At 60.4% G+C, this 136,561-nt stretch overlaps 6 protein-coding genes across 16 annotated transcripts; 2 read left to right on the top strand and 4 right to left on the bottom strand.

The window, feature by feature from the left end:
• Positions 1-26,832: 26,832 nt before the first annotated feature.
• LGALS12 (galectin 12) lies at positions 26,833-41,857 on the bottom strand. Of its 3 annotated transcripts, none has more exons than XM_053279020.1 (9): positions 38,521-41,857; positions 35,230-35,318; positions 33,497-33,707; positions 32,538-32,657; positions 30,789-30,842; positions 30,663-30,689; positions 30,479-30,567; positions 29,000-29,162; positions 26,833-27,352 (listed from the first exon to the last, which is right to left on the bottom strand). In XM_053279020.1, the coding sequence occupies exons 1-9, from the start codon at positions 38,578-38,580 to the stop codon at positions 27,200-27,202; spliced, it is 966 nt and encodes a 321-aa protein (XP_053134995.1). In that variant the 5' UTR covers positions 38,581-41,857; the 3' UTR covers positions 26,833-27,199. The 3 variants fall into 3 exon arrangements, with proteins under 3 accessions (XP_053134995.1, XP_053134996.1, XP_053134997.1); XM_053279021.1 differs by having other exon boundaries at positions 30,804-30,842; positions 38,521-41,844; XM_053279022.1 differs by lacking the exon at positions 38,521-41,857 and adding an exon at positions 37,694-37,761.
• Positions 41,858-43,968: 2,111 nt separating this feature from the next.
• On the bottom strand, positions 43,969-112,283 carry PC (pyruvate carboxylase). Of its 3 annotated transcripts, XM_053277601.1 has the most exons (22): positions 112,126-112,283; positions 105,448-105,581; positions 93,501-93,636; positions 92,576-92,760; positions 91,897-92,062; positions 91,350-91,495; positions 90,810-90,927; positions 89,794-89,945; positions 87,342-87,460; positions 85,486-85,648; positions 70,802-70,984; positions 55,971-56,115; positions 55,601-55,690; positions 52,166-52,387; positions 51,717-51,873; positions 50,342-50,582; positions 49,685-49,934; positions 48,772-49,016; positions 48,285-48,464; positions 47,139-47,390; positions 46,380-46,520; positions 43,969-45,262 (listed from the first exon to the last, which is right to left on the bottom strand). In XM_053277601.1, exons 3-22 carry the CDS (start codon positions 93,634-93,636, stop codon positions 45,014-45,016), a joined length of 3,540 nt encoding a protein of 1,179 aa, XP_053133576.1. In that variant the 5' UTR covers positions 105,448-105,581; positions 112,126-112,283; the 3' UTR covers positions 43,969-45,013. The 3 variants fall into 3 exon arrangements, with proteins under 3 accessions (XP_053133576.1, XP_053133577.1, XP_053133578.1); XM_053277602.1 differs by lacking the exon at positions 105,448-105,581 and having other exon boundaries at positions 112,126-112,257; XM_053277603.1 differs by lacking the exons at positions 105,448-105,581; positions 112,126-112,283 and adding an exon at positions 96,207-96,226.
• Positions 57,955-61,501, top strand: LOC128337057 (leucine-rich repeat and fibronectin type-III domain-containing protein 4-like). Its single transcript, XM_053277604.1, has 2 exons — positions 57,955-58,085; positions 60,072-61,501. The coding sequence occupies exon 2, from the start codon at positions 60,092-60,094 to the stop codon at positions 61,499-61,501; it is 1,410 nt and encodes a 469-aa protein (XP_053133579.1). The 5' UTR covers positions 57,955-58,085; positions 60,072-60,091.
• A 265-nt stretch (positions 112,284-112,548) lies between the features above and the next one.
• Positions 112,549-119,973, top strand: LOC128337058 (translation initiation factor IF-2-like). Of its 4 annotated transcripts, none has more exons than XM_053277608.1 (2): positions 112,549-114,880; positions 116,820-119,973. In XM_053277608.1, exons 1-2 carry the CDS (start codon positions 114,524-114,526, stop codon positions 116,931-116,933), a joined length of 471 nt encoding a protein of 156 aa, XP_053133583.1. In that variant the 5' UTR covers positions 112,549-114,523; the 3' UTR covers positions 116,934-119,973. The 4 variants fall into 4 exon arrangements, with proteins under 4 accessions (XP_053133583.1, XP_053133582.1, XP_053133581.1 ...); XM_053277607.1 differs by having other exon boundaries at positions 113,295-114,880; positions 116,817-119,973; XM_053277606.1 differs by having other exon boundaries at positions 113,296-114,704.
• On the bottom strand, positions 119,919-124,705 carry LOC128337061 (phospholipase A and acyltransferase 2-like). 3 transcript variants are annotated; one of them, XM_053277612.1, is made up of 5 exons: positions 124,566-124,705; positions 124,366-124,453; positions 122,917-123,016; positions 120,969-121,240; positions 119,919-120,269 (listed from the first exon to the last, which is right to left on the bottom strand). In XM_053277612.1, the coding sequence occupies exons 2-5, from the start codon at positions 124,381-124,383 to the stop codon at positions 120,150-120,152; spliced, it is 510 nt and encodes a 169-aa protein (XP_053133587.1). In that variant the 5' UTR covers positions 124,384-124,453; positions 124,566-124,705; the 3' UTR covers positions 119,919-120,149. The 3 variants fall into 3 exon arrangements, with proteins under 3 accessions (XP_053133587.1, XP_053133586.1, XP_053133589.1); XM_053277611.1 differs by lacking the exon at positions 124,566-124,705 and having other exon boundaries at positions 124,366-124,518; XM_053277614.1 differs by lacking the exon at positions 124,566-124,705 and having other exon boundaries at positions 120,969-121,237; positions 124,366-124,518.
• Positions 124,706-124,997: 292 nt separating this feature from the next.
• LOC128337060 (phospholipase A and acyltransferase 3-like) lies at positions 124,998-135,852 on the bottom strand. Of its 2 annotated transcripts, XM_053277610.1 has the most exons (7): positions 135,821-135,852; positions 131,081-131,135; positions 130,585-130,716; positions 128,731-128,858; positions 127,550-127,661; positions 126,339-126,598; positions 125,700-125,957 (listed from the first exon to the last, which is right to left on the bottom strand). In XM_053277610.1, the coding sequence occupies exons 4-7, from the start codon at positions 128,746-128,748 to the stop codon at positions 125,829-125,831; spliced, it is 519 nt and encodes a 172-aa protein (XP_053133585.1). In that variant the 5' UTR covers positions 128,749-128,858; positions 130,585-130,716; positions 131,081-131,135; positions 135,821-135,852; the 3' UTR covers positions 125,700-125,828. The 2 variants fall into 2 exon arrangements, with proteins under 2 accessions (XP_053133584.1, XP_053133585.1); XM_053277609.1 differs by lacking the exons at positions 126,339-126,598; positions 131,081-131,135; positions 135,821-135,852 and having other exon boundaries at positions 124,998-125,957; positions 130,585-130,728.
• Positions 135,853-136,561: the final 709 nt, after the last annotated feature.

The following is a 136,561-nucleotide window of genomic DNA, read 5'->3' as shown; positions in this document are numbered from 1 at the left end:
ACTGACACACTGTAACTTTGTAGCATTGTAACAATGACCCACTGACCCACTGACCCACTGACCCTCTGACCCACTGACCCACTGACACACCGTAACTTTGTAACTTTGTAACTTTGTAACTTTGTAACAATGACCCACTGACCCACTGTAACTTTGTAACTTTGTAACTTTGTAACTTTGTAACTTTGTAACATTGTAACAATGACCCACTGACCCACTGACCCACTGTAACTTTGTAGCATTGTAACAATGACCCACAGACCCACTGACCCACAGACCCACTGTAACTTTGTAACTATGTAACTTTGTAACTTTGTAACTTTGTAACTTTGTAACAATGACCCACTGACCCACTGTAACTTTGTAACTTTGTAACTTTGTAACAATGACCCACTGACCCACTGTAACTTTGTAACTTTGTAACTTTGTAACTTTGTAACTTTGTAACTTTGTAACTTTGTAACTTTGTAACTTTGTAACATTGTAACAATGACCCACTGACCCACTGACCCACTGTAACTTTGTAACTTTGTAACTTTGTAACTTTGTAACTTTGTAACTTTGTAACAATGACCCACTGACCCACTGTAACTTTGTAACTTTGTAACTTTGTAACTTTGTAACGTTGTAACTTTGTAACTTTGTAACAATGACCCACTGACCCACTGTAACTTTGTAACTATGTAACTTTGTAACTTTGTAACTTTGTAACTTTGTAACTTTGTAGCAATGACCCACTGTAACTTTGTAACTTTGTAACAATGACACACTGTAACTTTGTAACTTTGTAACAATGACCCACTGACCCACTGTAACTTTGTAACTTTGTAACTTTGTAACTTTGTAACAATGACCCACTGACCCACTGACAAACTGTAACTTTGTAGCATTGTAACAATGACCCACTGACCCACTGTAACTTTGTAACTTTGTAACTTTGTAACTTTGTAACTTTGTAAATTTTTAACAATGACCCACTGACCCACTGTAACTTTGTAACTTTGTAACTTTGTAACTTTGTAACGTTGTAACGTTGTAACAATGACCCACTGACCCACTCTAACTTCGTAGCATTGTAACAATGACCCACTGACCCACTGACCCACTGACCCACTGTAACTTTGTAACTTTGTAACTTTGTAATTTGTAACTTTGTAACTTTGTAACAATGACCCATTGACCCACTGTAACTTTGTAACATTGTATCTTTGTAACGTTGTAACTTTGTAACAATATCCCACTGTCCCACTGTCCCACTGTCCCACTGTAACTTTGTAACTTTGTAACTTTGTAACAATATCGCACTGTAACTTTGTAACTTTGTAACTTTGTAACTTTGTGACAATGACCCACTGACCCACTGAAACTTTGTAACTTTGTAACTTTGTAACCTTGTAACTTTGTAACTTTGTAACTTTGTAACTTTGTAACTTTGTAACTTTGTAACAATGACCCACTGACCCACTGACCCACTGACCCACTGTAACTTTGTAGCATTGTAACAATGACCCACTGACCCACTGTAACTTTGTAACTTTGTAACTTTGTAACTTTGTAACTTTGTAAATTTTTAACAATGACCCACTGACCCACTGTAACTTTGTAACTTTGTAACTTTGTAACTTTGTAACTTTGTAACTTTGTAACAATGACCCACTGACCCACTGTAACTTTGTAAGTTTGTAAGTTTGTAACTTTGTAACTTTGTAACTTTGTAACATTGTAACATTGTAACAATGACCCACTGACCCACTGTAACTTTGTAGCATTGTAACAATGACCCACTGACCCACTGACCCACTGTAACTTTGTAAATTTGTAACTTTGTAACTTTGTAACTTTGTAACAATGACCCACTGACCCACTGACCCACTGAACCACTGTAACTTTGTAGCATTGTAACAATGACTGACTGACCCACTGACCCACTGTAACTTTGTAACTTTGTAACTTTGTAACTTTGTAACTTTGTAACTTTGTAACTTTGTAACTTTTTAACTTTGTGACAATGACCCACTGACCCACTGAAACTTTGTAACTTTGTAACTTTGTAACCTTGTAACTTTGTAACTTTGTAACTTTGTAACTTTGTAACTTTGTAACTTTGTAACTTTGTAACAATGACCCACTGACCCACTGACCCACTGACCCACTGTAACTTTGTAACTTTGTAACTTTGTAACTTTGTAACTTTGTAACTTTGTAACAATGACCCACTGACCCACTGTAACTTTGTAAGTTTGTAAGTTTGTAAGTTTGTAACTTTGTAACTTTGTAACTTTGTAACTTTGTAACAATGACCCACTGACCCACTGACCCACTGTAACTTTGTAGCATTGTAACAATGACCCACTGACCCACTGACCCACTGTAACTTTGTAGCATTGTAACAATGACCCACTGACCCACTGACCCACTGTAACTTTGTAAATTTGTAACTTTGTAACTTTGTAACAATGACCAACTGTAACTTTGTAACTTTGTAACTTTGTAACTTTGTAACTTTGTAACTTTGTAACAATGACCCACTGACCCACTGTAACTTTGTAAGTTTGTAAGTTTGTAACTTTGTAACTTTGTAACTTTGTAACATTGTAACATTGTAACAATGACCCACTGACCCACTGTAACTTTGTAGCATTGTAACAATGACCCACTGACCCACTGACCCACTGTAACTTTGTAAATTTGTAACTTTGTAACTTTGTAACTTTGTAACAATGACCCACTGACCCACTGACCCACTGACCCACTGTAACTTTGTAGCATTGTAACAATGACCGACTGACCCACTGACCCACTGTAACTTTGTAACTTTGTAACTTTGTAACTTTGTAACTTTGTAACTTTGTAACTTTGTAACTTTGTAACAATATCCCACTGTCCCACTATAACTTTGTAACTTTGTAACGTTGTATCTTTGTAACGTTGTAACTTTGTAACTTTGTAACAATATCCCACTGTCCCACTATAACTTTGTAACTTTGTAACTTTATAACTTTGTAACAATGACCCACTGACCCACTGTAACTTTGTAGCATTGTAACAATGACCCACTGACCTACTGACCCACTGACCCACTGACCCACTGTAACTTTGTAACTTTGTAACTTTGTAACCTTGTAACTTTGTAACTTTGTAACTTTGTAACAATGACCCACTGTAACTTTGTAACTTTGTAACTTTGTAACTTTGTAACTTTGTAACTTTGTAACAATGACCCACTGACCCACTGTAACTTTGTAACTTTGTAACTTTGTAACTTTGTAACTTTGTAACTTTGTAACTTTGTAACAATGACCCACTGACCCACTGTAACTTTGTAGCATTGTAACAATGACCCACTGACCCACTGACCCACTGTAACTTTGTAACTTTGTAACTTTGTAACTTTGTAACTTTGTAACTTTGTAACTTTGTAACTTTGTAACAAGGACCCACTGACCCACTGACCCACTGACCCACTGTAACTTTGTAACTTTGTAACTTTGTAACTTTGTAACAATGACCCACTTACCCACTGACCCACTGTAACTTTGTAGCATTGTAACAATGACCCACTGACCCACTGACCCACTGTAACTTTGTAGCATTGTAACAATGACCCACTGACCCACTGACCCACTGACCCACTGTAACTTTGTAACTTTGTAACTTTGTTACTTTGTAACTTTGTAACAATGACCAACTGTAACTTTGTAACTTTGTAACTTTGTAACTTTGTAACTTTGTAACAATGACCCACTGACCCACTGTAACTTTGTAACTTTGTAACTTTGTAACTTTGTAACATTGTAACATTGTAACAATGACCCACTGACCCACTGACCCACTGTAACATTGTAGCATTGTAACAATGACCCACTGACCCACTGACCCACTGACCCACTGTAACTTTGTAACTTTGTAACTTTGTAACAATGACCCACTGACCCACTGTAACTTTGTAACTTTGTAACTTTGTAACTTTGTAACTTTGTAACTTTGTAACATTGTAACAATGACCCACTGACCCACTGTAAATTTGTAGCATTGTAACAATGACCCACTGACCCACTGACCCACAGACCCACTGTAACTTTGTAACTTTGTAACTTTGTAACTTTGTAACGTTGTAACAATGACCCACTGACCCACTGACCCACTTTAACTTTGTAACTTTGTAACTTTGTAACTTTGTAACAATGACCCACTGACCCACTGTAACTTTGTAACTTTGTAACTTTGCAACGTTGTAACGTTGTAACGTTGTAAAAATGACCCACTGACCCACTGACCAACTGTAACTTTGTAGCATTGTAACAATGACCCACTGACCCACTGACCCACTGTTACTTTGTAACTTTGTAACCTTGTAACTTTGTAACTTTGTAACAATGACCCACTGACCCACTGTAACTTTGTAACTTTGTAACTTTGTAACTTTGTAACTTTGTAACTTTGTAACTTTGTAACTTTGTAACATTGTAAAAATGACCCACTGACCCACTGACACACTGTAACTTTGTAGCATTGTAACAATGACCCACTGACCCAATGACCCACTGACCCTCTGACCCACTGACCCACTGACCCACCGTAACTTTGTAACTTTGTAACTTTGTAACTTTGTAACAATGACCCACTGACCCACTGTAACTTTGTAACTTTGTAACTTTGTAACTTTGTAACTTTGTAACTTTGTAACATTGTAACATTGTAACATTGTAACAATGACCCACTGACCCACTGACCCACTGTAACTTTGTAACATTGTAACAATGACCCACAGACCCACTGACCCACAGACCCACTGTAACTTTGTAACTTTGTAACTTTGTAACGTTGTAACAATGACCCACTGACCCACTGACCCACTGTAACTTTGTAACTTTGTAACTTTGTAACAATGACCCACTGACCCACTGTAACTTTGTAACTTTGTAACTTTGTAACTTTGTAACTTTGTAACGTTGTTACAATGACCCACTGACCCACTGACCCACTGTAACTTTGTAGCATTGTAACAATGACCCACTGCCCCACTGACCCACTGACCCACTGTAACTTTGTAACTTTGTAACTTTGTAACCTTGTAACTTTGTAACAATGACCCACTGACCCACTGTAACTTTGTAACTTTGCAACTTTGTAACTTTGTAACTTTGTAACTTTGTAACTTTGTAACTTTGTAACTTTGTAACAATGACCCACTGTAACTTTGTAACTTTGTAACTAACGTTGTAACTTTGTAACTTTGTAACAATATCCCACTGTCCCACTGTAACTTTGTAACTTTGTAACTTTGTAACTTTGTAACTTTGTAACTTTGTAACAATGACACACTGACCCATTGACCCACTGTAACTTTGTAGCATTGTAACAATGACCCACTGACCCACTGACCCACTGACCCACTGTAACTTTGTAACTTTGTAACTTTGTAACTTTGTAACTTTGTAACTTTGTAACTTTGTAACAATGACCCACTGACCCACTGTAACTTTGTAACTTTGTAACTATGTAACTTTGTAACTTTGTAACTTTGTAACAATGACCCACTGACCCACTGACCCACTGTAACTTTGTAGCATTGTATCAATGACCCACTGACCCACTGACCCACTGTAACTTTGTAGCATTGTAACAATGACCCACTGACCCACTGACCCACTGACCCACTGACCGACTGTAACTTTGTAACTTTGTAACTTTGTAACAATGACCAACTGTAACTTTGTAACTTTGTAACTTTGTAACTTTGTAACTTTGTAACTTTGTAAATTTGTAACAATGACCCACTGACCCACTGTAACTTTGTAACTTTGTAACTTTGTTACTTTGTAACATTGTAACATTGTAACAATGACCCACTGACCCACTGTAACTTTGTAGCATTGTAACAATGACCCACTGACCCACTGACCCACTGACCCACTGTAACTTTGTAACTTTGTAACTTTGTAACTTTGTAACAATGACCCACTGACCCACTGTAACTTTGTAACTTTGTAACTTTGTAAATTTGTAAATTTGTAACTTTGTAACTTTGTAACATTGTAACAATGACCCACTGACCCACTGTAACTTTGTAACTTTGTAACTTTGTAACTTTGTAACTTTGTAACTTTGTAACAATGACCCACTGACCCACTGTAACTTTGTAACTTTGTAACTTTGTAATTTTGTAACGTTGTAACATTGTAACTTTGTAACTTTGTAACAATGACCCACTGACCCACTGTAACTTTGTAACTTTGTAACGTTGTAACGTTGTAACGTTGTAACAATGACCCACTGACCCACTGACCCACTGTAACTTTGTAGCACTGTAACAATAACCCACTGACCCACTGACCCACTGTAACTTTGTAACTTTGTAACTTTGTAACAATGACCCGCTGACCCACTGTAACTTTGTAACGTTGTAACTTTTTAACTTTGTAACAATATCCCACTGTCCCACTGCAACTTTGTAACTTTGTAACTTTGTAACAATGACCCACTGACCCACTGTAACATTGTAGCATTGTAACAATGACCCATTGACCCACCGACCCACTGACCCACTGTAACTTTGTAACTTTGTAACTTTGTAAATTTGTAACTTTGTAACTTTGTAATTTTGTAACAATGACCCACTGTAACTTTGTAACTTTGTAACAATGACCCACTGTAACTTTGTAACTTTGTAACAATGACCCACTGACCCACTGTAACTTTGTAACTTTGTAACGTTGTAACTTTGTAACTTTCTAACTTTCTAACTTTCTAACAATGACCCACTGTAACTTTGTAACTTTGTAAATTTGTATCTTTGTAACTTTGTAACAATGACCCACTGACCCACTGTAACTTTGTAACTTTGTAACTTTTTAACTTTGTAACTTTGTAACTTTGTAACTTTGTAACTTTGTAACATTGTAACAATGACCCACTGACCCACTGACCCACTCTAACTTCGTAGCATTGTAACAATGACCCACTGACCCACTGACCCACTGTAACTTTGTAACTTTGTAACTTTGTAATTTGTAACTTTGTAACTTTGTAACAATGACCCATTGACCCACTGTAACTTTGTAACATTGTATCTTTGTAACGTTGTAACTTTGTAACTTTGTAACAATATCCCACTGTCCCACTGTCCCACTGTAACTTTGTAACTTTGTAACTTTGTAACAATATCGCACTGTAACTTTGTAACTTTGTAACTTTGTAACTTTGTAACAATGACCCACTGACCCACTGAAACTTTGTAACTTTGTAACTTTGTAACCTTGTAACTTTGTAACTTTGTAACTTTGTAACTTTGTAACTTTGTAACAATGACCCACTGACCCACTGACCCACTGACCCACTGTAAATTTGTAACTTTGTAACTTTGTAACTTTGTAACTTTGTAACTTTGTAACAATGACCCACTGACCCACTGTAACTTTGTAACTTTGTAACTTTGTAACTTTGTAACTTTGTAACAATGACCCACTGACCAACTGACCAAATGTAACTTTGTAGCATTGTAACAATGACCCACTGACCAACTGACCCACTGTAACTTTGTAGTATTGTAACAATGACCCACTGACCCACTGACCCACTGACCCACTGTAACTTTGTAACTTTGTAACTTTGTAACAATGACCCACTGACCCACTGTAACTTTGTAACTTTGTAACTTTGTAACTTTGTAACGTTGTAACAATGACCCACTGACCCACTGACCCACTGTAACTTTGTAGCATTGTAACAATGACCCAATGACCCACTGACCCACTGACCCACTGACCCACTGTAACTTTGTAACTTTGTAACTTTGTAACTTTGTAACTTTGTAACTTTGTAACTTTGTAACAATGACCCACTGACCCACTGTAACTTTGCAACTTTGTAACTTTGTAACTTTCTAACTTTGTAACAATGACCCACTGTCCCACTGTAACTTTGTAACTTTGTAACTTTGTAACTTTGTAACTTTGTAACTTTGTAACGTTGTAACGTTGTAACAATGACCCACTGTCCCAATGACCCACTGTAACTTTGTAGCATTGTAACAATGACCCACTGACCCACTGACCTCCTGACCCACTGTAACTTTGTAACTTTGTAACTTTGGAACTTTGTAACTTTGTAACTTTGTAACAATGACCCACTGACCAACTGTAACTTTGTAACTTTGTAACGTTGTATCTTTGTAACGTTGTAACTTTGTAACTTTGTAACAATATCCCACTGTCCCACTGTAACTTTGTAACTTTGTAACTTTGTAACTTTGTAACTTTGTAACAATGACCCACTGACCCACTGTAACTTTGTAGCATTGTAACAATGACCCACTGACCCACTGACCCACTGTAACCTTGTAACTTTGTAACTTTGTAACTTTGTAACGTTGTAACGTTGTAACGTTGTAACAATGACCCACTGTCCCAATGACCCACTGTAACTTTGTAGCATTGTAAAAATGACCCACTGACCCACTGACCTCCTGACCCACTGTAACTTTGTAACTTTGTAACTTTGTAACTTTGTAACAATGACCCACTGACCCACTGTAACTTTGTAACTTTGTAATGTTGTATCTTTGTAACGTTGTAACTTTGTAACTTTGTAACAATATCCCACTGTCCCACTGTAACTTTGTAACTTTGTAACTTTGTAACTTTGTAACTTTGTAACAATGACCCACTGACCCACTGTAACTTTGTAGCATTGTAACAATGACCCACTGACCCACTGACCCACTGACCCACTGACCCACTGTAACTTTGTAACTTTGTAACTTTGTAACTTTGTAACTTTGTAACAATGACCCACTGACCCACTGTAACTTTGTAACTTTGTAACTTTGTAATTTTGTAATTTTGTAACTTTGTAACTTTGTAACAATATCCCACTGTCCCACTGTCCCACTGTCCCACTGTAACTTTGTAACTTTGTAACTTTGTAACTTTGTAACTTTGTAACTTTGTAACTTTGTAACAATGACCCACTGACCCACTGACCCACTGTAACTTTGTAACATTGTAACAATGACCCACAGACCCACTGACCCACAGACCCACTGTAACTTTGTAACTTTGTAACTTTGTAACGTTGTAACAATGACCCACTGACCCACTGACCCACTGTAACTTTGTAACTTTGTAACTTTGTAACAATGACCCACTGACCCACTGTAACGTTGTAACTTTGTAACTTTGTAACTTTGTAACTTTGTAACGTTGTTACAATGACCCACTGACCCACTGACCCACTGTAACTTTGTAGCATTGTAACAATGACCCACTGCCCCACTGACCCACTGACCCACTGTAACTTTGTAACTTTGTAACTTTGTAACCTTGTAACTTTGTAACAATGACCCACTGACCCACTGTAACTTTGTAACTTTGCAACTTTGTAACTTTGTAACTTTGTAACTTTGTAACTTTGTAACTTTGTAACTTTGTAACTTTGTAACAATGACCCACTGTAACTTTGTAACTTTGTAACTAACGTTGTAACTTTGTAACTTTGTAACAATATCCCACTGTCCCACTGTAACTTTGTAACTTTGTAACTTTGTAACTTTGTAACTTTGTAACTTTGTAACAATGACCCACTGACCCATTGACCCACTGTAACTTTGTAGCATTGTAACAATGACCCACTGACCCACTGACCCACTGACCCACTGTAACTTTGTAACTTTGTAACTTTGTAACTTTGTAACTTTGTAACTTTGTAACAATGACCCACTGACCCACTGTAACTTTGTAACTTTGTAACTATGTAACTTTGTAACTTTGTAACTTTGTAACAATGACCCACTGACCCACTGACCCACTGTAACTTTGTAGCATTGTATCAATGACCCACTGACCCACTGACCCACTGTAACTTTGTAGCATTGTAACAATGACCCACTGACCCACTGACCCACTGACCCACTGACCGACTGTAACTTTGTAACTTTGTAACTTTGTAACAATGACCAACTGTAACTTTGTAACTTTGTAACTTTGTAACTTTGTAACTTTGTAACTTTGTAAATTTGTAACAATGACCCACTGACCCACTGTAACTTTGTAACTTTGTAACTTTGTTACTTTGTAACATTGTAACATTGTAACAATGACCCACTGACCCACTGTAACTTTGTAGCGTTGTAACAATGACCCACTGACCCACTGACCCACTGACCCACTGTAACTTTGTAACTTTGTAACTTTGTAACTTTGTAACAATGACCCACTGACCCACTGTAACTTTGTAACTTTGTAACTTTGTAAATTTGTAAATTTGTAACTTTGTAACTTTGTAACATTGTAACAATGACCCACTGACCCACTGTAACTTTGTAACTTTGTAACTTTGTAACTTTGTAACTTTGTAACTTTGTAACTTTGTAACAATGACCCACTGACCCACTGTAACTTTGTAACTTTGTAACTTTGTAACTTTGTAACGTTGTAACATTGTAACTTTGTAACTTTGTAACAATGACCCACTGACCCACTGTAACTTTGTAACTTTGTAACTTTGTAACGTTGTAACGTTGTAACAATGACCCACTGACCCACTGACCCACTGTAACTTTGTAGCATTGTAACAATAACCCACTGACCCACTGACCCACTGTAACTTTGTAACTTTGTAACTTTGTAACAATGACCCGCTGACCCACTGTAACTTTGTAACGTTGTAACTTTTTAACTTTGTAACAATATCCCACTGTCCCACTGCAACTTTGTAACTTTGTAACTTTGTAACAATGACCCACTGACCCACTGTAACATTGTAGCATTGTAACAATGACCCACTGACCCACCGACCCACTGACCCACTGTAACTTTGTAACTTTGTAACTTTGTAAATTTGTAACTTTGTAACTTTGTAATTTTGTAACAATGACCCACTGTAACTTTGTAACTTTGTAACAATGACCCACTGTAACTTTGTAACTTTGTAACAATGACCCACTGACCCACTGTAACTTTGTAACTTTGTAACGTTGTAACTTTGTAACTTTCTAACTTTCTAACTTTCTAACAATGACCCACTGTAACTTTGTAACTTTGTAAATTTGTATCTTTGTAACTTTGTAACAATGACCCACTGACCCACTGTAACTTTGTAACTTTGTAACTTTTTAACTTTGTAACTTTGTAACTTTGTAACTTTGTAACTTTGTAACGTTGTAACAATGACCCACTGACCCACTGACCCACTCTAACTTCGTAGCATTGTAACAATGACCCACTGACCCACTGACCCACTGTAACTTTGTAACTTTGTAACTTTGTAATTTGTAACTTTGTAACTTTGTAACAATGACCCATTGACCCACTGTAACTTTGTAACATTGTATCTTTGTAACGTTGTAACTTTGTAACTTTGTAACAATATCCCACTGTCCCACTGTCCCACTGTAACTTTGTAACTTTGTAACTTTGTAACTTTGTAACAATATCGCACTGTAACTTTGTAACTTTGTAACTTTGTAACTTTGTAACAATGACCCACTGACCCACTGAAACTTTGTAACTTTGTAACTTTGTAACCTTGTAACTTTGTAACTTTGTAACTTTGTAACTTTGTAACTTTGTAACAATGACCCACTGACCCACTGACCCACTGACCCACTGTAAATTTGTAACTTTGTAACTTTGTAACTTTGTAACTTTGTAACTTTGTAACTTTGTAACAATGACCCACTGACCCACTGTAACTTTGTAACTTTGTAACTTTGTAACTTTGTAACTTTGTAACAATGACCCACTGACCAACTGACCAAATGTAACTTTGTAGCATTGTAACAATGACCCACTGACCAACTGACCCACTGTAACTTTGTAGTATTGTAACAATGACCCACTGACCCACTGACCCACTGACCCACTGTAACTTTGTAACTTTGTAACTTTGTAACAATGACCCACTGACCCACTGTAACTTTGTAACTTTGTAACTTTGTAACTTTGTAACGTTGTAACAATGACCCACTGACCCACTGACCCACTGTAACTTTGTAGCATTGTAACAATGACCCAATGACCCACTGACCCACTGACCCACTGACCCACTGTAACTTTGTAACTTTGTAACTTTGTAACTTTGTAACTTTGTAACTTTGTAACTTTGTAACAATGACCCACTGACCCACTGTAACTTTGCAACTTTGTAACTTTGTAACTTTCTAACTTTGTAACAATGACCCACTGTCCCACTGTAACTTTGTAACTTTGTAACTTTGTAACTTTGTAACTTTGTAACTTTGTAACGTTGTAACGTTGTAACAATGACCCACTGTCCCAATGACCCACTGTAACTTTGTAGCATTGTAACAATGACCCACTGACCCACTGACCTCCTGACCCACTGTAACTTTGTAACTTTGTAACTTTGGAACTTTGTAACTTTGTAACTTTGTAACAATGACCCACTGACCAACTGTAACTTTGTAACTTTGTAACGTTGTATCTTTGTAACGTTGTAACTTTGTAACTTTGTAACAATATCCCACTGTCCCACTGTAACTTTGTAACTTTGTAACTTTGTAACTTTGTAACTTTGTAACAATGACCCACTGACCCACTGTAACTTTGTAGCATTGTAACAATGACCCACTGACCCACTGACCCACTGTAACCTTGTAACTTTGTAACTTTGTAACTTTGTAACGTTGTAACGTTGTAACGTTGTAACAATGACCCACTGTCCCAATGACCCACTGTAACTTTGTAGCATTGTAAAAATGACCCACTGACCCACTGACCTCCTGACCCACTGTAACTTTGTAACTTTGTAACTTTGTAACTTTGTAACAATGACCCACTGACCCACTGTAACTTTGTAACTTTGTAATGTTGTATATTTGTAACGTTGTAACTTTGTAACTTTGTAACAATATCCCACTGTCCCACTGTAACTTTGTAACTTTGTAACTTTGTAACTTTGTAACTTTGTAACAATGACCCACTGACCCACTGTAACTTTGTAGCATTGTAACAATGACCCACTGACCCACTGACCCACTGACCCACTGACCCACTGTAACTTTGTAACTTTGTAACTTTGTAACTTTGTAACTTTGTAACAATGACCCACTGACCCACTGTAACTTTGTAACTTTGTAACTTTGTAATTTTGTAATTTTGTAACTTTGTAACTTTGTAACAATATCCCACTGTCCCACTGTCCCACTGTAACTTTGTAACTTTGTAACTTTGTAACTTTGTAACTTTGTAACTTTGTAACTTTGTAACAATGACCCACTGACCCACTGACCCACTGTAACTTTGTAGCATTGTAACAATGACCGACTGACCCACTGACCCACTGACCCACTGTAACTTTGTAACTTTGTAACTTTGTAACTTTGTAAGTTTGTAACTTTGTAACAATGACCCACTGACCCACTGTAACTTTGTAACTTTGTAACGTTGTATCTTTGTAACGTTGTAACTTTGTAACTTTGTAACAATATCCCACTGTCCCACTGTAACTTTGTAACTTTGTAACTTTGTAACTTTGTAACAATGACCCACTGACCCACTGTAACTTTGTAGCATTGTAACAATGACCCACTGACCTACTGACCCACTGACCCACTGACCCACTGTAACTTTGTAACTTTGTAACTTTGTAACCTTGTAACTTTGTAACTTTGTAACTTTGTAACAATGACCCACTGACCCACTGTAACTTTGTAACTTTGTAACTTTGTAACTTTGTAACTTTGTAACGTTGTAACGTTGTAACGTTGTAACGTTGTAAGATTGTAACAATGACCCACTGACCCACTGATCCACTGTAACTTTGTAGCATTGTAACAATGACCCACTGACCCACTGACCCACTGTAACTTTGTAACTTTGTAACTTTGTAACTTTGTAACTTTGTAACAATGACCCACTGACCCACTGTAACTTTGTAACTTTGTAACTTTGTAACGTTGTAACGTTGTAACTTTGTAACTTTGTAACTTTGTAACTTTGTGACAATATCCCACTGTCCCACTGTAACTTTGTAACTTTGTAACGTTGTAACGTGGTAACTTTGTAACTTTGTAACAATATCCCACTGTCCCACTGTCCCACTGTAACTTTGTAACTTTGTAACTTTGTAACTTTGTAACAATGACCCACTGACCCACTGTAACTTTGTAGCATTGTAACAATGACCCACTGACCCACTGACCCACTGACCCACTGTAACTTTGTAACTTTGTAACTTTGCAACTTTGTAACTTTGTAACTTTGTAACAATGACCCACTGACCCACTGTAACTTTGTAACTTTGTAACTTTGTAACGTTGTAACGTTGTAACAATGACCCAATGACCCACTGACCCACTGTAACTTTGTAGCATTGTAACAATGACCCACTGACCCCCTGACCCACTGTAACTTTGTAACTTTGTAAGTTGTAACTTTGTAACTTTGTAACTTTGTAACTTTGTAACTTTGTAACTTTGTAACTTTGTAACTTTGTAACAATGACCCACTGACCCACTGTAACTTTGTAACTTTGTAACATTCAAACTTTGTAACAATATCCCACTGTCCCACTGTAACTTTGTAACTTTGTAACTTTGTAACTTTGTAATGTTGTAACAATGACCCAATGACCCACTGACCCACTGTAACTTTTTAACTTTGTAACTTTGTAACTTTGTAACTAACTTTGTAACTTTGTAACTTTGTAACTTTGTAACTTTGTAACTTTGTAACAATGACCCACTGACCCACTGTAACTTTGTAACTTTGTAACGTTGTAACTTTGTAACTTTGTAACTTTGAAACAATGACCCACTGAACCACTGACCCACTGTAACTTTGTAGCATTGTAACAATGACCCACTGACCCACTGACCCACTGTAACTTTGTAACTTTGTAACTTTGTAACAATGATCCACTGACCCACTGTAACTTTGTAACTTTGTAACTTTGTAACTTTGTAACAATGTTCCACTGACCCACTGTAACTTTGTAACTTAGTAACTTTGTAACAATGACCCACTGACCCACTGTAACTTTGTAACTTTGTAACTTTGTAACTTTCTAACTTTGTAACAATGACCCACTGACCCACTGTAACTTTGTAACTTTGTAACTTTGTAACTTTGTAACGTTGTAACTTTGTAACGTTGTAACAATGACCCACTGTCCCACTGTACCACTGTAACTTTGTAACTTTGTATCTTTGTTACACTGTAACTTTGTAACTTTGTAACTTTGTAACTTTGTTACAATGACCCACTGACCCACTGTAACTTTGTAACTTTCTAACTTTGTAAAAATGACCCACTGACCCACTGACCCACTGACCCGCTGTAACTTTGTAACTTTGTAACAATGACCCACTGACCCACTGTAGCTTTGTAACAATGACCCACTGACCCACGGACCCACTGTAGCTTTGTAGCTTTGTAACAATGACCCACTGACCCACTCAAGCTTTGTAGCTTTGTAGCTTTGTGACAATGACCCACTGACCCACTGTAGCTTTGTAGCTCTGTAGCTTTGTAACAATGACCCACTGACCCACTGTAGCTTTGTAGCTTTGTAGCTTTGTAACAATGACCCACTGACCCACTGTAGCTTTGTAGCTTTGTAGCTTTGTAGCTTTGTAACAATGACCCACTGACCCACTGTAGCTTTGTAGCTTTGTAACAATGACCCACTGACCCACTGTAGCTTTGTAGCTTTGTAGCTTTGTAACAATGACCCACTGACCCACTGTAGCTTTGTAGCTTTGTAGCTTTGTAGCTTTGTAACAATGACCCACTGACCCACTGTAGCTTTGTAGCTTTGTAACAATGACCCACTGACCCAATGTAGCTTTGTAGCTTTGTAACAATGACCCACTGACCCACTGTAGCTTTCTAACAATGACCCACTGACCCACTGTAGCTTTGTAACAATGACCCACTGACCCACTGTAGCTTTGTAGCTTTGTAACAATGACCCACTGACCCACTGTAGTTTTGTAACAATGACCCACTGACCCACTGTAGCTTTGTAGCTTTGTAACAATGACCAACTGACCAACTGTAGCTTTGTAACAATGACCCACTGACCCACTGTAACTTTGTAACTTTGTAACAATGACCCACTGACCCACTGACCCACTGTAACTTTGTAACTTTGTAACTTTGTAACTTTGTAACAATGACCCACTGACCCACTGTAACTTTGTAACTTTGTAACTTTGTAACTTTCTAACTTTGTAATAATGACCCACTGTCCCACTGTAACTTTGTAACTTTGTAACTTTTTAACTTTGTAACTTTGTAACGTTGTAACATTGTAACAATGACCCACTGTCCCAATGACCCACTGTAACTTTGTAGCATTGTAACAATGACCCACTGACCCACTGTAACTTTGTAACTTTGTAACTTTGTAACTTTGTAACTTTGTAACAATGACCCTCTGACCCACTGTAACTTTGTAACTTTGTAACGTTGTATCTTTGTAACGTTGTAACTTTGTTACTTTGTAACAATATCCCACTGTCCCACTGTAACTTTGTATCTTTGTAACTTTGTAACTTTGTAACAATGACCCACTGACCCACTGTAACTTTGTAGCATTGTAACAATGACCCACTGACCCACTGACCCACTGTAACTTTGTAACTTTGTAACAATGACCCACTGACCCACTGTAACTTTGTAGCATTGTAACAATGACCCACTGACCCACTGACCCACTGACCCACTGTAACTTTGTAACTTTGTAACTTTGCAACTTTGCAACTTTGCAACTTTGCAACTTTGTAACTTTGTAACTTTGTAACTTTGTAACTTTGTAACTTTGTAACTTTGTAACAATGACCCTCTGACCCACTGTAACTTTGTAACTTTGTAACGTTGTATCTTTGTAACGTTGTAAGTTTGTTTCTTTGTAACAATATCCCACTGTCCCACTGTAACTTTGTAACTTTGTAACTTTGTAACAATGACCCACTTACCCACTGTAACTTTGTAGCATTGTAACAATGACCCACTGACCCACTGACCCACTGACCCACTGTAACTTTGTAACTTTGTAACTTTGTAAGTTTGAAACAATGACCCACTGACCCACTGTAACTTTGTAGCATTGTAACAATGACCCACTGACCCACTGACCCACTGACCCACTGACCCACTGTAACTTTGTAACTTTGTAACTTTGTAACAATATCCCACTGTCCCACTGTAACTTTGTAACTTTGTAACTTTGTAACAATGACCCACTGACCCACTGTAACTGTAGCTTTGTAACTTTGTAACTTTGTAACTTTGTAACTTTGTAACTTTGTAACTTTGTAACTTTGTAACTTTGTAACTTTGTAACTTTGTAACTTTGTAACTTTGTAACTTTGTAACAATGACCCACTGTAACTTTGTAGCATTGTAACAATGACCCACTGACCCACTGACCCACTGTAACTTTGTAACTTTTTAACTTTGTAACTTTGTAACTTTGTAACAAGGACCCACTGACCCACTGTAACTTTGTAACTTTGTAACGTTGTATCTTTGTAATGTTGTAACTTTGTAACTTTGTAACAATATCCCACTGTCCCACTGTAACTTTGTAGCATTGTAACAATGACCCACTGACCTACTGACCCACTGACCCACTGTAACTTTGTAACTTTGTAACTTTGTAACTTTGTAACAATGACCCACTGACCCACTGTAACTTTGTAGCATTGTAACAATGACCCACTGACCTACTGACCCACTGACCCACTGACCCACTGTAACTTTGTAACTTTGTAACTTTGTAACTTTGTAACAATGACCCACTGACCCTTTGTAACTTTGTAACTTTGTAACGTTGTAACAATGACCCAGTGACCCACTGACCCACTGTAACTTTGTAGCATTGTAACAATGACCCACTGACCCACTGTAACTTTGTAACTTTGTAACTTTGTAACTTTGTAACAATGACCCACTGACCCACTGTAACTTTGTAACTTTATAACTTGTAACTTTGTAACTTTCTAACTTTGTAACAATATCCCACTGTCCCACTGTAACTTTGTAACTTTGCAACTTTGTAATGTTGTAACAATGACCCAATGACCCACTGACCCACTGTAACTTTGTAACTTTGTAACTTTGTAACTAACTTTGTAACTTTGTAACTTTGTAACTTTGTAACAATGACCCACTGACCCACTGTAACTTTGTAACTTTGTAACTTTGTAACAATATCCCACTGTCCCACTGTAACTTTGTAACTTTGTAACATTGTAACTTTGTAACTTTGTAACAATGACCCACTGACCCACTGTAACTTTGTAACTTTGTAACTTTGTAACTTTGTAACAATGACCCACTGACCCACTGACCCACTGTAACTTTGTAGCATTGTAACAATGACCCACTGACCCACTGACCCACTGTAACTTTGTAACTTTGTAACTTTGTAACAATGATCCACTGACCCACTGTAACTTTGTAACTTAGTAACTTTGTAACTTTGTAACTTTGTAACAATGACCCACTGACCCACTGTAACTTTGTAACTTTGTAACTTTGTAACTTTGTAACAATGACCCACTGACCCACTGTAACTTTGTAACTTTGTAACGTTGTAACGTTGTAACTTTGTAAAGTTGTAACAATGACCCACTGTCCCACTGTCCCACTGTAACTTTGTAACTTTGTATCTTTGTTACACTGTAACTTTGTAACTTTGTAACTTTGTAACTTTCTTACAATGACCCACTGACCCACTGTAACTTTGTAACTTTCTAACTTTGTAAAAATGACCCACTGACCCACTGACCCGCTGTAACTTTGTAACTTTGTAACAATGACCCACTGACCCACTGACCCACTGTAGCTTTGTAACAATGACCCACTGACCCACGGACCCACTGTAGCTCTGTAGCTTTGTAACAATGACCCACTGACCCACTCAAGCTTTGTAGCTTTGTAGCTTTGTAACAATGACCCACTGACCCACTGTAGCTTTGTAGCTCTGTAGCTTTGTAACAATGACCCACTGACCCACTGAAGCTTTGTAGCTTTGTAACAATGACCCACTGACCCACTGTAGCTTTGTAGCTTTGTAACAATGACCCACTGACCCACTGTAGCTTTGTAGCTTCGTAACAATGACCCACTGACCCACTGTAGCTTTGTAGCTTTGTAGCTTTGTAACAATGACCCACTGACCCACTGTAGCTTTGTAGCTTTGTAACAATGACCCACTGACCCCTGTAGCTTTGTAGCTTTGTAACAATGACCCACTGACCCAATGTAGCTTTGTAGCTTTGTAACAATGACCCACTGACGCACTGTAGCTTTCTAACAATGACCCACTGACCCACTGTAGCTTTGTAACAATGACCCACTGACCCACTGTAGCTTTGTAGCTTTGTAACAATGACCCACTGACCCACTGTAGTTTTGTAACAATGACCCACTGACCCACTGTAGCTTTGTAGCTTTGTAACAATGACCCACTGACCCACTGTAGCTTTGTAACAATGACCCACTGACCCAATGTAGCTTTGTAGCTTTGTAACAATGACCCACTGACCCACTGTAGCTTTATAACAATGACCCACTGTAGCTTTGTTACAATGACCCACTGTAGCTTTGTAACAATGACCCACTGTAGCTTTGTAACAATGACCCAATGACCCACTGTAGCTTTGTAGCTTTGTAACAATGACCCACTGTAGCTTTGTAGCTTTGTAACAATGACCCACTGTAGCTTTGTAGCTTTGTAACAATGACCCACTGTAGCTTTGTAGCTTTGTAACAATGACCCACTGTAGCTTTGTGGCTACAGTGGAAAAGGGGGTTAAAACCATGTATCAGCGGGTGGCCAGAAATAACCTCTGAGGTCTTTTCTGGCAGCCACATTGTCAAATGGAGCCATTTTGAGTTTCAAAACCCCTTTTTTTCAGTGCAAAATCATGCAATGGCAACATTTGGTCTTCTGGGGGGCATTGCTCGACTGCTGGAGACCTGCAGAGCTCAGTAGGGCACTTTAAGAGTGTTTTGCCCTTTGGGGGAAGATTTCCTGGTCTCCAGGAATTAATCTCCCGTGATCCCATAGCACTTAATACAGGCATCCCCAAACTGCGGCCCTCCAGATGTTGCTGAACTACAACTTCCAGCTTACCCAGCCACAAATATATTGTGTCTAGGGATGCTGGGAGTTGTAGTTCGGCAACATCTGGAGGGCCGCAGTTTGGGGATGCCTGACTTAATACCTCGGGGTCTGCCATTTTAGCATCTGCGGTATTATCGCCGAATGGAACCCCTGCGGATACTGAGGTCCACCTGTATTATACTTTTGGTGTGTAGCACTGTGTCTCGGCATAACTACATAGCTTTCAGTCATTCTGGTCCATGGTTATTAAATAATAAGAAGGGAAGCCTGTGCTCCTGAAAGTAATCTTTCTGTGAGGAACTCAAGCTACCCCTGTTTTGCTTATTTAAATCAATTTTAGTCAATTATTGTTATAAAATTTAGATTTAAAAAGAGAAAATTATTACAACAAACAGGTAAACGTGTCCAAGAGTCTTATTTTGTACATTAAGGTCTAATCAGAACCACAATAACAGATCTGAGTGTGCTGCCCTTCATTCGTGATGAGATGTTGTCAAACTGCCTCTTTATACATAGTAGTTTTTTTTCTAAAATCTTAAAATCTAGATTTTAATTATCACTTATTTAGCTGCCCTGAGAAAGAGTTCTGTTAGCAAATTGCTGAGAATAAAGGAAGAATCTTGAATTTGGCCCAAAGCAGGATGCTGCACTTTGGCCAAGAATGCTGCACTTTGGCACTTACTCTGTATAAAGCTTAAGCTCTTATGGTTTGCAATTCCCACACACACACACACACACACACACACACACACAACCAGTCTGTGTTTAGCTAAAAGTTGCAAGCAAAATGACTGCTAGGAACCAAAGTTCTCAAAGCGGATTACACATAGAAATAATTAACAGTAAATAAAACCATTTATTGTCTAAAAAGAAATGTTAGCTAGACATTGGCAACAGCCACTGGAGGGAGTAAGCAGAGCAGATAGCTCTGGAAAACCCAGTCTTTGGTTCCATTCTCTCTCTGCTGTGGTTGTGGCCACACCCAAGGGAGAACAAATCAACCTTTGAAAAAATAAATTATTTTATTAAGTATTTTCAACAATACAGTATAACCTATATATTGAAAACTATTTCCACCAATAAACTGCTCATTTACACAGTAAATACTCTTTAGAGTTTAGAAAAAAGTTGTGTTTCAAGTTAAGATACAGACTCATTACACGGACAGTGGTAACAGGTCATGTTGTAACTGATAAAATTTAAAGAAGCTTTAATTAAAGGTATTTTGTTAGGTTTGGTGTAAGACCAGAAAGGAACCCATCTACTAAAATATAAAACACTCTGATAATATTATTTATTAGTTTTCAACAGTGAGGATTCTCCCCTAATAATAATAGACCAGATTTTTTCAAACCAACACCTAATATAAATGACCTTTCTTTTTCCAAGCCTGCTCAATAGTAAACTTAGCAGCCATAGTTTGTAGAATAAATAATTCATTTTGAGAGGAAGACAAATAATTGTGTAAAGGTAAACCTAATAGTGCGTGAAGTGGTTCGAAAGTGATGTTTGCTTGAAAAACGTGATATGATTATTCACCTGGAGCCAGAACTTTGTCACTAACAGGCAGGAACACCATTGATGAAATAATGTGCCTTTGATTTTCCATCCTCTCCAACACATTTGAATAAGGGTCTGGATTTACAGTTTTGAGTACTGCAGAAGAGAAATGCCAATGTGTATTTTAAATTCTTCTTCTTTGCTGAGGATAACCAGATGTTTTTCCAACTAATTACATCAATTGCTTGATCTATATCAGATTGCCAGTGATCTTTACAGCTTATTTTATTAATTTGATTTTCAGCTAATAGAATGTTATAAAGCTCAGATAGGAGAGCCTTGTTAATAAATTGTGGTTGTTGTTATAAGCTTTTCCAGAAATGTATTAGTGAAATTCAAGTGAGGAAGAAAGAAAATAATTAGACGTTTAACTTAGTATTCAAACCAAGGAAAGCAGGGGTTCATTGTTTGGCTGACTATCTCAAATTCTGAAATGGGTTCGAATTTATCTAAAAGTATATAACATTTGGAGAGGCCTGCTTTCCTTCAGGAAAGGAAGGAATTAACCTCATCCCCAGTGGGAAAAATTCTTGCCCAAGAAATGTGGACAAGGAGAATGTCCAGAGTGAACAGGAGAATGTGTTGGGGCCAACCACCTTTCCTTAGCCAAAAAAAAATCCTTCTTCAACCCTAACTGGCTCTATTTGCCCAAGGATGAGTGCAAAATGAAAGCCATAATTTAGGCAGAAAAGATAATGCAGCCTCATCATAAAGTTGAATATTAGTATATTTTAAACCGCCTTGTGCTGTTATAAAACCATGTTCTGGACTCTTGGTTTTTAATAATTCCATTATAAAAAATGTAATGTTTGTTGCCACTGTTGGTTGGAAATCATCACAGGGATTGGTAGAAAGAGTTTGGGGCAATATAATCATTTTAATGAGTTGAACCCTCTGTAACCCAGAGATTAAGTGTTTTCCAACTAATAAAGTATTCTTGCTTTTGAAATAATGGTATGTAGTTTATATTAAAGACTGGTGTGACATCTGTTGGAATCCATACACCTAATGATTTGCATTTAGATTCTGCTTGTTGAAACTGGATCGCCTCCCCATTGCTGTGAGGGTGAGGAGGACAGGGGCCCTTTCCACTAAGACCTCCTCTGCCCCACACCTAAGGCGACACAGGCACTTTCCATCACCACACAAGTGCTGCTCCAGGGGAGGGGAAGGGCCAGCGATTTCCCCATACGCCTGCCCCTGAAAACTGCCAGCAGACCTCCCTTCAGGCACCAGCTGTGACCACCCCCCCACCAAAAGAGCAAGTGGCTATTCAGATAAACTGCCTCTGCACAGGGAGTATCAGCTGTAAGCCCTCCTGATAAGTCACCTTGTGGGGTCAGGCCAAGGCAGTTCCCTCTCACTCAGCAGCAAAAAGAGTTCCTCAAGCAAGCATAGACTATGTCTGCACATGGAGGCTCTATGAAGGAGCTGCCACCCAAGCAGGAGGAAGAGTGTCCCTGCACTGTGGCCATAGGGCTAGGAGATGCTTATTTGATGGGGAAAGTTAGACCGAACTACAATGGGCAGCCTTTGCCAGTCTTCGGGAGGGAGGAGGAAGAGCCAGAAATGCCAGGATGCCCACGGTAAAACAAAGTCCTCCTCCATCTCAGCCAACTCTAAGGGAGACCACTGCCTGTCAGCAAAGAGTTCCACCCTCCTGCCACAACAGGTGCCCAAGGTAGACTGCCTCCACACATGGAGGCTCCACTGCAGCCCCAGAAGGGGCTCCCCTGCCTGACACAGAGCTAAGAGACGCTTCCTCTCTCCCACCCGTGCATGGTCCTTAAGCACCGCCAGCCCTTCCCTTCACCAAGACCGTGATGGGAATCACAGAGACCCTCCACTCCCCACCCCTCCACCTACCCACAGAACTTCACAAGACCCCCTCCACTTCCTCTAGGGACCCAGCAGGGCCAGGGGAGCAGCTCTCTCCTGCTGCTGGACTTCAGCTCCCATCAGCCCCCGTCACAGTGGCCAAGAGCCGGGGAGTCTGGGGCTTGTAGGCATCGCTTGCCCCGGCATCCTCCCGGAAGCCAGCAGCCAACACACACACACACACACACACTCTCTCTCTCTCCCCCCACCCCAGAACGTTTCCCAAGCAAAGGCAAAGTGGGGGCAAAAGGGCTCCCCCCAAATTACCCCCCACCCAAACTTCCAGTCCCAAAGCAGATCTTGCAGCCCAACAACCCCTTCATCAGGAAAACAGGTGCAAGGGAAAGGGACCACTTCCAGGTCAAAGGGGAAGCAGCCACAGAAAAAGCCCTAGGTGAGGATAGCCACAGAGATGGAAAGCCTAGAGCGACGCTCCACACGGCCAACACAGAGCCTGCAGGGAGGGATAACGCCATAGACCAACCCAGGGCAGCTAGGGAGGGCTATCCTGCCACAGACAAACACGGAGGCTGCCTAGACGGAGCAAGAAAGCCATAGACCACAGGCTGCCTAGAGGGACAGACAACCCCACCAGCAGCAGCTCGCGCCCGGAGGAGGAGGAGGACCGGCGGGGGGAGGCGGCGGCCCTCCTGGCCCAGCAACCTCCGCTCCGGGGGGGGTGGGGGGTGGGGGGGTCGCAGAGGCCGAGGTCTTCGCCCGCCCCGCCCCGCCCCGCCCCCCCGCGGTGGGCCTGGCCTGGGCGGCCCCCTCGCGACGAAGAAAGGAAAGGAGGAAGGCGGCTGAGCGGCCTCAGCGAGGGGCAGAGCGCGGCCTAGGCCCGGCTGCTTTCGGTCGTCATGGTTACCCGAGGCACAAGGGACGAGCACCGACCCGGAAACAAAAGCGCTTCAACCGCCAGAACGGACGCCCAACTTCTGGCTACTGGCGGAACCTCGTGACGCAAAGGAAGCGGAATCGTAGAACGGTTCGCCCCGCAGCTGCTGGTCCCTGGCGGAAGTGACGTGAAGAACCCTGTCTGTACGTCATTTCCGCCAGGGACCAGAAGCGGAACTATAGAGCGGCTTGAATTGCTGCGTCTGGTCCCTGGAGGAAGTGACGTAAAGGAAGAGGAACTACGGAGCGCCTTTCTCTCGCCCGGGAGAGCCCGCGTCCTGCGAGGGGCCCCCGCCTGGCTGGGGGGCTCCAGAAGCAGCGAGCAGCCGCTTCTCCCTTCCCGAGCGGCGCCCCGGCAGCTGCCTGCCTGGGGGCCGAGGCTCCGGAGGCGGCCTCTTTATTCCGGAAGGAGCCCCTCCCCCGATGAATGTGGGGGGCGGGGGGCACCAGGGGCTGCCTCTCCTCCCCCTCCTCTCCCCGGGTCTCTCCCCACCCCACCCCCCACTCTCGGGGCGGCCTTTTGGCTCTGAAGACTCCTGGAAGGGGCTGAACCCAGCTTCGGGGTGGGGTGGGGGTGCCTGGCAAGGGTCTCCTTCGGTGCTGGTGCTGGTGAGGGGCCCAGCGCTGCTTGCGGGGGCGGGAATGGGACTGGAGCCAGTCGGGTGTGCGGAGGGGGGCAGGAATCGTGGGCTTGAGGGGATAAGTGGGGGGAGGAGGGGGGGCGTGAAAGCGCTGGGGGGGGTAAGACCGGGGAGAAATTCCCTCTCTTCCCCCCCCCCCCGCTGCGGGGCCATCTTGCTCGGGGGCTTGAGCTTTTCCTGGCCATGCGTGCCTGAACCACAGGAGAGTCCCTCCTCCGTGGGGCAGCTGCTCCCTGCTCAGCGAGTGGGGTGGCGGCCGAGGATGCCTGTGAAGCTGCGGGGAGATGCGTTGCGGTCGAAAGAGCCAGAAACCGCCTGCACGTATTCGAAGCAGGGCTGAGGCTAGCAGGCCTGGGGAGAGGGAAGGGGCCTCCCCTCTCACCACCAGCAGGGCTTCTCACCTGGGGGGAGGAGGGTGGCAGAGCCCTCAGTCCACTGGAGGCAGAAAGCAGGGCCTCCGAGGCCAGCTTCTGCCGGCTGAGGTTGGGGAGCAGCAGCCTCGTGCCAAGTTAGGCCTTAACTCATCCGGTGGGTCCGATTGTCTGCACTGGTGGGGAGCAGTTCTCCGTGCCGTTTCCTGCCCCTGCCACCAAAGGCCCTCTGCAACTGGGGACTCAGCCTGGGGCCTCCATCCAGCATGCAGAGCACGGCCTCTGCAGGCAGATGGGCTGCTGGAGTCAGAGAGCCTCTCCTCCTAGGAAGTCCGGAGCCTGCTGGTGGTCCTCCTCCCATACCCTTTGCCAGTTGTTTTGACCCTTGGGTCAAAGGGGATGTAGCCACCGTGTTCTTGGTTGGCAGGGATGTTCAGCCACAGAGATGGAAAGTCTAGAGCGACACGTCACACCTCTAAGAGAGAGCCAAGAGGGAGAGATCATGCCCTACACCAAACGAGAGCACACATGGAGGGCTATATTGCCACAGACACGCCTGAACACCGTAGACAGAACCATAGAGCACACTGCCTAGAATGACAGACATAACCATCAATAGGCAGTTGCTTAGAGTGCCTGACTTCAGCATAGCAATCAGACTGCCACGAGGAACAGAAAGCACCAGAGACTGCAGCCTAGAAGAGCAATCGGCAGCATAAGATTTGTCTGTCTGTCTGGTTGATGACTGTAATAAAGATTCCATTCCAGTAATGCACAAACAAAAAAACCCCATTAAAACAATTTTTTTAAATGTTAGAATTGTTGCAACCCCATGCTGACTGTGTGTGCCTGTGCCTCCCCGAGTGTGACGGAGGGGTGGTTCTGGACATGAGAGAGCAAGAAAGGCCTTGAAAGTCGGCCAGCAAGAAGCAGGGCCTGGTGGTCCAGTGTTGTCCTGCTTGTCCTCCCAATAAGACATATTTGCTTCCCTCCTCACAACGACCCTGTAAGGCGAGGTTGCAACTAGCCCAAGCCCCCTCCCCCCACCCATACCCAGTGGTGGATTAACGGAGAGCAAAACTTGAGGAGCAGCAAATTCTGTCCCTCCTCAAATTTTGCCACCCCTCTCTCTGGGCAGCAAGGGTGGAGTGGGCGAGGAGAAAGTCCCCCTCTTTGGCCTTATTTTTTTAAAAGGCAAACCTTGTTAAAGGGCAGCAAAAGCCTCTTTGCCTATGGGCGGCAAAAAGCTCAACCCGCCCCCGCCCCCCCCCCCCGGCCAGTTAAGTGAGGGGCACAGTTGCCTAAGAACACCAGAGAGGGGCTAGGCCTCAGGGGAAGCATTAAGATCCGTGTGGGGGGGGTCCATTTCTGGGCAAGGGGAGACTGAGCAAAGGAGGCGATGAGCTTTATTAGTGCTGAGCAAGAAGAGCACCGATGAGAAACAGCCGCAACATCCGGGCGTCTCCCCCAGCAGAAGATGGCCAAGTGGCCACAGCGGAAGCCGCCCCCTGAAGAGCAGAGCCCCTTATGTGGGGAGCAGGGGTGGTGTTGCCTGCGGAATGCCAGCAGCCCCAGAGGGAGGAGGACTCCAGCCCAGGCAGATCCCGGACCAACTAGCTTGCTAGGTGCAGGGAATCTCTTCCATGTGGACCTGGTCAAACATGAGCCACCCACCTGTCCCAGGAGAGCCAGCAGGCGGCTGTTTTTCTGAATGCAAGCTCAGCTCTTCACTTTGGACCAAGCGGCAAGGAGGGTTCAGCACAGGAGGACGTCATACAGCGTGAGGTCGCCATCTATGGCTAGCTCTGTGACTGGGCTGGTGGCCAGTGGAGGGAGGTGCTGCTTGCCAAGGGGCGTGCCATTCAGTGCCAACTTCAGGTGGTCCTCTGTGCAGACGCGCAGCAGTAGCTGGAAGAGAGGAGGATGGAGAGGGCTGTGGGGGGAGGCAAGGAGGCGGCACGCTCAGATACCAGCCAGGTGCATTGCCCAGGTTCCTCCCCCTCTCCAGACACACCCAGAGATCTGATCTGGGGAGTGCTGCTGAACCCTGAAGCTCCTGTGTGCATGTTTCCACACCCATGAACTTCGAAAAGCTGCACACACACACGCTCCCTGCACCCAATCTCTCCAAATGCCCAAACTGAGGCAGTGCTTTACCAGAGACAGAAAACGGGGCGCACAGGCAGGACAAGGGGCTGGACTTTGCCACCTCAGGTCGCAGCAGGGTGTGTGTGTGTGTGTGTGTGTATCAGCAAGGGGCCCATTTTAAAATTTTGTCTCTGGGCCCACTCCAGCCTTGTTACGCCCCTGGTTCAGCCCAAGAGATTATCCAGAGACAGGAGGCTGAGTTCAAAAACAAAGAAAGATTTATTAAGAAACTCAACACTGCAGACTCGGAGAGAGCGAGCCACCAAACGGCCAACCCAAGCAGGAGCTACTAGCCTTCAACAACAACTGCATGTTTCTAACTAACTGGCCAAGAGAAACCTATGAACGTAATATAAGTATGATATAATTTATTCATTTATTATAGTCATATCATTTTAAATGTTTTGTAAACCGCCTCGAGATTGTTTTAATGAAAGGTGGTATTAAAAAAATGGACAAACAAACAAACGCCTCCTGCCTCTCGTGGCCAGAAGTGGCTACTGTGGGGCTACAAGCAAGGCGCAAGAATGCTCACTTCTTGGAGAGACCCCAACAAGTGTGGTGCGCAAAGCAGTCCTTGGCTGCCGCCTTGTGGTAGCAAGTGGTTTTGCACACTGCAAGCCAACATTCGGAGGGCATTTCAGCCAAAGGGTTCCTTCAGAAGCCTGTAAGCCTCAGTCAGCTTCAGAGGGGTCCTCAGCCAGCCCAGCCACGGCCAGGCTCCACCAAGTGGTGGCTGTTCCACACATCCCCCTTTGCTAGGCTCTCCCTGGCCAGCCTGGGGCACACAGGGTTGCAGCAGGGAGGGTGGAAGGAAAGAGCCCGGCCTTAAGGGGACGGTGCACAAAGAGCCTGCAGGTGACGCACCCCTGATCTGGCCATGCCTCCCAACTGGAAGGAGGCCACCCCAAAACTCAGGCAGAGGCGCAAGAGGCAGCCTCCCAGGAGGATGGGCAACACTGTCCCTGTGTCAAGAGGGCCCAGCCAGACCGAGTGCACAGCAGCACAGAATTAGTTGCCCAGAGGTAACTTCTTGGCTAGGAGGAGGCCAGACTAGAGCATGAATCACGCAGACAGCACACAGTGGTTTGGGTGGCTGGGTGCTCTGGGTCCCTCTGGTTTTTTCCATCTCTGTGCGGAATGAGTTTTGTCCTGGGCGGCAGAATCAAGGCACTGTGTGCACATCCCGTGCATTCACAGTGGGGTCTTCCCGATTCAACCTGAGTGGGGTCCAAAATGAACTGAGCAGACATCAGAAAACTTGTGAGCGCACACCTTAGAGGGAACAGTGCTCTGGACCTTTTGCTATTTTATTTTCTCGTTACCGCAGTTTGCACCTGACAGTCACATGTTCTGGGGGGAACCATGCTTAAGGCAGTTGGCATCTCCTCCACGCAGGGCTCTTACCTCAAAGTATCGCTGAGGATAGAAGGGGAAGCCAGTCCCCAGCATCTTGCCAAGCTCTGGGCTTTGCAGCGAGGAGGAGCTCCACCCCACGGTCTTGTCTGTGAAGCAAACGCGGAAGCTCAGAGTGGTGTGCGAGGGGTCCTTCTTCAAGCTGATGTGGAACCTGGAATCAAGTCGTTGCTGAATTACTAAGGGGTGGAGGAGGAGGAGGAGGAGGAGGGGGGGGCACCCTGAGGGAGAGGCAGTGGCGCTCATCTAGGGAGGCGCACTTGGCACGTCGCATGTTCCCCCCTGGGCTGTGGGGTTCTGCACCACTGGCCTTGTTTCCAAAGTGGGACCAACACACTGGTCCGGGGTCCCGTGTTTGGAACGTCTGGCTGCTGCACACTATGCTTGTGGTGCTGCTGCCCCATTTCCTTCCATCCGTTCCCCACCCCACATACAACCGATACACATCGAAGCATCGAACATACACTGCAAAGAAGCAACCAGTGCAGCTGTCCACGTGGCAAGATGCCTCTTGCTTTTGTTGCAATGTGGCATGTTCAAGGAGTGGAACCCAGGAGCAAAAGGCCACCTCTGCCCTGAAATCTCAGGTCTCCTCTTGTGGGGAAGGGGCAAAACGGGGCATGGCTGGGCAGCAGGAAGGGGACACGCTCCCTCTCAGACTCCTCCCTACACACTTTCAGTAGTATTGGCTGTGCCCACCTCTTGACTGACCAGAGAAGACCTCCTTGTGGAATCTGGGCTCCAGCTCTGCATAGCCGCAATGCCGACGGCTCCTTTGGGGGCGGGTTTTGGTGCGCACACACACACGCTCACAAACTCACATTTCTGGGAATGCCTCGTGGTTCCTCCCAACAGCTAAGCCTTGCTGCACACAACCTCAGCCCGGTTTTAACTGTGCATATGCACACACTCACACTCTCCCACCCCACAGACAGAATGCGCCTGGAGAACGGAGCGGGCCAGTTTGTTCCAGGCGACTCCCTCAGCATCTTCCCCAAGAGCCCGAGACAGGCCAGAGAAATGCTTCTTCTCCACAGCTCCGTGAGGTGCCAACCAAGGAAACAAGCAGATCCACATGCAGGAAGTGGGGCTCCAAAATGAAAAGCTACTCAGCAGCCATCGAGCTGGAAAGCGCTGCTTGACCACTCCACTTGTGCGGCCAGTGGGCTTCCCACAAGCCCAGAGATTAAAGATGGGCTACTTTCGCATAGATGAAGCTGCTTCCTACCGAGTCCAACCCTTGGCCCACCTAGCTGAGAACTGTCAACTCTGACTGGCAGCAGCTCTCCAATGTTTCAGGCAGAAGCCTCTCCCAACCCGACCAGGAGATGCTGCTGCCAGGGCCGGAATCTGGGGCTTGCTGCATGCCAAGCAGGTGCTAGATGGCTGGGCAATGGTCCTTCCCCTTCTAGGGGGCAAAAGAACAGACAAAGCACAGATATGGAGCGCCAGGAAGAGCCCTCTGCTTACTCCTTGGGGTCCTCATGCACCAGGCCTCGCACTGTAAGGGTGTCTCCTGGCTGGAGGCTTCTGGGTAGCTGCCGGGAAAGAGGGACCGCCTGCCAGGGGAGAGGAGAGCAGGAGTCAATTGGCAGCTGCAGCCGCCGCCTCAGACATGCAGGCAGAGAGGCGGCAGGAACGTATTCAGACTCACCAGGCTGGTGCTGCTCGTAAACAGGCGCTACGGGAGAGAAAGACAAAAGCATGAGGCTGGACGGGGACCAGGACTTCCCGCCCCACAGCTCACCCCATAGCCACTGGGCCACGCCACCCTTCTCACCAGGCTTGTACTCACTGGAGCCATGGGGTATCCGGTTCGGCTGGCGTCAAAAGGCTGCAGCACAAGGAGGAAAGGAGAGGCCGTTCTGGTCAAGCGGGCGAGAAGTCCGACTGCCCCCAGCGGAGAATGCAGCCCACTCCCCTCTCTGGCCCCAGCCCCCTCTCAGCAGGCATCCTCCTGGTTAGCAGCGATGGGCTTGCGGGTGAAGGCAAGACGTGGCCAAGGGGCTGGGGGGTGCAAAGTCCCCCGTGGAACTCATGGCCACAGGCCAAGGCTGCCCTGTTGGGAGGTGCAACGTGCTGTGCCTACCCTTTGCATGCTGGAGACGCTGGGCTCCGTCTCCAGTGGCCTGGGAAAGGCCCTTCACTGCCAGAAACCCGGGAGGGGGGACGCTGCCCAGAGGGACCAGAAGGGTCTGGCTCAATGGTTGTGTCAGGACTGTCGCTGCTGGGGTGGAGGCTCTCGGCCCAAACCTCCCGGGACTCAAGGGCCACGGAAACAGGCTCCCAAGCAGAGACTGGGCGCCAGCCAGGAGAGAGACCGATCTCTCCGAGAAGGAGAAGGAGAAGGCGGCTTCTTTGCGAAGGAGCTCAGCGCCCCAAACCACAGGGCAATCCACCAGGAGGGAAAGAGGCCGCAGAGCAGAGACCCTAGCTGGCTCCACAGAGCCTGCCTCCTAGGAAGGAGCAGGGCGCGTGTGGCAGGGACGACAGCCCTCCTTGCCAAGAGGCGCGGGTGCCACTGAATGGTGGGCAATTCGGGGGTTTTCTGGGCACAGCGGCAGCTTTAACACAGGCATGATCAACGGCTTGTTCTCCCACGGCCAATTCTGCAGAATACTACACCGGGGCCCCCGTTTGCTGGAGCCCAGGGCCTTAGCTAGAACCGGAAAGGGCAGCAGGGTGGGGGGGAGAGGGCGCCCCCCCGCCCCGCCACTGGCTAGGAAAGAGACTCCTCGTCCCTCCTTGCTCTCCCCACATCCCACCTCTCTGACTGTTGGCTCCTGACTGGAAGACTCATCTCCGCTTCAAAAAAGATGACCCCTCTTCAGGAGGGATAGGCAGGCATTTGTGGTAGTGGTTTGCCAAAAAAAAAACTGAGCTAGTTGAATGCACAGATGCAAGTGTGCGTGTGATCTTGGGGTTGTGGTGGACGGCTCATTGCAAGTGTTGGCTCAGGTGTGGCAGCTGTGAAAAAGGCCAATTCCATGCCCGCAAACATTAGGAAGGGGGTTGGAAATAAAACTAGTGAGATTATAACACCCTTATAGAATTAGACATGAGCGTGAACCAATATCTGAGGTCAATGATATCTCCCAAGGGTTGCTGCCCGCTTGACGAGGTCATCGGAGGGGGCTCTGCTCCGGGTGCCGACAATGAGGGAGGCTCAGTTGTCGTGCATGTGGGACGGGGCCTTCTCTGTGGCTGCCCCCAGACTCTGGAAGGCTCTCCAGCGAATGCCACTCGGTCTCCATCACAGTTTGTAGAAAGAGTGTAAAATCTTGGCTTTTTGCCCAGGCATTTATTTGAGTCTCTGCTGCTGCTCTTTGTACTCTGTATTGCTTTTATGCTTTTGTTTTAAATTTCTTAATCAGATTTGTTTAATATTTTTCACTTAATATTTTAATTGTGTGTTTTTTACCATCTTGTTTTTAAATTTTTCTGTAAACTGCCTTGGGATTGTTTGAATGAAAGGCGGTATATAAATTTGACAATAAAATACATAAATAAATAAGAGGAAATACCATACGTTGTTGGCAAGAAAGGCGATGGATTTCACGACGACATCGCCAGACACACCCAGCGTGTTCATCTGCACCAGCGGGAGGCCGAAAGGATACTGGAGGCAGTGCTGCCCGTTTATGCTCACCTAGTGAGGAAGAGACACAAGAAAGTCAGTGGGATTCTTCCAGCCTGGGTATGGGACGGGAACGCCTTGGCTGCTGCGCCCTGATGGGGGACCTGCCCTGGGAGACAGACTGACGACTCTGTTGGTCTCCTGGACCGGTCAGCAGCTGTCCCCACCACTGGCTCTGGCCTCCTCCTGGGTCACCTCTCTGGGCTGGGACTTGGAGGCCCGGCTCGAGGGTGGCTCTGGTCCTGCTTGGGGGGGGGGCGTCCTGAGAAGGTGGTGCTGGGGGCGGTGGGGCCCTCTGGGCACTGGAAGGCCCTCCTGGACAAGCTCTGTCCAGCTCCCATCCCTGGGGGTTTCCTTTTCAGAGAAGTCCCTTCGGCTTTAGTTTCCCGTGGGTTTTCAATGTGTAGCTCTGGTATTGATTGCTTTAAACGACTGTATATACTGTTTTAGCGTCTCCTGGGGTCTGGCTTCATTAAGAGGGGAGTGGGGTTCACCTGTTCCCCAAAGAGAAAATGTCCCTCCCCCTGGACATGAGAAAAGCCCAAGAACAGATTCCCTCCCTCTGGAGCAGCAGTGATTCACTGGGGGGGGGGGGTCTTAAGCTCCCCCCACCCGCCGGTTGTTGCTGGACTGCAATTCCCATCATCATCGGCAGCCCCAAGGGCGAGGACCCCCCACTGAATTAAGACATTTGGAAACATATAAAATGATTTCTAATATATGCGGCTTTTTAAAAAGGCCTCACAGCATCCAAATGTCTTAACAGGCCATCGGCCCGGCAAGACAGAGACCCCGAGACCCCGCAAACCGTCCCGCCGCGGTGGCCTGGAGCTGGGGGTCCCCTGCCTCACCTGGACATGGTCTTGTTCAAAGAGGAAGAGGAGCTGGAAGGAGTCTCCGCCTTTCAGGGGCAGGTTCGGGAACCTGGTCTCCTCCATCCACCGGCTGTCACTCAGCGCGTTGCAAACCACGTGAGGCCGGGCGTGGAACCGGGGGTTGAAGTGGACGCCAATATCTGCCCGTGGCTGCAGGCTGCAGCCCCTCTGGAAGTCCACCTGGAACCTGGAGGAGGGACCACGAGCAAAGGGATGGGCGGGGGGGGCACGGCACTTTGAGAAGACGTGGCACTGCTCTGATAAAACTGCAACCCCCAGGCCAGGCGGGGGGCAGTCCAACAGCCATTCGAAAAGAGCGAGTAAGGGGGGCTGGCTGATCTCCCCGGGCAGCCAGTTCCACAGGGGTGGCGATGGTGGTGCCACTGGGCAGGCCCCGTCTCTGGTCCGCTGCTCCGAGGGCATGCCAGTCCGAGGGGGGCCGGAGAGCAGGGCCTACAAGGGCAGGCGATCCTTAAGGCAACCGGACCCCAGGTGGCTCCAAGCACTGGCGCTTTGGCCTGAGCCCAGAAACAGAGCACTTGGCCACACCGAGGGGCACCCAGGGCCCTTCCTCTGCCCCACCCCACTCCAGGGGGCCTCCTGGCCACGGTCTTCTGCACTAAGGGCGGCTTCCAAACTGGCAGCCGCTGCAGCAGTCACTGGAGGCAGGCGGGGCAGCACATCTGGCCACAGCTGCCACCGGTGGGTCCAGAAGCCCCCCAACCCGGATCTCCCAGGGTGGGTGAAACTGCCCCATTCCAGTCAAGACCAACCCCTGACCTGGGGGGGCAGAGGGCTTGGTGTCGTGGTGAGAGTGCTGGACTAGGACCGGGGAGACCCGAGTTCAAATCCCCCTTCGGCCATGAGACTTGCTGGATGTGACTCTGGGCCAGTCACTTCTCTCTCAGCCTAGCCTGCTTCACAGGATGGTTGTTGTGAAGAGAAACCTAAGGATGTCGTACACCGCTCTGGGCTCCTTGGAGGAAGAGCGGGATATAAATGGAAATAATAAATAAATAATAAATTGGAAGGGGCTATCAGCTGTGGGCTAAATGGAGCCTCCATGTTCAGAGGCAGTCTGCTTTGGCGTGCCAGTTCCTGGGTGCAAATGGCAGCGGAGCACCATCCCGCTCCCATGCCATGCCTGAGAGTTCCCTGGTGCCATCCGGCCGGCCACCCCCGGAAGCCAAAGCATAACCCCCTGGGAGGGGGGCGGGGGGGGGAGTTTGGTCCCAGCCTGCCCGCCCGCCCGCCCTCTTAGGTTCTCGGCAGAAGTGGGGCGGGTCAGGGCTGGGAGAACAGAGGCAGCTGCCATCTACTGAGTCAGACCCTTGGTCTAGCTAGCTCAGTATTGTCTGCACAGACTGGCAGCAGCAGCTTCTCCCAGGTTGCAGGCAGGAGTCTCTCTCTCAGCCCTGACTTGGAGATGCTGCTGCCAGGGAGGGGACTTGGGACCTGGATGCTCTTCCCAGCGTGGTGGCTCCATCATCCCCCGAGGGGAAGGTCATCTTACGGGGCTCACGCGTCTGGTCTCCCATTCCTCTGCAACCAGGGCGGACCCTGCTCAGCTCAGGGGACTAGTCCTGCTTGCTGCCCCCAGACCGGCTCTCCTCTGAGAAGGAGGGAGGGTGGGAGAAGCCTGCCCACGCTTCTCCTGGAGAGACCCGCCTCCCTCTCTGGCCAGGGTGAGGAGGAGGAGGAGGGTTTACCTTTCCGCTTCCACCGGGATCGTGCCCTGCACCAACACCATTTTCCCGGGAGTCAGTCCACTGAAGATGGTGGTGAAATAGGGAAGGATCTGAAACAGACATCACCCCAGAACTCTGATCACGCCGGTTCCCACGTCAGCCTCTGCAGAGAAGAGGGGCTTTGAGGGCGCCCAGCGTCCCTCCCAGCGGCTGCTCCTGTGCCTCTAACTGCCGCTTGGTCGACAGGTGAGCATAGCCCTGACCTCCTGGCTGGTTTCTGCAGATCAAATCGCTGTTAGGAGACACCAGAGCCACACAGGCTTGGGTCAGTTGGCAACCCTCCCGTCCCTGGCCCGCTTGGCATCCGTTCACTCAGAGCCCCCTCCCTATAATCCCTTCTGCAAAACTGGAGGCTGGGTGAGCAGCTTTCTGTGCAGGTGTTCCCGAACTCAGGTCCCACAATGCGATGGGAACACAACTGCCATCAGCCTTCATGGCAGGGGGAGATGGGAGCTGTAGTCCAACAGCATCTGGCTTGAGAACTCTGCCTAGTTTGTGCTTGTGGCCGCCAGGCAGGCTGCTTAGAGGGCTTGTGCCACTCTTGGGCTGGCCCAACCCGTGGCAGCATCTGCAGGCCGAAGAAATCCTGCCTGGAGAGCTGCTGCCAGTCAGAGCAGGGAACACTGGGCTGGATGGGCCAGTGGTCGGCCCCAGCAGCCAGCAGCTTCTTGTGCTCTGTGGCCGCTCTGGAGATGCCCCCCAAAATATGGGGCGGGAGGTGAAGAAGAACTCCCAGCACCAGCTCCAGAGCACGGGACTCAAGCCACCAGGAAGGGCAGAGCAGTGGGGCTGGGGGGAGGAAAAGGAGACGTGCCCTCCTCTGAAGAAGAGCTGTGCCTGGACCTTCTTCTTCTTCTTCTTCGCCATAGAGAGAGCCACCCTGTATTTGTTTAGGGGTTACATTTTTAGCCTGGGCACTTTTTCTCCTTCCAAGATGCTCAGAACGGCCTACCTGGTTTCCGACCCCACGGTGGCCTCACAATACCCCTGTAAGGTAGGCAAGGCTGAGAGAGAGCGAGGGGTCCAAGGAGGTCCCCGGTTGCGAATTCCACGAGGGCTGAGCGGGGGCCTCCCGAGTGCTAGCCCGGCCCTCCACTCCCTCCGTAACCTCTAGACATATTCTTGCCACCCCATCTCGCTCCCAGGGCCTGGGCTGTTTTGGGCTGCGTCTGTCCCGACTCCGCACAAGTCCCGGGGGAGGCGCAGAACCAGAGAGGGTGGCGCGTGCCAAGCCCATCCTCCCCAGAGGAGGCAGGGACGTCCTGGAATTGCATGCAGGGACGTGTGATATTGCTGGACTACAACGCCCATCAGGGGCTGAAGGCAGGGCTGGAGTCCAACATCCTCTCTGCAACGGCCCTCTTGACCGGCTAGCCCTCGAGCGGCCCCGCTTGCAAACAGCCACCTGCCCTGAGCCGCTAGGCCGTGGGGAATGTCCAATCAGGCCAGCCAGACACAGACCCGCAGTCGCTACACAAACCGCTGTCTGCAGAGTCTCCCACTCGCCCCGGGCTGCTCCTGCTTTGAGCCAGACCCCCGAGAGACCCAGCCGCAGCAGGGGGCCCTCCTGGGCCCGGCCAGTCCCTGCTCAGCTCGGCAGGGCCGCCTGGCTAAAGCAGGCAGGGAGCCGCAACACCCAGGAGGCGTGAGTGCAAAGAACCTAGGAAGCGGCCACACACTGAGTCAGTCCCTTGCTCCATCTAGCTCAGCAATACTGTCTGCACAGGCTGGCAGCAGCTTCTCCCAGGTGGCAGGCAGGAGCCTCTCTCGGGCCTATCTTGGAGACGCTGCCGGGGAGGGGACTGGGCACCTTCTGCTCTTCCCAGAGCGGCTCCATCAGGCCCTGGGGGGAATCTCTTCCAGGTCTCCCTTTCAAATAATGCAACCAGGACAGACCCTGCTTAGCGAAGGGCCGAGCCTTGCTTGCTGCCACCAGACCGGCTCTCCTCCCTATTAGATCTCTGTTGCAATCGGGTGGCCCAGGTCTGAGAACTCCTCCTCCAGTTTTAAAGACAAGTGCCTAGTCCTCATGGCTGTGAGGGATCTGGCCAAACCCATGGGGAGCTCTCCGGGGCTCAGGAGATTTGCCAAGGACAGCAGGAGGCCCCACAGCTCAGGGGTCAGATGCACACGCTGCACGCAGGTGGCTGCTGCCCCGTCTCAGGCGTCTCTGCCCCAGGGCAACCGGGCGGTCTCTCTCCCACTCACCCCCCACACCCCAAGCAGACGCACCTCGCTGTGGCCGCCTCCTTGCTGCAGCCAGGCCAGCAAAGGCCGCGGGAAGGGAAGGGAAGGGAAGGGAAGGGAAGGGAAGGGAAGGGAGGCTCTCCTCCGAGAGAAGGCCCTCGGGGCCTGTTGCAGCTGACACCCCCCCCCCCGCAAAAAAAAACCAGAGAGGGAAGTTGAAAGGAGGTTGTGAGCCCACCTTCCTGCAGAGCCATCAACTAGCTTACAAACCCGACTGAAGCACAGTCAGAGCGGCATTTCTGGCTTCCACACATGCATGCCAGCAGCAGGAGAGGCACTCAGAAGCACGTGGCACAGAGAAGGGATGACATCTGCTTTATTTTTGGCACAAAGTGCCGCTCAGATCTGCCAGTTTGGACAGCTGAAGGCTTCTCCCCTCCTCCCAGTTAACCCTTGAGGCATCTTGTAGGGTGGCGGGGCGGTGGGGGGCGGGGGGGTGAGACATTCACCTCTGCACTGTGTTTCTCAAGGGCAATGACTGAAATCTCAGCAGGGGATGCGCCCCCACCCCGCCCACCTGGGCTGGTGCCTTTAGAAGCAGCAGCAGCAGCAGCTGTGCCAGGCAAGCAGATGTGTCAGGTCTCCCTCCAGCCCAGGGGTGGAGGGGTGGGGAGAGCTTTGTGTCTCTGCAAGCTAGGCCGCTCTTAGAGGACCAGGGAAGGGGCTCCTGAAGAGGGGGGGGCTTGCTCCCCTGCCTCCAAGTCGCCCACCCCCGCCCAGCCCTGCTGCTGTCCCTTTAAGCAGGGAGCCTGAGCTCACTTTTCCGGAGCCCACAGGCTGAACAGTCCCTCGGGGTGGCCAGCCAACATTTCGGTCTCTGCTCAAAGGCACTTTTCCGCCACATCTTCCAGGGTGTTAACCACAGCCAGCCAGCCAGCCCTGTGTGTCTTTCTCCTGCCCGGCCCCCGCAACAGGGCTCTGGGACTTGCAGCTGTTTGGGTGCCTTTGACTGGCCACCCGGCAGGTCAGGCAGAAGAAAGAAAACCGCTCGCAGGAAACACTCACCGGGTGGAAAACAGGAGGCTGCAGAATATAGTCTCCCGGTGAATCTGGGGGGAGCTCCATGCTCTTGGGTCTCTCTTTCTCACGCAGCCAGCCAAGTGGAATTATTGCTTCGCCAGCCCTGCTTGGAGGCAAGTTGAAAACTTGCAGAGATCACATGACGTGAGTCACACACAGCTGGGAGGCAGAAAGTTGAGAGGCAGGGAGGCAGGGAATCCAGCCCATTCCCCAAAGCACACGGCGACCTTTGTCCAGCCCAGAAAGCTCCCCTGCTCCTGCGTTCTTAACAACAGGCTCCCCAACACTTTGGGCTGCTGCTGCTGTCGAGGGAGAAGCTTCACTAGCAAAAGAAGCTCTTCCTGGCCTCAAAGGTTGGGGGCTGGGGGGGGAGGGAGCTTTTTTGGTCTTGGCCCAAAGAAAGACCCCGGCCCAGCTTGCCTCCGCCAGCTGCTGCGGGGTCTGGCTCTCCAGCCTCCTCCAGCCCCGAAGAGATGCCTACTGAGAGGGTGACTGACGAGGTGTCGTGTCACATGTCGTCCCAACGTCTTGCACAGTTTCTGAGCTCCATCCGCTGATGACCCCGGGGGGGGGGCGCAGTGGGGGGGGACGTGTCCTTTTAAAGTTCGGAGGAAAGGCAGGGCTGCAAAGACACGGCTTCCCCGCGGAGCGTCAGCAAAGGGCCAGCAGACCCGTTGCTCCGGAAAGGCCCTGCTGACACCCACGTGTGTTGGAGCTGGAATAAGTGCCCCTCTTCTGGACCATGCCTGCTCGACTTAGCCCCCAGCACCGGCCGTTTTTGAACTACGACTCCCATACGCCCCAGCCACCGTCGTGGCCAACGGGCAGGGATGATGAGAACTGTAGCCCCACCTCGGCAGGAGGGCCCAAGCTGAGCAGCCCTTTCTAGGCAGACCCACCACCGAGTGACCTGGGAAAAGCAGCTACGATGGCCCTGAGGGTGTGTGTGTGTGTGTGTGTGTTGGGGCTGGATCCGTGCATTGGTTGCACTTTGACTTCGGCCGATTTCCAAGGAATGTGCCGCTCCGTCACCTGCAGGTCTACTCAGAGACAAGCCCAACTAGGGCAGAGGCTTAGTCCCAGGCAACTCACGGCAGCCTCCACCACGTAGGTCACCGGAGGGTGAGCACTGTGTCCCTGGGCCAGGCCGAGTCTCCCCACAGTGGCCAGCCAGCAGGCCACAAGCAGGGGGCGAGAGCAATCACCCTCCCCCGCTGCGCACTCAACGGTAGACTGCCTCGGACTACAGAAGCTTCCTTTTGCTACCGGTTGACAGACCTCCCGCATGGACATGCTTTAGCTGGATCGGGGTAGACCTGCCCACTAGCCAGAAAAGAACTGGGCGGCCCTCTTGTGCCTTCATCAGGAACGAGAGGCTAATGGTCAAGCGGCTGCTTTTTCGGCACAGGAGCAGGGTCTGGCGGGGAGGCGCCGGCAATCCTTGACAGGCAGCCACACTGTCTCTGTCTGAAACGCTCTTCTGCAAAATGTCGCCCCCCCCCCTTCTCTGCCCCGTGGGGATCAGCGCATCGACCACACAGCAAGTAGTCGCCGTGGCTGCTGCCCCGCTGCCATCAGGTGAGTTGGGGAGCCCTGCCGGCTGGCTGGGGGGGGGGGCTTTCAGACGCGTGATGGCACTGAGGTTCGCCGCGTCCTGACTAATGTCCTCCTCCACACACGGACTTGGGGGGTGTGCAGAGGGAACCTCCCGAGACTTGCTTTCTGGCTGAGGGTGCTCCTCCTCTGCACAGGCCAGTGCGGTGTGTTGTTGCCGCTCTATCCACGTCACCATCGTACAGCCGCACGGGAGCCCTTGTGGCTGCCTTGGGAAGCCCAACAGCTGCAGCACGAGAAGCCACTCAGGAGCTGCAGGGCGGGGGAGAGACGGGCACCGGGGGGGGGCTGCTGCTGGGGGCCAGAGACAGGCAGCTGAGCCTTCTTTGCCCCCCCCACCCGCTCCTTAGGACCAGCCACTGCTGGAAAGGGGGGGCGCCCCCCCCCAGGTGTGCTTCCAAAACCCACTCCCACAGGCTTCCCACTCCCCCCCACCCCCCGCCACAAGGTGGCCGCATTTCCCCCTCAGAGGCAAGAGCTCCACAGGCCCTGCCGTTGAATGCACACCTTCGGGGGCAGCCTGCTTGCAGCAGCGGGTGGGGTGGGTGGTCCATGCAGCGGGGGCTCCCAGAGAGCTGGCTTGCCTCAGCTACATCTGGATCGGGGCCCCAAGACGCAGCCAGAGGGTCCATTTCACCAGCCCCAGTCCTTGCTAAGGAGGGGGCCTGGCAACAACCTCTCAAGGGTGTGAGTGCGGGGTTGCGAGTCAGGCGTCAGAGGCAGGTGTGATCTCACGGACACCGGGCTGCGTGGCAGACGGCAGCAGAGCGCTCTCCGCTCCGCTCATGCCCTGACCTGCCATGTGATGGGACGGCACCCGCCACCCCACACACGGGGGGGGCAGCTTTGAGCCAAGATTGTGGCGGGAGCACGTGTGGTTTTGCGGGCACCTCGTGTGCCTCCTCAGGCAGCCGGGAAAAGGAGAGCCGGAAAGCACAGCAGACAACTTGGGCTCCTTCCCAAGACCTCTGCTGTAGGACTGCAGCCTCAGGGAGGGACGGCCTGGGACTGGCAGCCACGGGGCAAGAGCCCTTTGGGCTTTTCAAGGACCCCCTGCGTGGATCAGTGCCCGCCCTTTTGTGCAGCCCAAGAAAAAACCCACACGGCTCTGGGGCTCGGGCGTGGGGAGTGCGCTCCCCCTGCCGCTCAAAACAGTCCCCGTGCGTTCAGGAAACGGACACGCACCTTGTCAGCCGAGGACCCCCCAGAACAGCCTCCGGGACAGTGCAGGGCTCCACGCCACCAGCAGCATGAAGCGGCCGTGCCCGGACTGTGCCCCAGACCTTCAGGCGACCGGGGCGGGGGGCGGGGAGGGGGGCGCAACGGCCTCCCGACAGGCTAGACCTCTGAGGGCAGAGCCCCCCTCGGCCCACCAGGGCTCCTCCCCACACACCCCGTCGCAGCAGCTGCCGCCTGGAGCAAGACGGTCCCGAGAAATGTCTAGAGAGTCTGAATAAACAGACCCCTCACTTGGAGGGTGGTGGTGGTGGTGTTGCAGCGCATGGGGGGGGCGGCAAGGGGCGGGCTTCTGCAGCAATGGAGGTACGGCAGGCGGCCGCTGCTGCCATGACCCTGGCCCAGCCTGGGGCCCCATAGCACAAAGCCTGAATTGTTAATGCCATCGATCAGCTCTCTGGGTCCTGCTGCCGCCCAGTGGAGGAGGGACACCAGGACCACGGAGGGGCTAGTCTGCGCCCGGCCGGGGCCTAGAGGGGATGCCCAAGGACAGAGGGACGCCAGGAAATCTCTGGCCCACGGGGGGGGGGGGGAGGGTGTCAGGGGCCACCCCCAGCCTCGCTCCGTCCCTCTGCAATATGGGGCTACAAGGACTGGCCGCTGCGAGGCTCCCCAAGAGAGGAGAACGAGGAGGAGCCACAGCAATGCTTGGCCCGGCTTAGGGGCGGCTTGAGTTCTAGCCCCATTCAGACACGCGTGTGTGTGAGGGAGTGTGGGACTGCGCATGTGTCCATTGTAAAGGTGGGCCAGGAAGCGTGCATGGGCCAGGCGGACACCTCTGCGTGCAACCCGGATTGTACATGCCGCATTGCGCTTCAGGTGTGAACGGGGGTGGCGGGTGGGGTGGGCTTCTGCTCCTGCCATTCCCACATGAGAAGCCACTAGCTGAGATGGCCATCAACCAAGGTGAAGCAAATCCAGGGAGGAGAAGTTTGTGACTAGGGGTTAGGAAGAGCCTCCATGTTGAGGGGCAGTCTACCCCTGCCTACCCGAGGCAGGGGTGGGGGGCAGCAGAGGAGGGCTGCTGACTTCAGGTCCACCTGGGGGAACCGCGCTGGTCTCTGGCCCCGATGAAGCGCCCTGGGTCTGCTGGGGCCGGGCTCCTCCTCCTCTGGAGTCAGGGCCGCTGAATGGAGCCTGCGCCTCCCGTGGCAGTATACCCGGGAACGCCCAGGGCTGCTGCTGCAGCTGCGGTTGGGCAGGGCGGTGGGCTCCTTCTCAGTCAGCGGCCCAGAAGAGGCAAGCGGCAGCGGCGGGGGGGGGGCTCATCCCCCTCCTCCTCCTCAGGGGGGGCTCTTCTTGCGCCTGAGGGGGGCTTGTGCTCCCCCCTCCCCCTCTGGCCTCCTGCTGCTGCCACCCTGGGGGAGGACCCTCCCCGCTTTGGCCAGGCTCTTCCTGGGGGGGGGTCTCCGCTGCGCTTCTAGTCTCTGCCAAGCGCCTCGAGAGCGTCTGCCGCGGCCTGAGGTGCCCGGGGAGCCCCCCCTCCTCCTCGGGGTCCCTGGAGGGGCGTCTGTGCCGCGTGGCCCCCCCAGCCCCCTCGCTCGCCGCCCTCCCCCCCCCTTGGGAAGCGCAGCAGCTGTGGAGGCTGGAGAGGCGGCTGAGGGGCGCCCCCCCCGCTCCCTCCCTCCCACCCCCCCGAGGGGCGCGCCAGGCAAATTGCCGTGGCGGGGGGGGGGCTCAGGGCCCCTCCTCCGTCCATGGGGGCGGCAGGCGCCCATGCCCAGGGCGGGGGAGCGCGAGCCTCGACAGGAAGGCCGCCCCCTTTAATTGGCTCCTGGGCTAAACGGGCGGTGCGCACCAGGAGGCGCAGCAGCAGCTGCCCAGCACAACAGTTGGCAGCCCCCCCCCCCCCCGCAGGGGCAGGCAAAGTGCAGGCGGGGCCGGGGAGGCGGCTCCTGCTGCTCCTGAACTACAACTCACATCTCGTGAGGGATGCTGGGTGTTGTAGTCCCCAAACAGCTGGAGCACCCCTGGGCACAGAGGCGCCTTTTTAACGGGGTGGTTCTCTTCTATTTAGCGGGGGGGGTGACTGGCCCCCTCCAGCCCCAGCAGAGCGCCACCCCTCCAGTGACTGTTGCTGGGGGGGGGGTCACTCTTCTGTTTCTTTTCAGAGTGTGAGCCCTTTGGGGACAGGGAGCCCCCTTGGTTTGTCTTCCGGTTTTGTGGGGAAGTGGTATAGAAACAGTGGCTGGGGTGGTCTGTTTGCCCCCCCCGCCCCCCCACTTCCCAGGGGAGGTCCTCAGAACCAGAGGTGTCTACCTGGGCAGTCCCGAGCCTGGACCTAAAGGCCTTTGCAGGCAGAAGCCAACCGCCCCCCCCCCCCGCAAGTGAAGCATCATTCTTGGACATGTGGGTTCCTGAGGGCACGAGCCACACCACCCAGGCCAGACGGAAGAGGAGCTGGGGGGGGGGCGCTGGACTCTGGCCCCTGCTCGAAAGACCGACTGGCCGGGCAGTGGGAGGGGGAGAAACGAGGGCTACTTGGGGGTGGAGGCCCCGACTCTGCAAGATGGGGCAAGCAGGCGGAGAGCCCCCGGGCGAGGAGGAGGACGGACAGACAGACAGACAGACACGAGAGAGAGGGGGGGGGCAGACGTCGGAGCGCAGCGCTCCTCCTTTATGAGACCCTCGGAGACATTGGACTGGGGCCTCCCCGCGCCCAGCGGCATTCCCAGGGGTCCCACATCAGACGCCCGGCCGCCTCGTCGGCTCATCCCGGTCCCGCAGGTGCAGGGGTCCCATCTGGCTCGGGCCGGTCCTTTGGAGAGTCTCGACACAACGACGCTTTGCAGGCCCTGCGCTGGCTTTGCTCCCTCACCCGCGGGCTGAAGGGGGGGGACACCATAGCCCCCCACCTACCCCCCCCCCGCTCTGGGTGAACAACCGTGTAAACTGCACCCCATCCAAGCCGCCCCCTGCCGCCCAGGCTGGCTGCCCCCACCACTGAGAGAGGCGGGGTGTGTGTGTGTGTTTCAAATTGTCAGCCCTGCCCCTGGAAGAGGGGGGTCCGAGCTGTGGATGGGATGGGGGCAACGGGGCGGGGGGGGGAGAAGACTCAGCAGACAGGCCCCACTTACATGCCCCGTCTGGCTTGGGAGAAAGGATTTGGCAACTGAGACCCAAGAGCCACAAGGCTGTAAGGTCAGGCAGGAAGTCTGGAAAGAGGGAGGGAGGAAGGGAAGACACCATCTCCCCCCACCACCAGCCCCGGCCCCCCCAGCAAGGCAGTGCTGGAGCTGAGAGCCCGTTGCATGAAGCAAGAGGGGGCAGCAATGGGGACCGGGGAGGAAGGGAGAGAGAGAGAGAGAGGAGGGGGCCGCCCCCCATTGGTCCATGGGGCAGCAGGGGCGGGGGGGGGCTCACGTGCCAGGCAGAATCCACCCCCTCCCCACCCAGGCCCCTTTCCTCGGCTCCCTCCGTCTCCCTTGTGCAGGCACAACGGCCCCTGAACCCCCCAGAAGCCGCCCGGGGCCGGGTCCCTCCCCGACTCCTGCTGCCCTCCAGAGCGGCCCCTCCCTGGGGCAAAGGGCCTTGTGCCCAGAGGTCTGGAGGGCCGGCAGGGCTGCAGACCAGGGCGGGGGGCAGGGGCAGCGGCAGGGGGGGCAGCTTATGCAGGGTGGGGGGGGCCCTATTCAATCTCCAGGATGAGGTCGTCTCCTTCCAAACTCATGTCCGGCTTGACGTAGATCTTCTTAATGGTGCCCGCCAGGGGGGAGTTGACCACCGTCTCCATCTTCATGGCACTCAGGACGCAGAGGGGCTGCCCCTTCTCAATGGGGGCCCCTTCCTGCACTTTGATGTCAATCACCTTCCCGGGCATGGGGGCCCCGATCTGGCCCTTGAGGTCCTTCAGGGCTTTGGGGTGGAAGTGCATTTCCTGGAGCGGAGAGGGATGAGGGTGAGGAGGAGGAGGAGGAGGAGGAGAGGCGGGGTCTTGGGGTGGGGTCTTGGGGTGGGGGGCAGCACCCGTTAGCACCCAAGGCTAGAGGCCGTCCTGTCCTCCTCCTCCTCGTGCGCATGGAGGAGGCACCCCGGGCCACCAGCCCACCCGCCAGCTGAAGTGGTACAGTCCTGCCTGCCTGGAGGACTAGACCACGTCATTCTTCGGAGCACAAAGGTCAGCGCAGAGACCGGCGGGACCAGAGGGATCCACGGAGCAGCTGGCAGCAGCCTCCTGAGGAACATCAAATGCCGGACTCTGCCAACCGGTGAGGGTGTTGCCCGCTGCTGTGGTCTTCCCACAGGGGGGCCTTCGGTCGGATCCAGCCCCTGATCTCCCCCCACCCCCGGAGACCCCTGCCTCCCCACCCCCGCGCCAAGGACGGCCACAAGGGCCGGGGTTCTGCAAGGGGGCAGAGGGCAGAGGCTCGGGATGAAAGCCCGAAACGGAAGCATGGGGCTCTGTGCCGGTCTGCATTGCAATCGGGGCGCCTTTCCCTGCCGCCGCTGCCGCACAGGGGCCGCCTCCTCGCTTGCTGGCTGCAGCCTTGTCCGTGGGGGGGTCTTGCTTTGCTGAGCTCATCTGGGCTACCTTCGTTCATAATGCCAGTCCGGAGAAGTCTGCTGAGCGGTATGATTATTGCTCTGAGAGGCTCACTCAGCTCTGCTCTGCGGCTCACAGGAGGAGTCTGGCTACTGCCTGGCTTGTATCGGTGGCTGGCTTTGGTGGTGGTTTACGATCGTTTCTTGACTTGATGCATGTATCCGTGTGGTTGAAATGATACGGCTCCTCTGGTGGTTCTTCCCAGGGCTGCTGCTGTGGGCCCGGGTGGCCCGGAAGCAGCTCTGGGCGTGGCGGTGGGCGTCTGGCCCGCCCGCCCCCCTCACCCGCCTGCCGTGATCTCGGGGCCAGCAGGAGCTCCCAAGAGGATCTCTCCTCCCAGGGCCTCCAACCAGGGGGCAGACACGGGAGGTGTGTGTCCCTTCACCGCCTCGGCCCCTGCTCCCGGGAGTGCTCTGCCCCCAGCCCCTGCCCCCCCCCACCCTTCCGCTACCTTCATGGCCTTGGTGTCCTTGACCAGGATGGAGCGCAGCTGCCCGTTGAGTTCGAAGAAGACTTCCCTCTGGCCGGCCCGGTTCAGGTCTCCCAGGGCCAAGGCCTTGATGTGGAGCGTCTTGCCCCTCTCCAGCTCCACCTGCGGGGGGGGGGGAGGCAGGCAGGCAGGCAGGCACTCAGGGGCAGGCTCTCCGCCGCCCCCCGCAGGATGAAGCCCCACTGCCGTTTGCAAAGCAGGGGCTCTGCCACTGGGCCACCCCCCACCCGCAGCCCTGGCAAGCCATGGGGGGCCGCCAGCATGACCCAGCAGCCCCCTCCCCACTTCCTCCTCCTCTGCTGCCTATTTATGGGCGGAATGAGAGCGTCAGCTTCACTGGGGGGTGGTCTTTCTCTTTCTTTGAGACTCCTCTGAGCACAGGACCTAGAGACAAGCACAAGGCCTGGCCTGGGGGCAGGGGCCGATGGGGCCCACAGCCTGGGAGGCCTCCAGGACTGGCCCGAGGGGAGTCGAGGGGAGGGGAGGAGGCCGGCTGGCTGGCGGGGTCTGCAGCAGCCCGCCTGGTGCCAGGAACCTGGCTAAGCAAGAGAGGCAGCCGGGGAGGAAAGGCAGCTGGCACAGCCAGCACAGGCTTCCTGGCTCCAGGGGGGCTGCCCTCCTCCCCAAAGGCTCCCCAGTCAACTGGCCCAGCTGGGGAGGGGGGGGGTCCCTCCCTCCCTCCCTCCCTGCTGCCCCCAGCCAAGTCCTCGGCTTGGTCACCTCAAAGACTTCTGCAATCTTGGGTCCCTCCAGGAAGAGGCGGGTGTTGAGGCATTCGACAGGCCCAAAGGTGGCTGTGAACTCCTTGAACTCGTCAAAGACCTTGGGGTACATGGCGGCAGAAAGCACGTCCTCCGGGGTGATCTCCTCCTCCTCGTGCTTCTGGCAGAGCTCCTTCTCCAGCTGCACAAAGTCCTGGGGGGGCAGGGAGGCCCCGGGGCGGCCCTCAATGCGGGGCAGGTCCTTCAGCACCTGGGGACGTGCGGAGGAGCAGGAGGAGAAGCCGTCATGGGCGGTGGAGGGAAGCCCTGGGGAGCTGGAAACCCGCCACTGACCCATGGGGACCCAGGGAGGAGGGCAGTGCCTCTCCTTCAGTGCGTGTGCTTGTGGGGTCACATCGGCGCCTCTCCGCTTGCTTGCTTGCTTGCTTGCTTGCTAGGAAGGAGCCGCCAGGCCCCCCATCTCTCCGGGAGCCTGACTTCCCCACCTCGTCGGGCTCCTCTTCGTCGTCTTGGTCATCTTGGTGGAAAGGCCAGGCAGCAATGGCAGCACCAAGCCCCCCAGCTCTGCCCCCCGGGAGACTCCAGGGCCCCGTGGCTGCGCCCGCTCTCTTGTGGCCACGGGACGCTTCCCTCCGGGGTGGCTGGTGGAGGCCCCCAGACTGAGCTGCCAAGGAACCACCTCCTCCCCCCGCCCGCCCCCTGCCCCCCCCCGGGGCGCCAGCTTTGCTCAGATGGTGCTCTAGGGTGGAGCACGCTCAGACCGACCGTCCGCCCCAGACGGGAAGGCAGCGGTGAGCCTCCTCCGCGCACAGAGACTTCCCTCGGAGCCTCAGGCTCCTTCTTGGGCATTGATCTCCGTCACGTGCCGAACCGGCAGACACCCTTGGAAGGAAAAGAGCCTTCCAAAACGGTCGGGAACCAACTGAGCAGCCCTGATTGAAAGCCAAGCGTGCCGAGGCCGGGGAAAGCGGTGGCTGGTGGCCGCTGAGGAGAGTGTGTGGCAAGGCGGGGGGGGGGTTGCGTCCTCCACCCCAGATCCCCCCCCTCCGAAGAAGTCTCCCTGAACTCCGCACACGCATGCAGAAGAGGCTGCTCCCCCCCCCGCCGGCTAAGGGCCTGCCACGGATGCGAAGCCCACCCCTACCTTGGACCGGAGGGGCTCCGGGAAGCCCCCGTAGGGGACGCCGATGTAGCCCTGCAGGAACTCCACCACCGAGAGCGGGAAGGAGAGCTCCTCCGCCTGGGCCTCCACGTCCGCCCGCGCCAGGTTGTTCTGAACCATGAACTGCGCCAGGTCACCCACGATCTTCGAGGAGGGGGTCACCTGCAGGAAGCCGGAGGGGGAGGAGGTGAGCTGCAGGGCCCCCGGCGGGTGACCCAGAGGGGGGGGGCTGCTGCTGCGCCCCTCCCAAAAGCTCCGGCCGAGTCCCTGGGGTGGTGCTTGGCGCCTCACCCCACACCACCACACCCCCCCCAGATCCACGCCAGGCAAGATCCTCCTCCCGGGAAAGGCAGCCGCCGCCGCCAGCAGAGGGAGCCTGCAGAAGAGCCCTTGAAGGGGGAGAGCTGGCCCCCCCTGAAGAGACCCTGCCGGGGGGGGGGCCAGAGCCAGGGCCAGGAGGCCTCCCTACCTTGATGAGGTCCCCCAGCAGCTTGTTGGCTTCCACGTAGGCCTTCTTCACCTCCTTGAACTTGTTCCCCAGCCCCATGCTGTGGGCCTGGAAGTGCAGGTTGGTGTACTGGCCCCCCGGGATCTCGTTCTCATACACGTCGGCGTTGCCAGATTTCATGGTGGCCGTGCAGTCGAAGGAGGCGTAGAGGCCCCGAGCCATCTCCCAGTACTCGCTGTAGTCAAACACTCTCTCCATCTGGATGCCTGGGGGGGGCAGGGGGGGAGAGAGAGCGCTCCCCAGTGAGCCCCCCGCCTGGAGGCCCTGGCCCCCCCCACGACTCACACCCCCTCTCCCACCGGCCTGGACCCCCCCTCTGGAAACCCCTCCCCACTCCCAGGGGTGGAAGCCAGACCCAGGAGGCCAGCCAAGAGAAGCCCCCAGGGGGTGGCCACAGGTCGGGGGGCAAGGAGGAGAGGGCTCAGCTGTACTCCCCACAAAGGCTCACGTTTGCAGTCTGGGGGTGCGTTGCCACTGGGGGCCCCCCAGGGGTTTGCGCCACATGCAGCCCCTCCTGGATGGAGCCCGCTGCTCGTGTTCTGGCCACCTCCAGGATAGACTGCTGCAACACGCTGCACATAGGGCAGCCCTTGAAGATGGCCCAGGAACTGGAGCCAGTAGGAAAGGATGGCTGCCAACTGGGATCAGCCCTAGGAGCACCCCCTGGCCAGGGACCCCGGCCCCTTCCTGGGCACGGCTCAAAGTGCTGTGTTTCCACATGAGAGCCCTGGACCCCTTGGGAGCCCAAGAGCTGGAGGTCAGCCTCCGCCCCCCGCCCCGGCCCCCCGGGCCTGCTGCACCTCCTGGGGCCAGGCAGTGGGGGCCCCCTTGGCTGCGGCGTCTCCTCGCCGGCCGGGCTGTGCCAGGCCCCCACCTGTGTCCTGCTCGGTCCCGCGGGTGCAGGCCACCATCGCGCCCATGCTGGGCTGGGAGGTCATCCCGGACATGGAGTCCACCGCGACGTCCACGATGTCGGCCCCTGCAGCAGCGCAGGCCAGCATGGAGGCCACGCCGGCCCCCGAGGTGTCGTGGGTGTGGATGTGGAGCGGGAGGTTGGGGAAGCGCCCCCGCAGCGCCCCCACCAGCAGGGAAGAGGCCTGCGGCTTCAGCACGCCGGCCATGTCCTGCAAGAGAGAGCAGGGGGAGGCTGTGGCGGCGGGTGGGGGCCACAGAGGGAGGCAGGGGGGCTGGGGAGGGGGAGGGGGAGGAGGGGGCACACCGAGGACGGCAGCATCCAAACTGGGGAGGCGCCAAGGGACAGGAGGGGGTGGAGTCTGGTTAGGTGGGAGTCACCCCTCCTGGCCGAAGGATCCCCCCCCCCGGGAGTGGGGGGCTGCCCTGACTGGCCTCTCTCTCTCTCTCTCTCCCCCCCGCCCCGCTTCTTGTTCTCTCTCTGATGGAGCCCTCATAAAGGAGCACACACGCCACGAAGGCCTGTGGGGCAGGGGCTTGGGGGGGGGAGGAGACCCCTCTGAAGCGGGCCCCGAAGAGGCCTCTTCTCCCCTCCTGGGGAGCCTCTGCCCCCTTTTACCTTGATGGCCAAGATGTGGGTCCCGGCTTTGACCAGCTCCTCGGCCAGGTGGACATAGTAGTCCAGCGTGTACTTGGTCCGGCTGGGGTCCGCCACGTCCCCCGTGTAGGAGATGGCCGCCTCCACCACGCCCCCGGCCTGCCCAGCCGCCTCCATCCCCAAGAGCATGTTGGGCAGGTAGTTGAGGGAGTCAAAGACCCGGAAGATGTCCATGCCGTTCTCCTTGGCCACTTGGCAGAACCTGAGGAGGTCGAGCGGAGGCTCAGCCTGGCCCCGAGGAGGACACCTCCAGCCCCCCACCCCTCGCCCACCCCCCACCCGGCAGGCCAAAGGATTCAGGCCAGAGAGCCACAGGAAAGTTCTGTGAAATCATGTGAAGGGGCTGCAAAAAGGGGGACGGTCTTCCATCCGGGGTGAGGGCGGGAGGGCACTGCTTTCCCCCTGGGGGGCTGGCTTCGCGGTGTCTTTCCACGGCCGCACAGCCTCTCTCACCCCCACAGGGGAGGGGGCTCCTTCGGGCCCAGGCTGCCTTCTGGCACCCCCCCCCGCCCCCCACGTTCAGCACAGCCCTCCTGCACTGCAGGCCCCTCTGGCTGGAGGCCGAAGCAGTCTGGACGGGCCGGGGAAGTGCAGGGACGTCGCTCATACGGCTCTCCCAGGTGCACGTATCAGGCAGGGCATCGATATGCTAAACGCATAAATAAACCATCAGGCCTCTTGGGGAACTGATGGGGAGATGTGGGGATTTGTACACTGGACCTTAAGCAGAAAAGACCCTCGCTCAGAAGGGGGGGGGCTGGCCGCTGGGGTGGACTCCCTGGCAAGCAGGCTGAAGCCAGTGAGGTTGCCAGAGTCTGGGGCCGGCCACGTGGGGCCACGGCAAGTGCCGAAGGGGTGCCCGGGTGGCGAGAGGGCCCTTCCGGGCCCACGTGGACCCTCGCCCCATCCAAGGCCCCATCCAGGAGACCGAGGGCATTCCTGCTGCGGCTGGGAGGCAGGGCCAAGGGGGGTGCCACGGGGGGAGAGGAGCAAGGGGCTCGGGCGGGTCTGCCTTCCGCCTGGGCTGCACTGAGCCGGCCGATGCTTTCCCAGGAGAGCCAGGACTCCGCTGCTGGAGACACTCAGCCTTTTTTTTTGGGGGGGGGGGAGTTAACTTCCTAGCACTGCCCGGTGGCAAAAACCAGGGTGGGTCTGTATGGGGCCGATGGGGGATGGCAACTCAGCAGTGGGGGGAAGGGGGAGAGCAGTGCCTGCGCAGGGACACCCCCCCCCCCGCAGAGGTGGGGCTTCAGTGCTGCCCTGTGGAGCCCTGGGGGGCAAGCAAGGTCCACGGCCAGCGCTGGCCGGGCCTGGAGCAGGAGTGGCCCCCACCCACTTGAAGACGGAGTTGTCGGGGTAGTTGGTGTAGCCCACGGCGTTGGCCCCCCTCAGCAGCATCTGGAAGGGGACGTTGGGGATGAGCTCCCGCAGCTCCTGCAGCCGCCGCCAGGGGCATTCGTAGAGGAAGCGCATCGCCACGTCAAAGGTGGCGCCTGCGGAGAGAGGAAGCAAGGAGAGGGCGGGGGGGTGGGGGTGAGTGGGGGGGTGGGGGGCAGCACGGCCAGCCCAGCCCTCGGGCCCAGACCCAGAGAAGGCCGCGGAGGACGGCCAGTCGCCACCCAGCCACGCCGGTACTGCACAGTCCACCGCCCACCTGACGAACGGCCACCCTGCGGGCAGCACGGCCAGCTCCTCCGCCACCTCGGCCTCCCACCCACCCAGCCTCTGTCAAGGGGTCCTGCCAGGATGAGCCCCCCCCCGAGCCGAGCCGAGCCCCCAGCCCACCTCCCCAGTTCTCGATGCTGAAGAGCTTGCTGAAGTGGTGGGCCACGAAGGGGGAGATCTTCTTCAGGTCGTGGGTGCGGACGCGGGTGGCCAGCAGGGACTGGTGCGCGTCCCGGAAGGTGGTGTCCATCAGGAGCAGGCCTCGGTGCTGGCGGATGGCCTTGGCAAAGCCGGTGGGCCCCTCGCGCAGAAGCACGTCCCGGAAACCTGCTGGCGGCTGACCTGCGGCAGGGATGACGGGGTGGGGAGAAAGCGGGTTGAGAGAGGTGTGTCCCCCCCCCGGCCTCTCTCTCTGGTGATACGTGGACTCCTGGCCACCCAGGGAAACCGAGGGACAGGAGAGTCCGGGCAGGCAAAAGCAAGGACTTCTCCGAATGCCCAGCTAAGCCGTGGGACTCACTGCCACAAGGGGTGGTAAAAGTCACTGGCCAAGACAAGCAGATCTGTGGAGGCCTGTTGGTGACCCTTTGCCACGACGGCTGCAGCCTCCAGAGGGCACACGGTGGAGGGAGGCCTGCTGCCGCCGTGTCCTGGGCGTGGCTGGCCACGGGGTGCTGGCCTAGGAGGGCTTTTGGCTCTGAGCCGCCTCTCCGTGGCCCACAATCGTGCCAGGAGGAGGCCGGCGTCACCGCCACGCCCGGCCCACCCAGGCCAGCCTCTCCCCAGATGGCAGCAAACTGCCCCTGCAGAGGCAGCCGCGGGGAAGGGGGCTCCCCGCAGAGAGAGAGAGAGAGAGAGAGAGAGAGAGAGAGTCTCCCCATCACCCAGCAGCAGAGCAGAGCAGAGCAGCAGGCGGCCTCCGGCCCTGCCGAGGGACGCACCTGCCGGGCCCTCTGCACCTGGGCAGGCAAGACCCCGGGCCTGGCAGCCTGGCGAGCCAAGCGTGTGTGTCTCTTTGTGTGCCTGTGTGCGTGCCATGGGCCAAGCGGCCTTCTGCTGCCGATGCTTCTCGGGGTGCTGGTTGCATCTGGGCAGGTCAAGGACGGGAATAAAGTGCTCATTCATTCAAAGGCCGTGCCAGTGCCCTAGAAGGACCAGCGATCCGTGAAGTGGCCCAGAAGTCCCCCTTGAAGCCCCCGAGCACTGCCCCGTGCCTCGGTCCGCCCCGCCTGATCCAAAGCGCGGCGGGCCGGCTCTTTGGGCTCCGGGCGCATCTTGACACACACACACACACACACACGGATTTAACCATTGGCTCGGGGGAAATTTAATAAGATTTAAGCATCCTTATTTCATTCTCTTAATGCTTGGCTTAGGTTGGGGATTAGCCCCTGACAAAGAAAATAAACGGCCGTAATAATGATACCAGGCTGGAATCCGATATAATTAAACGGAACCTCACGTATCAATCATAAAAAGCAGGCGGCTTGCAAATCAGGGAGCTATTATGCCCGCCTGCCCCCCCCCCCCCGCCACAACAGAGATTGCCACGCCAGCTCGTTAAGGCCATGAAATATTTAGCAGGCCTTAACAAGCAACGAGCAGAGCTTCTCTTCTGCCGGACCCCCTCGAGGAGAAAGCTGGGGCGGTGAGGGGGGGGGAGGCCCAGCAGCACTGGATGACCGGCTCCTGCTCCTGGAAAGGATCCAGCCCAGAGTGGGAGCCACGGACAGGACACCAAGCTTCCAGCTGCTGCTGCAGTTGCTGTGGGGTGGGCGCTCCTCATGGCCGGAGCCAGGGGGCCCAAGGCACCAAGCCTTGCCTTGGGTCACACGGCACAGCCCCCCCCACCAGCCCCCCCCGCATGCTTGCTGGCAGCAGGAGCGGCAAGCATCGGCCCCCTTCCCCCTACCGGCCCAGGGGAGCGCCCCCCCCCAAGCAGAGCACAGGCCGGGCACCTCAGTTTGCCAGCTGTTGCTGAATTGCAATGCCCATCATCCCCCGCTGATATCACCTGCCATACACTGCAGTGGGGGGTGATGGGAGTTGTAGTTCCCCAACTCCGGGTTGCCTGCCCCTGAAGTAGGAAGCCAGCCCACTGGTTGGGGGAGCCTTGCCAGCCTCTTGGCCCCGCTGCTTTCCTACTTGCAGGGACAATCTTTACTCAGCTGCGTGTGCAAATGGGCGCATCCCACCCCCACCCCCCCACCCCGCCCAGGCCCCAAAGTACCCGAGCCCATTTGGCCACCCGGCTCTGCCCTTACTCTGCGGCAGACCCGGCTGTGAAGAGCCTCAAGCCGCCTCAAGGGCCCCGCAAACAGGGAGCGTGGCGGCAATCTCCTGTCCCAGCTGTAGGGATCGTGGGGGTCTGGCCCTGAGAGCAGGGGGGGTCTGGAGCTCGGAAGCCCATCGCGAAATGCAATTATGCAAAACAAGGACTTAGTTACAAGCCGGGTTAATCTGCATAATTCATCAGGCCACAGGGCTTGGGGGGGAACGGCGTCACAGGCGCTACCCCACTGAGACTTCTTGTCACCGTCGTGCCAGCCCCCAATCCGAGCAGGCTTTGGGGGCCCCAGACCGAAGGCCGCAGCCGCTCTGCATGCAGAAAGCCCAGGCGCAGATCCCACCCCCAGCCACAAAGCCTCCGGGGCGGGAGGGGGGCTTCTTTGGCCTCTGGCGTCTGCCCCCCCCCGGGGAGCAAGCACCTCCAAGCGGGCCGCCCCTTGCCCTGGGGAGGAGGCCTTTGCACCAAAGCCGCCTCGGCCTGGGAGGGGGGCCAGGTTTGTGGGGCGACAGCCGGGCTGCGTTTCCAGGGGCCTGGCGCTGGGGGCTGCTGAGCAGTGGGCTTCCCCAGCCCAGCCCAGGGGCAAGTTCAACGGGGCAGATCCAAGTCTGCCTTCAGGCTCCCCTCTCGGTGGGAGGCTCCCAGCAGGGTTCCCTGCCACAGGGGCTCCCGGCAGCTGCAGCAGCAGCAGCGGGGCATGCTGGGCCTGGTAGTCAACGGCGCCTGGGATTCCCGAGGCCCCCAGGACAAGCCCCGGGCCGGCCGCACGGAGAAGGTGAGGCTGTGGGTGGCGGAAGGGACGCGGCCGGAAGAGGCAGCCGAGGCCGGGCAGCCCTTCCGCGCACGAAGCCCCAGCGGGGCAGGCAGAAGCCCAGGCGGCTCCCGAGGACCAGGAGGCGGCGTGACGGCAGCCCCGGGGTGGAGGTGGGCAGCCCCGTCCTGTGTGCGAGGGAGGGCGCCGGGGGGGGCTTCCAGGGGATCCCAGCGCAGACCTCCCCAGCCCCAGCCCAGCCCAGCCCTCGGCCCACGACAGCCCCCTGGCCCCCGCCTGCCCGAGACCCACCGCCTCCAGTCCACCCAGGGTCCTGCCTCCAGCGGCGGGGCTGGAGTGCCCCACATGAGGACCCTCCTCTGGGCCAGGCAGACCCACACTTGGAAGGGAGCGCCTGCGCCCCCCACCCCCCCACCCCCGCCAGGCCTCTGCCAGGTCCAGCACCGGAGCTGAGCGCGACCCGCCTCTCCTCCCTCCTGCCAGTCCCCAAACTCACCCAGAGGAACCGGCGGGATAACCGGGTCGATGGGGGAGGGCCGGGCGTTCACCGGGATGGGCGTCATGGGGCCGTTGACCATGACGTGGCCTGGGGGGAGAAGAGGGTCAGGCCGGCCCCCACAGGCCCCTCCCTCCCTCCCTCCCTCCCTCTCAGCCTTCTCCGAAGGTGTCCAGGCTCCGGATGCATGAAGCCGAGCGGGGGGGGGGTGTCTCTGAGCTCCCACGGACAGACCCCCCCCCGGGAAGGGCTCAATCTGGGTCGCCAGTCGGGGCTTTTCTCCCACACACCCCAGTGAGGGCCCCACATGCAAGGACGGGGGGTCTGCCAGCCACGTCTCCCCCCCCCGGCCCCCCATCTCCCCACGCACCCAGGTAGTGCAGCAGCTTCTGGGCTCGGTTCTGGGCGGGCCGGAGGTTGAAAAGGTCGGGGTTCTCGTCGATGAACTGGGTGTCCACGGTGCCCCGGAGGAACTGGTCGTTGCCCAGCACGTTCTGCAGGAAGGGGATGTTGGTCTGCAAGGCAGAGAGAGGGAGCGGGGCTGAGGCCCCTCTGCGTGGGGCTGCCGGGGCGCCGGGCCCGTGGCCACCCCCAGGGCGCGGGGGAGCCCCTGGCAGACAGGGCCGCCTCCCTGGGCCAAGTCATCTGGGCGAGGAGAGGAAGCCCAAAGCAGGCCGAGACACACCGGCTGAGAGCGGCAGCCCCGGAGTCCTTGGCGGGGGGGGGGGGGGGCATCCCCAGGAACGCGTCTGGTCCCCAAGGCCTGTTTCTGCTTCCAAGCTGGGCGGGGAGACCTCTCTGCTGAACCGGGAGGGGATCCACGCCCCACACTGCTGTATGGGGCAGAGGGGGAACCTCTCTTAATCCCGACTCCCCCCACCCACACTCCCCGGTGGCAATCCTGCCTCCTCGCAACCATCTCCCAGGACGACGGGGGGGGGACCCTGCGGGGGGGGCTTGGCCCCTTTTCACGTTTTCTGGGGGTGAACCCCCCCGAATCTGGTACAGAAGCAGCAGGAGATGTGGGGCAGGCCGAGAAGAGCGCCTGGCAAGCCCAGCCCAGGTGGGAGACCCCCCCCCGGCAGCAACTGCCCCCCCCCGCCAGCCACCTCCTATCAGGCGCCGGCTGGCAGGACCAGCAGCAGCCCCTGGACAGCTCCCTCTGCCCCCAGTCAGCGCTGGGCGGGGAGGAGCCCGGGAGGAGCCGGGCCAGCCCAGCCCAGCCGCGGGAAGGCGGGCGAGCCAGGGCCGGGCTTCTCCCCCCCGCGCCCGCCCGGAGGAGGGTGCGTGTGCGCGTGGAGGGGGCGATTGGGTGGGGAGGCCCTTTTGCGCCGCGGCTGCCGGGGAGCCCGGATCGGAAGGGGCTGCCAGCCAGGCCCCCCCCGCCCCCTCCCCGGAGCGGCAGGCAGGCGGAGGGAGACCAGCGCAGCTCGGGGGGCTCCGGCAGTGGCGGCGGCGGCGAGGAGGAGGCGGAGGAGGCGGAGGCGGCGGCCGAGGCATCGGAGGAGGGGAGGGGATCGAGGAGGAAAAGGAGCAGCGGGCAGCAGCGGGGGGCCCTCCCCGAAGGGCTACGCCTGCAGCCCCGCCGGAGTGCCGGGCGTTCACCCGGGCAGCAGGCTCGCCGGCAAGGCGGAGGACCTCTCCGGGGCCCAGGAGGGCGAGGGCCGGGCCGGGCCAGAAGGAGCCAAGGCGCCCCGGACAGGGCGGGAGCAGAGCCCGGCCTGAAGACCCAGCCGAGCCGAGGCCCAGCATCGCGCGACGGAAGGCGGCTCGGCACGCAGCGCGGCGCTGGGCCCAACCGAGGCTCCGTCTGCAGGGAGACCGCGGCGGGGGCGGCCAGGAGAGACCCCCCCCGCCCACGCCGTGCAGAGGGAGGGCCCGGAGCCCCCCAGAAGGGGCCGCCGCCCGAGGAGAGAGGAGGGGCGCAGAGGAGCCAGATCCCCCCACCCCACCCCGCACTGGGGCACGGCGCCTCGGAGCCCCCCCCCCGAGGGGTGACGCCGCCGGGGGTCCGGGCGCCGGGGAGCGGAGCAGCAGCAGCCGCCGCCCCCAGGGAGCCCGAGGAGGGCCAGCGGGCGGCCCGGCCCGGCTGCACGCTCGCCTGGGCCTGGCCGCGCGGGGGGGGCTCCTCCCTCCCTCCCCCGCCCGCCCGCCCAGCGGAGGCCCCTCCGTCACCGCCCGCAGCAGCCGCAGCAGCCGCAGCCTGAACCCCGCCACGCAAGCCCCCGGCTCGGCTCGGCTCGGCTCGGCGGCCAGGCGCTCCTCCATGGCACCCGGGCGGGCAGCAGCAGCAGCAGCAGCAGCAGCAGCAAGGCACCGAGGCGGCGGCGGCGGCGGCGGGCCAGGCGGGGGCCGCGAGGGGGCCAGGCGGGGGCCGAGACCGAGCCTGAGCGGAGGCGGCAGGCGGGGGCGCGGAGGCGGAGGGGAGATGCCCGGCCAGCGCCGGGGCCGCCGCTCTCGGGGCCCCTGAGAGACCTCGCGCAAGGTAAGGGGGGGGGCACGGAGGAATGGGCTGCCGGGGGGGGGGCTGCGTGGATGGGGGGGTTATCAGCGGAGAAGGCAGAGCATGCGCGGGGGGAGGAGGACGGAGCCCCCTCCCCGCTGTGTGTGGAGGGGCTGAAACCCGGCCAGGGCTCCCCCTCTCCCCACACGGCCCCCCTCGGAGGAGCGGGGAAAGTTGCCTGGCCGCGAGGGAAGCTGGGGCCCGGGGGGGGGGGTCCCCTGCTGCTCCCCCCTCCCCTGACCTTTCTCCTGCTACTCAAGGCGGCGGCGGCGGGTCCCTTGGGCTTCTGGAAGCAGATGCTTGTTGTGGGGAGGGGAGAAGCCCGCCTGCTGCCAGCCCCCCCCTTCAGCCAGGGCTCCTCCATGACCCCCCTTCCTCCTCCTCCCCCCCCCGCCCCAGAGCGGGCATCCTCCATAACTCCCCCGCACCCCACCGCCAGCAACCTTTTGCCTGCAGCAGCAGGAGGCGGAGGCAGTGGCGGGGAGGGCTGCCAGAGGGCCTCTCTGTGCCCCCCAGCACCGGGCGCTCCACCCTGGATCAGAGGAGGGAGTGCCTTCAAGGGGGCAAGCTGTGGGGCGGGGGGGGGGCGAGAGGAGAAAGGCAGATTTGCTGCAGGAACTGAGCCAGTCTCTGTGGCAGTGGCACGCAGGGGGGAGGGGGGATTTCTGTCCTCAGAGTCACACGGGGGGGGTCTACCCCAGAGATGGTCTGCTCACCTGTGAGAAACCCCCCCCCCCGGGAAAGCACTGAGACCCGCCACCCCCTTGCCCTCCCTCCAAGCCCTGAGCCACATCCTCTCCAGAGCCCCCTTGATTCCCCAGGCCAAGCCCCTCTTCTGGGCAGGGGTCTCCAGAGAGATGGCAAACCCCCCCCCCAGCAGCTGGATTAGACCCGGGCAGGCTCCGGCAGGGGCTGGCCAAGCAGCTCCCTATTGCGCGGGGGGGGGAGCCCAGCAGCGGGTATGTGTGTGTGTCAGACGGCCCCCCAGCAGCTGGTCTGGGGAGGTCCTCCCTCCCCCCCGCTCCCCCTAAGAGTGCCCCCCAAGCCCCTTTTAAGGCCAGTGGCCACCCCCAAATCCCGAGGCAGAGTTTCTGGGTCTCCAGTGAAGCAAGAGGGGCACATTCTCTGGAAGCACCAACCCCCCCCCCCCCGGCACAAAGCAGAAGCGCGTTGGATGACTGAGCGCCCCCACCCCCACCGCACAACGGTGCTAGAGTAAACACAGGCAGTTGCTAGCACATCCGGCACTAGACACGCGCACTCGCGGGAAATCCACCTTCAGGCACATCCCCTCTCCCCCTCCCCAAGGATCCCAAGAAGGCCTTCAGCATGGCTGAGGCCAGGGCTGCGGCGGCAAAGAGGCTCTCGCGCTCTCACTCTCCCCCACAAGGCACAGAGTCCAGGCCTCTGCCCTCAAGGTGCCTGCAGTCCCTGTGCAGACGGGAGGGAGGGGAGGGGGTCTGGCTTCCGTTAGGATCCTGCCTTTCCCCCTTGTACTCTGGGGCAAATCGGAAGTGTGGATCGGAGGAAGGGTTGAGATGGGGGGAGGAAGGGAGCAGCTCTGAACAGGTACAAGGAAAGGGGTGGGGAATGCCAGGCCCCAGACTGTGCATTGACTGGGGCTGCTGCTGCTGCAGTTGGGGGCGGACGGAGCTGCCTGCGCGGCCTCCTCTGCCCCTTCCAAGGTGCATCTAGAGATGGGCTGTGTGTGCGCTCCGCGCTCTCTTTCTCTCACACACACACAGAGCCCGGCTTCACCTGCTCCAGCAACATGCAGAGCACGACCCCCTGATCCACACAGGGTGCTCCAGGAGACCCCCCCCATCCCCTTTTCCTCACCCAGGGTTTGTTGCATGTCTAGACCTCAGCGGGTGGGAAGCTGGGGGGGGGGATGGAAGCCGGGGGGGGGGTGGGCCCCCACGGCAGGTCTGGCGCTCCCCCTCACCCCTCGATTCTCTCCCCCGCCAGGGTCTGCCCAGTCGCCAGCCATGGGAGGGCGGCTGCCGCCGCCGCTGCTGCTGGCCCAGCTGCTGACGGTGGTAGTGGGGAGCGTGCGAGCCCAGGTGGAGGCCTGCCCCTCCCACTGCGTGTGCCAGAACCTCTCCGAGTCGCTCAGCACCCTCTGCGCCAACAAGGGGCTGCTCTTCATCCCGCTCAACATCGACCGCCGGACGGTGGAGCTGCGCCTGGCCGACAACTTCATCCGGGTGGTGGAGCCGCCGGAGCTGCTGAACATGTCGGGGCTGGTGGACCTGACCCTCTCGCGCAACACCATCGACACCATCCGGCCCTTTGCCTTCGGGGACCTGGAGAGCCTGCGCTCCCTCCACCTGGACGGCAACCGGCTGACGGCCCTCGGGGAGGAGGCCCTGCGGGGCCTGCTCAGCCTGCAGCACCTCATCCTCAGCAGCAACCAGCTGGCGGAGGTCTCGGCCGCGGCCTTCGCCGACTTTGCCCCGACGCTGGAGGACCTGGACCTCTCCTACAACAACCTGCGCAGCGTGCCCTGGGCCGGCCTGCGGGGCATGCTCTGCCTGCACACCCTCCAGCTGGACCACAACCTCATCGACTTTGTCCTGGAGGGGGCCTTTGCCGAGCTCTACCAGCTCTCCCGGCTGGACATGACCTCCAACCGCCTGCACACCCTGCCCCCGGACCCGCTCTTCGCCCGCGCCCAGCGGGGGGTGGTCAGCCCCACCCCCTACGCCCCCACCGTGGTGCTGAGCTTCGGCGGGAACCCCCTGCACTGCAACTGCCAGCTGCTCTGGCTGCGGCGCCTGGCGCGGGAGGACGACCTGGAGACCTGCGCCTCCCCGCCCCCGGTGGCCGGCCGCTACTTCTGGGCGGTGCCCGAGGAGGAGTTCACCTGCGAGCCGCCCCTCATCACGCGCCACACCCACAAGCTGTGGGTCCTGGAGGGCCAGCGCGCCACGCTGCGCTGCCGGGCCATCGGGGACCCCGAGCCCCTCATCCACTGGGTCTCCCCCGAGGACAAGATCCTCGCCAACTCCTCCCGCACCGTGTCCTTCCGCAACGGCACCCTCGACCTCTTGGTGACCACCCTGCGGGACGGCGGGGCCTACACCTGCATCGCCATCAACGCGGCCGGGGAGTCCACGGCCCTGGTGGACCTCCGGATCATCCCCCTGCCCCACCGGGGCAACGGCAGCGGCACCGTGCGGCAGCAGGCCCCGGGCTCCTCCGACATCGCCACCTCGGCCAAGGCCTCGGCCAACGCCACCGACGGGGGCGCCGCCGCCACGAGGAGGGTGGAGGTGACCGACGTGACGGCCACGGCGGCCCTGGTGCGCTGGGCCGCCGACAAGCTGGCTGAGGCGGCCTGGCTCTACCAGATCCAGTACAACTGCACGGCGGACGAGACCCTCGTCTACAGGTAAGGACGGAGGAGACCGAGGGGCCGGCTGCGCTGACAGCCACTGGACACAGAAGCAGGACCCTGCGGAGAGGGAGGGGGAGCAGGGCAGGGGCCTCCCCAGGGAGGGGCTCGTTCCTCTTGGAGAAGCCGCTGCCGCCAGTCTGTGTAGACAATACTGAGCGCGATGGACCAAGAGTCTGACTCGGTATACAGCAGCTGCCTAGGTTCCTCTCCCCCCCCCCCCCCAAGACCCAGGCAGGGGGCAGGAAGCTGGCCTCTTGCCTCTTGTATGCCCCCCCTCCACTTGCTGGGGTTGTCTGCCCCCTTAGTGCCCCAAAGAGTGAGCCAGAGGGGGGCGGGGTGGGGCGAGGGGGCCAGCAGGGAGCAGGAGGGGGCCCAGTGTGCCCCAAAGCTGGGGAAAGCACCAAAATGGCAGCGTTGTCCAAAACAAGTGCCAAGAGGCCCACAGGCGCACCCCAGACCTCTGCGGGACGCAGGGCCCCTCTTCCTCCCCCCCCCCCGCCCCAGCCCCACGGGGCAGCACTTGCCCCCCTCCTGAGCCGGCCCCTCCGCTTCTCCCCCCGCAGGATCCTCCCCGCCAGCAGCCGCCACTTCCTGCTCCAGCACCTGGTGCCCAGCATGGACTACGACCTGTGCGTCCTGGCCGTCTTGGACGACGCGGCCACCTCGCTGGCGGCCACCCGCCTGCTGGGCTGTGCCCAGTTTGCCACCCAGGAGGCCTACCCAGACTGCCACTCGCTGCAGGCCCACTTTCTGGGCGGGACCCTGACGGTGATCGTGGGGGGCATCATCGTGGCCACCCTGCTGGTCTTCACGGTGGCCATGATGATCAAGTACAAGGTGTGCAGCAGCAGCAGCGGCGGCAGTGCCCCCCCGGGCATGCCCAAGGTCGCCCATGGCTACTCCCAGACCAACGGCGGGCACCCCAACGGCCTGCTCCCCCAGCGGACGCCCCCCAAGGAGCGGGGCCCCCAGAGGCCGCGGGCCAAGGCCCCTCGGCCGGAGGGCCCGGAGCCCAGGAGGGGGGGACCGGGGGCCTGGGGGCCCGCCCCTGCCGCCAAGACCCAGCGCAGCAGCTCGCTGGACATGGGCGAGGTCTCCGCCAGCAGCTGCTACAGCTACGCCAAGCGGCTCAGCTCCGTCTGGACCAAGCGCAGCCAGTCGGTGCACGGGATGCTGGTGCAGGGCCCGTCCCCCGAGGCCGAGAGGCCGGGGCCCTTCCTCGGCGTGGACGAGCTGGAGGAAAGTGTGGTATGACCCACAGCCGGCTCCCTGCAGTGGGGCTGGGGACCCCCTCCACACCCCCGCCGATCTGCCCGTGAGCGAGGCTGCGGTCAGCCCAAGTGGGGGGCAGGAACAGAGATGCTTCTCCGGGGCAGCTGGGGGCTTCCCACTGGATGCCTGGGAAGTTCAACAGCCACTCCGCTTTGGGCAACCAGGCCTCTGACGGAAGGAGCCCCCCAGCTGAAGACGAGCACAGCACGCGCCTTGCTCTGGTGGGGGGGGGAGAGCGGCTCAAGCTGGAGGGGCAGGACCCTGCTTTGTCCTTGGGCTGGAGGGGAGATGGCGGTGGGCATGCTGGAATCCTTGCAGCAGATGGGTGGAGCTGGAGAGGAACAAGATCGCCTTTTTTTAAAAAATGGCCCCAAAAAAAGAAAACCAGAAAAAATGCTCATAAAAGAGTCCCAAGTTTTCTTTTACAAGGACTAGAGATAATGTGGGAAGCAGATACTGGGGCGGGGGGGGGGCAGGGTCATGTGTATGTTCTGTGCTAAAAGCAGGTGTGGGGGGAGAGGGGAAGGGGGGGGGATCAAAAGGCCACACCAAGTTAAACCCAAATTCTGTACCAAGGAAAGCCGGAATTCCGAGATCTGTATAAATTGGGGATATTTGCATATATCGGTTTACTTCTGCATAATTTATTCTGCTGTTGCTGAGTGATTTGCGGGGTGTGTGTGTGTGTGTTGGGGGGAAATGATGGAAATCATCTTCTGTCCCTCACTCTCCTGGCTCCAGGTACTTGAAAGTTGATCTGCCGTCATAAGGTCTAGAAACTTGATTTTATTCCCCCCAAAACAAATACTGGGGCAGGGGGGCGGGCGGGGGAACCACACACAAAATCTCAGATTCATGCACCGAGTGCCAATTGCTGCATTTGTCAAAGAACTCTCTATTAAGCCCTAGTTAGGGAAGCAACTTCACAGTCTTAAGCTGCCAGTGGAGAACTCAAAGCAGGTTCAGTGACACCCATCTCAATTTTGTTACTGAGCGCCAGCGGCTTAAACCTGACCCACACGCCGGATTTGGTGGCGGGGGACATGGTGGAGAGGGGGGCAGTTTTCTTGCGGAGCAAGGGCAGAGTGGGGGAGATGCAGGGATGGTGCAGCTGCACCTCTTGAACCTCTGCCTGGATATGCAGGTGTTACCAATTCAGAGAATCTGTCCACAGGAGGGGGGCAGGTCAAGAGGCAACCCTGATCCCATGGGCCGGGACTCGATGGGCCTCCTTGGGCCTGATCCGGCAGGGCTGTGTGCGCAGCAGAGAAAGAGGCTGCCTCAAGGTCATCCGGCCTCTTCCGGGAAGGCGCTCAGCGCCACACCATCCTGAAACCCAGACGGCTCCCCCCTTGGCCTCAGGCCCCCTTTCAAGGCACCAGAGAGCCGCCTGGCAGGCAGAAATGCACCCGGTCCAGCCCCTCCCAAGCGGAGGGCAGGACTCCTCCCGGGCACTCCCGGCCTGCACCCCCTGGGTCAGCTCACCAAAAACCAACCGCCCCCGTCGCCAAATGGCCACAGCTCCGCCGGCTGCTCTAAGCAAAGGTTTAAAAATAACCCAGCTCCCTTCTTCCTTGGGGAGGGGAGGGCTCCCTGCCCCCCCCCCCGCCCGCCCCCCTCCAGCTGCGCACCCGAATGGTGATGCGTCCCGACATCTCTCAGATGGCGGCTGCTGCTGCTGCTGCTGCAGGACTGGCGGATGAAGCCGAGTGTGAGACTGAGCAAGCTCTGTGTGTGTGTCTGTGTGTGTCCCCTTCAGTGTGGCAGCTGGGCTTCTGCTGGACCCTTTCCCCAGTGGTGGGGGGCGGGCGAGAAGGGGGCCAATCCTCCCCCTCCCTGCAAGGCAGGCTCCGACACAGCCGGGGCAAGGGGCCCCTTGGACCACCAGCCAGCCTCCTCGTGCCCAACCACAGATGCCATCAGCCAGGCTGTGGGATCCGCTTCCAGAGGGGGGCCGAGGCAGCAGTGCCAATTGTGGGGGAGGGACACCCCCCCTTTATGCAAAGTTCCCGGGGGTGGGGACTCTGTACAGGAAAGTCCAGCCGGGGGGGCGGAGCGGCAGGGTGTGCATGGAGACGTGCCAAGGCCGAGTGACCCACGACTGTCAGCCTAGGAACAGAGGCAGCCGCCTCCTACCGAGTCAGACCCTTGGCCCACCGAGCTCAGGCCTGCCTACCCAGGCGGGCAGCCTCTCTCCCCGATGCCAGGGAGGAGTCCAGGTGTTTTGGCCTGGCCTCCTAAGGAAGGTGCTCCAGGCCCCCGGTCATCTGGGCTGCCCTCTTCGGCACCTTCCCCAGTTCTTCAATGTCCTTTTTGAGATGCTGTGACCCGAATCGTGCGCAGTGCTCCAGGTGTGGCCGCACCACAGATTTGCATCAGGGCATGATAAGACTAGCCTTCTTCTCTCCAGCCCCCTTCCTCACGATCCCTCGCACGGAATTGGCCTTTTCCACAGCTGCTGCCGCACATGGAGTCGGCCCTTCCAACGCGCTGCCCACCCCCACCCCCAGATCCCTCTCCTGGCCCGTCACCCACAGCTGGGATCCCTTCAGCGTATCCTTGAGGTTGGGGTTTCTTGTCCCGATGTGCATCACTTTAGCCCTTGCCAACACTGAAGCGCATTTGCCACTTTGCCGCCCACTCCCACCCCAGTCCGGAGAGACCCTTTTGGAGCTCCTCACACTCCGTTCTGGATTTCACTACCCGGAAGAGCTGGGGCGGGAGGGGGGAGGAAGCCCAGCCCGCCCCCCCCCCCCCGGTGACCCAGGATGACCCCTCCCTGCTCCTGGGGGCCCGGCTGCCTCTCCGACTCAGCCGCTTCAGAAGGCAGAAACACGGAGCAGGCAAACTCCCTACTGCCTGCCGGACGGACGGACGGACGGACGGAGGGAGGGGGGAGCCTTCCAGCCGCCAAGGGAGCCCTCCGGGCGAGGGCCCAGGAGGCCGCTGGGACCCCCAAGGCTGCTCCCTCAACCTCCGCAAAACAGCGATCCGATCCGGCAGGCGCGAAGGGTTGGCGTGAGGAGGAGGAGCAGCAGCGAGCTGGTGGGTTTGCAAGGCAGACGCGCGGAAGGCACCGGCACGGTAGCCAGTTTGGCAACGCTGGCTTGGGGTTGCCATGGCTTTCCTCTGGCTCTGCTCCTGTGCCTTTCAGAGCAGAAAAGGGGGCCGGTTTTGCCGGGTGTGGAGAAGTTCACCTGCTGCAGGCCGCGGTGGAAGATGGCAGCCCGCCCCGCTCGGGCCCCTCGCCCCTCCGCCGGCCCCGGCTTCCCTCCCGCAGCAGGCGCGTCCCTGGCTGCCTCCTGGGCGCGTCCCTCTCTCACTAACAAGGTGCCATCGATCATGGCCGGGACGCGGCTGGCTGAGGCCGTCTGGCCGATTAGCGCCCCATTGCCGCTTCCGGGCACACCAACACGTTTCCGTCTGGGGGTGTCCCGCCCGCTGCTCACAGCCATCCGTCACCGTCCTCCCCACGGCAGCCACGGGCGGCCCTCCCCTCTGGCCCTGGCCTCACTCCGTGGCCTGAGCGTCTCCGGCGGGAAGGAGAAGCGCAGGGACGGGCCGAGGCGTCCAAGCACCTCCCCTGCGCCAGCCCTCAGGACAACCACCACCCTGCCAGGGAGGACCAGCGCAGGGACCGGCCGACCAGTCAGGGCTCTGGCCGGTGGCAGCCTGGCCCAAGGCCACCCGGGAATCCCACGGCGGCGGCGGCGGGAGGAGGACCGGGGGCTTCCTGAGTGGGAGTCCGGCTCCTAGGGGGCATCCTGCCTCCGGTGTAGGATTCCAGGCCCGGCTCATGGGCGGCCAAGAGGCACCAGTCCCACCGTTGCTGTGGCCAGCCAGAGGCCTCCAAACAGGGCAGGAAGGGAAGAACCTCAGGTACACTGCCTCTGAACACAGAGGTTCCACCTTGAGCCCTTCTGACTGGGCTCTGGCTGGCTTCCCAACGTCTCAGAGCAGCAGAGGTGCCGCTAGCCGAACCCTGGGCCAGAGCGAGCCCTGCAGGAGCGCCCCTCCTCCAAGGGAGGCTTGCCGGGCATCAGCCTCGCTGCCTTCCCGGCACCAGCTGAGGGCCTCTGTCTTTGCTGCGGCCGCCCAGCAGGCCACGGAGGAAGAAGCTGCTTCGAGCTGGCCGGCTCCCTTCCCCTTTCCTTGGGGCCGTTCTATGCCCGGTAGCTTTTCAAAAATGGCTCTGCTGTGTTCTTTCACGATGGGCAACGGCCCGCGGCTCGGACGGACTCGCAGCCGCTCTGAGATCTCCCGAACGGAAGAGCAGCCCCGATTAAGCGGCGCTGGCCAAAGCGAGGCATTCCGCCGGCTTGTGTCGGGACCTGCTCCCTGCCTCCTCCCGCCTGCCAGCTGCTCTCCTCGGGCGCCTGGGTGAAGCCGCACAGGACAGGCGTGGCGGGCGCGAGCCTCCCACAGAGGGAGGGCCACCCTCCTGGGGCTCCTCTGGCCACGGACCCTTTCGCGGGGCGCCTCGGGCCTCACGAACCCCAGCTGTCCCGGAAGGAGAGGGAGACTCGACTAGGCGCAGCCCTTTGGCGCCCCGGCGGTGGGGCGGAGCTGGGGGCAAACCGTGGGCCCCAGCAGCCTTCTCAGGGGGTCATTGGGACCCCTGCTGCGGGCAGGGCTGAGGTCTGCTGCCCAGAGGGGCTTCTGGACCTGCTTGCAAGTCCCTCCGTGGCTCAGCAAGGCTGGTGCAGGTGAAGGCACACTGCACGTGCTCAGGGGCCAGGCCAAGGTCCCTGGCCAGCCTCAGCGGCTCCCTGTAGGCCCCCCCCCCCGGTGCCTCTGGGGCGACCCCTGCAGACCTCGCCCTTCCCACCCCCACCCCCGTCCGTTCTCCAGCTGGGTTGCTTTTTGCATCAAAGGGGGAGGCGGCGGCGGCAGGATGGCGTGTAAATTTCAAGTGACAGTTTCCTTTTCTGCCTGGAAGGCCTCGGAGCCCGGCCAGGATTATCGACTCTGGATGCTGCTTGGGCGGCTGCCAGCGCCGGAAATCTCTGGCACTGCAGTGGCTCAGGCGGGGAGGGGGGAGCTGGCCCCACGTGGGAGGCTGGCTCAGCCTCCGCCTCCTCCTCCGCCGCCACCGCTCAGAGAGAGGCCTGGCTGGCAGGGGGCAGGAGGCAGCATGGCTGGGCGGGGCGACCCCAGGGCAGCTTGGGGGGCCAGGCCTCACTCCGGGTCAGCAGCCGTGGAGGTGCTGGCGGCAAGAACGCCTGCCCAGGCGATCAAAATCAAGGGGGACGTGACTCATAAAGCCATGCATGGGGTGGAGAAAGGGGAGCGGGGGGGGAGTTCTCCTCTCTCTCTCTCTCTCAACACGAGAGCCTGGGACAGGACACAGGACTCCTCTTCGGAGAGGGAAGTGGGACGCCCGGTGGCCTGCCTGTCACTTGGGTCCCCCTCGTGCTGCTCTGTGATCTCCTCCTCCTCCTCCTCTTAACCCCAACCGCCCTTCTGCGGGGTCCCTGAGCAGCCACTGGGAAACCAGTTGGGGTGCAGCCCTGCCCAATTCTGCACCTGAGGCCCATCTCCAAGGCCCCCGGCCAGCCCCGGCCAGCATCCAGCTCCCTCCGCCCGGGCGGCTCTCCCTGCCCCAAAGGAGGAGGAGGAGGAGGAGGCCCGCCCCCGACCCGGCGAAGGGCACGGAGCAGCGGCCGGGACAGCGAGGGCTTCTGCTTCCCTCTTCCGATGCAATCATTTTCACCCAAGGAGAAAGGGAAGCGGAGCTGCACGCGCTGAATATTCAACAGCCGCCCACGGAAAGCGGACGTGGCCCGACACGGGAGGAGGAGGAATTAGAGGCCTTGTCAGGAACGGATGCTTCAACGCAAGGGCCTGTCAGTGAACGTCAGGGGGTGCCGCCGGGGTGCCAGGTCGTATCACCGCACTGCGAGCCCGACGCACACACACCCCCCGCCCTGCTCGACACCCTGCAGCAGCAGCAGCAGCAGGTGGAGTGCAGGAGGATGACGCCGCGTCTCCAGGAATCAGCATCAGGCTGGGGCCCGGAGAGCCCAGCCAAGGCACCAGCGGAACGCGGGGAGAGCTGGATCAGACCCAGGAGGGTCCGTGCTTTGGCCGACTCTCCATTTGTAGCATTTCCTCCTCCTGTTTTCTCTTCCGCTCCGCTTGGTCTCTCCACCCCTGCAGCTCACTGGGCAAAGAGGCACCTTTGAACGTGGCGGTTCTCTTTTATTGAGCAGGGGGAGAGTCACTGGCCCTCTCCGTCCCCAGCACAGCACCCCTCCAGTGGCTGTGGCTGGGGTCTATTTTAGGTCTATTTTATTTCATGACGGGGGTTGACTACAAGCTTGGCGAGCAGCAAACCCCCCGCCCCAAAGAGCAAGAGTCAGGCAAGCGGCCCCCCCCCCGGAGGGAGCCCTCTGGAGCCTGTGCACCTCCGACAACCAGGTGTCTCTGGGGAGCCCCCCGACTGGCGAAGGGCCCTCACTGCCCTCCTTCCTGGGCCCAGAGACACCTCTGTCTCCGCCAACCATCCCATGTCCAGGAGGGGCCAGAACTCCCGGTGAGAGAAGCAGACGCAGCCCTTCCCTCGGCTGGACACCCAGCGCGGCCTCCTCCCTTGCAGCCCCCCCCCCCGGCCATGCACGGGGCCCTGCAGGGCTGTATGTGGGCGCGGGGGGCGGGGAGGAGATGGCGCAGCGCAGACCAGCAGATGTCCAGATGCCGCGGCTCAGGGCCGCCCAGCGAGCGCCCCTCCCAGCAGCCAAGGCCAGCACCTGGCCCAGTGGCCAGGGAGCAAAGCCCACAGATCCCAGCCCCGAGGAGGCCACCTCCTGGTGTCTCTGGCCTGCGGGGGGGAAGCGGGTCACGGGGACAGGTCCAGCAAGGGACGGCCTCCTGCCATCTGGCAGAGAGAGAGAGAGTCCTCTGTGAGGAGCAGCTGGGGCACCCGGAGGTGGTCTGGAGCCAGCAGATCCTGTGGCATATACCAAGCAGCTGCCAACGGCTGCACTCTGCACATTCTCAGGGGCACGCTTGGTGTCAAGTTTGCAGATGACACCAAACTATTTCGGGCCCTGAAATCCAAAAGAGATTGTGAGGAGCTCCAAAAGGATCCCTCTAAGCTGGGCGAGAAGTTGGCCAACGCGGCTCAGTGTAAGCAAGTGCCAAGTGATGCATCCTGGGGCAAGAAACACCAGCTCCGTCTGTGCACGGATGAGGTCTGAGCTGCCAGTGGCTGGCCCAGAGGGAGGTCTTGCCTAACCGGCAAGGCTCCAGCGTCTGGGGAGGCGACTGCGGGGGACAGGATCAAGGTGTATACAATTATGCACGGAGCAGAGAGGAGGGACAGAGAGAACTTTTCCTCCCTCTCTCACAACCCTAGAACCAGCAGTCATCCCAAGAAACCGAAGGTCAGGAAACTTAGGACCAACCAAAGAAAGTCCTTTTTCACACAGCGCATAATTAACCCATGGAATCCTCTGCCACAGGATGTGGTGATGGGGCCAGATGCCAGGGGCAGGACAGCGGGCGTGCTCCCAGAGGCGGCATCTGGTGGGGGGCCCCTGTGGGCCGGATGGGCCTGAGGCCGGACCTTAGGAGCCACAGGACACAAGCCCTCCCAGAAGCCCAGGCCGCACCTCTCCGGCCCTCACCCCAGGAAAGAGTCCAGCCGTCAAGCAAGTCCGTGACGCAGTCCTGCTGCTCCCAGCCTGAGGCCCGGAGCGCCCCCCCTGCATCCCCACCCCGGGCCGAAGCAGGGCCCTTCCGCAAGCCCCGCAGGAGATCGGCCAGCGCTGAGCGGCAGCCTTGCCTCCCCCTCTCCAGGGCCCGGAAGCACGACTGGCCCGGAGCAGGGGAGGGGCTGGGCGGCCACCGAGCACCACCCCGCAGGCAAACTGGACTGACCGGGAACCTCTTGCTTTCAGAAAAACCCACAGAAGGCCCAGAAGGACACAGAGCACCGCGTGTGAGGAGGGAAGCCAGGAACGCCAAACCACACCCTCACTTCCCCCGGAGAAGCCAGCCGGGAGGCACGGAAGCCCCTCCCTACCTTGACGCCGCGGATCCGGAACTCTGCCAAGGCCCTGCCCATCTTGGAGGCGGCCGTCGGGTGGTCTTTCCCGTGCGCGATGACCTTCACCAGCAGGGAGTCGTAGTGCGGGGAAATGAGAGCCCCCTGGTAGGCCGAGGCGCTGTCCAGGCGGATGCCCATGCCCTCTCCGCTCCGGAACACCTGGAGGAGGAGGAGGAGGAGGAGGCGGCCCAGGAGGTCAGAGGGCTTGCCGAGGCCGGAACCTAGGCAGCAAACCATGCCCCCCTCCGCGGCATTGCCCAGCATGCCTGGAGTCTAGCTAGCAGCTAGCCCTGCGGCCCCATAGGGAAGAGCGGGGCGGCTCCCTCCCACTACTGGAGCAGTGAGGCTGGTGAAGGGGGGAGGGTGGCCTGGAGGCCCCCCGAGGGGGGGAGGTTGAGTGGGGGGCTGCGGACACGCACAGTGGAGTCTGATCTGGCTCGGCACTGAAGGCCACCCGGCTCTTCCCCCCCCCCCGGGGGACAGTTTGGTCTCCCCTGCCCAGTTCTGCGCCTGGCTGGGGGCCTCTGGCCCCACTGCGCTCGCCCTCAACTGACGCCCGCTTATAATAGGGCTCCAGGGAAAGGGGGGAGGAAATGCCCCTCCGAGTCCCAGAGACCCCGGACAGGCGGTTCATGCCTGTTGCCCAGCGAGTTCTGTTTCCCACGGCCTTCTGGGGTCATCTGCTTCGCTTTCAGCGCCATGTTTTACGTGGCTTTCTTATGCTTGTGGATTCTGGCCGGTGGTGGCAAGCCCCACAGAAGGCAGGGAAGACATTCCCAAGGACCTTGAAAGGGCTGAGCAGGGAGCAGACACCGGCTCACGGCCAGACGGACCCAGGCCCAGCGCTGCCCTCCTCCTTCCCATGCGCGGGCGCTGCCCAGGGTCCTGAGGGGCCGGCCTCCCTGCCTGGCTCTTCCCCAACCGCTCTCTCGCCTCAGCCTCCCCCCCCACTGCAGAGCAGACCCCACTCCGAAGCCCCCCCCCGCCGCCACCAGGATGGAGCCCCAGGCTGGAGAGTGGGGGAGGCTCCTCCACACTTCTTGCCCCCACTCAGCCAGACAGCCGGCGCCCCCCGTGGAAGGGGCTGCAGGATCTGCTGGGCAGAGCCCAGAACGGATGGCTGCGGTTCTCTGGCCGGCCCTCCAGCCTGCGGTCAGTTTCCATTAGTATCTGGAGTCCGTTCCACTTGTGTCCCGCTAATGCCCCCCCCCCGCTCCTGGGAGCACCAGCTGCCAGGAAAGGGCCTCGGAGGGGAAGGCTGTCCGGCAGACGCAGGGCTGGCCGCAGCAGAGGCTCAAGAGGAGGAGGAGGAGGAGGGATCCGGAGCTCACGGCATTCTTCCCGCCACGCTGGGGCCTGCAGCCCAGAGCCCCAAACGGAAGTGACAGCCCCCCCCCCCCCCGGGGTCAGGCTGAGCAGCCCACAGCATGCCGAGTGGCGTCACGTCACCGGCCTGCAGAGCTCTGTCCCGGGAGCCGGCCACTGGCACACAGGCCTGGCTGCTGGCTCACTGCACGGCTGCCGTCGGCCTGAATCGCGGCGTCTCCCCGGCAGCAGAGACCTTACAGGCCACGTGTGTGTGGAGAGAACCCAAAGCCGGGCTCCCTGCCCTCGGGGCACTCAGCCCCCCCCCCGGAAGAAGTGCCCGCTCCGTTCCGCATAACCGCTCTCCTCTCTCCGATCAGAGCCACCTCCGCTCTTTGCCAGTCATGGAGGCCACCCAAAGAAGACCTCCCAGGACATGCTCAGGCTGGCTGGGCTGGGCAGAATCCCTAGCAGAGACCAGCTGCCTCTCCGTGGTGGAGTGGCCCGCGGGCGCTTGGGGGTGCCCGGACCGGGAACGGGGCCGGCTACTGACCTTGTGCGGCCGTTGCCGGGCCAGGGCCGAGACCCTGCGCCCCTCCCCAGTGTGGGGAGGGGGACTCCTTTAGCCCTCCTCCCCAGCCCGGACCTGCTGCCGGGCCTCCAAGGGGATGACCCGCCCCACTCCCCCCACCCCACAGTGCCCAGATGGGGTAGTGGAGGCTGGGGCAGGCTCCTCTGCCAGCCACCCTCCTGCTCCTCCTCCTCCTCCTCCTCCTCCTCCTCTCCAGGCTGGAGCCTCTTTGGGAGCTGGCCGTGGTGCTGAAACTGCAGCCCTGGTGCATCCCCACATTTCTGGAGTCTGCCACGGCCCAGGAGGGGAGAAAGGAGCTCTCGCCCCATGGAGGGGCCAAGCCGGAGCCTGGGCTGGAGCCCTTCGTGCCCTTTGGGGCCAGGGGGCCATTGCAGCCCTTGGTCTGGGTAAGCCCCTTTGGGGAACCTTTTTGGACAAGTGCTGCACCAATACGCCCCACCCGCAGAGCGCTGGGAGTTCCCAGGGCGGAACGCTGCTCCACATGAACACCAGACCCAGATCTCCCCACACGCAGAGACATCCGAGGGCTCTGGCCCAAACCCCTCCCTGGCGCATTGGCCTTCTGTCTGCAGAGCACCTTTTTGCTGCCGAGGAGCCTCCGGCCGAGGGGCCCGGCCATTCACACTGGTAGAAGGAAGAGAAGGGTTTGCACCTGCAGTGTAAGTTCCTCAGGGCAGCGACCTGCCCTTCTGTGCTTTGCTGAGTGATGGCGCGACAGAAAGAAAGCCGACATGGGATGATTTGCCACGGCGAGACCCCGAGTCCCCCAAGGCAGAGGCCTGCCAGGACCAGGGCACAGTCCCGATGCTGATGCCGCCCAGAGCACATCGGCGCCACGGAGTGAGGGGGCGGCGGGGGAACGGCAGGCCGGGCACAGGGGAAGACGGGCCCCAGGGGCACGACAGACGCTGGCGCTGCTGCTCCCCGGCCTCCTTGCCTCCCACCCCAGCCCGGCGCTAGAGAAACGGCCTAGGAACTGGGGAAGCAAAATTATGCAATGCACAGATATGCAAATCTGGCTCATCTGCATGCTCCAGAGCAGAAGGTGAAGATTCCCCTTGCAGAAAGAATACAGATTCCTTTTTTAAAAACAAAAAAAAAACACCACCGCCCTGAAGAACAAGAGTGCAGCCGCCGCCCCCCCACCCCCCCGCTCTCCAGAAAGGGGCCCCTCACTGCAGCTCCACCTGGAGACCTGAGCACTTTGCCCCAGAAGATGCTCATTTGGGATCTGAAAGGAGAGACAACTTGGGCACATTTTCCTCCCAAAGAAGATGTGAGGCAGGCAGGCAGGCAAAAGGAGTCAGTGCATCCTGAGCCCATGGAACTCACTGCCACGGGATGTGGCGGTGGCCTCGAGCTCAGCTGGCTCCCAAAGAGGAGTGGGTAAATGCACGGCAGAGGAGAGGCCAACCTACGGCTATTGGTCGTGACAGCCAAAGGGAGCCTCCATGTGCAAAGGCAGTCTACTTCTGAGCATCAGGGGTGGGGGTGGGGAGCAACCACAGGCCTTCCTGGCCTCCTTGTGGGCTTCCCATGAGGGCATCTGGCTGGTCCCTGTGGGAAGCAGGAGGCCCATCTCCATCCTCGATGCTCAAGAACAGGCTGAAATGGGAACGGAGGAGCCTCTGGACATGTGCCAAATGCCCTCGACTGCCCGGGGCTTCGTCTGGGACTGGACCCTTCTGTTTCCTGCACCCGGTGCTGAAATCCAGACAGACCTCCCTGCGCCCCCCCCAGCCCCTGAGCCCCGGTCTCCTGCCCCCCTCAGTACTCCTCTCTCGGTGAGGCTCCCTCCTCCTTCCATGGCACCGTGAGCCACACCCTGGGAAACGCCTCGGAGTGGAGATCAGGGCCCCCAGAAAGGGCACCGGGGACTGGCGGGGATGCCCGGCCAAGCGCCAGGGGTGGGCTTCGGCAAGCCCCATCTCTGGCCGGGGGGAGCCAGGGGCCAGCGTCATGTGGCAGGCCTTCGGGGGCTCTGGAGTCAGCCCGGCCCTGCCGCTCTCTGGCCCCGTTCAGCGGCACCAACTCCGGGGCTGCCCTCCCTCGCCCTCCGCCCGGCTCCGCGTCCTTCCCAGGGGCCCGGGGCATGGCTGGCCTGCAGGAGGCATGCCTTGGCCCCCCTGCCAAGGGGGCTCAGGGGAGCCGAGGTGGTGCTCCCCACTGATCTGCACAACAGCCTTGTGGGGCTGGTCCGTGACGACCCGGCGCCTTCCACAGCTGAGCAGGGATTTGAACCCGGGTCTCCTCCCCCCCCCCCGCCGCCACCCCAGTGAACCAGCGGAGGCCGGGGGCTGCCTTCGGAGCCTGCCGATTGGGCCTCATTGACCTCGACTGCACTGCAGCAGGGCCTGCTGCCCGGGGGGAGGGCGCCCGTCCAGCGCCAGGAAGGGCCCCCCTCCTGCTGGTGAAGAATGCAATTAGCAGAAACGCCGGCTGATTGGCAGGGCAAGGTCAGCCAAGCGCCGGGGGCTTTTTTCCACCGCAGTGGCGGCGCCCGTCTCTTCCGAGGCAGCCGTGTGGGGGGGGGGGCTGAGCCCCCAAGACTTGGGTGTGAAATCCACAGTGGTGCTGATGAAGCCGCGCTGCCACAAGTGGCGCTGGGGCCAGGATCCCACTTCCGGAGGAGCCCAGCCTGGGCCTTGGCTTTGCTCGCAGAAGTTCGGGCGGACTGCAGAGGCCCCCCACTTCTGGGGCAGGATCCCAGCAGGGAGTCCACTCTGCCCTGATGCTTTCCGGGTCCCCAGGGGCCTGAGGCGATGCAGGCCGTGCTCGGCCAAGACACCCAGCGCCAAGGTGGGGCTCGAGAAGCTTCCTCCTGGTCCCGGGAGCCAGGGCTGGGCGTGGGCCGGGCTGCCTCCCGCGTCCCCTCGCATGCCGTGGCGAGGCTGCCGGCAGGCACTGGCCAAGGAGGACTCCTGCTAGCCAAGGGCTGCAGGGCTCCAGGCCCCTTTCTGGCCGGCCGGCTGGCTGGGAGCGCTTGGTCCTGGTTCCCGGAAGGCCCCACACACGGAGGCCCGGCTGGGCAGCTCCTCCCACCCCGTGATCCAAAGGAACCTGGGCAAGGGAGGACAAGGGAGGGCGGGCAGGGCGCCAGGCGAGAGGCAGGCCCACAGGGTGGCCGGCCCCGGTGGGGAGCCCTCCAAGGCCCAGGGAAAGGGCAGCCTCCTTCTCTGGTGCTCAGCCGTTGGCCAAGGCACCAAGCGGGGCAGCCGGGTTCCAGGGCTGAGGGGCAGCCCCCGCCTCCTCGGTGTGGGGCCTCCTCCCCACACGGCCTGAGCCACCAGGCGGGTTCCCCAGGGAGAAGGCGAGCCTGGGGCTGCCGCGGGGGGGGGGGGGGGGCTCCAAGGTGTCCGGCCTCACTCGGAGGCCTCACTCGGCAGCCGGGCTAGTCAAGGGAAGGGGGACGCTGCAGGAGACGGCTGCGCCGGCACCTCCCTCCCAGCATGGCCACCAGGCATCTCCCCCAAGACGGGTCTCCGGGCAGGCGCTCTCCCCAGGACAATCCTCTGTGCAGCCACCGCCACCACCAGGAGGCCCCCACTCTCCGGGAGAAGAGGGGCCTGGGGGGCGTCCCACCACTTGGCAAAAGGCAGGGAGGTTCTGGCACGGCAGACCCCTTGGCAGCACTTTGCCTGGAACTGGCCCCCTCAGGAGCGAGCAGGCGGGCAGGACACACACACACCCCCGCCGCGTGGCAGGCCAGTGGTCCCGGGGCCCCTCCCTGGCGGTGGCGGCAGCAGCATCTCCGTGCAGGCAGGGCTCCTGCCGGTCAGCGTAGGCAGCGCAGAACTCGAGGGGCGCAGGGTCTGGCCCGGCCGGCGGCCGCTCAAAGGGCACCTCAGGTGTGGGGCCGCCCACGGAGCCTCTCCGGCCGCAAGCTGCTGGCAGGGCCTGCCGGTGAGTCTTACAGCCCTGCAGGGCCTGGCTGGCAGGCCATGAAGGAAGAAGCCACCTTCCCGCAAGGCCCGGCCCTGCTGCCTTGCTTGCCTGGGGAGGGGGGAGCAGGTCTGGTGCGGACTCCTGGAACGCCCCCCCCCCAATGAAAGAGGGACAGAGGCGCTTTGTCCATGCGAGGCACTCAGCGCCCCCAACAGGTCACCAAGCGCAGATCTCGCCGGTTTGCCTGCCGCCCTCCCAGGCCCTCATCTGCATTTCGGCACCTTTGTGCCGGCTGCCTTTACATGATGAGGGATGAAAATGTCAGGGAGGAGGAGGAGGAGGGGAGCCACCCGCCCAGAAGCGTCTCTGGCGCTCAGGAATCCAAAAGGGCACAGCAGGGTCTGGATGCATTTGCAGCAGCAGCAGGTCAGCAGGGCCCCCCCCCCCCCCCCGGCACTCGCACACGTGTCAGAGAAAGAAGCCTCAAACAGGGAGGAGGAAGCAGCAGGAGGAGGAGGAGGAGGAGGAGCTGGCAACCCCCCCCAAGCGCTTGGGTCTGGGGGCAGAGGGGGCCAATCAGATGCCTGCAAGGGCATCAAGCCCCTGATCCCTCCCTCCTCCCCCCCCCCCCCGCCGCCTGCTGCTTTGGGGGAATTTTTAGCCTGGACTGTCAAACTGACAACATGCGACACGGGCGGGTTTTTCTCCTCCTCCTCCTCCCCACACTCAGCTGAAGATTGCACAGGCCTCCGGGGGGCGGGGGGGGGGGCTGTCAGCCTTTGAACAGCCCACCACACGGCTGCTACCCTGCCTCCCCCCCACCCCCCGGAAGCTTGTGGGGGCAGCTGCTTAAGGAATCGCCGTAGAGTGGATGGTTCTAAAGTGACTGCGCGATGCGTCCCGGCCTCCAGCTGTCCCACAATGCACCGAGCCACGAGTACGGTGCAGGGGCAGGGTCCCCCGGGAGACGGGCGCTCTAGGCAGCTGTCTCTGTGTCCCTTCCGGGGTTCGTGGCCGGGGCACGAAGCTGGGCCAGGTGGCTCCGATTCCGGCGGCCCTCGCGCACGGCCTGGCCTGGGCTGGCCTCCCAGCAGCCGCCTCCTTCCTCTCGCCCACCAGCCTCCCGCAGGTTCTCGGCCGGGGGCTCCGATGGCCGGCCAGCCGCCCCTCCGAGGAGCCCTGCCCGCCCCAAGCAGTCTGGCGGGGCTGAGCCGGAGCTACCTGAGCCGAAAGGCTGCCCGTCCAAAGGGCTTTCCCACCAGGGAGGGAGGGAGCCAGCCAGATTGGGGGGGCGGGGGGGAGAGGGCTTGGGAGGCCACATGCCAGCCAGCCAAGAGGCAAGGGGAGCCTCCTCCCTGACCCACTCACATCCGTCCCCTGTGGGGCCAGGGCAAGACAAGCGGCAGGAGACCAAGGCACGGAGGGAGCAAGGAAGGCCAGGGCGGCTAAGGGGGAACCTCCACGTTCAGAAGTCGTCTACCTCAGAGTACCACATGCCAGGATGCAAACATTACGGATCTTTCCCCTCTGCCAGGGGACCCACCATTTCAACCAGAGAGATATGGGGGGGGGCCCCAGAACAGGCCCCGGGTCCCTGCTCCATCAGCGGGGCACCCAGGGGACAGGCCAGCCCCAGACAAATACCAAGGCCTGGGCTGCCGCTCTTGGGCTCCGCCTCCCCCAGGGTCCTCGAGCTGCTGCAGGGCACCCCTACCTGGGGGCCAGCCCCACATGCCCCTGGGCCGTATGTGGTGCAGGCCTGCCTTGGAGGGAAGCAGACCCTGGCCAGAGGAGGGGCAGCATTCCCTGGGCACAGCCAGCCTCCGCGGGGGCGGGGGGCCTCCGAGCAGGACCCCTCCCCAGCCCAGCCCAGCCCAGCCCAGCCCAGCCCAGCCCAGCGCCCCCTCCAGCTGCCCTCAGGCCTGGCAGGGGCCTCTTCCCCGCCCCCTCCGAAGCCCCCCACCCCCTCCGGGAGCCCAGTGGCGGGTGCTGACTCAATTAAATTAAGGATGCCTCTCTCTCTCTCTCTCTTTTAATCATTAAGAGCCAGGGTGCAGCTAATCTACTCCTTTTCAAGCTCCTAATTAGCCCTTTGATTAATTATGCATCCTCAGCTGTCTAATGGGCCAAGGATTGCTGAAGAGCAGCGCCCCCCCCCCCGCCAAAAAATCCTCCAGCTCTCAGCCAGCACCAGTCAGGAGGGGGCTCAGGAGGGGGGAGGCGAGCAGAGAAGAGCCTCTCCCCAAACCACGACGGAGCCGGGAGCAGAGGCTGCTTCCCAGAGGAAAGGCCTGGCGAGAGCGCAAGACCGGGAAGCGCCTTGGGGCAGAGACCTGGGAGGGGAGTGTTTTGCCCCCCGACTAGCACCAGCCCCGTGCCGGGCGATCCAGCTCCGACTCTCGCCTCGGCTCAGGCAAGTCCTGCCTCGTGTCCCAAACCCAGAAGACCCCTTTGAGCAGAACCACCCTGCGCCCCCCCCCCCACCACCACGGGAAGCCCCTGGCAGTCCTCTGGGAGGCCATGATCCGCCTCCAGCCTCCTGCGGTGGAAGGGGGCAACCCAGAGGGCTCGCTCGAGTTGCCCTCACGTGCCAAAGAGGCAACCCCCCCCCCCCCCCAGCAACTTGCCTCTTCTGCAGGGCAGGCTGCCGCGAGCATGAAGGGGCCACGGAAGACTAAAGCGCCCTCTGAGCTCATTGCCCACCTCCGTGCAGGCGGCTGCAGGAGCATTCAGAGGGGCAGGGAGCCAAGCCAGCCCACAGAGGGTTCCCGCTTCAGAGCCACTGGCGTATCGCGACTCACTGGAGAGGGAAGGCCAACTCTGCTTATGCTCAGAGGCTCTCTCCTCGCCAGCCCATCTGCAAAGACACAGAAAAGCACCCCCCACGCGCACGGCAGGCCTGGGAGGGAGCAGGACCCGCTGCTGCTGCTACTGCTGCCCCCAGCGCCCCAGCAGGATCCGGCTCAAGCGGGAGGCTGCTGTCGGGCAGTTCTGCCCCCCCCACCCGCCGCCGCCGCTGCTGCTGTCACAGGGAGTTATCTCTGAACGCTGCCACGCTCTGAGCGCACAAGGCCCTGACATTTGGGAAACAAAGTGCGGCCGCCGCTGAGACTGCCTCCGAGGGACGCTCCTCGCAGCAGCGGAGGGCAGCGCGGGCCAGGCCCAGGAGGAGGAGGAGGGAGGCCGGCCAGCCAGCCTGTGGCTGCCTCCTGGTCCCGGGACGGTGGCGGGCCATGTGCCCACAGGGCGGTGCGTCTCCAGGCAGGTGCTCTGCCGCCCCAGAGGGAGGAGGGCTGGCCGGGCCCCCTGAGCTAAGCCTGGCTGCGTGCTAGGAAAGGGAGGCTTGATGGGCGAGCCTGCTCGAGATTCCCCTCCTGACGGGATGGAGCCTCGGGAGGCTGCAGAGAGAGAGCGAGCGAGAGCTGCAGCCCGTCAGAGCGGGCCAGAGCGGGCTGACGCTGGATCAGGCCACTCACCCATCCGGCGTCAGGGAGGGCACACGCCCAGGGCCCCAGGGCCGGGCCGGTCTGGGGAAGGCGGCCCTGGAGACCCTTTTCCGGGCTGGGTGGCCCCGTGGCTCAGGGCAAGGCAGCCTCCCAGCCGGCTGGAGGGATGTGGAGAAAATCTGGGTCACCGGACTGCAGAGCGCCAGGCGGCTCAGGGAAGGCAGCCGTGGCTTCCGCCCACACGCCCGAGCCCAGCGCCCCCCAGCGCCCCCAGCCCCCCACCCCGCGATCCAAGCAGGCTCCGTGGGAGACGACCCCCCCGCAAGGGAGCCGCTCCTTTTACACAGAGCAAGCGAGAGCGAGAGCTGCCTGCCTGCCTCCTTGCGCGCGAAGCTGTTTTCACACAACTCGGCAGCGGAAGCCGACACTTGCCTGTGAACCGGAGGGGGGGCGGAGGGAGGGGCTGCAAATCCCGGTCCGCACAGACCCTGCGCCTCGTGTTTGCTTGTTCCCCAGGGCGGCAGGCAGCTGCCACACGCTCCGGGGCCAGAGGGACGCCACTCCCAGGAGACGGGGGCAGCCTCCGGGGGTCGCCTGCGTCTGATCAGGTCTGAGGTCTGGGGTCGGGGGGGGACGGGGGACTAGAGCCACACCCAGGAGGCTCCCGAGGCCCCCGGGGCTTGAACCTGGAACGCTGGGCCCCAGAGCACTGTGGGGGCCCAGGCGCAGAAGGGGGCAGGCACAAGAGCAGGCCTGCAGGATCAGGCCCCGGCCCCTCGAGCCCAGCCCCCTGGACCCCCTGCAAGGAATCCTCAGAGATAGGGGCCCTGGGCCTTGGCCCCGGGCCCCTAGCTCCCCCCACGGTCTCCAGGAGAGATGTGGGGCAGCAGCACACGGGCACACACAGCAAGGCTCAGAGCAGGCCCACATGCAGCCCCCCCCCCCCCGCCGGCAGTCAGTTCCCCACGCAGGACTCCCCCCCCCGCCCATTACCCCCCCAGGCAGGTTAGTGTCTTCACTCTGCCAAGCAGGACTGGGGGGGGGGCTGCTCAGGCTGGCATTCATGCTTCCCCCACAAGGGGGCAGACTTCTAGTCGCGGCCGTGAGGGGGGGGTTAATGGGGGAGCCGGGGGGGGGTCAACGGGAAACTGACCTGCATCAAGTCATCCTGAAAATGCTCCCCCCCCGCCTGCAAAGTCAACAGAGGTGGGTGGTTACTCTGGGCTCCTGGCTCAGCCCACCCGCCAAGCGAGCCCCTCCCAGGGCGCAAGGCCCTCGCGGCCCCCGTCCCGTCCGGCCGCAGGCAGTGGCTGCCCGACAGGCTCTGGGCCCCCCCCTCCGCAAAGCCCCCTCCCTGGCAAAAGCTGGCCTCTCCTGGGGCCAGAAGGAACAGCGCCAGGGCGGGCGGGTGGGCGGGAAGGGGGTGGGTGCTGGGTGTGTGTGTTGGGGGGGGGGGAGATATTGCTGGCAGTCTGAGCTGGAGAAACACGCAGAGGCAGCCAGAGGGCCTGGCGGGGTGGGGGGTGGGGGTGGGGGCAGCCGGGAGGCAATCGGGGGGAGCGGGGGGGAGGAGAAGACCCACACGCATCCTCCCTGGGGGGCAGTCTGGAGAACTGCAAGGAGACGCCGCGCTGCTGTGAGCATCCTGAAGGCAACCCAAGTGCCACGAGAGGGTGACGGGCAGGAGCTGGGCTGAGCGTCGGCAGGAGCCCCCTCCTCACTCTGCCAGCTGGCCCTCGGTGGGTCACGGACCCCGGCCAGGCCAGAGCACCTGCGGTGGTGGCCACATGGACCGCACAGGGCCCACAGCAGGAGGAAGGGGGGGGGAGCTCCCAGTCCGGGGCAGAGAGCCCTTCGCAGGCGGCAGGTTTCTCATGGTACCCCTGAACGCGTAACGTGTGAATGAGACGGCCGTTTGGCCGAGCTCCCGTGGCTAACAGGCCCCCCATCCCAGCGTGACCCTAACCGGCCCCAGACAGGGAGGGGGCTCACGCCTGCAGAATCGGGGCCAGCCTGGACCAAACACTCCATCAGCCTGAAAGCACCATCAGCCATCATAAGGATGATTATTTTAATTACATCTCCCCGCAGATAAAATGCTCAGAGTCTTATACATGTTTGGAAAGCATGATTACGGAGACCCCAGAGCCCCCCTTCCGACATCCCCCCCCCAATTTCTGGGATCCTGAGAAATGGAGGGTGAAATTGACTAGAACAAAAAGGAATTGACTAAAAGCCCTGAAGTCGTTGGGCTTTGGAAAGGCAACGCAGAGGAATGGCCCTCTCCCTTTGGAATTAGTCCTTAATTGCAGAAGATGTCAATTAGCAGGAGAGACTGGCGGGGGAGATTTAGGGTTGCACCGCCCAGGCCCCCCCCCGCGCGCCCGCAAGCAACAAAGCAGAGCCGGGGAGGGAGGCAGCCACCTGAGGGGGGCATCCCCGTCTTCCGGGAGGGCAGGGCAAACACCCTCCAACTGCTCCTTGGCCAAGGAGAAGGGGAAGGGGGGCTGGAGGCCACTGCAGGGCTGAGCACACGCAAAGCCTGGAGCCCCCAGGAGAAGCGCAGAGCTGGGTGGGCTCCGGGCTTCTGTCCCCGAAATGTCTCCGCTGGGAAGAGGGCTTCTGCCACCCCAGGAGAGGCTGCTGCACGGACAGGCCAGACCGGGTTTGCAACGGAAAGCCTCTGCCAGGCTGGGGCTCCACCTCCGCCACTTTTTGCCTGGGGCCCTTTTCAGGTGGGTCCCACCTGTGCTAACACGGCCCCCCCTGCCCAGCCCCCCTTCCCGTCCTCTCCGGTTACTGGGTCCCCAGTATCAGCAGTCAGAGAGACTGCTCCTGAATAGGGGGGCTCCATCTCGGCACCATAGCCATCGATAGGCGTTGCCACACATATGCCCACCACCCTCCTCAAGCATCTCCGCATCCTGTGGCAATGAATCCCCCCGGCCCACCCTGCAGCTCCCCGGGTGCTCACGGGCCCCTCGCGTGCTCCGCCTGATCTCTCTCACGGGGAAGCCGCCCAGCCGCCCCTTCCCAGGCTCCAGCAGGGCCTGCGCTCCCCGCGTGCCTCCGCCTGTGAAGGCCGACAGACAGCTGGCCTGCCAGGACACCCCCGGAAAAGGTCAGAAGAGGATTTCTCATGCTGGGAGAAACAAGCCTGCCCCCCCCCCCGCTGCTCTCCCCTTGTGTGCTGCACAAATCACATCACAGCTGTGCACAGACACACACACACACCCCCGCCGGCGGTGCCTGAAGACGGCGAGGCTTGATCCAGGGCGGCCTGGGGGGGGGGCCGCCTCCCCAGCCCAGATCAACCTCTCGCCCCACAGCCTCTCCCCCTCCCCGCTTGGCCAGTGGGGCTAGGCTGCCTCAACATTTACACACACACACACACACACACACACACACACACACACACACAGACCCCCTGCCTGCCCCAGACCCCTGCTTTGACTGGCAAGAGCAGTGCCGGAAGGAGACGGCGGAGACCGGAGGAGGAATCTGCAGCCACAGACAGGAGGGAACGGACAGCCGGGCCGGGTGGGGGGAGCAGGGCTCCTCCGTGACCACGGGCCGGGTGGGGGGAGCAGGGCTCCTCCGTGACCACAGACCGGCCCCCCAGGAGTCAAAACCAAAGGAGCGCGTTAAGGAAGCCCGACGGAAGCGGAGGCAGCACATCGGCCCAGGCGGGCCAGGGGAGGCCCGAGACGCAGAGCCGGGCCGGCCCCCAGAGCAGCGCCTGCACTCGCGGCCTCAAGGCACACTGGACTGCCCCCCTCCAGACCTGGGGCAAGGGGGGGGGTGACTGCCGCCACATGGGGCCTCCGTGGAGAGAAACACGGCTCCAGCCGGCAGGGGCTCCGGATGTTGCTGGACGACACTCCCTCCATCCTTTGGCCCCTGTGCCCGGGCATGATGGGAGTTGCGGTCCCACAACATCTGAGGGGCTCCTGCTCAGAGCTGAGACAGGCCCCCCCCCAGCATCCCCAACCTCTTGCCCGGCGTGTGGGCTTCCCGCTGGGGCCCCTGGCCGGCCGGTCCAGAGGGCAGGATGCTGAGCCCAGGAGACCCCGGTCGGAGCTCCCCCCCCCCGCAGGACTTCCCCCATGGCCGCCTGGCAAGCTGGTCACTGGAGGGAGGCCCACCGGGGAGCCCCCACCCCAGAGAGCATCCAGGGACCAGGACCCCTCCGGTGTCCACAGGGGGATCCCTTCTGGCCGCCCCGGATGTCTGCCTGCTGGCCCTTCTCTGATTCCTCCCTGGGGCACATTGGAGCAGCCTGGCTCTCTGCCTCTCAAGCGCCTGCGGGGGGGGGGCGGTACTGAGGAACCCCCCAGGCCCCCTCAGCCACTCTCGGCACCTTGCGAGGGGCATCAGTCCCCCCCTCCCCCTTGCTGAGCCCCAGCCCTGACTGTTCCTTCAGAAAAGCGGGGCGGGGGGAGAATATCTCGACACAGGGGCCCGGTTGGAATCCCCCCCCCCGTTTTGCTTTTTTGTGCAGTGCCTTAGTGAAGCTTCGATCTAACTCCTCTCGTCTGCCGCTGCCTCCACGAATAAGTGCTGCAGGATTCTTGAGAGAGAGAGAACGGCTGAGGCGCTTTCCATCACGCAGCCCCCCCCCACACACACACACACCCCACAAGAGCCTTCGGGTTTCCACTGCGAAATTTGGACGTCTGGCTCTCTTTTCCATAATAGGGTTTTTTTGGGTGGGTTTTTTTGCAACATCCCCGGAGAGAGGAAGAGCGAGGCCTGTCTCTGAAAAATGCAGGATTCTGCTCTTGCAGGTGCTGAGACAGTCCACACCCCCCCCCCCACACACACACCCCAGAGGGCGGCTCTGTGGGTAGCCCCCCCCCTGCCCTCCCAAGACTGGGCTGGGATCTTGGCATGGCCCTGGGCAGCACCGCCTGGCTATCGGAGAGACCCCCCCCCGCTCACTGGCCAGCAGCCCCCCAGCCCCCAGCCGGGCTGCCGTCCTGGGGCTTCCCAGATCTGGTCTGTCTCAGGCCCAGCACATCTTCCGGGTCAGCCTGTGCTTGCCGAGGTGCCCAGGAGAGGAGCCCGTCCTGGGCTTCCCCTGCAGCCCCTCCCCAGCCTTCCGCCTGGGCCTCCAAGGGCCGCCCCCCAGGCCCGCCTGCTCCTCCTTTGGGGAAAGCCCCCAGGAACGGGGAACCATCTGGAGGAGACCACGGCCGACCCGGAACGGGATCCGCGGTCCAGAGTTCCAAGCTAGCAGCTTACAAGGCAACGCTCCTTGTAGCAGCAGAGCCCTCGGTGGTCATGACCCCCCCCCCGGCCAGGTCACCCTCATGCCCCCTGCCCGCCCCCCCCCCCCCGCAAGTCCGAGCCCTGTGTGGGGCGAGACGCCACCCCGCTCCCCGCAGGAGAGAACAGCCGTGTTCGCAGGGCGCAGGGGGCCGGGCTCCTACCTCGATGCGGCCCGTGTCGGGCTGGAAGCCCCGCGAAGGGTCCTCGGTGGTGACGCGGCACTGGATGGCGCAGCCGTTGATCCGCACGTTGTCCTGCTTGAGGCCCAGCTCCGGCAGGCTCTTCCCCTCCGCGATGTGGATCTGGGCGTGGACGAGGTCAACGCTGCAGGCGGGGGGGGGGGGGGAGAGAGAGCTCAAGACCAGCCCCCAGCCATTCCCGGAGAGCCAGCCCTCCCCAGGGCCAGGGGCAGAGTGGGGGGGGCCCGGTGGCAGCACCCCCTTGCAAGCCCCGGCCAGGAGGACGGGCCAGGCTGGCTTCAGCCCGGAAGAGGCAACAGTGGCTGGAGGGAGTCCGGGGAGGGAGTCCGGGGAGGGAGTCAGGACCCTGGACAGCTCCCAGCAGGGCAGCAGCAGCAGCAGCAGGGCAGGCGGCTGAGCCACCAGAGGGCTGGAGTCCGCTGACCGGCTGGCCAGCCCTGCGCTCTCTCCGGGGCCCCTTGCCCTGTGTGTGTGTGTGTGTGTGTGTGTGTGTGTCTGGGGGGGGGGGTCGGGTCTCTGCTTCGACTACCAGGTCCTCAAGGGAAGAGCCGCATCCGGGGTTTGTTGTTGCAACTGGCACCGGCCCTGGTACCAGTCTTGCCCCTGGTCTTCACTGGGGGGGAGGCGGCTGCTAATTCCAGGGATCTCCAGCAGCCCACAAATATCGCCAGTGAGCGGCGCATTGTAAAAACCTCATTTAATCCGGCCTCCACCCCCCTCGGGGGCCTGGCTGACCTGGGAGAGGCCAGGGAAGTTGGGCCAGCTCCAACAGGCTGAGAAGGCGACTTCTGCCAACCAAAGGGGTGGGGGGTGGAATCAGCCCCCTCCTTCTGCCCCCCTTCTCCAGCCTCTCTCCCCACGCCCACCCCAGGCTGCAGGCCCCCTTGTGTGAGCCTCTGCTCCTCCATCCGGCTCTGGCCCCATGAGGGAGGGGAAGGCTCACAGCGTCCAGCTGCCGTCACGCCCAGGGCCGGGCTCTCCCCACCCCCCAGAGCGGCACCCCACGTGTGTCCGACGGGTGCGCTGTGGACAGGGCTCCGCCACGTCATTAACTCTGCGGGAAACAAGCCGCCACTCGGGCCCTGCTTTCCCCAACAGGCGCTTGATTGACGCTGCCAGCAATAACGACCTGGCATTTACGAGCAGGACCGTCAAATGCAGCGGATGCCGACGCAGGGCCAGCCAGGGCCAGCCTAGGCGTTTGCTCTTGCGCTCCCTTCCAGTGACCCTGCACCCCCCCCCTCCCTGCAAGCAGACCCCCATGCCCTCCAGCCATTTCTGGGCGGGGGGCAGCCCACTGGGAACAATGCCCAGCCCCGAGTGGGCTGTGGGGCAGCAGCCCCCCTGTGGAGACCCCCTTCCCCAACAGTCACTCGCCCCCTCAGAGAAGGGACAGACCTCCTGCACTGGGGAGAAAGGGTCTGACTTGGGGGGGGGGGCCCGCAGCCCCCGAGGACCAGAGGCTGCCTCCTTCCCTCCGCAGAGCCGGCAGGGCCTGCTCGGAGCCCTCCCCCTCCCTCCCTCCCGCCCCCTTCCCCGCGCATGCGTGAAGGGGGGCCTTGCGCACTCCCGGGCACGGCCACACGCTGCAGCCTGGCTTCCGTCCGCCCAGCCCAGCCTCCCGAGTGCTGGCCCCCCAGGGGAAGGCTGGCTGCAGACCCCGCTTCCGCCCGCGTGGTGGAGAGGCGAGAGCGCTGGACTGGCCCAGAGAGAGCCGGGTTCCAACCCCCGCCCAGCCACGGAACACCCTGGGCGGGTGACCCTCGCGGGGCCCTTGTGGGGACAGACAGGGAGCCAGCAGACCGGCGGCCCCTTACTCTGTGATCTCTTCCGTCACCGTGTGCTCCACCTGCAGGCGCGAGTTGACCTCGATGAAGTAGTGCTTGCCCTGCTTGTCCACCAGGAACTCCACCGTGCCGGCGTTTTCATAGCCCACCTGCAGAGGGGAGGGGCGGGCTGAGTCCAGCCATCCTGAGACGCCGGAGGGGGGGCAGGGAGGGGGCGGGGGGGGCTCAGCCTCCAGGGCGCAGGGTGGGCAAGGGGGGCTGTGCCAGGCTCCCCGGCGGGGCTCCGGAAGGGGCCCAGGGCACCCCTGGGTCTGGAAGGGGAGGAGGCGGGCAGCTGCGCTGGGGGGAGAACCAAGGCGGCCCTGACCCAGACGGGGTCCCTGCTGCTCCCCGGAAGCGGTGCCTGAAACGGAGCAGCATCTCTGGCCGGTCGGAAACAAGCCGCCGCCGCCGCGGCCGCCTGCACAGACCTCTCGGGGTGCCCTGGGACCCTTCCAGGCAGCAGGAGGACCGCCAGGATCTGACGCCAGGACGCACTTCTGGCCGGGAGCACAGCCCTGGGGCAGGGGGGCTCGACCCTCCCGCCTGGCTGAACCCTGCCCCTCCACTGTGCCTAGCAGGGCTCAGCCCCCCACCCCAAACTTCTCTAGGCCTTGTGCAGCCTGTGCAAATATATCAGGGGGGCTGGAAGTTGGGGGGAGTCGGGGCAGGGCAGGGGTCTTCCAGCAGCTGCCCTCTCTCTGTCCCAGATGCCCCCGGGGGACCCGGTGAAGGCATCATCTCCAGAGGACTGAAAGGGAGGTGCCACTCCTGACCCACTTCACCAAACATGGGGCAGAAGCACACCCAAGCGGGAGGGGGGTGAAGAGCAGCTCTGAGAGCCTGACAGACCCACGTGGCACCCAGGAAAGCCCCCCCCCCCAGTCCTTGGCCAGGCAGGCGGGGAGCCCAGCACAGCCCACGCCCCGCTGCTGACGGTGGCATCCCTGCCCCCCTCCAGCTGGAGGCCGCACCCCTCCGCTGCGCAGCCACACAATGAACCAAGGCCAAGCATTCAGCAGTCGCTGCCTGGGGGGAGGGAAGTGATTCAGGACTCAAGGCTTCCTTCCCAGGGAGAAGATGGCCCTCCTCTGGCCCAATCACGCACGGGCAGCAGCCCTGTAATGGCTGGCAAAGCGGTTTCGCCACAGCAGTGGGGGGGGGGAGGCGGAGGGCCCGTGCCTAGACATCAGCCCCCCCCCACGCCCCCGTTTTATGGCTGGGGGGAGAGGAACTTCAAGACAAGGACGGCGCCCCCTCCCGCGCCCGCCTTGTCTCGGTCCCCTCTGCAAATACACAGAGCGGTGGGGGGTGGGGGCCCCACACTGTGCATCTCCCAGAGCCAAGAGAGCCGCCTGCTGATGCTGCTGCCGGATCAAGCACTGAGCAGGGAGGCTCCTCCAAAGAGGCATGCAGAATCCACCCACGGGAGAGGGAGGGAGGGAGGGGCGGCGTGGCCAGGCCTGGAGCCAGAGAGAACGCAGGGGCATCAGCTCCACCAGCTGGACACCAACCCTGCCAGGCAGGCAGGCAGGCCGCCCCCTCCCTCCCTCCCTCCCCCCCAGGGCTGGAGGCCGAAGCGGGGGGGGGGGCCTTGCCCGAGGCAGTTCCCGGCTGAGCCGGACTCCCCCTCTGCGCTTGCCTTGGGCATCTCTTGGCCATCCCACGGTCATCTCCGGAAAGAGAGCTGGACGCCTAAAATGCGCTTCGGGGAAAAGATCTGGGGCGGCTCCAGCCAAGGATTCTGAGCAGCTTGGGAAGGGGGAGGAAGCGCAGCCAGTCGACGTGCAGCCACGGGAAGGGGGGCCGGGGGGGGTCCAGGCTGGTGCGAGGCCCATGCCTGGCTGGGGGCAGGCGGGCGGGCGGGCGGGCGGGGGCACGTGCAAGGGGGCCCACTGCACCGGCTGTTGTGAGTCACTCCTGTGAAAAGGTCACACTCAGCACAAGGGCTGACGGCTTCACGGGTGGGAGGGTGGCGGGGGGGGGAGAGGCGCAAAAACGAAAGGCAAGGCTTCTCTCCCACACCCACCCCAGTTAACAGCCAGTGCCCAGAAGCTCCAGCGCTGGAGGCCTGGCCTGGCCTGCCTCTCGCCCCAGGAGCCCAACACGGAGGCGACCTCGGAGAGGCAGTTTGGAAGAGGAGGAGCAGCAGCAGCCCAGGGGTCCGGAGAGGCAGCCCACTGCCAAGACCCCCCCAGCCTGCCCCAAACCCAAGGCAGCAACACGGCCATTCCGGCCCCAAGTCCACCCAGGGAGGGGGAGGGAGAACCAGCCGTGGGGAGGTGGCTGTAATCCTCTTCCAGGAGCATTCGATGCAAGAGGGAGCCGTTGGGAGCTGTCTCAGCCCCAGGGCTGCCCCACTCTGGCTAGTCCCTGGCGAGGAGGAGCCACTCTTCCCCGTGCCCTGCCCCACAGCAGCGAGCCCCCCCCCGGCCGCCCCCACCTGCTTGGCCAGCCTGACAGCATCATTGGTGAGCTTGGAGCGCAGCTGGGTGTCCAGGTGGGCGGCCGGGGCGATCTCCACCACCTTCTGGTGCCGCCGCTGGATGGAGCAGTCCCGCTCGTACAGGTGCACCACGTTGCCGTACTTGTCACCTGCCAAGGAGGACGGCGCACCAGGTGAGACACACACACACAGGGGGGCGGCTGTCTACCGTGCCCGGCCCGCCAGGGCTTGGCAGCCTCCTCCCGCGTCTGGCGTCCAGCAGGCACAGAATAAATCACGCTGCTGCCGCCGCCACCACCGCCGCCAGGCCGGGAGCCTTGCAGCCACTCACGGGCTAGACTGAGGGCACGAAACCCTCTGGGCGGACTGACTAACAAGGGCGCCCCCATCAATCTGAACACCCTTCCGGTTCAATAGGGGCACTTCTGAAACCTGCAGCTGGCTGGTGCCTTCTGAGGAGAGGCACGCCTGCTCCCCTCTCACCCTCAGGCGGGAAGGCCTCTCCCTGCAAGAAACCCTCTGCCTGCCCTGATGGGGACGGGAGCCTTTCCCCCTTCGCTACGCAGGCGGAGTCCACGCGCGCGTGTGTGTGTGTGTATTAGAGCTCGTAATGAACCCTAACCCAGAAAACGGTGTATTAATGAATAATTAATACATTGAAAATAATTAAAAGTAATCCATTAGCCACAATTAATACGTTCAGGAAAACTGGGTGGAAGCCCTCGCTTTTAAACCTCCTGAAGTGCTTTGGGCTGCGTGGGGTTTTTCTCCTGCCACACGACACCGGAGACCTTCTCCCACGCCCGCCCACCCCTTTAATTCTCCTGTTTTTATTGTGCTTTTAAGACCTTGGCGGCTGCCTTGAACTCCAGGAGGGGGAAGCGTCACTTGCCGCTGGCATGCAAAACGGCGGCGCCCCCCTCCCCCCGCTCCTGCAGACAGGCGGGGGGCCTCTCGCGGTGGGGGGGGAGCAGCAGGGGCCCGAGCTGGCCCTGGACGGGGTCAACGCGTACCCAGAATCTGGACTTCAATGTGCCGAGGCTTCTCCACAAACTTCTCCACGAAGAGGGCTCCGTTCCCAAACGCAGACAGGGCCTCTGAGAACGCCCGGGTGTAGTTCTCCTCCAGCTCCTGCAGCAAAGGGGCCCTTGTCAGCAGGCCCCGCAATTCGGGCACCTGTGGAGGGGGGGGATGCCTCTCGCCCCGCTCCCCGCTGCCTCCTCGAGCTGGGCCGCTTTCCGGGGTCCACCCCAGGAGACTAGCCCCAGGGCCTGGGGGCTGCTGCTGCTGCTGCTGCTGGCCTCTGACTGTAACCCAGCCGCCCCTTCACCCCACGGCCAGCCGGCCAGCCAGGTCCACTCGGGGCTGCTCTGCTCCCAGCCTGAGCCCTCTTCCTCCAGCCCAGGGCCGCCCTGGGGAGTTGCTGGCCCAGCCTCCCTCCCTCCCTCCCATCCACAGCGACAGCTGCAGCCCCGCAAATGGCCACCCTGCCCATGTCAGCGGCGGGAGGACCTTTCCCGCCCCGAGGAGCCCGGGCCAGGGGCCAGCCCCACCTCGTAGCTGCGCACGACCCGCATCCCTCGCCCTCCTCCGCCGTAGGCAGCTTTGAAGATGATGGGGAAGCCGTAGCTGTTGGAGAACTCCTGGGCCTCGCTGAGAGAGGAGATGGGGGCCTCCGTGCCGGGAACGACCGGCACCCCTGCGGAGGAGACATCCGACACAGCCGTGAGGGTGACGATGAGACACACACACACACCCGCTTGCCCACCTCCCGCCTCCACAGCCCCCCACCCCGCCCCGCCTTCCGCGAGGGGCAGCCAGAGGGGAGCAGACCTGCGCCTTGGCCAGACTCCCCGCCCAGATCAGGGTGGCCTCCACAGGGCAGAGGAGACCCTGACCCTGCCCGGCGGGGCTGCCCTGTGGGAAGAGCCTCTCGGGCCCAAGTCCCCTCCCGGGCGGCAGCATCTCCAGGATAGGGCTGGGAGAGACTCCTGCCTGCCGCCCGGGAGAAGCCGCTGCTGCCAGTCTGGGAAGCCAACCCCGAGCGAGGTGGACCAAGGCCGGACTCGGTGGAGGGCAGCTCCCCGCGCCCCTCTGTACCTGCGGAGATGGCGATGGCCCGGGCTTCCACCTTGTCGCCCATCTTGCGCACCACCTCTGGGGTGGGGCCGATGAAGCGCACGCCGGCCTCGAGGCAGGCCTGGGCGAAGTCCGAGCGCTCGGAGAGGAAGCCGTAGCCAGGGTGGACAGCGTCCACCTCGTTCTCCTGGGAAGAAGAGGCGGCAGTCAGGCAGGCAGGCAGCGGGGAAGGGGCCCGGCTAAGGCCAGGCGGAGGGGCCCTCTGTGGCGGGCTCTCCCGCCACCCACAGGGCCGGCCACTTGGCTACACCCTGGGACACCACCGTGGCCAAGAGAGGGGCCCACAGCGTCCAGAAGCTTCAAATCTTCCCCCCAGTGGGAGCTGGCTGGAGGGCAGAAGCCAAGGGGGCCAGCCCTGGACGACCTCGTGGGGCTGTTGTGAGCAGCAAGGGAGGCAACCAGCACAAGGCGCTGTGAAGGCTGCAAGGTGGCCCACGGGGAGGTGGAAGGGGCCACCCCCCTGGCCCCCCGCTTCAGACCCTGGGCCCATCGAGCTGGGCCAGGACTGGCCTCAGGCAGGAGCCCCCCCCCCGCCTGGAGAGGCCGTCAGGGAGGGGAGGGAAGAAGAGCTGCTCTGCGGCTGAGCGGACCCCCCACCCCACCCGGCCCCCCAGCCCGGCCCGGCCCGCCAGCTCCTCACCTTGGCCACTTGGATGATGTCCGGGATGTGCAGGTAAGCCTGGACGGGCGGCAGGCCCCGGCCAATGAGGTAAGCCTCATCCGCCTTCTGCCGGTGCATCTGGCCCGTGTCCTGCTCGGAGTAGACGGCCACCGTCCGGATGCCCAGCTCGGTGCAGGCCCGGAAGACGCGGATGGCGATCTCCCCTGGAAGGCACCAGGCGGCCATCAGGGGCTGCGCTCCGGGCACCAGGCACAGCCCTGCGACTCCCGAGGAGGCCCCAGGCGGCTCCAGCGCTTGTGGAGGCAGCAGAGGGCCGAGGGGAGGAGCCCTGCACCCCCCCCCACGGGGCGGGGTGGGGTGGGGACCCCTCTTGCAGAGGGAGCTGCCCTGGGGGGTGAGGAGGGGCCTGGCCTGGCCATCCAGAGCGAAGCGCGTCTTCAAGACTGCTACCCCCCCCGCATGAATTCGCACCCGCCACCACTTCATGAAAGCAGCCAGGGCTTCTCCAACCCAGGTCCCTGCCGAAGGCCACTGTGGCTGCGGATGATGGGGGTGGTAGTCCCACGACATCTGGGGACCCGAGTGGGAGGAGTCCTGGCTTAAGGTTAATCTGAATCCTGGGGTGCAAGAGGTCATCGAAGCAGGAGCGACCCAAAACCGGACTGGGTCTTGGGGGCTGTGGCCGGCCCCACATCCACGGCCACGATGCCAGAGTAAGAACATGCGCCGAATAGGGATGGCACTCCTTTCCTGGCCATTTACAAGGGGCCAGGCAAGAAGCAGGTCCCTGCCCCAGGGAGCTTACAGTCTAACCCCAAAGGCCCCGAATCTCGGAAGGAGGGCCTCAGAACTCCTCCTGGAGAGGGAGAGGGCGCTCCTTGGCCCGGTCGTGGTCATATTCCGGGGGGGGGCAGCTCCCCCCCATGCAAGACGCCCCTCTCACCTCTGTTGGCCACCATCACCTTCTTGATGGGCTTGTATTCCACTCGCTGGGTGCTTTGCAAGGCGACGGGACATGCCGAGAGCCGCTTGAGGGCCAGGAAGGCCACCCGGCCCCTGGAAAAACGCAGCTGCAGCATCTGTGGGCCAAAGGAAGGGCGGGTCAGCCTCCTTCCCCGGAAGCCCCGTTGGCAAGTCCGGGGCTCCCATCAAGGGCATGGCAGGCCCCAGGACGGGAAGCTGGCCCTGGAGAGAAAGAAAGCGGCATGAACCGCCCACTGAGACCCCCCCGCCCCCCGCCCGGGTAACTGAAGGAGCTCCTCGTCTGCTCTAGGGCCAGCGGCTGCCGGCTGCCCAGTCTGCCCCGGGTGCCCCGAGCTCAGGACGGTCTGCACGGACGGGCAGCAGCTCCCCCTCAGGCTGACCGACCCAAGGCCTGACTCAGCTTCACGGGGTCCTTGGACAGGCCCCGATCCAGCCCGCCCTGAGCAGCCCACTCGGCACTCCGAGGATGCTGCCGGTGCCGGGGCTTGGGGGGTGGGGGGCTCCCCCCTCAAAGGAAGAGCCTGGTCCCTCTGAAGGGGGCCTCTCGCTCCCCCAGACAGCCGGAGGAGGGCCTGGGTCTGCCCCTGCGAGGGTGGGCCTGGTGGCAGCGAGTCCCCTTGGCTGAGCCGGGGCTGCTGCCTTGGTTGGCACTGGGACCTCCTCCGGCCCCCTCAGGGAAGGAACGGGGGGGGGTGTGGGGGGGGGGACGGACAACCTTCTGCAGCCAAGCCGGAGGCCAGAGGCTCTTCCCAGCCTAGCGGCCCCCTCGCCCTCGCCCGCCTCCGAGGGGCGTCTCTGGCAGTGCCCACGCGTGGCGTAGCCTCCCATCCACATGCAAGCCAGGGCAGGCCCTGCTTAGGGACCACCCAGGCCAGCTCTCCAAGGGCAACCCAAAGGGCCCGGGGCTCGGAGCAGCCCCCTCCCCAGGAGGAAAGGCTGCCCCACTGCCGGGGGGGGGGGGCGGCGATATTGACAGAGAGGCGTGTGCAGCTGGCCCGGTTTCTCCCTCTGCCCCACGAAACTGACCAGCAGGAGGATCAGGGCAGGACCCCCAGCGGCCCCCGAGCCAGTCCTTCTGCTGCCCCACAGGCTGGCCATGGCCGTGAGGTCACGGACCCCCTCCTGAGTGCCCTCCCCCCCTTAAGAGGATTAGGGGTCCGCCCTCCAGGGAACCAGCCCTCCCACGGCCCGGCCAGCCGGGGGCGCCCCTTGCCTTCTCCCCGCTTGTCCAGGGGCCAGGTGGGGCCGGCTGCCCCCCTGGTCGCCGGGGGCTGCTTTCAGGGCGGGAGGGGGGCTTCTTCAGAGGGAGCTGCTTTCTGGCGGGGGCCTTTTTAAGAGTCACGGCGGCGGCCAGGAGGAGTCTGGTTGCCTCATGCCCAACTTTATGCCACTAACTCTGCCCGGCCTTTGAGGGCAGAAAAGCAGCTCACAGATATTAAAGCAGCGATGCTCCACCCCAGAGGACGCTGAACCCCCCACCACCACCACTCCCATCACCCCTGGGTGTAGGGCGCTGGGGATGATGGGAGCGGTAGTCCAGCCCCTGCTGGGGCGCTTCTGGCCGGAGTGCCTGCAGCCCCACCCGGTGGCCTTGGCAGAGTCCAGCCCCGCCGGGGCCTGCAGGGCTTCCGTGGGCAGCCAGGCGCCCTCTGCCCCACTTGGCCCCGGACAGAGGAGCCACCGCCCGGCCCCCCTTCTGCCGAGGCCAGCTGTGAACGGGAAGCGCCCCCCCTGCAAGGACCGCCGGGGGAAAGGCCTCTCCCAGCAGGAACCGCAGGAGGGCAGCCCGAGGCCTGGAGGGTCGCTCACCCCCCGGGGTGGGGGTGGGGTGGGGGTGGGCCCAACTCCTCTCCAGCGCAGAACCCCCCCCCCCCGCCCGCCCACTCAGAGGTTTCTACCAGGATGCAAACAGTGCCAAGAAGCAGGGGGGAGAAAGGCCCCCCCCCTCCCTCCCTCCCGCCCAACACAAGGCTCAGGGCAGCCAGCAGAACACTCAGGACAGGCCCAAGCCCTTGAAGGTCCCCATGCAATGCCTACGCAGCCTGTGGGACTCACTGCTACACTGCTTAGAGGGTTTTAAGAGACTGCTAGGCAAGGAAGTGGGGGCCGGGTGGGGTGGAACATGGGAGGTGCCATTTGGCTGGGATGGATGATGGATGATGGATGGGACCCAGAGAGGAGAGCGAGAGCGGAGGCTTGCTCCCCCTCGGGGGTGTGCTCAGGGCAGACCGAAGCGGGGGGCCTTGCCATGGCGGGGGAGGGACCGATACGGCCCACCCCTGACCAGATGGGGCCCCAGAGCGGTCCAGAGGGGTCTGCAGGGGATGGGTCCGTGGAGGCACCCAAGAGAGGAGCCTCCCAGGGCTGGCCAGCAGGGCAGGGCTGTGGCCTCGGTGGCCCCGTTGGCTCGGGCTTCCCGGAGCGCGGAGGGGGTGAGGGCGGACGAGGGGCTGGCTGGGAGGACCCCGAGAGGCCCGGCCATGGAGACAGAGGTCTGCAGGCGCCGTTCCGGGACAGGGGAGGAGGCCGCTGCCGGCTGGCCCTGCGTGTGGCTCCCCGAAGGGACGGCCCGCCGGCCACAGGACGGTGGGCCAGAGAGGCCGGCAGCCGGACCCGGCGCGGAGCCGGGGCACCCCCTTCCTCCCGGCCAAGGAGCCCGACCTACCCTGCAGCAGAGCCAGGAACGACGGCCGGCCACGGGGTCTGCCTCCGGGGAAGCCTCGACTCTGCCCGGGCCCGGCCTCCGTCCCCGTCTCTCCCCCTGAACTTTGGCAGCCCTTGGCCAGTGGTGGGTAAACACAGCAGGCAGGAATGCTGTCTGGGCTGCTCGGTGTGGGGCAGGGGGGGGGCGGGGAGGGGCCTCCAGGGGCTTCCTGCTTTTGGGGAGGGGCTCCTGCCACACACACACCCCGTCCAGAGCAGGGCAAGAGAGCCCTTGCAGGGAGAAAGGGCCGCAAGGCAGGCGAGGACGCCCCAGTGGCCGCCTCCTTTATCAGCGGAGCAGCCGGGAGGGGCACAGAAGCCAGCACACAGGCCGCACGTGCGGGCCCCAACACAACAGCCACACTGCCCCCCAAGCCAGGCCTGCCAATCCCAGGCACCAGGGAGCCCTGGCGCCCAGAAAGGTCGCCCTGGCGCCTAGACGAGGCTATCCAGAGGCCGGGCCCGTCAACCCCATGTCTGTGTGTCCCAGGCAGGGGGTCCCGATGGCCACCCCCTTGGCGCTCAGTCTCCCGCTGCCGTCCTCCGCTCAGTCTGGCCACGTGCCCACTGCCTGCCTCCCAAGCGCTGGGGCTGCCGGCCTTGGCCAGTCTTCTTCGGAGGGAGGAGGCAGCCCACAGGCCCAGGAGCCGGAGCATGGACGCCTGGCCCAACTGCTGGGGGGCGGGACGGGGCTGCCCTTCCTCTCCAGGCTTGTGAACACCGGAGGAGGCCCGCCCGGCCCGGCCCAAGGCAGCCTGGGGCTTGCGAGGAGGAGGAGGAAGGAGGAAGGAGCAGCGGTGTATGTGTCTGTGTGTGTCTGTGTGGGGGGGGGGCAGCCGTCCAGACCGAGGCAGCGGCCCGGCCGACGTGGCTGTGCATCTCTGCGCGCAGCGGGAGCTTTGATTTTCCGCCGGGTGCCACAGAAACACAAATAAATAGCTCTAATAACCCCGCTGGCTGCCTTCCATCTGCCACAGCCCCAACACAGCTGTCAGCGGCCGAGGGGAGGAAAATAAACCCGAAGACGCCCGAGTTCTGCCGCTTGCCGCCCCTGCGACATTAAACAGCGAGCTGCGGAAACCAAGCGGAATAACAAAGCACTTGTCACGACTGCGCGGTTGGCGGGGGGGGGGCAGAGGAGAAACACTCCGGCCTCCCTCGCCAGCCATCTATTCCGTCCGCCAGCCGGGAAAAAAAAGACTCACGCCGCTAAGAGGGGCCGCGGCAGTGGGGGATGCCGCCAATCCCAAGGAGGCGCACGCAGGGACGGAGGATCCCAGCCCTGGCATGCGGGCAGGGGGGTGGGTGGGCGGTGGCACAGTCAAGCCGTGCCCCCCTCCCCCGGTGTCTCTGCATAGCCAGATGTGTCTGGAGCAGCCCCCCCCCCCAATCACAGCAGCGCGCCAACTTCCCAGGGAGAGGCCGCGTCACCGTCCTCGTCTGGCCATCTCTGCTGCAGAGCAGGCGGAAGCGCAGCCACGCAAGCCACGCAAGCCACGCTCCGCGGCCTCCTCCGCTTGGCTGAAACACAGGCTGGTGTCGGCGGAGTTCAAGGGGGCAGAGGCAGCTGGAGGGGAGGGGAGGGGAGAGGGGGCGGCCGGCAGACCAAGAGGCGCCCCCCCGCCCGAGCCCTTCGCCGGCTTCCCATCAGCAGAGCCCCCCAGCACGGTGCCCCACAGACAGAGCAGCCAAGGCCAGGCTCCCTCGGCCCTCCCCCCCCACACCCCAAGCACAGGGCTTAGGGGGAGGGGGGCAAAACATCCCCAAGGCCAGCCAGCTTCCTGCCTTGCTCGAGCCCAGGACCGGCCCAGCGGAGCCAACGTGGCTCTCCTTTGGGCTGGCCGCCGCTGCCCCCCCCCCACTGAGAGGCGGGGTGTGAGCTGCAAGGGCGCCCCCCCCTCCCCACACCCACCCAATCTGCTCGCCTCCCTCCTTCTGGGCCTCAGAACACAAAGAGATCACGCCGCTGGGGTGGGGCTGTACCCGCAGGACCCCTCTCATGGAGGGGGGGGGACTCCCAACGCTGCCCCCCTCGCCGCCCCTCTGCTTCCTGTGGTTCTGGGTGCCCACCCCCTGCCCATCTTCCCAACAGCAAGAATCCCGGCTCGGACGGGAGTTTTCTCTCTCCCCAAGAGAACGTGGCGGGCGGGCGGGCGGGCAGCGAGGGAGAGGTTGCCTCCTCTGGCCACCCAGGTTGGGAGGCCTCCGAAGCCTTCCTTGCAGGGTGGGCGGGGGGGGGGTGCAGGGGGCCACGCGCAGCCAGCCTTGCCGCGGGGGAGACGGGGACCCTGCCGATGCAGGCTCCACACTTCAGCGGCCGGACTGAGCAGAGGGGAGGATTCCTGCGGGCGGCCACAAGGCCAGCTGCCCAACCCCAGTTTCCCCTTCAAAGTGCTGGCCTCGAACAGCGTCGGCCAGGATCTCCAGACGGGCTTCCTTTCATTGATTATTATCTACTTCCTTTTTATGCCCTGTTCAGTTTCACAAGGCTGGCCAAGGCGGCTTCTGCGCCGAGGCTGCCCACTGACCATCCCTGCCCAAGAGAGAGAGAGAGAGAGACACACCCCGAGGTGCAGAAATGGGGGCTCACGGGGGCTGCTGCTGCTGCCACCACCACGAGCAGCGTCACGATCCGACGCCACTCGCAGAAGCCCCGGCGGAGGGCCTGCCACAGCGCCGGCGAGAGCCGCATCACTCACTGCCAGGCCGGAGACGTGTCTGACGAGCAGCGGTCTCTGCGGCCGCCGCCGGCTGCTTGGGCTGGGCGGGATGGATGGATGGATGGAGAGCGGAAGGCAGAGGCTGCTGCTGCTGCTGCTGCGAAGTCCTCCAGGGAGCCAGGAGGGAGCCAGAGAGAGGAAGAAAGGCTCACTCAGGAGCCCGCCGGGATCCGGGGCAGAGAGCCACCAGCAGCGGCACGTGGGGCAAGCGGATGCGGGTTCTTCCCCGGAGGGCAGAGGAAGGACAAGGGGAGGAGGCCGAGCTGCACTGCCTGGGCCCGTCTCCTCTGGCTCCGTCTTGGGCGAGGGCTGCTGCTCAGAGGGCCGGGCCAACCGGGGCGGGGTGGGAATGGGGAGGCGTTTGGCCGCGGGGGGCCAGGCGGGGGCCCATCTCCGGGAGGCGTGTGCAGGAGGGCCCCCCAGCGGTGGATCGGGCCCGCTGCCCACCTCTCCCCCTCGCTTCACCCTCCTCTGCGGCGGGTTTCCTGGCACTGGTCTTGCCCCAGCAGGAGGACACAACTCGAGGGCTTCCCATTCGCACCAGAAACTTGGGAGGGTGAGAGAGACAACCTTCCTGGGACACCCCCGGCCCCTCCTTATCAGGCAGGGCCACCCCCCGCCCCCCCGCCCGCCCTGCAGTGTGGGCCCTTCTGGACTCCAGTCTCAGGCCACCCACCCAGAGCCAGAGCGAGCCACGCCAAGCGGGCCTCTGGATGCGGCTTCTGGCCACCACCGGAGCCCAAACGGTGAAGGGATCCTTCGGGAAAGCCGCTGCCGCTGCAGAATTAAATCCTCCTCGGCATTAAATCCTGGCGGCCGGGGGGGGGGGGAGGCGATGGCGGCGAGAAGAGAACGGCAGCCCCCCCCCCCGAACCCTCCCTCCCAGTGCCTCTTCCTTTCTGCCACCTGCCCAGCTAAGAGGGGCTGCTGTGCTGAGCAGAGATACCGGCAGGCAGGCAGGCAGGCAGGCGTTGCAGAGAGCAGCAGACAAGACCCAGCGATTAGGGAGAGGAGATGGGGGGGGGTGTGCTTTTTAAGGGCCCGGGGAGGTCTCCCGGGGAGAATCCAAAACACACCTCACGGTGCATTGGAGAGGCTCGGGGAGAGGATGCTCCCAGGCTCCCCACTCCTCCCCACACCCAGGGCCGGAGGGCCCACTGCTCTTCTGCAGGGGCACGGGAAACGCAGAGGCAGAATGCCCAGATTTTAAAAAGGAAACACAAGTTACTAGCCCTTATGCCAGGAATTCACAAACCTGGGGGGTCCTCAGATGTTGTTGGGGGAAGGCAGCTGGACTTGTGGTAGAGAGCATGAACTGCCCCCTTTGCTAAGCAGAGCTTGCCCTGGCTTGCATTTGGATGGGCGACCCACATGTGAGCACTGAAAGATATTCCCCGTAGGGTGTGGGGCCGTAGCTGCGGGCAGAGCGTCTGCTTTGCACGCAGAGGGCCCCAGGTTCAATCCCTGGCGGCAGCATCTCCAAGTAGGGCTGGGAGAGACCCCTGCCCGAGACCCTGGAGAAGGCTCTGCCGGACCGTGTAGGCACCACTGAGCGAGGTGGAGCAGCGGCCCGACCCGGAAGAAGGCCGCTTCCTATGGACGGCGACTCCCATCTCCATCAGCTGGAGTCCAAGATCCTCTCGGCCCCCCGGGGGGTGAGAACCCCGGCCTTATGGGACTGGAAATAGACCCTCGGAAGCGCACTGGGCAAGGACAGCCGAGACCTCGGGGCTGGGGGGCTGGGGCGGCCGTGCATCGGTTTGGGGAGAAGGGAATCCACCGTGAGCGCTTCCCTTGGGGAACGTGGAGAGGCAGCCAATGCGCTGGCTGAGAAGCCGCTCCCGGGCACTGGGGGGGGGGGGCTCTGGCGCCCCTGCCCTTCGCCATGCCTGCCCCACGCTATGCAGAACAGGCCCCTTCCCCCCCCCCCCCCACTGCAGACCTGGGCAAAAGAGCAGCGATGCCCCTGAACACTGGAGGGCCTCCTGGATTGGGGTCGCAGAATTCCGCACCCCGCTGGGGTCCAAGCCCTGCGTGCATCAGTCCCGCCAGGGCTCCCTTGGGCTCCCCCCACCCACGGCCTTGTGGGGAGGAGAAGTGGGTCACAAGACAGCCCGCCCAAAGCAGGAGAGAGACGGGGGCAGCTGCAACCCACTTCCCCGGGGGGGAAGCCCAGCGCGTGGCTGGCTTCCGAGGAAGCTGCCCGGGAGCCACAGCTCCAGATCCCTGGCAGAGCCCCCCAGGCTGCAGCCCCGCCCCTCCTGCCTGCTGCGCCCCTCCTGCGCGGCTCCTTCTTGCCCCGTCCCAATGAGCTGGGCGGGGGGGGGAGACACACCAAGGAGGTGCAGCTGCCCCTGCTCCCCGGTGCCAGCAGCTCTCCCACCCCAGACTCGCCGCACTGCCTGCAGCCTACCCAACGCACGGCCATGGCCAGCCCGCAGGCAGCGGGGCAGGAGAGGAGCCACCCGAGCGGCCCCTTTGGTGCCCCCCCAGCTCATTCGGGAGAGCTGCTCCCGGGGGGGGGGCCTTCCAGGGACTCTTCCGCACAAGCCCTGGCCCTCCTCCCCCCTCTCCCCACCAGGCTCCGGTTAATTAATTATCCGCCGGGCTGTTTGCAGAGCGGAGGCCAGTTAGGCATTAAGCCACTGGCAGGAGGGGTCAAGGCTGGCAGCCCCCCCCCCCGGAGTCAATATTGACCTGCCACTCACAGGCCCCCCGGCCCCGGGAGAGCCCCCCACAATCCAGGCCCCAGAGCTCTCGAAGGGAGGCCGGGGGGCAAGCCCAGTGGAGGAGGCTATGGGGCCGGGCCCCAGCAGGGCCTTCCTCTAGGCGGGGCTGGGAAGGGCTCCTTCCGGCAGGATGGGAGTGGTAGTCCCACATCTGGGGTGAGTGAGGACCCAGGCAGCCCTGCGCTCGGGGGACGCAAGAACCCAAAGGGAGCCCACTCGCGGCTGCTGCTGCTGCTGCCGGTTCAGGGCAGAGTGGATCCAGCCCCACCTCTGCCCCGTGGCCAGCTGGGCACCTCGGCAAAGCCATCGCCCCGTCTGTGCCCAGCAACAGGGACTTCAGGATAGGCTGCCTCTGGCCACGGGAGCAATGCTTCGCTACCAGCCCAGTGCCACTGACAGACCCCGCCCCTCCTCCAGCGAGCATAGCCCCATGTGGTGGCAGGGAGTTCCGCAAGTTAGCCACGCTTGGCGCAAAGCGCTTCCTTCTGCCAAGCACTCGGTGAAACAGAAAGGGGACGCTTGGGGGGGGGAGGCCCTCGGCTGCACGGCTGCTCCTCCCCACCTGCCGGGAGGCCGCGGGGCCCTCCACTTCCAGCTCCACTCCTCCCCGGGCACAGCAGCTCCTCGGCTCCCGCCTGGCCCAAGAAGCCGCTCGCCCGGCCACCGGCCTCCCAGCGTAGCCCAGCGCGCCGCTGGAAGCCCCAGAGAGCCCGGCCCAGGGGGAAAGGCCCCCTCCGGCGAGCGCAGAGGCAGGGGAAGGGACGTGGGGGCCTCACCTCCGCCGCTGGTCTGCAGGCGAGTCCGCCCTCCCTCTGCCGAGAGACAGAGGAGCGCTCCGGCCGCAACCCCTGCCCTGCCCCACGGCCCCCGGATCACATTCCCCACACGCATTCCATTGGGGAGCAGGATTAGCCGCCCGAAGGAGGCCGGCTGGGAGGGGCAGCCCTCACCCCAGATCTTGGCAGCGCTTCAGGCCAGGCCGAGGAGGCAGGCGGCAGGCGGGCTCCTCGTTGGGTCAAGTGGCGAAAGGAGAGGAGGAAGGGCCTCGGGCCAGGCCCAGCTGCAACGGGAGGCGGCCAACTGCTGGGAGGGCCATCGCACCACTCTCTCCTCCTCCTCCTCCTCCTCCTCCTCGGGGCCCCACAGGGCGACTTCCACCCGCCCGCGGCTCTCCAGTGGGGCTGCCAGGGACGGGCCCTTTCCCTGTGGAACTCCCCTCCCCAAGCAGGCAAAGAGCCCCTTCAGCCTGCCCATCTCTCTGCTCCGAGCGGCAGCCACTGCCGCGCTCCGGGGGCCTCTCCCAGCCGCTGGGGATGCTGTTGAGGCGGAGGGGCTGCCAGGGCCCGGCTCTGCCCCAGGCCCTCCTCTCCAGCAGCACACAGAGAGGAAGCCCCCACTGGGGCTGGGAAGGAGGGGCCTTGTGCTCCAGGGGCCCACCTCTGACGGAGAGGCCCCCAGCCTGTCGGAGACCCCACGGGGGCTTCTCAAGCCGGGGGGGGGGGTCTGCAGAGGCTGCTGGGCTGCAAACCCCCCCCCCCTCGCCATTCCCAAGGATTGTGGGCAGGGCAGCCCCACCACACCGCCCGGGGCCCACAGCTGCTCACAGAGAGCCCCAGGGGAAGAGAGGGGATGAGGGGGGCACTGCCGGGGGGGGGGCATCGTCTCCCTGGGCCAGCCTGCCCCGCTGCTCAGCTCCTCCACAATCCCTCCATCGAAGACACTGGCCAATGCTCCCCCCCCCCCGCGCCCCAAACCCCTCCCTGGATCACGGTCCTCTGCTGCCCTCTGGGGGCTAAAGGGCTTCCTGCAGCCTCCCAGCCCAGGCGCTCTTGGATTCAGACTTCCCAGCGGCTTTCTTACTAACCGCTGCCTTCCAAACTCCCCCCCCCCCGACTTAAAACTGGGGGCATGACCCACGTGCCCCGAAGGAAGACGTTCCCCCTCTGGTGTGCAGAGGAGTCCACGCTCTCTCTCTCCTTCTGCGGGGTTCCTACAGGAGTCCCTGGTGGCCGGAGCCGGCCGAGAGACCCCACGGCAGGCAGGCAGGCAGGCAGGCAGGGCGGCCCTCCGTCTCCGCCTCTGCCTCCCCCCCCCGCAGCCCCCACCGGGAAGGAGGAAAGGGCAGAGCCGCCACTCTGCCTTCTTGGGGCCCGGCCCCAAGAGGCCTCTGCCTGGCCGGGATCCGGGGCCGGACTCTCTGGCAGGACACAGCTTGAATGAGCAGCGGGAAGAGACCTCGAGGGAGCGCCCGAAGGAGAGCAAGGCGGGGGTCGGCCCCACCCTCCCCACCACATCTCCGAAAACGAAGGGGGCTTGCCCCCGCCATCAAAAGCGTATCAGCATATCGGGAGGAAAGACACACACACACACACCCCCGCAGTGCAGCATCCACCCAAGGCGCTCCCTGGGCACTGCCCTTGCCAGAGGGGGGGCGGGGAGGCTGCCCATCCAGCGGACTCAACAGACAGGGGAGGCAGAGGGTGCGAGAGGAGGAGGAGGAGGAGGAGGAGGGAGGAAGACAGAGCGAGCCAGAGGCTCCCGGGAGGGAAGGCCAGCCTGTCAAGCAACTTCCTCCCAGGAAGCTGGGCCAGCACCCTCCGGCGGAGCGGAAGCGGCCACGTGCTGAGGGGCCCAGCGGCGACAAAACCCCCACCAGGACTGACCCGAGTCCCCTCCCTGGCTCGGCTCAGCCGGGACCCCACCAAATCCAAGCCAGGCATGGCACAAGAGAAGCCTCACGGGAAGCCTGACCCCCTGAGGATCGTCCACACGGCCTGGCAGCGGCTCTCCTGGGTTCCTGGCAGGGGTCTCTCCCAGCCCGCCCTGGGGATGCTGCTGTTGCCGCCGCCGCCGCCGCCAGCTGGACCTGGGGCCTTCTGCGGGCAGAGCAGGGGCTCCGCCCCTCGGCCACGGCCTCCTCCCAGCCCTCTGGGGCTCCGAGGGGCTCCTGCCGCCAGCCCCCATCCGGCCCTGGGCCGCCAAGCTCTCTCCGTATCCCCCGTGGGCCTGGGGAGAGCCGAGAGAGGAGCCAGGAGACCGCGTGGCGAGAGCAGCCCCCTGGCCCGGCGAAGGAGACCCTGCGGCCCCCGCAGAAACAGCCGGGGCCGGTTGAGCCGTCTGACAGGCAAGAGGAGTCCCAGGTCTGGGCCTGGGGCAGGGCGGACGCCAGCTCCGATTTCCAGACGCCTCCGCTGAAACCCAGCGGCCCCCTTGCCGCCGCCCCCCCCCCCCGGCCCCAGTTACTGAAGAGTCCCCTTCCCTTCTCCACCTGTCCCCCGGAGGAGTCCCTGCTGCTTCACTCAGCGACACCCAACGCCGCCCCGGGTAAGAGATCTCGCCCCCCGCCCCGTTTAGAAGGGCTTCTCCAATTAGCGTCCTGGGAGAGAGCGGAACCTTAGATTGCCACACGCACACTAGGCCGGCCGGCCTTGTTTGCAGCAGGGTGGCAACCGGCCAGGTCAGCACATTGGCTCTTACTCCTCCGGAGTCATGAACTGCCCACCCCCAGGGCCCCCACCCCCTAAGACCCCTTGGGTGTCATGTGGCAAACGCGACATCTGCCTCCATCACTCAGAAGCCACCATAGCCAGCCCCCAGGAGGGGGGGGGGCAGAGGAAGCTGCCTCCTCCCGAGTCAGACCCTGGGTCCCACACCTCCAGCAGCAATGAGGAGGGGGAGAAGGGAGGAAACCAGTCCCGGGACCTGCAGCCCACCCATGGCAGATTTTAGAGGTCAAGCAGAAGAGGAGAGGTACCTTCAGGACTGTGGACGCTGCCGCCGCCTCCTCCTCCTCCTCCTCCTCCCTCCTTCTTCACCACCTTGGGTCTCGACGGTCCCAATCCGGCCGCCCTCCACACACATCAGGCACAGCGGAGCCAAGGCCACATCCTGCGGAGGCAAGGCAGGGACGACGTGACCCCAGAGGCAGGCCAGGCAGCGCCTTCATTCTGGGCTTCTACGGGGAGGTCTCTCCGTCCCGCCCGCCTGAGGCCAGCGCCCGCCGGTGCCCAGAGCAGACACAGACTCGGGGGGCCGGTGCCTCTGCCTCCCTGCAGAAGGGAGGGAATGAAGTCCTCTCCATCTGCCCGACACTGACCAGGCCAAGCCATTTCGCACAGAACACAGGCACTTGGGCAGCTCCCCCTCAGCCGCCCCTCTGACTGCTCTAGACGTTTCAAGTTGTTTTAACCGGGTCCTCTTGTGTTTATTTTTGTGAAGCGCCTACAGCCTTTGGAGTCAGGCCAGGCGGCATGTAAAATAAATAATAATAATATTCCAGTGTAAATATTCCAGGCTTTTAACTGACACTGTTTTGATTGTTTTTAATGTTGTTCTAGAATATTGTTTTAAAAATTTTAAATTGTTGTGTTTTAAGTTGCTTGTTTTTGTTTTTAAGTAATGTTTTAATGTGTTATCTTGTTGTAAGTTTTGGGAAGTATAAAAATATGTAAAAATCAATCAATGAAATCAGACATTCAGCTAATGTCAGGAGCAGGACTGTATATGCAAAACTGGTTATAGTTGGGAAGTGCGCAATTCCGTCGCACAAACACACCCACACACTTTTTCAAAAGACACAGGAGATTTCTGCTTGCAAGGAGAAAGGGGGGGGGGAGTTGGTCCGTGTAACCAACACGCAGGAGGGGAGAGAAGCAGCTGGGATCAGCCTGTGCCGCCTCCCCTCCTCACGACTCCATTTGACAGCCACAAACCGGCTACTTTGTCCCTGCAAGGCTTGCCCAATCCCAGGCGCCCGGCAGCCACAGCGCCCAGAAATTTAACCGTGGCCCCTGAAGTCGGCAGAGTCCTCTCATCAAGTCTCCGTTCACTCCAGGGAGCCCCATTTCTGCTCCAAGGAGGTCCCTTGTGGAGGGGAGGGAGAGAAGCCCGCTCCACACACACCCTCCCCCTCCTCCAGACCGCCCACCACCAAGTCCAGGAATGCTGCCAAGCCTGTGCCCCGTCTGCCGGCTAGAGCTAGAGAGTGCCGCGTTGCCATTGCAACCATGGAATGCTTCGAGGGCTTGATGGTTCTTTCACCGGGTGCCAGCCAGGGCCCGGGGAGGATTCTGCAGCCCACAGGGGCAGCCTCTGGGAAGTGGCCCCCCCCCGCAGCGCCTGCCAGGGACGCAGAAGAGGGGGCTCCCCGGCACCTCCGCGTTCTGCATCCTGCCTGCAGAAGGAGAATGCAAACGAGACGGGAGACCGAGGCAAGAGGCGGCTGGTTCTGTCTCCAACCACATCAGGCCAGCGTCAGGCCAAGGGGGCCAAACCCAAGTGAGCGGGGACAAGATGACAGGTGGACGAGACTCCCTGTCTGCTCAAGCCGGGGGCTGCCCAGGCCCCCCACCCCAAGCTGAAGGGTTAGGGCAGCTCCACAGCAGCTGAGAGAGAGATGCTTGCCAGCGAACCTCCCAGAGAGACTCCATCCAATTGGCAATGGGCTGGATCCTCCTCCTTGCTGTGCAGGGGGCTGCCCTTGAAGACAGTGCAGGAGTCTGAGGACAATGACAGGTGCAGTGACCCACCCCTAGACTAGAGGCGGGCCGGCTGGAGGGCTCTCTCCACCTTGCTGGGCTGTTCCAAAGCCTGCAAGGGCTCCAGACCTGCCTGCCTGTGCCGAGATTCCTAGCTGCAACCTTCAAACCTCGTATTTGCACGTGAACATAAGAAGAGCCCTGCTGGATCAGGCCCAAGGAGGCCCCTCTAGTCCAGCCTCCTCTTTCCCAGAGTGGCCCACCTGATGCCTCTGGGGAGCCCCCAAGCAAGAGGAGAGGGCTTGCCCCCTCTCCTCTTGCTCTTGCTCCCCTGCGACTGGGACCGAGAGGCCTCGTGCCTCTGAGGCTGCAGGGCAGACGACGTGTGTGAGCACTGGAAGCGATTCCCCTCCGAGGATAATGGGGAATCCGCTCTGGGAAGAGCAGCTGCCTGCTTGCAAGCAGAAGGTCTCCGGTTCCCTCCCTGGCAGCAGCATCTCCAAGACAGGGCAGAGAGAGACTCCTGCCTGCAACCCGGGAGAAGCCGCTGCTGCCAGCCTGGGTAGACGATACTGAGCGAGAGGGATTAAATGGTCCGACTCTGTGAAAAGCAGCTTCCTCTGTTCCCAAGCCCAGAAACAGCCATTCCAGTGCTCGAATGGGCTGGGCCCTGGCATCCAAGCCATGGCAACTGCCTTCTGGAATCCATTCCTAGTCAAGGATTCCCATCCAAAGCCTTTTGGCTATTAGGACCACTGTTGGGACACTTCACGTGTGAAGGTAGCCAGGGGCGGGCGGGGGGGGGGGTTGCATTTTGTTTCCTTGACTAAATCAAGGAAAGGTCAGCCATGCTCAGCCAACGGATCCCAGCCAACGGAGGAGGTTGGCCTGCTGCCCGACCCAACCTTATCTGGAAAGCCCCCATCGCTGCTGGTGCAGAAATCCTTGGCAGAGCTGTCTGCACGCAGGATGCCAAACGCTTGCATTTTGCTTCCTGAACTGGTGGGGCAAATCCTGGCTGGCAGAGCCACCCATCGCGGCAGGTTCAGCTCCCAAAGACCGGGCCCCAGGGCGGGGCGGGGGGGGCAGTCGGCTTGGCCGCCCAGTCTTGCCAGGACTCGCTGCCACCTGGGCCCACCGGGGGGGGGAGGCCAAGGCGGGCTCAGGTGGACCTTGCTCTGCAGGGAGGGCTGCTCCCTGAGTCCTCAGGACTGCGGCAAAGTCCCTGCCTCCAAGGAGCTTGCAAGGAAGGAGACAAGGCAGACCCCAGAGGACCAGGAGGGCGGGGCGACATGCCGAGGGGATCAGCCAGCCCCCCTAGAACCAAGCCCAAGTGTGGGCAGTCCCTGGAGCCGCGCCCTGCCTGGCCAAAAACCCGCTGGGGCCCGTGCCCGCAGCTGCCTCCCAGGGCACCTGTGGGGTGACCCCCTCCTGCTCCCTGCAACCCCCATCCCCAAAGCAAAGCCCACCTCTTCCAGGAAGGCGTCACAGGGACACAGGGAGCGGGGCCCCCTAGAGTCAGGCCCTCGGTCCCTCTAGCTCAGGACTGTCTACCCAGACCGGCAGCGGCTTCTCCAAGGTAGCCGGCAGGAGTCTCTGGAGATGCTGGGACTTGTCTACTGGGGGGGTCCAAGGCTGAGAACTGGGGACCTTCTGCGGACAGAGCAGAAGCTCTTCCCCTGAGCTGTGGCCCCCTCGCCCCCTCCTGGGGGTGCTGCTCACACCTAGAGCCCCATCCAAATGCAAACCAAGACAGACCTCGCTTAGCAGAGGAGGCCGTCCATGCTCTCTCCCTCTTCGCTCTCCAATCCCACCCACAGGCCACCGCAGCAGCCCTCCTCACCTTTCCCTCCTTCCTTTCCTTCTCACTGCCTCCCCTCCCCTCTCTGGGTTTCTGTCCAGGGGGTCAGCCCCTGGGGCCGGGTTAGGGTTAGGGACCTGGCCTCTCCTGCCTTGCAAAGCGCCCAGGGTGACACAGAGGAGGAGGAGGAGGAGGAGGAAGGCAGCCCGAGGCCTGCAGGGAGGGAAGAAGCCTTTGGAGGGAGAGAGGCAAAGGGCGCTGCTGTGGCGGCAACACCACCCGGGTGTGGCCTGGGGAGGAATTCCAGGCCCCAAGGGCAGCAGCCAAGCCGGGGGTCCTGGCCGAAGGGTCGCCCCCCGGGCTCAGGCCAGAGGTCCCTCCGGGGCTGCTCAGGGCTAGTGGCTCTCTGCTCCCGCTTGCTCCTCCATGCCGGTGACGCCCTCCGCTGCTCTCCCTGGCCAGCCCCGCAGGCAGCCCGATGAGCGGCCAAGCCCAGCGGCACAAGCACCGACACCAGAGGAAGCGGCCTCCTACGGAGTCAGGCCAGACGGGCCCATCCAGCCCAGGCCGGCCCAACGTGAGGGGCTTCTTGGCTGGCCCCCAGGCAGGACTATCCTGCGGCAACAGCACCCTAGGGAGACAGACCACCCCCCTCGTGCCTCAGTTGCCACGACGGAACAGGAACGGGGCCCACTTTCCGGCCACCATTTCTAGTTCCAGTTGCCGGCCCCTCGACAAAGCGGAAAGATCCACCCCTAACAAATCGCGGCTTTCATGAATAGACGGAATGACGACTTTCCAGGGACTGAGGTGCTGAACACGGACCTCGGCCCTCGAATACCATGTCCTGGTTCCAACTCCAGCCCAGCTGGGCATTTGAGTTGGGCAGCCCTGGTCTGCCCAGGCGGGCAGCGGCTTCTCCCAGGTTGCAGGCAGGAGCCTCTCTCAGCCCTCTCTTGGAGATGCTGCTGCTGCTGCCAGGGAGGGAGCCGGGGACCTTCTGCATCCCAGCAGGCAGCTGCTCTGCCCCGAGCGGATTCCCCACTGTCCCCCAAGGGGAATACCTGACAAAAGCCTTCACATGCAGTCTCCCATTCATATAGAAACCAGGGGGGACCCTGCTCAGCAAAGGGGACCGTTCCAGCTTGCTCCCGCAAGGCTCTCCGTCCAAGAGCAGAGGCGACTGGGTGGGCAGCCTGGTCCAGAACTGAGCTCCGTCCAAGGAGACAGTGGCACACCAGACTGACATGGAGGAGGCTAAGAGCGGAAGCCCCCCCCCACCGAGGCAGAGGAGCTGAGGGGCAGCCAACGGCTGGCGCCTACTAGCGAGAGCACGTGCCCCCCTGGCTGGGGATGGAAGGAAACCGCAGTTGCCCATTGCTCATTCGCCCCTCCTTCTCCAGGAGCAGTCCACATGCTTCCGGGCATCCCCCTCACCTTCATGAGGACTAGAACTCTGCAGATCTCTCTGCGTGGCGATAAGAGCAGCGCCCCCGCCCCCCAGGCGGCCAAGCCCGGGCCACGCGCCCACCCCGCTTATCTCTGGGTGGCGCCAAAGACGGCAGGCGGGCACCCCCCCCCGCTTCTCCAGGAGGCGCCATTTCCTCGCCAGCTGGCCAGCCAACCAGCCGCTGGACCGCTCTGCAAGCACAGCCTCGAGGGAGGGAAGTCTGGCCGTGCCAGCAGCTGCCCTGGAAGAGGAGGCTTGTTCTGCTGCCGAGCACAGGCACGCTCTTGCTGGAACAGAGGCCGCCCTGGGCCAAGCCGGCCGCCCGTGTGCCAAAGAGGGGGCCACTATCCGTCCAGAAGCAAAGAGAGGGGTGCTGGGGAAAGGGGCCGCCCTGTGAAACCGTGGCACCCGCTCCAGCTGCACAAGCCGGGCCTCCGGCAGGCCAAACCCGTCTCACCCTAACCCAAACCCCCTGAGGGCTAAATGAGGGTTTCCAGGCTTGCCAAGCTCCTTCACAGACCACCCCACAGCCCTGCTAGCCGGAGGGCCAGCAAGTGGCACAGGACAGGGCAAAAGGAGCACCTTGCCTCAAGCCAGGGAGGCAGGAGGAGAAGGGCTTGGGCCCAGCCAGGCAGCCAGCCAGCCAGCCACCTCCTCCCCCTCCTCCTCCGCCACCCCGCCGGCTGCAAACCAACAAAGCACCGTTTCTGGCACCCAGTCAGCAGGAGAGGAGGACGCGCCACACGGTGCAAAGCACAAAGAACACCAACCCTGGAGCCATGAAGAGAGGCGGGCAGGCGGTTGCGTAAAGAGGAGTCCTAAGCAGAGACGCAGGAGCCGCTGGGAGGCTGAGCCCCTCCAAGGACCAGGCCGCGGCGGGGGGGGGAGACATCCGCCCCCCAAGAGCAAGAGTCCACCAGGGCAGGTGGCAGGGCTGGTTCAGAGGCAGCCGGGGCACTTGGGGAACCCACAAGGGGCGGGAGGAGAGGAGAGAGAACTGCCCCTCCAGGGGCCCAGGGGCATCGTGCCCCCCTCTGACCCCCATGGAAGGATACAGCCAGGCAGGCTGGCAGCCATTGCTAGCCCTCCTCCACCTCCTCCTCCTCCCCCCCTGTGAACTTCTCTAGCCCTCTTTTACAGCCAGCGAGGCGGGAGTCCTGCACCCAACAGGTACGCGCATCTTGACTGCATGCTCCTTGGGGCAGGGCGGTGTGGCTTGGTTTAGGTTGCAGAGATGCTCTAAAGGGGGTGGACGAAGGAAAAGCCCTCAAGGGGAGAGCGATGCCCGCAAAAGGGCCCCGGAAGGGAGGCGAGCAAAGGCCGGGGCGGGGGGGGGCAGCCTGCCGTTGCCCAAGCCGGGAAGGGCCCTGCTGCTCCCGAGATCCCCAACAGGCAGCAGCTCGCCAGGGCCTCGTGGGGGGGGGAGTGGGGCGGGGGGGGCGACAGAGGCGCATAAAGGGGCGAGGGCCAAGTGGGGGGAGGCCGCGAGAGGAGGTTTCCGTCTGCCGAGGCGAAGTGCGGGGAGGAGATTCGGGGAAGCGCCTCTTGGCACTGCGGGATTCGCTGCCACCAGAATGAGGCGGGCTCCCGGGGGGGGGGGCGGTGAGGCGCCGACAAGGAGAGAGACCCTGACGAGGAGGAGAGGAAGAGGGAGGGGCGCGTGGGGTCGGGGGGCGCCGGCGGTGGGGTCGCCCCCTCGCTCACCCGCTCGGCCTGGCCTCCGGCTCCGCCTCTCCTCCCGGCCGGGCCTCCCTCGCTGCTGCTGGCGCTGCTGCTGCTTCTGTTCTCCTCAGCTCAGCCGCGTCCCCTCACTCAGCCCCGGAAGCGCCTCCTGGGCCCAGCCGGCCGCGGCCCGCCCACCTCGCCGCCCATTGGCAGCCTCGCAGCTGCCCGGCCCCTCATTGGCTGACCCCGGAGGCGGCTCCGTCGCCCCGCCCCCCGGCCCCGCCCCCGCGCCCCGCGCCCGCCGCACTTTCAAGCTTGGCGCCTTCACGCCGGGAGTCCCGCCCACACGCCGCTCCCCATTGGCCGCCGCCCGCCACGCCACGCGCTTCCTCCTCCGCCTGCGCCTAGAGGTAGGAAAGGCAAGAGGCGGGAAAGGGCGGCACTTCCGGCAGAAGTGCCGGAGAAAGGCGGCAACGGCGGGAAGTAGCTCGCATCTCACGTCTCGTGCGAAAAGAGTGCCTGCATGCGCAATTAGCCCTTGGCTACAGACGCCCGAGCGGGGCTTGGCGCGGGGGGTGGCGGACGGGAATCCCCGCCCCCGCCTCTGGACGCCCAAGAATGTAGGGATGTAAAAGAGCGCTAAGGATCGTGCCCAGAGGCGTGAGCAGAACCATCCCCACGTGCAGCTCCACGTGCCCCGCCGCCCCGGACAGACCAAGGAGGGCTTGGAGGCCCCCAGGCCAGGGGGTGTGGGGGGGGGGGCGCTGGGCCTGGCCCCCCAGGCCGGGGGGAAGAGCGCCCAGCCTGCCTGCGCCCTGAGCCAGGGAGTCCAGTGCAGCGCCTGCCCGAAAAGCAGGCTGGAGTGGGGATCCCTGCCCTGCCCGGAGGATTCAGGATCAGGCTGCCATCCTGACGGGGAGGATTTCCTCTGGGCCAAGTCAGCAAGAAGGGACACACACACACACACACACGCCCTGACGTTTCCCAGAGTGTAGTGCGGGGGGGTGGCCGCCAGCCAGCCAGATGTGTGGGTCCCCCCCCCGGCCCAGATGTTGCTGGAATGACAGCTCCAACAGGGACTCAGGAAGGAGTCAGAGCACAGGGATCCCTTTAGCTCTTTAGTGTTGCCTACAACTCTGACTGGCAGCAGCCCTGCCCTAGCGGGAGACGCGCCCCCCCCCCCCCGTCTCTTCCCTAGTTCAGCTGCACCAGGGGCAGTGCGGGGGGGGGGGGGGGCTTGCATGATGGGTCACTCTTGCACTCCTCAAAAGAAAGGGTTGGGGCGAAGGGGAGGCCCAAGGAGGGGGGTCTTGAACAGGCCTGACCCAGACCCCAGTGTCCCCAATGAGCAGCTGGTCACCAGGAACGCCCCCCCCCCCGCCCTGAACACGCCTCCCTTCCTCACCCCCCCATGTGACCTCCTCCTTGTGACGCTGACTCAAGCCCTGTTGCAACCCGGACGCTCCTTCCCCTTTTCTTCCTTTGCAGGCCCCAATCCGGCTGCGCCCCACACACACACACACACACCACGGGCAGCTGCCAGAGGGACGGGAGCTCGTGACCGCCAGGCCCAGCAGCTCCCTTCGTGGTCTCCATGGGGAGGGCCCCATAGTCAGGAATGAGGGGGACTGTAGCCCAAGGTCTGCAGGGGCTGCACAGGCCTGGCTGGGCTTTAAAAGGGAGAGACAACCCCACTCCACCACCCCCCACAGCCCCCCCCACCCCACCCTGCTCCCTCCTCAAGGTGCTGAGCAGGCTGCTGGTTCCTCCCCCCCTTCTGGGCCCTCCCAGGGGCTCAGCCGCAGAGGGGTGGGCTTGGGGCTGCTGCTGGGGCCTCAGCTCCGAGCACTTGGCCCAGCGCCCCCTTGCTGCCTGGTAGGGGCTGCCGCCCACCCCCCTAGCTTGGAGCCAGGTGCTGAGGCCCCTCCGGTGGAGCTGGGCTGCTTGGAGACACCCACTGCATCTCCCCCCACACACACACGATGGGGCTGACCCTCAGCAGGGCTTGCTTTTCTGAGCCCTGGGGTGGGGGGTGCGTGGGGGGGGGTTCAGGCCTCCGCCAGCCCCTCCCTCCCCCCCTCCCTCCCTCCCTCTGCTGACTCTGGCAAGGCTCCCCTCTGCTGCTCTTTGCCCCATGACATGACAGGGCCTGTTCTGACCTTTGCTCATGCACAGAGAGTGGGGGGGGGGTTGGCGTGTGGGGTGTGCGCGGGCCAGATAAGAGGGTGGCTTAGCAGGGAGTCCACAGGGAGGGATGGGTTCGGGCCCATAAGCTGGGGGGGGGCAGTGCCCGCACCTCCCCTCCCCTCCCTCCCCAGTGGAGGGTGAATCACTCCGCAGCAAAAGAGGAAGGAAGAGCCACCCGGCCAGCAGACCTGCTTGCGGCAACGGAGGGCCACCACCACCAGCAGGCAGAGCCGCCTCCTCCCTGGCAGGCATGACCAACAGCAGCAGGAGGTTCCAGAGGTCCTGCTCCTGGAGAGGGCCCCGATCCTCCCGCCTCCTGGACCCGGATGGCTTCTACAACCCCCTGGAGGAGGCCAGTCCAGGCGGGGGAGGCAGCCAGGTGACCCCCCCCAAGGAAGGGCCCCCCCTGGACGCGGCTGCCCGGCACCCAGGCAAGTGGGGCAGGAGAGCCGCTAGCCTGCGGGTGCGGAGGACCAAGGGGGAAGAGGCCCCGGTGGGCCCGGCGGTGGGCGAAGCAGCCCACTCCCTGGGGCCTGGAGATGGGCAGCTGCTCATCGGGGAGGCCCAGGGCCAGGCGGGCAGGAGCCCCGTGAAGACGTACCGGAAGGTGAGCGGAGGGGGGGGCGGGGCTGCACGGGGGGGCATGGCCGGGGGCTCCGAGGGCCCTCAGCCCTCCTCCTTTGGCGACTGGGCTCAGACAGGACCCCCCCCCCAGAATAATGAATGAGGCACGTTTTGAAAAGGGACTCCCCTGCTTCAAGAGCGGCTGGTGTGTGGGGGGGGGGCAGAGTGGTGCCCGCTGGCTGGGGACTCTCCCACCAAGGCCTGGCGGCTGCATTCCCTCCTCCTGGGTGGGGCGCCTTTCCCGTGATGGTGGCCTCTCTGTCCCTGGCAGGCGAACTGGAAGGCCGATTAATCAGGCTCCTCCTGAGCCAGTCAAAGGCCTTTTCACCAACTACTCTGCCGCTCAGAATGTCTGCAGGCAGCCGGCCAAGGGGGGGTGGGGGGGGCTGAGTCTGGGAAAGCACCACCCTGTTCGCTCCGCTGCTGCTGTTTCTGTTCCAGGAAGGGGCGGAAAGGGCAGGCAGGGATGTGTGTCCCCCCCACGTTCCTGATCAGGAGGCCACCAGAGGGCGCTCTGGGGAAAGGAGCCCGCGGTAGCAAGGCTGCTGCCTGCCTGTGCAGTGCCAGGGACAGCCCAGCTGGGCAGGATTCTGTCCTGCTGGGAGCTTAAAAGGCCCCTCCTTAAAAGGCACGGAATCTGTCTCTATCTCCTGGCCAAGGGGGCCATCATGAGAACATCAGTCAGGGAGCTGTCTTTCTAAGGGGCATCAATGCAATGGAAGACTCACCATCGGGCACAGCAGGATGGAGTTCCCAGATGTTGGACTACAACTCCCAACCTCCCCAGCCACAGTGGGCAAAGGCCAGGGGGTGATGGGTGCTGTAGTCCAACGATCCCCGGAGCCTCCAGGCTGAGAGCTCCCGATCTGACCCCAAGAGTGAGCTTGCAAGAAGCCTCTGAGCTTTAGAAACGCACTTGGAAGGGAGTCCCCTTCGGGGCATTCCGGGGCCCCTCCTCAGCTGAAGCCCCAAGTGGGAGCTGGCTCTTCGCGTGGGCCTCCTGCGGGCTTGCAAGTTTCCGGCCCGGGTGCCTCCTCCTTCCGAGGGTCCTCCTGGTCGGCTGAGGCCAACTACCAGATCTTCCATCACTAGGCGGCCAGCAGCAGAGACAGGAAAAACTCTTCTTCCTGCCTCTCTGCTTCCGAAAAAGCCACTTCGACCCCTTCCAGCAAAGAGGTCATAGACACCCCAAAGCCGAGAGAGGAGCAAGTGCCCCTTCTCCTCCTCTCAGGGCTCTCGTGCTTCTAACAGCCGTGCAGCAGGCAGACATTCAACAGATGCTGCAAACTTCCTTGATCAAGCTGCACCTACTTAGGGAGCTGCTGCGGTGTCCTGAGACAGAGCATTGGCCCCCTGAACTCAGGCTTGGCTACCCAGACGGGCAGTGCAGTGGCTCTCCGGGGCTGCAGGCAGGAGTCTCTCCCGGCCGCCAGGGAGGGAACCTGGGTCCTTGTTCCGCTTGCAAAGCTCTTCAAGGGGGTGGCGGGCTCCTGCCCTCAGAGGGGTGTCTTGCAGAGCTCACTGCAGTCTCCCCTCCAAATGCAGACAAAGAGGGACCCTGCTTAGCAAAGGGGGCAGTTGATGCCAGCCCCAGAGCCCCAGCCTCGGCCAACCCATTGGCGTGGTTCTAATTCCCTGGTGGACCACCGTCTGTGGCTTCTGAGCTGCGGCTGCCTTCACCAGCCACGCGGTCCCCACGATGAGAGGCTGTGAGCTGCTCCAGCGGATGCCGGGGCCGGGCAGGAGGCTGGCCTAGAAGACCCCTGAGGGCCCCCCCACTCCACAGACACACACACACCCCCGCCTACGTGGGGGATGAATCTGCCTGTGGCCCTGGGCGCCTACCCACCGGGCGGAGGGAGAAGACACCCAGCGCTGAAGCCCCCCCCCCCGACCGTGCCTCCTCCTTCTGCCCCCAGCAGGTGAATCGTGCCCTCCGGCAGGGCTGGCAGACCTTCCTCGCCAACGTGAGCAGCCTGACGCTGAGCCGCCAGACCAGCACCGGCCCGGCCCCGCCAGCCGCGCGGGCCCAGTGAAGGGCTTGGCCGGCAGACACACCCCTGGGACTCGCAGCCCGGTCGACGGGACGGGACGGCCCAGCCCACGCTCTGTGGCCCACGCTCTGGACAGGCCGAGGACCGGCTCCTGGTTGGTGGGGCGGGGGCAGTGGCACTCCCGGCTGGGCTCCGGGGGGGGGTCCTCAAGAGGGGCTGGCGGGAGAGAGCCAGGACAGGCCCCCCCCTCCTCTCCCCACCGCCAGCCAGAGGTCGGGCGGGCAGAGAGCGCCTTGGCAGAGCCCGCTGGGACGGGGCAGCCAAGCAGAGGCCTCCTGCATCCCAGCCCCGCCGCAGGCCGATCCTCGGGTGGGCTTTCCGGAGAAGGCAGCTCCGCCATGCCAGGGCCATGATCCATCCGCTGTGAAGGCAGCCTCGGAGCTTGCTGGGAGGCCTGCAAGAGCCCGGCAGACGGTGGGTCCTTGCACATCACACACCAGCCATGATGCCAGGACCCGCTGGGCATCCTCCCTTCCGCTGGGAGGGCCACGGCAGAGAGCTCTCTGCTCAGCTCAGGCCCAAGACGGCCACTGTTTCTGCGGCAGCCACGCAAGACCACCTGCGCCCGTGACCCCCCCCCACCAGGCCCTCCCCCTGCGGGGAAAGGGGGCATCAGTGGCTGACCAGGCTGTACCGTTTGTATGTGCCTGAGACTAAGCGCCTGGGAAGGCTGGAAGTGAAGAAAAGCACGGAGGAGAAAAGCTGGAGTGGGAAAGGGGATTTCAGGGCACGAAGGTGACTGGCGGGCTGAGGAGGAGCTTTTGAGCCAGGAGTGGGGGAGAGAGGGAGGGAGGGAGGGAGGCCCCCCAGGTGAGGGGTCAGTTGGTCAGAGAGAGGGTTGGGCGAGGGTCAGGATCCCAGAGCACAGGTTCCCCCAGGGAAAAGGAAGAGCATTTCCCTGAAAGCTTGTGGTCATCGGTTAGGGGTGTGCACAGACTGTTTGTGGCGGTTCAGGCTGGATTTGGACCAAACAGCTGCTCTGCAAACCGGTTTGGCCAGACTGAACGGCTTGGCTGGTCAAACTGACGAGCCGGCTCGAAGCAGTTCTGCTCAAAGCAGCCCGGCTCTCGTGGCAGACCGGTTCGAATGCAATCCGGTTCTGCACACCCCTGTCGTCGGAAAAGGAAGGGTAGGAAAAGCCAGCTGTGGGGGAAACGAAGCGTTAGGCCTGGACGGGTTACATTTTATACCAAGACCCGTCTCAATTGTTTTGCAGTTCTCTGTGTAATCAATAATCATGAGAAGACTGTATACAGTTGTGGTGGTGTTTGTTCCTGATCAACAGGAAAACTCGCTTGCTTGTTTTGAAACTTCCGCATTCTAGTTTGTGAACCCTAATCCTGCAGATAATGCAACCCCCAGGGTCATAGTGCAGCAGAGAGAGAGAGAGAGAGAGAGGAGGGGAGAAAGGCAAGGAAGGTTGCTGAGCTCGGCAGCCACCCAGAGTTCTTGTGTTCTCATTTCTGACAAAAGGTCGGCCAGCTGGCGGCCGGGAAGATCAGGTGACCTCCGCACACCAGGAGGAGACAGGCCCGGCTGGAGCCAGCCCCTCCCCTCCGCAGGAAACAGACAAGCAGGGAGCCAGGAAATCCCCGGCCCCCCCAGGCCAACCCACCCACTTCCTCAAGGCTGTGCCGGGCATGCAGAGGGGGCAGCCAGAGACCCGGCCCAGGAAGACCCAGGCGGGGAAGAATCTCCCCCCACCCGCCCCCGCCCCACAAGCCCATTCCCTGTGTGGGAGGAGGGGGGCGGGGAGCAGCCTTTCCCTCAGATCCTGCTGGAACAAAGCCACCGGCTGCTTGGCAGAGTCTGCAAGAGGCTCCACATCCAGTGCTGCTGCCTTCCGGGCCGGCTGCCAAGGGGGCCCTCTCCGGGGCAGGCTGTCTTCAGAAGTGGGGCAGGGGCGCAAGGCCACCACAGGGGCACCACCGACTAACCTCCAGGACTGGCTCCCAAACCAAGTGGCAACTCCGACCCACCAGAAGGGGCCACCTAGTTGCAGGCCCCGCTTCTGCCCCCAGGGGGGCCCACCCACCTCCCCCGCTTGATGCCACCAGTGGAATTGGAAGGACTGGGGGGAGTGCAGGAGCCGTGGAAATGGGGCTCAAGGGCGTGCTCTGGGGGACCGACTTGCAGGAGTCGGGGAGGCTGGCCTGCCCCTACGCAAGAGAGCCCACCACCTGCCCCGCCGTCTTCTCCTTCCCAAGAGCAGCAGTGCAGCCCACGTGGTGGCATCTTCACGGCCACCCCACCAAGGGCACGTGGCAGCGGCAGCAGCAGCGTAAACAAGCCTGGGGAGGTCTCCCCCCCTTGCCGAGGAGGAAGCAACCTGCAGCGTGGTGGAGCCAGACTCTGCCCCGGAGCAGCCACGGCCCCCCTGCTCCCCTCCTCCCAGAACAAGCCGCTCTCTCAGGTGATACACCGAATCGGAACGAGAGGCAGGACTCGGGCATCATCGCGTGGAGTCGTGGACAGAGGGCTGAGCCGGGACTGAAAGGACGGAGGGCCCGAGTAGAAGCCCCCACCCCATTCACCCGCGAAACCTACCGGGGGGGGGCGGTCGCTGACCTCCTCGCCTGACCTGCCTCCCTCTCTGTCATGCAGAAAAGCCCAGACCAAAGAACGGTGCGGGCCTCAGCTCCTTGGGGGGGGGGGAGCGTTAAGGAAGCCAATCCATGACCTGACTGTGGCTAGACCCCACCGGACAGCACGGGGAGTGACCCCAAGGGATGGCGGTGAGACTCCCAGCCGCCGAGGCAGGAAGGCCCCGTTCCTGGAGAGGCCCCTACGCCCCACCCCGAGAGCCTCGTCAGAGGAGGCCCTGCTCCAAGGCCCCCTGCCCCGTGGCTACACCCACCCCATCTACAGAATAACAGCCTCCTCCGTGAGCCCCACCTGGCCCCAACGCTTGCTTCTTTTAGACGCCAAACCTTTCTGTTCAGACCTTCCAAAAATGTATTCTTAAAATGCTTTTCAAAATATGTTTGTACTTTATTGTAATTGTAATGTTTTCTTAATTGTATGGTTTATTCCATTGTTTTACTTTGTGAGTCGCTGAGAGGACAATTGTTAGAGCGTGGCCAAGAAATAAAGCCAGCAGGAGGAGGAGGAGGAGGAAGACGTCTGCCTGCTGGGGAATCCTGGGGAAGCGGGTGGGATTTGGCCTGCAGGCCCCGCTGTCGGAGGAAGCCAAAGCCATCACTCGGGCTCTTCTTCCTCTCGGCTCCCTTTCACCAGCTCGTAGATGAGTTTCCCGGCAAGCACAGCGCCCACAAGCCCTCCCACCGTGAGCATTCCAGCTTGCAGGACATTGTTCACCTGGGAAAAGAGAGGGGGGGTTGTTGCGGGGGGTGCTGGTGCACCAGGACGGCTGCCTTTCCTGCCACCCCAAGGACCTGGCCTTCATTGTCCTCCTCATTGCTTAAATGCCGCTTTCCAGCAGGAGCTCTCAAAGGGATTGCCACCCAAGAATCAATGAGGGCTCTCTGACCCAAAGGGCTCCCCACCCAGAGAGAAACGCAAGGGAGACCCCGGCGGCAGCCCCGCAGGGACGGTGTGCTGGACAGGAACAGCTGCCTCTCCACCCCTCCTAATTGGAAGAGGAAAGGTGCCTCTCTTTTGGCTTAAATGCATATCTAGGGGGGAAAACAACCACCCACATTTTAACACCAGACTCCAAAGCAACAGACAACGTGTTCAAAACCCGAGTTTCAAAACATTAAGAAGTTAATTGCATGTGAAAATTAATTTCACAATTGAAATCGGGTGCAGGAATCTGAGTTCTGTGATGATGAACGTGTGACTGTTGTCAGTGGCAAAGAGGGCGACGATCTTCCACTCTCCGTCTCTCCTACACTCTTTTAATCCCCCTCCTTCAAACACTTCAAATCTCTGCACTGAAGTCTGCGAGGGGCCCATTCCTTTGGGGATCTGCATTCTGCACCCCCCCCCTCCGAAGCAAGCTCAGCATCCTTGTGGAAATGGCCCCCGGAGGGGCGCTGGAGGGCCTGGGCTTACCTGCTCCGCCTGCTTGCTCTCCAGGGTCCCGTAACGCAGGAAGTTGGCGAAATGCTCACAATTCGAACGGCCCAGGCTGTAGTCGATCTCCTCCCCCACCATGCGCTCTGCAGTCTGGACGATTTCCTCCTTGGACTTGGGGCAGCGGTTTGTGTCGTTCGAGTTGTTGACCCGATACTTGTCTCCCTTGGCCACTTTCTGAAGAAGCTCCTTCTTCACCACGGCCCTCAGGATATTCACTGAACAGGAGCAGGAATCTCCCGGGGCCCCTTCTCCAGAAGAGAGCAGAGAGAGAAACGCAGCATTGCACAGGGGCAGCAGCTACCTGAGGCCGGGAGCCTCAACTGGCCTGCAGAAGGAAGTGGGCGGGGGGGGGGAGCTGGCCCTCTGGCTTGGCTTGAGGGGTTTGAGCTGGATTTATTGCCCCCATTGCCAGCAAAAGGCAGGACATCAAGTCCCGTGGAGAGGGTACACATGCATCTCAAGGCACCGAGCCCCTCACCTGGCCTCAGGCCCCCCCTCCACCAGAACCAGAGGGCCCCCTCACTCCGGATTTCCGGAACAGCCTCGGCCAGCTGGACTTCCAGCTTTCACAGTTCCCAGGGCTTGCAGGGAGGGAGGAAAGGGCTCGCCTCTGGGGAGATGCCCCCTCCCCACAAGAAACCCCCCACCCCCTGATGGCAAGAGTGAGGCGGATCCTGTGCTCTGCAGCTGAGAAAGTGCCGCCTGAGCTGGGGGGGGGGAGAGAGAGCCCCCCTTCACGCTCCCCCGCCTTGCATCAAATCAGCAATGCATGGAGAAGGGGAGCAGGATCACACCCTCTTCCTTCCTTCCTTCCGTGCAGGCCTCTGCTGGCCACGGAGGAGAGCCCTGGTCCCCCCAGGAGGGCTCCTTGTGTGCAGAGGAGGGAGCCAGTCCTCCCAGCTCTTCCTCTGTGTGGAAGTGGGGCTGGGGCGGGGCTCCCCAATATGCCCTCTGCTCTGGGCCCTCCCTGAAGTGCTGCTGCTGCTGCTGCTGCTGGGATATCATCTCAGGATGCCTTTTGCAAGGCAAGCTGGGGGGGAGAAGGGGCCCTCCTCTCCCGGGAGACTGGACCACCCTGACTGTGGCAGGGCAGTGGGGGGAGAAGCAGCCAGCCCCCTCCCAGGGAGGGCAGCAGCAGGCCAGGCCGGCTGGCTTCCGCCCAAGTTGCCGCTGCTCAGGGGCCTCCACCTGCAGCCTGACACAGCAGAGCACATTCAGAGAGGCATGCGACTCTGATTGGACAGCAATAGTCACAGGGTCTTTTGCCCCATAGCTTCTGGGTCAGCAATAGAGCAGCAAGTAGCAGGGGCAGCCTATCTGAACCGAAAGATACCTTCCAGGGCCAACTTTATCCTTGCCTTCTCACAGATTTTACTTCTCACTCCCCAGCCCACACTTGCACTCCTAACTTCTTCCCCTGCCGCTTATTTAAAACCTTACAGAAGGCAGGAGGGTCTACTTTGTGTGGTGTTGAGGCCCAAGGAATGGATCTTGCTGGGGGGTGGGGAGGGGGGCTCACTGGGACCCTAACCCTCGTAGAGAAACTCCTAGTCACAGCGTTGAGCTCTGTACTACGTAGGCAGGGAAAGGATCTCTCCGGGCACTGTGGATCTTAGCACGGCACATCCCCTGCCCTGGCAGGCTGTGTGGGGGGGGGGCAGTGTGCCCTCTAACAGGGATCCCCAGATGTTGTCAACTACAACTCCCAGAATCCCCAGCTGCAACGGCTCTTGCTAGGGGATTATTTATTTATTTAAAATATTTCTACACCGCCCAAAACTTGTGTCCCCGGGGCGGTTTTATAATTGAGAATTATGGGAGTTGTCAACATGGTGTGGGGGTGGTGGGGGTGGGGGGTGTCACATGTGTCCGCCACGGACTGCCGGCCTTTCCTCCCACCCCCTCCCTGGGGAAGAGCCCCTACCTGCTGAAGTCAGGTGGACCACATATCCGTGGCCGACGTAAACAGCCCAGTGCTTGTAGGGGCCCCGGAAGATCTCGATCAGGTCTCCCGGCGATGCTCTCTGGAAGGTGACCACAGGAAGCCGTGAATGGAGGCTGGCTTTGCTGGGGGGGCAGCGGCTTCTGTTTCTGCCCCCCAAGTACCACCGTCTCCTCTCCTCAGCAGCTGCCCCCACTCTCTGGAAGACCAAGGGCCCACCTCTCCGCCTTTCCCTTTAAATTTGCGTGTGCTTTTGGGGAAGAAACGCTAAAAGGATTGCTCTCATGTAACTCAACATAGAGCCCGTGGGCCGGGGGGGTCTCTGTGGGGGGGGCTGCTCTGCCTGAGGGAGCCAGTGATCTTTGGCTGGGCCCTGGACACCCCCCACCAGGGGTGTAGTGGGGGGGCAGGGGCAGAGGAGCGCCAGCACTTCTCGGCTTCTCTGGCTGTTGGGGTGGGGGGGCTGCTGCTGCCACAGAGAGCGCCTCCTCCTGCCCTCCTGAATCTGCCCCCCCCCGACAACAAGAGCAAAGGCTGGGGGACTGGACAGAGGCCTGCCCCGGCCAGCCGCCTTGCTGCCCATCCGGGCTCGAACCCATCAGCAAGCCTCAATTCCTGCTGGTGCCCCAAAGGCATGGGGCTGGTTCTGCCTGCCCCCCCCCCGATATCTGGGGCACAACATCCTCCTCCTCCTCCTCTGCTCTTTCCACTCAGCAAAGTGTGGCTGGGGGTGTGGAGCAGGCTGAACCCCCGGCCGGCTCCTTCAGGCAACCTCCGCTCACAACCAGCCTCTTCCCATCAGTCTTCACCGCCTGCAATCTCCGAGCTGGAAGGATGCCCCCAGGGGCTTCAGATCTCCGCCCCGCAGACGCATAGTCACAGCAGGGCAGTGACGCCCCCCTCAGGGTCTACATGTGGCAGTTCAGTGTCACCTGACACTCGACTTCTCCGTGCCTTTTTTTTTTTTTAAAGAATGAAAACTTTGCACAAAACGCCAAAGAATTCTGTTGAGCAGATGCGCCCAACAGCGGGGGGCAGAGATCGGGGTAGGCACAGAGGGGCGAAGGGGGGGCGGGTGTTTCTCCGGGGAGGGGAGCCCCGCCGGGCGGCCCCCCTAACCTTCGCTCTCTCCAGGCCTCCCCCGCCGCCACCCCGGGCCAGCGAAGCAACAGTGGCCAGCAGGGGAGCAGCAGAGGCAAGTCAGGGCAGAGGGCGGGCACTGCGCGCAGCAGCTAACCGGTCGCAGTCTGCGGAAGCTCCTGCCACAAGAAACCCGGCGGGGCCCCTTCAGGGGCAGCTGCGGCGAGGTGGGTCTACTCTTCTTGGGTTTGCTGCACCAGATGACGAGGGCAGAGCCCAGCCTCCCTCCAGACACCCCCAAGGTGGAAGTCGTGGGCGGGGGGGGGGCTCCCGGCGGCGGCCCCGACTCACCTCTGCCAGCTCAGCCATCTTCCCGCCTGGCTCGCAGTCCTCCGTGCCGTCCTCCGAGTCCGGCCTGCTTCTTCTCGGCCGGCGGCTTCTGCAATTTGCAGGAATTTGCCACTTTCACTTTCCCAGCCTCCCCCCCGCCCGCCCACCCACCCAATGCCGGTAGACAAGGCTGCCCTCTCGTGGCCGCCTGCCGTCCCTACGCGCGGTCTTCTCGGTCCAGGAACGTTCGCGATGCGAAGCGGCCGCAGACCCCGCCAGGCCCTCGTCGGTGCCCGCAGCCCGGTCAGTACAGCATTGCCTCCCTCCAGCACTGACTGGCAGCAGCAGCGGCGGCAGTTCTAGTCTGGGGTTTCACGTGCGCCGGGGCTCTCCTAGCTCTTCCTGGAGCGGCTGCCCTGCAGGGAGGTCGGAGTCAGAGGAGAAGGAGGAGAACCGGCCTCACTCAGGGAGCTGCAGACCGGAGCCAGCAGCCAGGGAGGGAGGGAGTCTGGGAGGCCTTTTCAAGGCTCTGGCCCATCAGGGGCTGCAGCTGGAACTGACCCCGAGCCTCCTCCCAAGTAGACCTCTTGCTCCCGAGGAGGAGGCCACTTTCTAGTCCCTGCTGTCCGCACGAACAACAGCAGGTTGAGTGCCCAAGGCAGCCTCCCTGCGCCACGGACCACTCAGGACTTCCCTGCGGACCTCACAGGACTTGGACCAAGAGAGGTGGCTTCTGGGCCACCAGCACCCCCTGGGTCACCAGGCGTGCGGATGCCAGCAGAGGCCCCCTCCCGCCCCATCCCGGCAAGAGCCCCAGTCCCCCAGCTGGACCGCTGGAGGAGACGGCCTGGACCCTGCGTGGAGTTCTCCCACCCAGAAGGCAGTTCCCACCTCGACCCTGTGGCATCCCCCAGACCAGCAAAGTCCTGCCAGGGTGGTTCTGCTTCAGAGACGCAGACGTGGCCACCACCCACCCTGTGACATGCGCAGGCTGGACACTTCCACTCCACAACGTCCGGGGGGGGGGAGATTAAGAGCACCCTCCCCAGCCCTTGAAGTTATCGCCCGCAGCTTTGAACCAGCCGAACCGCCAGACTTTCAAACTGGTTGGGAGGCCCATAAAGGGCCTCCGAACCGGTTCTGTGCACATCCATAACACACATTGTTGACACTGCTGGAGGACCAGTTCCGCTGATTTATTGAGCATGTGCAGAGAATCTTCTTCAGCTTCACTTGGTGATTTGACGACACCCAGAGCGAGAACAGAAGCCGGGCACTGGCAGCACGACTAGCGTTATCATCCGCCCCCTCCCCAAACCCGGGAGACCCGGCCAGACACACTCCATTGTGCCCCAAGCCCACCTCTGGCCCAGGATTGCCATTTGCCCTGCGAGGAGTCAGCCAGCTCAGAAGAGCAGCCAGATGGGGAGAACATGTGGGGGGAGGGGGTGGGCACAGGCGCCGGGGAGGGGGGGCACAAGCCTTCACTGGCGCTCTTCTTCTCCTTCTCCTTCCTTCGAGTTTCCTTTTACCACCTGGAATATGGCAAGTGCAGCACCAGCAAGAGCAATGCCTCCCAGGACAGATGCCCCAATGGTAAGGCCACCGTTCACCTGCAGAAAAGGAGAGGCTTGGCTGAAAGGGAACCTCCTCACAGAGGGGGCTATTTGGGATTGGGGGGGGAGTCACCTGGTTGTGGAACTCTCAGATTCAAAGGCAACACAAATGTTAAAACCTCCCGTGTAAATTAATTCCATGCAAAAGGCCAGATCTGAGTTCTGTGGCGGAAGTCTGAATGCTGACAAAGAGACCTGGAATTCCCCACTGGAATCACAGCTGTCGGCCGCTGGACTCTGACTGTTGGCTTTCCCGGTGCAGCCCCCCCCGCCCCGCCCGCAGATATTGGAGGCTGGTCACCCCAGGGATCGTGGGACGGGCCAGGCGCATTGCCGACTCAGGCGGCACCCAGAGGCAGGGGGTCTGCTGCCACCCACCTGCTGGCTCTTGGGGACCCCGTCACACAGCCCAGTGACAAAATGCTCGCAGTTGTTCCCAAACAGGTCATAGTCGACCAGCTCTCCAACTCGGGCTTCTGCATTGCGGACGATCTTCTCTATGGCTCTGCGGTCGCGTTCCTGGTCATATTTCTTGTGGGTGCGGTACTTGTTCTCACCCACTGCTTTTGAAAGAGGTTCTTTCTTCACCAGCCCCTTTTTAGTGCCAGCAGTTGGGAAGGAAGACCCGGGAGCCCCGTCTTGAGAAGAGGGAAAACACCGGGGGTGGGGGGGGCGTCTCAGGGATGAGTCCATGGCACCAAGACATGGGCTCAATATGAGAAATGCCCCCTTTTTTTTAAAGAAGAAGTTATGCTTTTCAGCTCCCAAGAAACCCCTGAAAGATACCAGCACAACTCAGCCTGGCTCACAATCAAGAAGGCACCAACTGGTCACATACACCAAAGCAGGAGCAGAATTCAGTGTGCTCCACTTGGCTCCCAGGACCCCCCCACGACACATTGGCGCTCTTCCCCCTGGACTTTGGGGCCGGTCTAGGGCCCCCTGCACACCCCCTGGGCCCCCCCCAATCCTCTTGAATCTGTCCTCCTGGGTGGCGCCTGCAGCCAAGTGTGATGCCGACCGGTGCCGGCCGGGTGCTTTAGTGACAGAGTGGGGAGAGAAAATGGCGGGGTGGGGAGAGGTTAAGTTGTGTGTGGAAATGTTTCTGCGCCTGCAGATTGGCATCAATGACTCTGTGTCATAGTCTTCCATTCTTGGGAGTTCCATTGCTGTTTGTGCCCTCAAGAACCCGCGTGTGGAAAATACTGTGTGTGTCAGAGAGAGAGAGAGAGAGAGAGATTGTGTGTGTGTGTGGGGGGGGGTGATGCTTAACTTGCAGCGGGGGGGAGGGGCTTCATAGGCCTTTAGATCCAGGCTCCAAAATTGCCCAAGTGCACCTCTGCCCCCCCCCGCCCCCGCTCCGCCCCACGTCCCATGACAGCTGGTTCCTCCTCTCTTGATGCTGCATCTAGGCTGGGAAAGGCCAGAGGGCCTCTGCTAGTGGTGATCTGGCTGGGGTGGGGGGCTGAGCTAGTCTAAGCCCTCCTTCATTTGGGGTGTGTCTCTGGGGGGGCAGGCGGCCCCTGGACACTTCCTCCTCGACCCAGAGGGTCTTCTCCTCTCACCCTCCCTTTTGGAGAAGCGCTTACCTGGCACTGTCAGGTGGACCACATATCCATTGTACACGCAGAGAGCCCAGTGCTTGTAAGCACCCCGGAAGATCTCCAGCAGGTCTCCAGGCTCTGGCTCCTCCTGCAAGAGCTGAAGGAGAGCGGGGTGGCTGCTTGTGGGGGGGCCGGTCCAGCCACAGAGGCACACACGGGGGGGGGGCTGCTGCCCAAGTCAAGGACCCTCCTGCCTAGCCATGGAAATGCCTCAGAGGAGGAGGAGGAGGGACGGAGGGGGGGGCTTTATGTGTTTTGGGGCAGCTCTTTGGTGACACCCCACCACACACACACACTCCAGGGGACACAGTCCAGAGCCTCCTCCCCTCCACCAGCGCTACATCCGGGGCGCAGTTGGCAAAGGGGAGGAAGTAGCCGACTTGGAAGAAATGGGGAGGAGACCATCACCGCCTCCCAGCCAGCTCATGGTCAGCTCATGATCACGGGCGGAAGACTCCTGCTCTGGTGCTTAGTATAGAATGAGACACCGCAGGGGATGGAGTGGGGGGGCAATATTTCAGTTTGCCCAGAGCAGGGGGAAAGGAAAAGGAAAAGGAAACCCCACAAATGGGCCAATAGGCTTTTGGGAGCCCGATCTCCCCCCTCCCCCGCGCCCATCCCGAGCCAGAAATGGTGCCGCCATCAGGCTCCGAGGAAGGCAAGAGTGGGGCTTGAGTGGGGTGTGTGTGTTTGATTAGGGGTTCCAGCATTACCCCCCCCCAAATGTTGGGATACTCCCATCTCCCTTCAGGCAGTGTGGCTGGGGATGAGGCAGGGGCGTAGCGAGGGGAGAGGGGGCCCGTGTTCCTCCCTCTCTCTGGCAGCCCCCCAGAGTGAGGGAGATAATGAAGAAAATAGAGAGGAGTGGAGCTGGAGGGCCCTCGGGGGCTGGGGGCCCGTGTTCTTTGAACCCTTTCGCTCAGTTATAGCTACGCCCCTGGGATGATGGGAATTGTAGTGCAACCGCCTCTGGAGACCCAAGTCTGGAACCCTGATTTAGTGATGGGTGGAGGTCATTCTGAGACTGATGTGGGGAAAAGAGGACAACCCACAGAGATACACCACCATAACGACCCCTTTCCTGGTTCAGTTAAGATAAACGTGTTGTTTTTTTAAAAAACCCACCGCCCCAGACTTCTTGCTCTCCAGAGGACCCCCACACTTACTGACTGTGCCTCCCCCATGAGGTCTTGTGTTCAGAGTCCCGCAGAGTTGCCTGGACAGGCGGTTTCCCGGCCGTGCGGTGCAGGAGTTGAAGGTCTCCGCCCAGCGCCTGGGTCCAGTTGCTCGGAGTCTGGAAAAGGGGACAGACTGGTGAGGCTTCCCCTTCGGCACCCAGCTCAGTGGATGATGCGTGATTCACCCCCACTCACTGCCCGTGGGGCCTGGCTGGTGCGTGGACTGCTCACCCTTCCCTGACCTGTTGGAGGGGAAAGAGAAGGCGGAGGCTGGAGAAGAAGGGAGCGGAGTTTTATGGATGCGTTTCAGCCCTATAACGTGGTGATTGTGTTGCAGGAAAGTAGCTGTATTTCCCCGTTTTTAGGAGGCTTGTTCCATAGTTTGCACATTGCAGTGTAGTGTGTGTGTGTGCACTGGGGCTTAATATCTAAAGTCCCTCTACATATATATAAAGATTTTGTTTATTTTTTGCTGGGGGTCTTGTGCAAATGCACCACCTCTTTCTGTTCCCTTAATATAGAGGCGATCAAGGGATTGCAGTTTGCGCCATGGTGCTCCCCCTAGTGGCAGTTTCACGCAAAAGCGCCCAGAGGAATTGTTTGTTTTTCAAACTTCCTCGCTTCATTCCTGCTCTGCGACCCCATTGGGCCGAAACGGAGGGGGGGGGGGCGGTGCATGTGATTCTGGTGGAAGATGGTCAGCCCCTGCCCGGAAAACCCGCTGTGGTGGTGGGCAATTTAAATGGCCACAACCCTGTCACGATGCACTGGCAAACGCTGTGCTCACGGTTCCCAGCTGCTGCCTCATCCCATGGCACTTTGCAACACTTGAAGCAGGGCAGCCCTCCTGATCTGGAAAATGCCCAAGTGAGCCTTCTGGACGCGGCAACCGCAATGCCCCAAAGCCATGAGCCGAAGTGGAGGCTCCCCAGAACTCTAGGGATGGCAGAAGCGGAGCTGACGAGAGAGCCCACGCGGCACCCAGAGCGGCTGCTGGGACAAAGGAGAAGTGGGGGTGGGGTGGGGTGGGGTGGGGTGGGGGGCCTGTCGCAAGGCAAACTGGAGCAGCGGGAACTCCGCTGGCTGGGGGGGGGGGGGAGCCAAGCGCCATGGACCAGCCCTTGGACTCTACATCACCCAGAGAAGGGATTCTTTCAGAAAGAGAGATGCAGGCCTGATGGGGCAGGCAGGCGGAACTGCCGGCCACAGACAGGGCCGTCACTGGGGGAGGGGGAGAAGAAGATTAACCACCTCCTCCCACCCCCTGCCCCCACCCAAGAGCCCCCCCCCCGTCAATATCACCTCCCCAACCTTCTTTCCAAGAGGAGGGGAAACAGGGTGACTCCCACAGGTAGGGAAGCGGCAGGTGTGTGGCTGTGACTTGGGCCACTAAAAGGGACTGCAGGGAAAGGGTGAATCCCCCCCCCTCCCTTGCACCACAGCGGCTATCCATTTAGCAGCCTCCCCCCCGCCCTCCCCAAACTACGTTTCTCTTTAAAAGTTTGTGTGTGGGGGGGGGCAATTATACTGGACTGCCCAACAGGGTCGCTGTTCGGCCCGCACTCGCTCTGCGCTGCCTGCCACCCGTGCCCAGTGGGGAAGAGCGAAGGGGGGCCTTCCTTCCAGCGCCTGGTCCGCTGCCGCCCACCACGCCCAAGAGGCTCAGGGCGCTGCGAGTGTCTCTTGACACACCACCAGCAGTGGGGGGGGGCTGGCTGGGGGCCGCTCTTTGGCCTTGGCCTTTGCAGTGGAGCCCCCCTGCCCGGCACCACGGCAGCACCTGGATGTGACAGAGACTCTGCGGAGCTTTAGGAATGTGTGGCAGGAGCAGCTGGGACTTACCGCCAAGTCCTTCCTCTGAACCAGGAGCTCCCCCGACTCCGCTGTGTGGACCTGTCCCAGCTGCTGGCGCTTTAAGGCGGTGGCCAGAGGCGCGTCACTCTTGGCCCCCGTGACTTCTGGGAAACGGGAGCCCTTGGGGAGGGAAACGGAACTCACAGAAAGGCCTGCACTTTGGTCCCTGGTCTCCTGTCGCACCAGAAGTCGATTCTTCTCACATCCAGAGTGACAGTGAACCCCTCCCTGAACTGACCCAACGTGCTGTGTGGAAAGGGCCATGGAGGAAGTGCCCAGCAGACCTCAGGCTTGCCGGGGAGCAGCTGCCAGTCAGAGCAGGACAGTCCTGAGCGGGATGGACCACGGGCCAGATTGGGTAGGAGGCCAGCCCTAAAGACCGGCAAAGAGGGCACACAGGCACAGCCCTCAAGAGCCAAACGGCAGGCAGCCGGCTGCGCGCCACAAACCACAACCAAACGTACAGCAGGGGGAGACAGTTTACCGAAAGGAGACGCATCTGCTTGTTCCAGGTTTGAGCAAAGCTCTTCTTCAGGCGCCTAGAAGAGTAAATCCCAAAGAGGTGGTCAACGTCTGGAAGCAACAACATAAGAATAAATCTACAGCCACGTCTTATTTATCTGTCACATTTATACACCGCCTGATATGTGCATCTCTAGAGGATCTTCTTGTAGAAAATACATCACAAGGAAGTGAAAAGCAAACATTGCACAAACAAAGGGACAAAGACTCAAGGTGGTCTCTGGGACAGGAAGGAGTCCCCCAGTTATGCTACCGGGGGAAGCGGACCCTCCTGCGGGACGGACACAGGCACCACGGCAGGCCCCTCTGCTGAAGTGGGAGGGAGGCTTCTGGAGGAGGCGGGTGGGTGGGCATGCAGGGGAACCCCGTGGCCCCTCTGCTGCTGCTGCTGCTGCTGGGGCCAGAGCAAGAGCCTCGTCATTCAGCATTGGCTGGTCCCAATGAGCCAGAGGGCACCCAACAAGTCACAGCTGCCTCTGGCTATGCAGGCTGGCCCCTCCTCAGGTAGCGCTGCATGGGCTCCCACAGCTCTACCGGATGAATGGCCAGCCTGCAGGCAGCACGGCTCTGGGTCTAAGCACACAGGGGCAGGGCAGGATGGGAGAAACACGCACAGTCGGGCTGCCGGGAAGCAGAGGCACCCCACCACCACCACCACCACCACACCCCACTCAGTAGGAGGAGCCGCTGCTGGCTTCATTCGATCACGAGGTCCAGTGGAGGATTCCTCACATATTTCTCGCCCCCCTTTTGTCACCCTGACCTGGGTGGTCGGGAATGTCTTCTGCATCGGCTCTGTTGTCCGAGCAGCAGCTGGAGATGACAGTTTTGCAGTGGCCTCATTCTGTGCCACGGTTGGCATAAGGAGATGAGCTGTCGCTGACTCAGCAAGTCGCAGAAGGTGGGAAGGGGCTGGGGCTACCTGGTGGAGAGGTGCGGTGTCTGTGGAGTGGATTTGTGGCTCCTAGAGGCCGAATGACAGGCCAGTGGAGCGGAGTCCCCAGCCCAAGCCCAGAAGGGGCAGGACAAAGCTGGCCCGCCTGCCCAGCCGGCTTTCCCTCTGGGGCTGGAGGGGCCGGTGGGGTTGCCGCCCAGGAGGAGGGCAAGTGTGCCAGGGGTGCCCCTGTGGAGAGTTGGCCCGTCCTCTTGGTGGGCTCATCCTTGCTTCGGCAGCACCGGCCCACGCAGGCACCCAAGGATGCCAGCCCCGGGGAGCCCCAGGCTGGGCCCCCACACCCTGGACTACAACTCCCATCATCCCTGCCATCTGGGGGCCCAAGGCCGGAAGCCCCGATGACGTGTCCCATCATGCAACCAGCACTACTGCAGGGAGTGGAATTCCCAGCAGCCTCTCCTCTGCGCCAGGAAAAGGGCAAGAGTGCCGGCAAGGCAATGTCGACTCCTGGCGCCCAGAGAGCCCGGTGGTTGTCTTGGGTAGGATACAGGAGGGGTTGGCCATGGCCTCCTCCCGCGCAGGATGTGATGATGCCACCTTCCTATATCACTACTGCCCGATACAGTACCAGCAGGGATTCGCACCGGCAACCTCCTGCTTGTTAGTCAAGCATTTCGTCCGTAGGGTGAACAAAACCTCGCCGCATTGATGAGGGATTCTGTCCATGGCCACTAAAGGTCAGGCCCCTAAAGAGGAGCCCACCCAAGGCCCCAGAAGGCTGTTTGGGGCTTCTGCTGTTTGGCAGGGACTTAACCGCCCCCACCTCCACCCCCTCGGGCTCCATTTCCCCACCCCAACATTTCTGTCTACGGGGCGGCTTAAATCTACTTTGCACTGGATGTGGGGGGGGGGTTTCCGGGGCTGGGGGGAGGTTCCCAACGAGAGTGAGTGTGTGTGTGTGTGTGTGTGTGTGTGTGTGTGTGTGTGTGTGTGTGTGTGTGTGTGTGTGAAGCAAAGCAAAGAGGGATCCTGCAGCAGCAGTTGGCATCTTCTGCCTGGGGGGGGGAGGGAGTCGCTGGTACGTGGCCCTGAGCAGGAGCCCAGCGGGAAAAGGAGACCCCCCCACCCCACCCATACTCTCATCCAGCCCACTCATCCTCGTGCATCCTCAGATGTGCCTTTCAGCTGGGCTCTGAAAGCCCCATTCAGCTCCGGCCATGGGGTGGACCCAAACCATCTGCAGGCTTGGCACGAGGGAGGATCGCCAGGCGCCATCCCTGGCGGGGTGGGGGCTGTGGCGGTGGAGGGGGAGGCTCTCCAGACCTGAAGGCCCCTTTGATCAGGCAGCAGCAGGAGGCTCCTCAGAGCCCCCCCCCCAACGAGGAGGCCTGAGCATCAGGCACGGAGGGAGACCCAGCCCTGGCCCAGCCAGACTCTCCCCCCCCCCCGCGGAGCTGGCCAGAGCAGGCTCAGACGTGGCAGGGGTCACGTCCTGTCTCGGAGGCTCTCAAGCATCAGGGCGGCCAGGGAGAGATGGAGTCCCCTGGGGGGAGCAGCGTTGGGGCTCTTCTCTTCCGAGCGTAGAGGGAGCGCAGAAGGGTCTCTTGGGGGCTGCTGCTCTTGGGTGAGGGGCAGGCGCTGGGGCGGGGAGGGGCGCCCTGCCGTCCTTGTGGTGCCGTCTCCCCCAGGGCTTCCGTGACCCACACATAGGCTGGGCACATCCACAGTCCGGCCATGACAAGGAGGCCACCTTGCTAGCCACGCAGAATGACTGTGCCCTAGAACAGTTGCTCTTGGAACCAGCCGCAGAGAAGGCGAGCTTGGACTGAATCCGGAGCGGCACCCGGGACCTGGGCTGTGATGTCAGCGTCGGGGACCCCTCAGGGAGCAGTGACCTCTGGGCGATCCAATTCAGCAGACATGCGGGGAGAGAGTCACCAAGGAAGTCTAACACTGCATTTCAGAAGAGGGAACTCTCTAAAAGGAGGCGTTTGGTGAAAAGAAAGCTGGAAGGGAAAATCCAGAGAGTCACTTTGCTCCAGAATGCATGGAGTTTGTTGAAAAACACCATCCAAGAAGGCCAGTGAGAACGTATCTCAGAAAGGAGGAAAGGAACGGCCAAGTCCCGGAGGATGCCAGCATGGCCTTGGCATTGCCAGCCATGCCGCCCAGTGGAACCTTGACTTCCCTGTTTGCAGCCCGCCTCAGGCCCTCTGGGGGGGCCCTCCTCCAGCCCGCCCCCCGGCCTCAGTGGCTGGGGCTCCTCAGGGGCTGGGGCTGGGGGCGATGGTGGTCCTCAGCCTGTCTCATCCTCCGTGCCAAAAGCGTCGGTTCCTCTCTGAGCAGGAAGCCCAGATGCCAGCAAGCCAAGCAAGGAGCATTTGGTCCTAATTGTGGCTTTTCGTGTTCCTTGCTGAGCCTGCAGTTCAGCTCCTCTCCCCGCTTTCCCAGATCCAGGCTTCTCACCGCAAGAAACCCGTCTGTCTCCTGCCCCCCCCCACTACCGCCACTGCCCAGGAGTGAGCTCATGGGCTCAGCGCAGGGCCTGGCTGGGGCGCAGCTGGCTTGGGAGACCTCCAGGTTGCTGGTGCCTGCCGAGGGAATCTCAGGCGAGAAGCAGCAGGAGGTGGGGGAGGAGGCAGCCGCGTGACTCCCGTGGTGGCCGTGCCTGGACCCTGCACAGAACATCCTTGGCCCCCAGCTAGCCAGCCGAGGGTCCGTCCTTGTCACTTCACGGCAGGCGTCTCTGTTCTCCTCAAGTGCCCAAGAAGAATAGTCATGATGTAGGAGTCTCCTCATTATTATTATTATTACTATCACTATTATTTGGGGGAGCGGTTTCAGATGCTCCCCGAGAGGGGGCCTGGCCCATGGGGGTGCTGAGCTTTTCTCCCCCCCTCTGGTTAAAGGCCGCAGCAGCCCAGCCCAGCCCTGCATCACCAGTTGCTTCTGAAAGAGCCCCCACCCCCCGCAGTGTGGCCAAAGGTCCCCTGCCAGGCAGTTTGGGGAGGCGGCGGCTGCCCTGCTTGAGGAGGACAGGGGCCGCCCTGCACTTCTTGGGGTCCTCCTGGCCAGGATTAGGGTCCCCAGGGCTGGAATGGGGCCCTCCACAGCTGGGGGGCGCGGGGGCAGAGCGATCCCCCCTGCCTCCTCGCTGCCCCTTTCCCACTGCAGTCCAGGGGCACTAACACCCCCTTCCTCCCCCCCCGCCTTGACTGGCCAGCCAGAGGGCCTCCAGCTCTGCCCACCAGCCTGCCTGTCTCTCCTCACTGCCCCACCCCTGCCCCAGCTCACGCGCTGCCCCCCCCAGGCACCCCCTCTGCCTCCTCCTGAAACCGAGGGGGCCAAGCGGACCGGTCTGGCGCTGCAGAGACCGCCAGTGGTGGTGGTGCCAGGGAAATGGCGGGCAGGAGGAGAGCCAGGGAGGCCCGGGTGGGAGGGAGGGAGGGAGGGAGGGAGGCACCCGGCCAGGCCTGCAGCAGCAGCAGCAGCAGCAGCAGCAGCAGGGAAATCCTCCCCCCCCAATGCTGCCCCCCCCCCGATTTGGTAAGCCACCAGGTGCTCCTCAGCCAGCGAAGGGTCCACAGGGACACAGGAAGAAGCTGCTGCCTTGGACAGAGTCCGGCCCCTGGTGGTCCATCGAGCTCAGCAGTGTCCTTCCCGGCTGGCTGCAGGCAGGAGTCTCTCCCTGGAGATGCTGCTGCTGGGGAGGGAACCACCGGGGAGGGGGGACCTCCTGCATGCCAAGGGCCTCCTGCATGCCCGGGGGGGGCGTCCCCCTGAGAGGCGTCTTTGACAAATGCTCACACATGTCGTCGCCCATCCAAATGCAAACCAAGATGGACCCTGCTGAGCAAAGGGGGCCACTCCCTCCTGCTTGCCGCCACAAACGCAGCTCTTCTCCCTGGGTGACTCCGCAGGTCGACTCCGGATTCTCTGCAGGGGGAGATGTTCCTCCACCCCAGAGGCAGCTGCATCTCGGCAAGAACATGTGAAGAGTGGTCATGCAGTCGCAGAGCCAGGCTGCTGAAGGTTTCGGCTTGGAAAGAGTAAACTCCCCCCCCCGCCCGCCCCCCGCCCGCTGCTGGGCACAGGGTTAGGGTTGCTGCCAAAAGGACTCTGTGGGAAGGGAAGGCCTCATCCTCTTCTGTTTTTCTTTTGAGGCTTGCAAAACCCAAATTAAGTCATTCCTGCCACTCCAAGAACGGGGCCGGATTTACCGTAAAATGGATCCCGGGGAGCTCAGCCCCTGCTGCTCACTGGGCCAAGAGGCACCTTTTGACCTGGTGGTTCTCTTTTATTTAGCGGGGTGGGGGGAGTAACTGGCCCTCTCCACCCCCAGCACAGGGCCCCTCCAGCGACTTGCTGACGCCTGCTGGTGCTCTTCCCTGACCCTCCCTGAAGGGGTCCTGAATATCCCGTGGCCACTCAGGACGACTGACCCTGAGCCCAGCAGCCCCACTGCACTGGGGTCTGCGTGCTGCCCCTTCCGCAGAGGGGTCAAAGACGGAGGAGGCGAGGGGGTGTGTGTGCGCACCCTGTGGCAGC

Source organism: Hemicordylus capensis, chromosome 14 (assembly GCF_027244095.1).
Source record: "Hemicordylus capensis ecotype Gifberg chromosome 14, rHemCap1.1.pri, whole genome shotgun sequence".
Lineage (NCBI taxonomy): Eukaryota > Metazoa > Chordata > Lepidosauria > Squamata > Cordylidae > Hemicordylus > Hemicordylus capensis.
This window is presented reverse-complemented; position numbering and strand designations above follow the sequence as displayed.

Bases quoted from the DNA above. Each gene is read 5' to 3' on its own strand.
- LOC128337061 (XM_053277612.1), bottom strand. The intron at 121,241-122,916 runs GTAGGGGCTCTT...TCTCTTCTGGAG, and splicing joins GGTCCACCTGACTTCAGCAG to AAGGGGCCCCGGGAGATTCC. The intron at 120,270-120,968 runs GTAAGCCCAGGC...CTCTTTTCCCAG, and splicing joins AGAGCAAGCAGGCGGAGCAG to GTGAACAATGTCCTGCAAGC.
- LGALS12 (XM_053279020.1), bottom strand. From the start codon at position 38,580: ATGGAGCTCCCCCCAGATTCACCGGGAGACTATATTCTGCAGCCTCCT. The intron at 33,708-35,229 runs GTAAACCCTCCT...TCCCTCCTCCAG, and splicing joins ATCCCGGTGGAAGCGGAAAG to GTTCCAGGTGGACTTCCAGA. The intron at 30,843-32,537 runs GTATGGTATTTC...CTTGTGCTGCAG, and splicing joins TCGCCTTTCTTGCCAACAAC to CCTTTTGACGCCAGCCGAAC.
- LOC128337058 (XM_053277605.1), top strand. From the start codon at position 114,524: ATGACCAACAGCAGCAGGAGGTTCCAGAGGTCCTGCTCCTGGAGAGGG. The intron at 114,705-116,816 runs GCAAGTGGGGCA...TTCTGCCCCCAG, and splicing joins CGCGGCTGCCCGGCACCCAG to CAGGTGAATCGTGCCCTCCG.
- PC (XM_053277601.1), bottom strand. From the start codon at position 93,636: ATGCTGCAGCTGCGTTTTTCCAGGGGCCGGGTGGCCTTCCTGGCCCTC. The intron at 92,761-93,500 runs GTGAGAGGGGCG...GGTGCCTTCCAG, and splicing joins GGTGATGGTGGCCAACAGAG to GGGAGATCGCCATCCGCGTC. The intron at 70,985-85,485 runs GTAGGAGCCCGG...CTCCTCCTCCAG, and splicing joins CCGACACGGGCCGCATCGAG to GTGTTCCGGAGCGGAGAGGG.
- LOC128337057 (XM_053277604.1), top strand. From the start codon at position 60,092: ATGGGAGGGCGGCTGCCGCCGCCGCTGCTGCTGGCCCAGCTGCTGACG.
- LOC128337060 (XM_053277609.1), bottom strand. The intron at 125,958-127,549 runs GTAAGCGCTTCT...CCTTTTCTGCAG, and splicing joins GGTCCACCTGACAGTGCCAG to GTGAACGGTGGCCTTACCAT.